This window comes from Podarcis muralis, chromosome 1 (assembly GCF_964188315.1).
Source record: "Podarcis muralis chromosome 1, rPodMur119.hap1.1, whole genome shotgun sequence".
In the NCBI taxonomy this organism is placed as follows: Eukaryota; Metazoa; Chordata; class Lepidosauria; order Squamata; family Lacertidae; genus Podarcis; species Podarcis muralis.
In genome coordinates this window covers 74,463,862-74,608,040 of record NC_135655.1, presented here as the reverse complement: position 1 = coordinate 74,608,040, position 144,179 = coordinate 74,463,862, and the positions used below count along the sequence as shown (strand labels likewise).

Genomic DNA, 144,179 nt, shown 5'->3' with positions numbered 1-144,179 from the left:
GCATTTGTTTTCATTCTTTCCTGGAGATTCTCCTGTGTGCTGTCCTATTAAAAGAAAAAGAAACAACAACCCTCTACCTACAAATACACAAACATTAAAAGAGAAATGATGCAACTAGCACACTATCATTATAAGGATAATACTTTAACGTGGCCTTAATTTTTCTTTACTAACAGCATGCTACAGGATGCTAATCTTCAAACTGACTTTTTGTTTATATTACTGTGTATCTTTCACCTGTTCTCCATTAGGACAGTGGTGGGGAACAACAGCTCTCCGGGTGTCGATGGACTCCAACTCACATCAACCCCAGTTAGCATGGCCAATGGTCAAGGATTATGGGAGCTGTAATTCAGCAACATCTGGAGGACCACAAATTCCCATCACTGCTCTGATTAATGCAAACATATTTAGAGCACCCCTGCTATGAATAAACTTCACAGCGTCCTAAGGAACATAAGATGCCAAAACTCTCTCTTACCGAGTTAATTTTTTGTAATGGGAGATCATCCACTTATTTCTTCTGTTACAACAATGAAATGCAATACCTACTAGGGAGTATTAGAAACTCTGAGATCTATCTATCTATCTATCTATCTATCTATCTATCTATCTATCTATGCATATGCCAGATGGCTCCTTAAACCAGGGTTACAGTCACCAAAACGGAATGTCTAGGTGCCATTTTTGGGGCCAGACAGCTTTTGGTTCCTGGAATTCATTCTGATTGTGCAGATAAAATATAATGTATAAAATTCTACAGGATGTGTTGCTAGTGTGTGAAAACAGTCAAGATCCAAGGATCCCCAGACATGTACTTCCAGAGGGTGGAGACACCAAGCACCATCCTGGTGCCTGGGTATTTTCACTTGGTCACAAGTGGCCAATAGCCAGGTGCAAAATCCACCTGACAAATTTTGAATGCTGCTGCTAGGTGAATCGCAAAATTGTCAAACTTCCCAATTATTTTTTTCTATACCCTTAAGTATCTTTGAAGAAGTCACAAAAAAATATTGAAAGCACTATATCATTTATGGCATATGATGGTCAATACATTTCAATATATGCAGCTTTTCATGGGTGAAAAACATAGGCCTGATAACTTCAGTGGTTTTCTGTAGAGGGAAAGAAGTTCACAAAGGTTAAAAAAAAAAAGCAGTGGGAATACAAAAGAGTAACACCTGCCTAAATGAGAATTGAAAGCAAGCGTATACCCTGCAGCTGTGTAAATCAAAGTGACACCAACAAGGCTTTACAAAAAGAAGGGAAAAGTGGTTTTTTTTTTAACTCAATATGCATCCATAGCAACTATCTAGTTGCACTGTAGCAATAAAACTGTCAGAACATTTGCATAGCTAAGCAGGGTCCAGTACAGTTTCAAATTGGATGGGAGACAGTGTGTTGAGATTCCTGCATTTCAGGAGATTGGACTAGATGACCCTGGGGGGTCCCCCTCCAACTCTACAATTTTATGTTTCTATGTGTAGTAACCAACTTGGATTCGAATCCACTTCAAACAGAGGTTTGGAGAAAGTCTACCTGCAAGAAATAGTGATGAGATTATATCATAAGATTGTATCTGATCTGTTAGCTGCTCTTGAGAAAATCCCCAAATTTTGTAAATTGTCTCAACAAAGCCACAGAGAATTTTAATAAATGTTTAAGATCTAATTCATTTCCTGTCTCAGACTGCTGCTATGTTCAGACAAGGTGCCTATTTTTTTAACATTAATTTGTTTAACTGTTTTGGGTAGCTGCCAACCTTCTTAACTCCTTCACGGTTCTCACTTATACATGATACCAAAACTAGTTCTAGAAGTGTGCAACATAGTAGACCCTTATACCATAAACAAAATATACATTTATAATGGTAAACACACAAATAGTGCACACAAACTAATACACACACTGGTCTTGTCTGCACATTGTAATAAACCATAATCTGAACTAAACTAAGGTTTACCATGAACAAGCAATGTGCTGGTGCACTCTGCTCAATCTCACCTGCTTCCCTCGCTCCACTGCCAAGCTGGGAGAAGCCATGGAGAAACTGGCTTGGTGTTACATATGGTTTGCTTCTATGAAACAAGCGTTGAGTCGTAGGCTACGAAAAACACTTTGGCTTCCACTCACGGTTGGAGAGAGAAAAAACCATGCACACTGAATCACATATAATGCTAAGCCATCCACTCCATGGGTTGTTCTTCCTTTTGCCAAGCTAGGTAACAAAGCAGGCACAAACATAGTTTACTTCAAACTATAGCTTACTGTGAGTGACGTAAACCAGACTGAGACAAAAAACAGTTGACACTTTACTAGAAGTACTTTTCCAATGAAAAAAACCAAGAGTTCTCAAGCCTCCTTGCAGAAGGAGGCTTAGTCAACAAAGAAGACAGCTACCGGTAGTTAACAAATAATTATATTGACCTAAGCAGCTGCAGCACTTTTAATAAACATTAGGGAGTTCTAGACTCCCTAATAATAGTCTGTAGTAGGAACAGAGGTTATGTGAAATCTGATTAAAGGAGTGAAACTCAGAACAGGTTTACACATTACCTCCCATGATGGTCCTTAAAAATGTCTTTTACATGCATGCAATCAATGCAATGGGGGAGCAATGTTTAGAGGTTGTGACAAAAATGTCTAGATAAACATCTTAGAAACATTAGTTACAGAGCTGCCTAGATGAGACCAAGTCCAAAGGTATGCCAGTATAGCTAAGAAGCAGATACAAGGAAGCCATAAAAGCCAAGGAGGTTTCCTCTAAAGTCCTGTCCAAATGAAGTGGAGCACAAACTGACAAAAAGGTGTCCTGACAATAAGCATATTAAAAACATTAAGACCAACATTTATGTAAGTAACAACAGAAGCAGGAAACTAGCCTGGGAGGTGACTGTTAGATAGCCAAGGTGTGAAAGTACTAAAGAAGGGCAGGGCAATATCCTTCTGCTTCTCTGCATCTATCTTCAGCGGAAGATATTAGATATCGTGCTTAAATTACTTTTTTCAGGCAAGACATCTCAAGAATTAGAGGTGACAAGAGATGATATTCTAGGGCTTACTGACAAACTACAAATTAATCTACTGATTAGCATTAAATTCAGGCCAAACGAAATGAAGAGCTTTGTCACACAATGCATAATTAAGGAATTAAAGAATTTGCTGCCACAATATATGCTGAAGGGTACTGGTTAAGATAGCTCTAAAAGGAATTAGCCACTGATAGAGGACTTCTTCATGAAGTTGTCTACCAGTCATGACAGCTAAATTTTACCTCCGTTAGCCCGAATGGGCCATGATCCAATCTATTAATGCAGTTCTAAAATGTTTAGATTTCATCTACCACACGAGGACCTAAACATGTTAAATGCTTCATGTTAGCATCATAATTCTAAGTTTACATGCACATTGGAAATTCCCATTCAAGGTGTCCATAGTTTCATCAATACAACCATATTTATATGTCACCATCACTTCTCGGGGTAACATGAATCCAGATCTGTCTTTCTGTTGGGGAAAAGGAGTGAGAACCAGTGGAGGAAGTTCCTGCCTCAAACTCTCCGGAGCAGCTTTTCACAGGGTTCTGAGAGCTGCAAAAGGAAACAGGACTCAGAGAAAACTGGTGGCTCCCATGAGCAGTGCTTGGGGAAGTATGGCTCCAACTAACTTTAAACGAGGAGTTATTTCCACTGGAGTAAGCAATTTTTGATGCTACACCATTAGTAACTGTGGCACAATGTTTACTTTTTCAAATTACATGTTCTGTCCTGTGGGCAGGAAGAAGAGAGCAAGGAAGACAGGCAAAGACAACATCAGGAACTGCTCCAACCCTACACCTCAACTTTACATTTTATGTCATTTATTTGTTTTGATATTTTAAAAATTACCGTGTTGCATGCCTTGGTAGAAAAGTGGTATAGAAATAAAAGAAGGAAGGAAGGAAGGAAGGAAGGAAGGAAGGAAGGAAGGAAGGAAAGAAAGAAAGAAAGAAAGAAAGAAAGAAAGAAAGAAAGAACGAACAATTCTTGACACTCTACATAGAAGGTGCCAGAAATGTGCAAAATGTATGAAGAATATAAACTTTGATGTATGCAGCACACAAGCATAGACAAAGGATGACTTGGGTTTCTTAAAACAGTATCTCTCAGTTCTTTAACTATTCAGTTCCATATGATAGTGAATTCAACATGGTTATAATACTGACCAGCTTGAAGTTTCTACTGAATAAAGAGGTAGCTGCTCTGAAAACTGTAGACAGAATAATAGAAGGTTATTGTTGGCATTTATATGTTGCCTTTCTGCCATGGCACTCCGGACAGTTTACAATTTTAGTATTTCTAAAAACTAGCATATGGTACAAAAATATAGAACAGGGTTCTGTCACGCCAACTGGTCATCATTACTGGGGTCTACGGCACAAGTTCCCTGCCCCATGTTTTTGTCTTCCTTCAGAATGTACAAGTCTTTAAAAGTTCCAAAGGTGAGAAGATTAACTGGCTAGAAAATACTTGACAGGTGATGTTAAAATGTCTTCTAAAATAAGGTGCTCTTCAATAAATATTTTTAATTGTCACATAACATTATATCAGCTCCCATGATGAAATGGTCACTGTCTTGTCACTTCAGAACTACAAATGTATTAACAGTTTTGTTCCTTCATAAAAAGTTAAGAAATTTATGTAACTAAAAACAACCACGGATACTATTTGTTGACACTTAAAACTAACAGAACAAACTTTCATAGCAATCAATCCTTTTCCAAAAGGCAACAAAGATCAACATATTCATACCAAATTTAAGTGCACAAAATCCTAATGCAACTCTGAACTCCATTCAAAGTGGTGTGTTGTATGTCTACATATAACAGGAAAATTGTAATCTCCCATTCTTAAAAGTTGCAATATATTGCTTAACATATTCCCCTTTGCTGTGCAACACCTGTGCAGACTAACAGGATTTGCACACACCTGTAAGTCATTGACCTTGACATGAATATGGCAGGGTTCAGCAGCAGGATACACAATATTTAACTAATGTAAAATAGGTCATAGAAATTTGGTGATCCAGTTATGGCAGTTTGTTTCACATAGTTCTTCCCTCAAAATTTCAGCAAATCATACAAGAACACGAAAGAGAAGAACAATGTTTCTGGGTAATACAAAGTCATCTTGATTACTGCCCTTAGGCTTGGTGTGAATGTAGTGTTTCCTAATATTTGTTTCCATACTGCTTAATTATTTGCATTTCAAAGTTGTGTACAGCCCCGCCCCCAAACCCACAGAAACTCAGACAATAAAACAATAAAAATATATTGTAGGACCATTACCACAATGAGGGTAAACACCCATCACAGTTAGCTTTAACCAAAGCTTATAAACGAGAATCAAACCCTGGTTAAAGCTAACCATGGTACAAATAGGATGCTATGCCACGCATCATGTTAAACACAGAAGGCACCAGAGTCTGTGCATGCTTCCAATCTCTTAACTATGCCTAAGAGATCAGCAAACATTACATCTGCACCATGCTTCCACTCAGGTAACCAGAGATTTTGAATAATGGCTCAAAAGAGCAAATGAACTTGAAACTGTGAAAGCCTAGAATAAGGACAATTGTCAATGTTGCTCAAAACAGAAGTATAAAAAGCAATTACCGTACTTCTGGGTTTTCAGTGCTCGAAAACCGAAACGTCTGGCTTCCGAGACGCTGGAAAACCAAGGTACCACTGTATATGTCTACTCAAAAGTGAGTCCCAATTACTCACTCGAGAGGTTGTGGACTCTCCTTCCTTGGAGGTTTTTAAGCAGAGGTGGGTGGCCATCTGTCACAGATGCTTTACCGGAGATTCCTGCATTGCAGGGGCTTGGACTAGATGACCTGTGGGATCCCTTCCAACTCTACAATTCTGTGACTCTATGAATTACTCCAACAGGTTTTATTCAGGGGTAATTAGGTAAAGGACTATAGCCTAAAGAAAATTAATGCACAATAGTATTGAAGGGAAAACACAAAGTTAAGAAATCAGTTTATTTCACAGAAATCCCTCTTTTAAAAGGTAGCATAAAGCTTTAGAGGGGTGGCTGTGGCTATGTTAATTTGTTGCTGCAAGCAACAAACCACAGTGGCTTAGCATTATGTTTGAATCAAGGATGGTGGTTTGTTATATTTCAGCAATTCAGGACCTACAGCCTTGTAAAACACAAAGTTTCTTCACAACAAAACATTCCCCTGATCATCAGTTTTGGAGACCCCAATATCATAGTAGTGTTTCCCTTACAGCAGTTTTGTTTTGGGACAAACATACCATGATGTGAAGCCAAGGTTTGTTCTTGGCTTACTAATCATGGTGTGGACCGAAACAAACTATGATCCGCAGTTCAGATAGATAGAACACTAAGTCAGGCATTGTAGTTTTTGCTCGCTCTAGGGGGAGTCATCAAAAGGGTCCAATTTCTATGAATGTAGTAAGCCATTAATAATAATTTATCTTGACATGCAAACTAGGCTTTTGTTTTTTAAGTTTTAGTTGCAAGTCTGTTGTCCATTATCAGAACTTTGCTACAGTAGTAAAATACTATGTGTTTTGTTCTAGAAGTGCACACATTAACTTTTGAAGGCTTCCCGCTTCAAAACCAGACTACACAAGTAGAAAGCCTATAGTAACTGAGATAAAACAAAGCAGGCACCATTACTGTGAACAGTGTTCCAAAAGTTGCAGGTAATAGCAGCAAGCACATATAGCAATTTAAGTTTGATTTGCATAATGCTGTAAGAATCCCAGCCACACAAAAGTAAACAATTCTATTCATCTATATATGATTCAGTTCAGAAAAAGGTCAGCACAAACAATTAGCATTAAATTACCCTAAGTGTTACTTGCAACTACATGGTCCAATTCTAACTTCTATACATTATGATTTATAAACACAAACATCAAAGGAATAACTGACCTAACTCTGAAATACCTCTGAGGTTTTAAATAACTAACCATCATTATGTTACCCATCTCTACTGATGGGCATACAAGCAAGCATAATACAATATATCAGCCAGCTCGCCTAATCTGATAATACACATAAAGTCAATGCTTGCTCCAGATGTCCCAGCAAGTATTCTCGAGGAGCAGCATACGCAGCCGGAAACTCTTATTAGAAGTATTACCCAAAACTGATTTGATTTCAGTCACCATAAGCATAAGACACCTTCCCCACCTACATCTAAAATTGCACAAGGCTTGTGACCCCTCTACTAAAACTCTATGATATCCTATCAAACTATTATCCTTTGGCATAAGATCAAATTGTTACATAAAGATAAATAACTTGAGTGCACATTTATGGAACACATCTTACTCACCAATGAATTTCGCATCACCGTTATTCATAGTTCACCCAAGTCAAGAATAGTTGTGCAGTCAGTATTCAAGCGTTTGCATTTAATCATAGCTAGCATCCCTCAGCTGCCTGACATTTTCAACCCTAAAACCAACAGCAAATAGCTTTCTACCTTCTGTCTCTCTGGGTAATTAGTACTATTAATCCCAAGCTCTCCAAGCCCCCTGGCGTGGCAATGATTTGGTTTTAACCTCCGCCAAGGTCTCCTCTTTTACATTCTAGCAAACAAACTGTTGGAAAAGTTTCAAGGTGTGACCTGAAGTGATATTGCAAAAACAGAAGTCTAAGTTAACAGAAATGTGCTGCAACTTGCTGTTCCTGAATCCAAATTATTACTAAATTGATGGGTTACAGCAATATATGTATGCTGCATTTCTCCTCTCTCTTAACCCAATTAAGCAATATTCATGTCCTGGGCAGCTGACAAGTATAAAAGCATCCGCCCATTTTTTAAAAAAAAAAAAAAATTCCCACTCCTAACATTATTGCACATTACCTCTCTGCCCCTCCGCCTGAACAAGTTATGATTTTTTGGAAACTCCCTTGTCAAGCCCCCACCATTACAAAGCACTTCAATCCCAACCAGGTATTACCAACCATTTTGTATTCCTTGCTTTCCAACAGCACAGGATCCCAAGCCAGCTGTTGTGATGCTCCATATTTTGCAATTAGAAAATGCCATTTACGGACATGTGATCCAGCATCTCTGCCACTCAGCAGAACCTCAATACACTGACCACCACATACCCACATGAGGCCAATGTACTACTTCCATCAAAGTGAGCACTTTGCATTTCACTCACACACCACTCCCTTTTGTGCCCCATGCCAAGTCTCCCACCACTGGAAATTCCTCCTTGACATCCTGGTGCTGTGTCAGGGTTAAGGTTTCTATAGCAACTCCATCTTATTCAAGCCTGATCTGCTGCCCTCCCCCCACCCCCGAAATCCAGGACACCCCCTGCATTATAGTCTCTGGTTCTTACACAACTGCATAGGACAGTAAAATAGTTCCAAAATACTCCAACAGATTGCATCTTTTTTTAAAAAAAATAAAAAAATCTCAGGACTTGCTTACCTGGAGTAACTACCACCCTGATTCTAGAAGGCAAATCAAAGATTGTAACCTCCACTCCATGCATAAGGATGCACTGTCCAAATCTGCATGTGTGCATAACACGTGCGCGCTCGCGCGCGCACACACATTATGCATGTTCGGGCAGGCAGCATGAAATTCATCTTCTCCCATTCTTTACCTTGCCCCGACTGAGAATCAGTAGAAAGGTGGTGGCTGGGATTAAAGTATGCTGGGCGCTAATTTAATCCAAGTTAATCCAATCTTGACTACAACTCAGGAACAACTTACACCTGACCCTGCCAGCGCCGTGCCAAAACCGACCCCCGCGGCCTGGGGGGGGGGGGAGAGGAAAGGAGGTGGGAGCAGCTGCCAGCAAGCCCGGAAACACCTTTCCTTCTGACCTTCTTACCCCACGAGGAAGCTGGAACGAAGCACAAAACCCCAACTCAGCCCAGCCCAGCCCCCCCCCCCCCGCTTCGCCCAGCCAAGGCTACTCACCCCATGAGCCAGTCCATGACGCCGCCTGCTGCCTTGCGCCGCCGCGGTGCTGGGCCGGGCGAGCAAGCAGGCAGCTCCGGCTGCGTCCCCTGAGCTCCTCTCCTCACCGCCCGCTCCGGCCTCTGAGGCGGCTCATGGGTGGCGCCTGTCCCGCACCGGACCTTCTCCCGCCTGGCGCCCCGTTCTCTCCTCCCTCAGGCGGAGGAGGAGGCGGCTGCTACTTCGGCTGCTTCTTCTTCTTCTTCTTTCTTCGTCGCCGCCGCCGCCTCGTCTTCCTCCTGCTGCTGCTCCGGGCGGCTCCGCTGGGTTCCCGCCCCCAAGGCAGCGCCCGCCGGGTCCCCTCAGCCAACCAGCCTCGGCGGGCGAGAGACACACAAGCGCTCTCTCCCTCTCTCTCGCTCTCGCGCTCAGGGTGGCCGGAAGTAAACACACTGCCTTTCCTCCAACATTTTCTCCCCGCCCCTCTCTCCCCCTCCACACGCGCGCCCGGCACAGCAACCCGGAAGCGACCGCCCTCCCGAGGGACGATGGGAAATGGAGTCCCGGCGCAAACTCCGAGGGAACAGAACCTCTGAACGGGAACGGAGAAGAAGAGAGAGTTTCTTCTGGCTGCGGAGAGAGAGAGAGGGAGGCGGGTTAAAAAAGAGCAGGAAGGCTGAAGCTGCGGCGGCGGCCGCTGGGAATCTGCGAGGCTCATGTGATACTGCTCTTTCTTATCGACCCGAGTCTTGATTTTCCCACGTTGCGGCTGTTGTTCCCACGCGCCAGGGATGCCCCATGTGGATGGTGGCGGACTGCAGCTCCCGTCGTTCCTGCCCATTGGCCGTTGGGGCTGGGGCTGATGGGAGTTGGAGTCCGACAATTCTGTAAAGCGTCACAGGTTGGGAAAAGGTCTTCTTCGCACCTACCTGGAAGTATGCCCCATTGAACTCAATGGAGCTTACTTGTGTGAAAGCATGCGTAAATGTTTTGTTTTTCTTCGTAGCTTTTGCCAGGCAAAGCGAGAAAACCCTTATTTTCTTTTTAGATTGCAAGCCTGAGGGCATGGGTAAAGAGTTGACTAAAACTTGTTTAAATAAATAAAAGTTGAAAATAGAAACCATCAATAAATGAGTTCTTTAAAATATATACAGTAATGTATTAGTATTATCTGGCTTTAAAATAGTATGTAGTCCTTCATTCTCATGCAAACCAGAAGAGGCTCATGCTTTTAGCCAAAAAGCCCAGAAAATAAACCTATCTCTAAAAGTTGAAATGACTTTAGATATTCAATTGCATTTATGAAAGAGTTCTGTTTTATTTCACCTTCCAAACTGCAAGTAACTGGGAGCAGGACTTGTTTTGGGGTAAACATACATGGGACAGACTGCAAATATAGCCATCATTCTTAATTAGATTGTTTACTGGGATTAGGATGTTTGTCAATCTATTTTTGGAAATTAAAGCATACTTCCAGTTTCCCTTCCTAGCCATGATCCATGCCTGAAAGATTCTGAACTTTCACTTAGAATGTCATGTATTTCTGAAAACAATGGGTTGTGCGGAAAAAGGGAGGGGAAGTTCTTCCATGAACTGTTGTTGTATAAATCTCTGCAGGAACAGGAGAACTTAATTGGATATAATCCAATAATGCTAAAGTCCAAACTAGACATTACACTAAATGTGCAATTGTATCTCATATGCTCAGTTCCCCCTACAAACAAACAAATATATCCCACCAGCTGTGGAATGGCACAATCAGGATTGGGTCTTGAGTGGGTTAACCTTTTCTCAAAACTTACGTTGGCCTAAGCAAGAAAGGACCAATGGAAACTCCGAAAGTAACAACAACCAGTTTCAGTGGAGTTTTCCTTATTTGCCTTCTGAATGCTGAGCCTTGCTACCACATCAACGCATGCTTTCATTCATGTATCTTCTTCTCAAGCATGGTGCTCTAAAACAGTGTTTCCCAACCGGTGTTCCGCGGCACACTAGTGTGCCGCGAGACGTTGCCTGGTGTGCCGCGAGATGTTGCCTGGAGGGAGGCGGGCGAGTCGGGCGGCGAGAGGCGGGGCGGCGGCGGCGAGGAGAGGCTGCCCAGCGCGGGGCTCTCGCCGTCTGCCTGCCTGGCTGCCTGCGTGGCGCTGACGTCACGGGGCTGTAACGTGCCCCACATAGGCACACGCGGGGCGGCGAGCGAGCTCCCTCCCACATCCCATCGGCGCTCGCTTCGGCCGGCCTACTGGGCTGTCGCAGGCGGAAGGCCTGCGCATGCGCGAGGTTTTCGCGCCTTCGGGATTCCCTTCACGCCTTCCTCCTCCCGGGTCCTTGAGAGCGCGGGAAGCGGCACCGCGAGACCGGCGTTGAGCCTGGTAGGTATTGCGCTTGCCAAGGCAGTCATTTGGGAAATGAAAACTTGCAAAGCAAGCAACCAGTTCAATCTGAAGTACGTGTATGCTTAATATCCTGTATCTGAAACCTGTTCTGCCCCCTCCCCCACACTTGGTGCCATTTTCATCTACACATGCAGCAGAGTAAGTTGACCCAGAATAGTACCAATTCAGATGGCAGATGGGAGAATGACAGTGCTGAATGCTTTCCCATGTAGAACAGTCCCTGCAAATAAAAACCTAGCATATTTGGAAGAGGGATGCTAGCCTAACCATTACCTTCTATGCTGTTACTATTTTTTTATTTTTTTTTACATAAGTAAAAAGTGACCTTTCCCCATCTGGCATGGTGGTGTGCCTCGAGATTTTTTTCATGAAACAAGTGTGCCTTTGCCCAAAAAAGGTTGGGAAACACTGCTCTAAAACTCCCTCAGAGCTTCCCCTACTGGTATCATGGGGTTGTAACACCTGTCCAACACATACACCCCAGTATATCTTTCAAGGAGGACTGGAAACTCTTTCTTGTCTATTTAAAAAAAAATATGTGAAGGCCACAGCAGGGTTTGAAGTTTAAGAGAGAGAAAATAGCAGAATATATTAAGTAACTTTTTAAAGAGGATGAAACTGGATGTGATGGAATTTTAAGATGCAATTGTTTGTAATCGTGATTATAAATATCAAGGATGGATGAGCAGGGAGTCATTAGTATTATAGAATAAGGATTATAACTGTTGAGAGATAAAATGTAACTTTGAACCTTGAAATAAAAGAAAGAGAAATCTGGGGGGAGGAAACAGTATGTCTATAATGTCTTAATGATGTGAATAAATTCTGCTGTTCCGCTCTGCAATTAGAATATCACCTCTCTCTGGAACTATGCAAGCAGTTCTGTACACCTTTAAGGAATAAACTCAGTGGGGCCTACTTCTGAATAAATATGCATCATAGGTAAAGGGGCCCCTGACCATTAGGTCCAGTCGTGACTGACTCTGGGGTTGCGGTGCTCATCTCACTCTATAGGCCGAGGGAGCCGGCGTTTGTCTGCAGACAGCTTCCGGGTCATGTGGCCAGCATGACTAAGCCACTTCTGGTGAACCAGAGCAGCGCACGGAAACGCCGTTTACCTTCCCGCAGGAGCAGTACCTATTTATCTACTTGCACTTTGACATGCTTTCGAACTGCTAGGTTGGCAGGAGCAGGGACCAAGCAACGGGAGCTCACCCCGTCACGGGGAGTCGAACCGCCGACCTTCTGATCGGCAAGTCCTAGTCTCTGTGGTTTAACCCACAGCGCCACCCGCATCCCAAAATATGCATCATATTGTACTGCTAAATGCTTAGCAATCCGCATGAATCTGAAAACCCAGGCATGCTCCTCCTAGTTGGGAGGTGGGGGTGGAGAATGGGAATCTTTTGCAAGGGGGGAGGAGAAGGCAAGGATGCTTAGCTTTTTTCCACCTACTGTTTTGCCTCTGCAACACCACAGCCACCAAACCACTTTTCCCTCATCCAGGGTTTCAGAGGTGTTAGAAAAGTTGCTGGGGTGGATTGCAAAGTGAAAGTCTTTGTATGATAAATGATGGCCCGCATTACAAAGCTGTTCAATGGTCAACACATACTTGGAAACACCAGCTCAACTTCATTTTTGTAGTGGAGAAGTACAGCTACGATTTCCTGACAAATGTTGACCCAACAAAAAAATTCCATTCTGGTCTTTATCATGAAACAATGGTATGAGGATAAACAAAAAGCATAAATACCTGTTTTGACGCCAGGGTAGGATAGATGTTAAGCAAAATACAACTTGCAGATTGAAACAGTCTAAGACAGGGGATCAGCAAACTTTTTCAGCAGGGGGCTGGTCCACTGTCCCTCAGACCTTGGGGGAGGCCGGACCATTTTTTTTGGGGGGGGTGAACAAATTCCTATGCCCCACAAATAACCCAGAGGTGCATTTTAAATAGAAGGGCACATTCTACTCATATAAAAACATGCTGATTCCTGGACCGTTTGCGGGTCAGATTTAGAAGGCAGTTGGGCCAGATCCAGCCCCCGGACCTTAGTTTGCCTACCCATAGTCTTAAGATATCTTCCAGCTTTTGTACAGGCTTCATTAGATTAGCTTCTGCTAGGTGCAAAACAAAGTTGCACCAAGGGTTTCTGGGGCAGCAAAACAAAAATGGCACCCCCCACCCCCGCCACCCTTTTAAAAAAGAATCTCAGATCTTGCTACAGTCCCACTGGGAACACATAGGTCCCTTGAGAAGCAGGTAAAAGAAATAAAAAGAACCACGTGACTCCTGCTATTAGCAAGGCTAGAGGTTAATTTTAGGTGTTCCTGGGGTAAACAATCAATGGATGCCAAACTGCATAGCATTATCTAGTGTTTAGAGGGCGCATAACTACCCAAAAGCTCCATAATCAGTGTCAGAAAATAATGTACCCCTGGTTTCAGGTCCAGAATGGAGTCTCTGAAGCCTGAATTACTCAGATATTGTACTATCTTTAGGGCCACAAATAACTAAAAAGTATAAATTGTCATTTGATCTCATGAATATTGCTGATCCATATCTTGTCCTACTTTAAAATTAGTGCGGCAACTGGACATATAAAAGGCATGGTTCCTGGCTATCTGAATACTAAAGCAAAAGCTACTTGATCTGTTTACATTTGGATTGTTATCTTCCCCAAACCAACCGGCCAAAGACTCCCGTATACATGGGACGGTATTTTGGAATACATGGAAAATTACTAGTTAGCTGGTAAATTAACCATTAGCCTAGACCTCCAAACAACATGCTCCTCTGCAGCATTAGCTAACAAACAAACCAACTCCATGGTCTAGGCAAGGCAAGAAGTGGAAAGGATCAGAAGCAGCAGTTCAGGAGAGTCTTGTTGTTTTTTAATGCTTTGTGTGTCTGCCTTTACTCTTGCTTCTTTCTTAAAAAAATGTATTGGTGTGCATTTTTCTTTTTGTAAGGTAAAGGTAAAGGGACCCCTGACCATTAGGTCCAGTCATGGTCGACTCTGTGGTTGCGACTCTCATCTCGCTTTACTGGCCGAGGGAGCCGGCGTACATCTTCCAGGTCATGTGGCCAGCATGACTAAGCTGCTTCTGGCGAACCAGAGCAGCGCACGGAAACGCCGTTTACCTTCCCACCGGAGCAGTACCTATTTATCTACTTGCCCTTGACGTGCTTTTGAACTGCTAGGTTGGCAGGAGCAGGGACCAAGCAACGGGAGCTCACCCCGTCATGGGGATTCGAACCACCGACCTTCTGATTGTCAAGTCCTAGGCTCTGTGGTTTAACCCACAGCGCCACCCGCGTCTCAATTTCTTTTTGTAAATCCACCCAAAAAATCTAATGAAATGAAATTGGGATTTTTCTCAGGATGGTGGAGGGGGTGTGTGCTGTGTCCCATTGGTGAAGTGGTGGTGGCACTGACCCTTCTTTTGACAAGAAATGCTCTGCAGGGGAGGAGGGACAAAAATGGGGGGGCAAGGTAGGTCAGTTGGGGATGAGTCAGAAATGTCTATTTTCATCTGAGGAATGCTGGAGGTTATGCAATGGTTTGAAAAGGATACACTTACAAAAATGTGAACATTCCCCCTGTCAATAGTAGTTTCTTCTCAAATGTCTGTTATAACATACATTTTAATTTCTGCTTTTGATCTTCCACCTCTAGTTCTGTTTAAATTCTACACATGGAAATTGTTTATTTGTCGCCCATATTTCTGAAATTAATTTTATTTAACATATTCCACAGCTTTCCTTCTTTATTGTTGTTACATGTACTGCTATATCGTCACTCCTGCTTAGCCAGATTTCTTTTCCTTCCAATTTCCTTTTGTACCTAAGAAAACTGCTTCTTAAAATTTGTGGACTGTATGGGATAATGAACACCGTTGACAGATCCATTGACCAATCGTTGCTGTTGGTTCAATATGATTCAGCTTGCTTGCATTGTATAAGGGAGGAATCCTGACCATAGATCTGCTGGGCCAAGCAGCATAGGATCCAGCAGATCTCCAGCTCAGCTGGGTCACACCAGCATAAGACCCGCAATCTGGCTCAGCCAGAGATACACCAATATGAGTCCCCCATATGAACTCAGCTGGAGTTCAGCCAGCTGAGCCAAATCTGGTGGGTTATATGCTTGTGCAAGCCCTGAAATAGGGATGTGGTGAGGCAGGGGTCAGCAAACCTTTTCAGCAGGGGGCCGGTCCACTGTCCCTCAGACCTTGTGGGGGGCTGGACTATATTTTGGGGAAAAACCACAGAAATTTCTGTGACCCACAAATAACCCAGAGATGCATTTTATTTTATTTTATTAAATCATTTTTATTGGATTTTTCCCTCTTATAACAATGTCTGCCATCATTACATTACATTCAAATTTCAATTTTACCCTTTCCCTACTGACTTCCCTCAACTTCCATCCCTGGTTTATTGTCTCTCATATTACAAGCTGCTGTTTGTATATACTTCCATATTGCCATACTGTTATATTTCTTGTTCCGTACTGTACAAATAAAATTGCAAATGTTGTTTAAATCCTGCCAATGACTCTATGGTTGTTATTTTTTTGGGTTTTTTTTTTGCTGTTTCTGCAAGTATGATGTAAAGGGTTTCCATTCTTTTTCAAAGTCATGTTGTCTTTTTCACGTAGTCTATCTGTTAACTTTGCCAACTCTGCATAATTCATCAACTTCTCTTGCCATTGTTCCTTTGATGGTATTTCTCCAGTCTTCCAATTCTGTGCTATCAAGATTCTTGCTGCTGTCATCACATACATAAACAATGTTCATTTTTCTTTCGTTAGTTGTCCCAAAATTCCTATCAGAAAAGCTTCTGGGTTTTTTTTTGTAAAAGTCTTTTTAAACATTTTTTTCAATTCATTATATATCATTTCCCAAAAGATTTGGATATTCCTACATTCCCACCACATATGATAAAAGGTACCATCCCCTTCTTTACACCTCTAACAGTTCTTCTGTTTGGTTTTACACATTCTTGCCAATTTTGTTGGTGTAACATACTACCTGTACATCATCTTCATATAGTTCTCTTTTAGCAATATACAATCCGTAAATTTCAAATCCACTTTCCAAAGTTTTGTCCAATCATCAAATTGTATGTTATGCCCTATATCCCGTGCCCATTTAATCATTACTGATTTGACTTCCTCATCTTTAGTTTCCCATTCCAAAAGTATGCCATATGCCTTCCTTAACAGTTTATGACATCCCTTTGGAATTTGGAAACTGTATAAGCAAATCCTTTTTTATTATCCTCTTTAAAAATTTAATTCAGTTGTCTATGATGCAACCAACTCTGAAGATATTCCTTTATTTCATCATATTCTTTTAGTTTTAATTTTCCTTCCTGTTCAAGTAATAAAAACACGCTGATTCCCGGACCGTCCACTGGCCAGATTGAGAAGGCGATCCGGCCCCAGGGCCTTAGTTTGTCTACCCATGTGAGGGCAGGAACAAAGGTGGAGGTACATTTGCTGGAGGGACGCGGGTGGCCCTGTGGGTTAAACCACAGAGCCTAGGGCTTGCCGATCAGAAGGTCGGCAGTTTGAATCCCCGCGACGGGGTGAGCTCCCGTTGCTCAGTCCCAGCTCCTGCCAACCTAGCAGTTCGAAATCACGTCAAAGTGCAAGTAGATAAGTAGGTACCGCTCCGACGGGAAGGTAAACAGCGTTTCCATGCGCTGCTCTGGTTCACCAGAAGCGGCTTAGTCATGCTGGCCACATGACCTGGAAGCTGTACACCGGCTCCCTTGGCCAGTAAAATGAGATGAGCGCCGCAACCCCAGAGTCGTCCACGACTGGACCTAATGGTCAAGGGTCCCTTTACCTTTAGCTTACCTTTGCTGGATCCTACGCCCATCACATGACCTGGCAAACCAGTGCAAGTTCTACCAGCAAAAAGGGTGGTGTAAGTCAAACTGCGCCACTGAAGTCAACAGGGAGGGCACAATGTGCCTTTCACCAATTGTCCTGGAGTTAACACTGGATCCCTAATACACTTTCAGAGCCATGTGGGTGAGGCTGCTGGGTGAGGTTGGGCCCAACTCCTGTGTTAATTGGCATACTGATCTTTTCTTCACTGCTGCGCGTGTGTTTGTGCATAGGTTCCCTGTGTTGCTGCATTGATGTTAAATGAGAAGCTAGTGGTTTGCCCTGCCCTCTGCTTTTTACTTCTGCTTCCCCCTCCCATCTTGAATTTTTTGTTGTTTCAAGATTACATGGTTTAAAAATGTTTATGCTGGCTGTCTTGGAGATACTGTGCCCTGAAAAAAATGCCATATAAATACCAGGTTGGGAGGTGGGGAATCCCACTGAAAGGGGGGGGGGGATAGCATTTTGTCAGAAACACAACTACCATTCAGACCACTTGATCCCAACAAGCAAAATGGCAGAAGTATTCTTAGCTGTGTGTATCTGTGTGCTTGTGTCGCTTCAGCAGTAGCCCTTTGTCAGTGAGGTGTAGATCAGGTTGCCGGTGAAATAAATACATTAATGCCAATATAAAGAGACCCATTCTCAGCCTGTCTGGACAGCTATATAGTTTTACTTTGCCTTTAAATGGATACTATATGAAATGACGAGATACCTTCATTTTCCAATGCCATGTGTGCCTGACCTGTTTTTTCCATACGTCAGGTCAAATGCATTGTCTATATATAGTGCCAACTGTCCAAGTCTATGAAACGTTGTCAGCTCTGAGTGGTTCCACAATTTACAGGATCCCAAAGCTTCACAGAAATAAGCAATGAGCCTCAAAAAGTAAAGTGCAAAATATAATAATAATAATAATAATAATAATAATAAGAAGAAGAAGAAGAAGAAGAAGAAGAAGAAGAAGAAGAAGAAGAAGAAGAAGTTTATTTGTACCCCACCCATCTGGCTGGGTTTCCCCTGCCACTCTGGACAGCTCCAAACAGAATATTATTAATAATAACAGCGCTTTTTTCTGGGGTGATGCGGAGGTACGCATACCCCTAAACATTTTAAAGAAAAAAAGCACTGAATAATAATAATAATAATAATAATAATGTGGTATGAAGGAGAACCAGGATTTTATTCATAGGAAACATACTTAGTAGAGAGGAAGTACAAAAAATACATTTCCACTATGAGATTCAATACCTAGGCTTTGTTTTGATTTCATACAACTTCTTCTATGTAATTTATTACAGAAGCAGTTATTTCTCCTGTCCATAGTAATACAATGCTCCTTCTGAAACAATCACTGAAAATGTAAAGATGGAGCAAGCATTTTAGCAAAAATACTTTTGACCCTGGAAAGCTGCTCAGAGTTGCTTTTCCTTTAAACAGCCAACTTCACCGAATCCCCATAACCCACCCTGGCAAAGCATAGACATGTTGATCATTTTATATTGCAAATAATATGGTAGAATGCTACTAAATACACTGTAGGCTGGCATACAGATGTTTATAAATTAAACAGTATTTGAGATTTTCATAGCACCAAAAATGAGGTCACCACAGTATTATGAGAACATGTGACAACCGTGATTGTATTAGAGTGAGTGTAAATACACACTTATGAAACACACACACACTTCATAGCATGGTCTTTATTCCTTGTCCTTTTCAGGGACAATTTGCACAAAGGTTTTCCGCATGGAAATTGCAGAGTGATTATGATTTCATGCGTGTACAGTTGGGCTTGGTGGCTAGTCTTGTTAATGCTCTGGATTTTGAATCACCTCCTGAGTGCAACAAACTGCAATGGCAATATATGCTGAATGCCTGTGCTTTCACTGGAACGGCCACACCAACGTGCAGCGGCTTCGCGTGAAACCAAAAGAAAAGATGTAGAGGAAAATATGTATAGCAAACTTCAGTGGCTCCTCCTTGTGTTAGCATTTGGACAGACAGGCCATATCGAACTTAGTGGAGTTTGCTTGAACTCATGCTTATTTTTAAGAACTCAGAACAGATCGATGAACAGCTGACCTTAGCATTTGGAAATCATTTTATATTCTACAGCATTTGGAAATCATTTTTTATTCTACAGCTTTTGTGCTATATTTGCACATGCCACTTCTATGCATCATTTGATTTAGATCCCATCAGTATACAGTACACCAGTGATTGAACCTGTGTGCTGAAGTTAGTTCAAGTGTGCCTGATTAGGACTAGGAAGACTCAGGTTTACCGTATTTTTCGCTCTATAACACGCAGATTTTTTCTCCTAAAAAGGAAGGGGAAATGTCTGTGCGTGTTATGCAGCGAATGTGTGGTCCCTGGAGCCGAAAAATGAGGCAAAAATCAAACCGCGCTTCAGGGAGAAGGGAGCTCCGTGAGAGAGGAAGTGGTGGCTTTCCTGCATTCTGCCTCAGGGTCTTACTGCCCACCCTGCTCTGTTTCGTTACTGTGTTTGCTCAAACGGAACAAAGAGCAGGGAAAGCCCCTCCCCTCCAGGCAAGTAGAGGGGAGAGCAGAGCGTCCCTCGTTCTATCCTCTCCCTGCTCCGGAGGGAACAATGTTTGTGAAGGGAAGAGAGATTACAGGTTCGGCTTAAAATTCTGATTTGACTTCCTGCTTTTTGTTTTTGGAGACACACAGCATTCAAATATGCTTTCTTCCATTTAAAAGGATGAAATCCTTAAACAGTGTTTTGCCTGTAAATTCATGCGATCTGGAAGATTACAGTGTCTGTACCTCTTAAGGGATGGCAAAGCTTAGGTTTCGCTGCTAAATAGTTCTTAATGCAGTTAAAATGCTTTCTTCTGTCATGCTGGTGGGAGGGAGAGAGAGCGCAGGCTGGCTGGCTTGTGTGGGTGGGTGGGGGGAAACTTTTGCCTTCCTTTCCTCACGTTATAGCCCTCTCCTGCATTCTTAGCCTTCTGTGTTTTTCCTTCCCTCCCCACTTAAAATGTGGTTACAAAGCATGGATCCACATGGATCCTCAGGATCTTTGCATTGGGTCACCCCAAATTCACCATCAGAGCACATAGCATGTCCATGGCTACAGCCTGCCCCCCCAAAATCATGCACCCACTGTTGCCTGGGGCTGCAATGGTGCAAAAACGTGGTTACAAAGCATGGATCCACATGGATCCTCAGGATCTTTGCATTGGGTCAGCCAAAATTCACCATCAGAGCACATAGCATGTCCATGGCTACAGCCTGTCGCCCCCCCCAAAAAAAAATCATGCACCCACTGTTGCCTGGGGCTGCAATGGTGCAAAAACGTGGTTACAAAGCATGGATCCATATGGATCCTCAGGATCTTTGCATTGGGTCAGCCAAAATTCACCATCAGAGCACATAGCATGTCCATGGCTACAGCCTGTCCCCCCCCCAAAAAATCATGCACCCACTGTTGCCTGGGGCTGCAATGGTGCAAAAACGTGGTTAAAAAGTATGGGTCCACATGGATCCTCAGGATCTTTGCATTGGGTCAGCCAAAATTCACCATCAGAGCACATAGCATGTCCATGGCTACAGCCTGCCCCCCCAAAAAAATCACGCACCCACTGTTGCCTGGGGCTGCAATGGTGCAAAAACGTGGTTACAAAGCATGGATCCACAGGGATTCTCAGGATTTTTGCATTGGGTCACCCCAAATTCACCATCAGATCACATGTCTGTGGCCACAGCATGAAGCACAAAAATGATACGTCCACTGTTTCATTCAGAATATTTTTTCCCTTGTTTTCCTCCTCTAAAAACGATGTGCGTGTTATGGTCAGGTGCGTGTTATAGAGCGAAAAATACGGTAAATCCTTATTCAGTTTTGGTTCTAGAGTGACTTAGGGCCAATTGCTTTCTCTCTCTGTCTCTTTCTCTCTCTCTCTCTGCCTCACCTACCTCCACAGCAGTATTTTTAGGATTATGGGCTGGGAGGGTATAGAATTGTGTGCCTTTCCCTGAGCACCCTGAAAGCCAGGAGGTAAATACCATATTTTTTGCTCTATGAGACACACTTTTTCCCTCCAAAAATTAAGGGGAAATGTGTGTGCATCTTATGGAGTGAATGCAGGCTCCTTGGCTTCAGCGATAGCAACGCGAAGCCCCCGAAGCACAATGGGAGAGCTCCCGCCTCGCTCCAGAGGCTTCGCGTTGCTTTCGCTGAAGCCTGAAGAGCGAGAGGGGTCGTGCGCACCGACCTCTCGCTCTCCAGGCTTCAGGGATAGCTGCCTGAAACCTTCGGAGTTCCCACTGCGCTCCGGAGGCTTCGGGTTGCTTTCGCTGAAGCTAGGAGAGCCAGAGGGATCGGTGCTCACCGATCCCTCTGGCTCTCCTGGCTTCGCTTCGTTGGAGAGGCACTGCGCAGCTTTCCCTCTGTGCACAGCGCCCCTTCAGCGAAGCAGGAGGAGAAATGGAAGGGGCTCCGTTTCTCCTGCCGCTTCGCTGAAGGGGCACTGTGCACAGAGGGAGAGGTGTTTTTTTTTCTTGTTCTCCCCCTCTAAAACAAGGTGCGTCCTATGGCCGGGTGCATCCTATAGAGCGAAAAATATGGTACATAAAATGTCAATGTATGTTTCTAGGTTATGACGTCCGTTCTTTTTTGTGGTGTTTTTAGGGGAGACCCTTGAACATTTATTTACACCATTCCTAAGAAAGTTCTACATCTCTTACTTGTAAGGGTTATCCCTTTCCTCCTCTTGTACGATAATAAGTATCACACGCCATAAAACGGCGCATAGCAGATGTGCATTGAGCCTTACATTTTGAAATCTTGAGTAATCTTGCTCCTTTTGCCCCCCTTGCAGCTGCAATCACTTCACTTCTGAGAGACCATCTAAATGGTAGGCAGCATGACATAGACAGGCAAGACCCAAAGATCAAAGGAAACGCTACATTCCAACAACAGTATTACCCATCGCTTCACATAAAATCCCTTTACACAAAGAAAACTGTCTCAGCATAAAACCCCAGTGAATAAGATTAGCAGTTTTACCCAGTGTGACTAGCCATGAGATCACAAATAATCATCTCTCTTTCAAGGGTCTGTTTGAAAGAGTAGAAATCATTCATTTGCAAATCACTTTATGCTGTATAGAAAAATGACATTCTGCAGAAATCATATAATTTATTGCAGCGATAATTTCCTTTTCTTCCCCTTTTCCAGTTTTTTTTAAAAAATAATGATAAACCATCTGCTGATAATAATTATCCTTTATGCAGACACTTGATCCATCATTATCTGCAAACACTAGAGAACAGATGTCCCTTATCTGAATTATGCTTTCTTGTTACCCTTTGTTAAGAGTACTTTTGGCAGTGAGTGAAGGATGAATTTTCTCCAGTTCCACTGTACATAGCATTGTACTAAGAGGAGGGTATTTAGTTATATGACACACATTTTAATCCATGGCTGACTCCCAAAACAATGTGTGCGTCATGTCAGATTAAATATTTTCTTCATCGGGCCGATGACGATATATGACAAAAAGCAAAAGGAGATTATCACCACAACACTTTCATTATAAAATACATCCCCCCCCCCCGCAGGCTTTTAAGAATATTGTTTTATGGATTTTTATTTTTGACCGCCACTGGTTTCCTGTACTGATCGCATCCCCTTAATTGTTGTTTTGAATTACAGTTTGTTTTCTATTTTCAATATTTTAATTTTTGCACTTTGATAGCTGTAACAAGTCAGGATAGAAATATTTAAAAATTGGCTTGCAAATACTAAATAAATAAATAAATAAATAAAGGAACATTGACATCTGTTTAATTAAGGCTGCAATACTATATACACTTACTAGGGAGTAACCGTCTCATTACACTGCACAGATGGCTCCTGAAATGCAACATATATTTATCTAAAACCATTTCAAATTCAACTTTTTGCACAGGAGAAAAAGTAATGAAGTACAGTACTTAAAAAAAAATATCAGAAAAATCTGGGACTTCCCTGAAAGTAGCACTTTAAAAAACCCCCACACAATCAGAAATGGCTTTCTTATTATTCTAGTTATATGCACATTCCTCACAGCATTCCTGTAAATAGAATCATAGAATTGTAGAGCTGGAAGGGACCCTGAGGATCATCTAGTCCAACCCCCTGCAATGCAGGAATATGCAGCTGCCCCATATGGGGATTGAACCTGCAACCTTGTCTAACCCACTGAGTTATCCAGAACAGAACTATACATTTTTAAAGCAACATTATAAAAGGCCTGATATCTAAAGGCCTTTCACCCATGAAGTGAAAGCTTGTTTCTGTATTTTTAGACATTTACCAAATACAGAAACAGACCAGAGAATGGTCTACAACGAGGGGCCACTAGTACTATTATTACTATCATTGTTGTTAATTGTATATTTTTATACAAACTGCCCTGGAAATTCTTATTGAAGGATGTTAAGAGAGTCACTTGAATGATGCAGACAGAGTCCAGAGGGGAAAGACACTGCTAATCCTATACTGTATAAACTGAACAAAAACAGTACATAATATAAGGAGAAGTGAACAGAGAGGTTTGTCTTTCTTAGTATCTCAAGCATAGTACATAGCAGGAAGATATATAACTATACATGCAGGAGGAAACTCCCTCAGAACTACACAGCCAATCAGAACTAGAGTTACCTCAGGAAGGATAATGCCAATCTGAGTGGTTGCAAGATATACCTCTACCAAACTTTTGGTCCACTATCGGTGAACAGAACTGTAACCCTTAGACTACTATCCAAATGATCCCTGCTGCTGCACATCCAACAAAGGCTCTTATAAATCCATGTGTGTTCGAAGAGCAGACTAGTGCCCTAGAAAATTCTGACGTAGCTACTTCTTTGTAATACATTTGTCGACAAGCCCTCTAAGGTAGTCTTATTCCAAACATGCTGCAGATGGCAGGGGGAATGGGAAGCTGAGCCTAATAGTAGTTTGACTAAAGTCACCTAGTGAAGTGAGATTCCCTCCTGACTTTGACATTTGTTGTAACCTATACCTTTCTCAAGCTGTTTCACAGCGAGTAACATGAGCAGATAGTGCTGAAGATTAATTCTGTTTCTCTTTTCCTCTAGTTTCCTTGTAAGCTTGTGCAAACAAGACAGTGCTCTCTTCTGATATGGAAATGTATTGTTACATTCTTCCTTTTTATGTATATAAAAAGCATATTCTATTTTAATACCAGTTCAGATCTTCCCTGCTCATAGAATTTGAGGCAAAAACAGCATCACTCGTGTGTAAGAGAGGTGTCGGCAGACTTGGGGTAACCCCAAGGTTTGCTGATGCCCAAAAGTGTATAGAAAAGGCTCTCAGAGAATGAAACCCACACAGAACCGCTCCACAATAACTCAGAGGCACAGAATATTGAACAGCTGAAAGGAAAACTCACAGCCAGGTCAGTGGGGGAAAGGGAGAAGGACATAGATATTTTTAAAGGGTAAAAAAGAGCCATCTCATTGCCTGGGCAAGTTTCTAGTTCACTTTGAGAAGCAATTTTAAAATGTCTCCAGGGAAGTAAGTGACAGCTGCTCATAAACATCAATGGAGAAACCAGTAATTTTAGTGCAGTTGGTATTATCAGGCAGAAGTGCTTCCACTCTCCCAAACACCCAAGTGGAAATAGGGAAAAACAGAGTCAATGAAAACTGATGATGCTCAATGAGCATAGGATGCTGACTGCCTGTTGGGGAGAATGGAACAGAGTGACTGGAATCCTGAAAACAGGCACTCTGCACTGGAATTTCCTCATCCTGACTGCTAGGGTTTCCTTATCACCCTGCTTCACAGCTACTGTGCAATGTTCAAGTAAGTATGGTACCATAACTTCTTTTTATTAAGCTACATAGGATTTCAGATTTTGCTGGCCAGGGTAAGTAAGGAATGAGAGTCTTCAAGCACACTGGGTAGAGGGCCTTTTTTTAAAGTACGGGAACTGTACTCCTGAGTATACACTGGACTAAGCCACTGTAAGTAAAACCACCTAGGTGGTTTTAGATAGGACTCTATTTAAGCCAATGCTCACTTGCACTTAGCCCCACCAAACCTGTTACAGTGGCTGAATCCTGCTACATGTGAACCAATAATAAGTACAAGTGCATTTCTTCCTCCTCAAGCAACAACATGCTGCTGCAAATCTGGAATTTGGGAGAAACAATACTGGTATCTTCTGGCAATACATGGTATGTTCCAGGCCCTGGTGCCTAACATCTAATTTTAGAAGTCAATCATTGGTCGACAAAGAAATAAAACAAGGTTTAATAAGGAAACCAGCCCGTTTGAAGGTTGGAAAGGGAAATTCTCTCTGCATACAGGGATTCCTATTAATTCTCCCTTTCCCCGTGGTGCAGTTAGGTAATCTTGGACTCTGGACTCATTGGTCATACAGGCTTTCCCTTCAGGTGGTAATGTGTGTGTACTTCAAAATGTGGCAAGCCAACAGCCCTGCTCCCTTTGTGGGGCCCTCCTACTCATTCTCCTGAGTGAGGCCCTGGCCCTCTGCCCTGACAGCATCACTGTCTTTCCCCCTTCTGGTTTTATAATAAGAGGAAGATGATTTAAAACAACAACCACCCTGTTTGCATCACCCATGCAATAACTCTTTCCAGCACAGCAAATCATTCCTTCATCATTGCAGGGACCATAGGCACTGAATAGTTTAGCTGAAGGAAAACTTATTTTAATTCCGGGTCGTTTGGTTGCTTGAGGGAGCTGGGAAGTTTGACTAAGTGTATGCTGCCTCCTCCTCGCATTTTGCTCTCTGCCCTCCCATCATAAATCAACCGGCCACTACACGGCTCCATCCATAACAGTGGCCTCTTTATATGTCTCATGCAAAATTTAAGGTCATCTGATTGGCAGTCAAGCTGCTCTGTGATTCTGCTTGCAAGAAAGCCTGCTGTACAACAGCACCCTGTTAAGCTTCAGGCTTGGAACTGGGACAGCAAATGGACAGGCTCTTTCCAACAGGGCTGCCAAATACTGTGTGGTGAATGTGACTGTTTTAGAGATGGGTAAGGTTGGCAACATTTGTAATAAAACAAGAGTGCCAGGGTTTATTTAAAGAAACAAACATCTGCCTCATGATCTGGGGTGGGGGGAAAGCAGCCTGGAAATGTGTGGCAGTCCTATAATGAAGGTGCTCTATAGGTATAAAAACTAGTTAACAGCAGATTTTCAGTCCCCAAGTCATCACTACAGTTTCTGGGTGAAACTACTCGTCAGGAGAGGGCATGGGCTGATTCCAGGCTTCTTCTTTTGGCAGCAGGGTGGAGATCTCTGATACATGATACCCTGAATTCATTTAAGAAGCCAGTAACAACCATAGTCAAACATTAAAACAAAACTATAAAACGCATAAAGCACTGCTGTAGACACAACCCAGAAAACATATTATGGCCAAGATTACCTAAATCTGTAAATAGTCTCCATAACAACATGTGCATTTGGATGTGAAAGCTGCCTTATCCTGTAGATAATCATTAACAAAACGCTAAGCATTACATAACACTGTTGTAAGTATCTACTTTGGACATGGAGGATGAACTTTTCTCTAGACTTTTGGTTAGCTTACTTAATAGCAAAAATAGTCACGTAAGGCACATGGAGGGCTAGAAGACTTTTGCTTAAGCGAATGCTGTCGGTCTGTGATGGTTGGTGAGCACTAGGTGATGGGCACACCCTGCCTGTTTAGGTGGGGGTTGGGCAGATTGAATGCAGTTGCAGTGGAGAAAAGGCACTAGATTCTCTGAAGTTGGCTGGCAAGAAGGGGCCTTGGCATGTGTGCAGAGGCCTTTGAGGGCATGGTCTTTCTGTGGATCATCCAGAGGACTCTGTTGACTGAGTGGCCAACAAGAGTTCAAAATAAATAAATTGTTGCCTTGCCACATTTCTTTTCTTAATACCATTGGTCCATCTGCCTCAGTACTATATATATGGACTGGCAGTGCCTCCTCATTATTTCAGATGAGGCATTTTCCAGCCCTACCTGGAGATGCTAGAATTCCCCCCCATGTTGTTGTTGTTGTTGTTGTTGTTGTTGTTGTTGTTGTTGTTGTTGTTATTTTATTACTATTATGGACTGCAGTAAAGTTAGCAACTTCTGCTGATGGGAACAATTTGTCTGCTACAGTGAAGCACCTGCTTTGCATCTGAAAGGTAACAGGTTTCATCCCAGGCAGGACTGATGTGTGGAAGGACATGTCTGAAACTCTGGAGAGCCAGTGCTGGTTAGTGTAGATAAGAATGAGGAAGATGAGCTTGTATTTTTTTTTTTTATAAAATATTTATTGAAAATTTTAAACATTATAATCACCCAGCACATATAAACCCATCACCAAGATACAGTAAACAAAAAAAAACAAACATAAAAAAGAAAAAGTTAACACATAATACAAAAAACATAACCATATTTTCTTCACTTTTTGCACTTCCTCACATCTCTTGTTCCTGCATTCCTAGTTTGTAAAATTTTAAACAGCAAATTATCACCTTGTTTCAGTTCTTATTTTATATTCTTCCAATATTCTGTCTCTAATTTTGAATACTTTTATCAAAAACTTAAATACTTAATTTAGACGTAACATTACTCCAAAATTTATCTTCTTCTCTAGTCTCACCTATTCTCATGTTCCTTTCAGCTAGTTTGCTGGTGCCATGTTATTTTCAACTTGAAAGGAAGGAAGGAAGATGAGCTTGTAGTCTAACTTGATATAAGGTAGTTTCCTATGTTCCTATGCACACTGATGGAGGATTTAACTTAGCAATTTGCTGAACAATGAGTAAAAAGCACATGTAGTCCTGAGTGTTGAGGAAACCTAGGGCCCTTGCTAGCCTGGGCTTAATCAGCTTCTGACAGTGCTCCCATCCTCCACGGTTTAATGGAAAAAGCCTGGTGGAACCAGAACCTATTTGTCTGCACCAGTGGTCTCTCACAAACAGAGACTCTTCTGTAAATACATCTCATATGAACAATTAGCTCAGACAATAAAGCAGAACATATCCCTGAAGATTACCTCAGGGAAATGTAATTTAAATAGAAGGGAAGCAGGCCAGGCCTTGACTGGAAGAGCTACAGCAGCTCTCCTCTCCACTTTCCCACTTGGGCACACAAGGAATCCCCCAGCATCTCAGAAAGGGTGCAGCTGCCTTAGGATTTGTCTATACATCGCTTGCAACTACCTGCAGAGGTTAAGTGAGAAAAAGACACAGATTAATCTTGAGCTCTCTGTGGTTCTGCGATCCTACGACTTCAAAGCAACTTACATTCATACATCTAAGTATGATTATAAAGTTATAAGAGAAAAAAGTACTTATTTTAGGGCTCAGGAATGTAAATCTGATGCCACTAAAATGCACTTTCCACTACGCTTGGAATACTGTTAAATAGATGTTGTTACCACATCCTGAACTTACATTGGTTTCTTCATTCTTTCTGTGGTCACTTCCTGAGCACTTGTTTAGGCTGGTCTTTGATTGGGTATGATCTTCTGAATAACAGAAGTTTGGGCCAGCCTGGGATAATGGATGAAAAAGTGGCCTTGGATTAGGAAAGCAGCTGAAATTCTCCCTTACTGTCTTCAAAAAGTCATCACCAGCCTGGTTCACTAAAAATTGGTGATTAGTACTACATATTCCAACAGCTAGGGGGACTGGGTTTCTTCTCATCCCATTGGCCAAAGCAGTAGTCAATTATTGTATCTTCCAAGATAAGAGAATAAAATGCAATTTCACCACCTAATGGTCATATATATAAAAAGGAACAAAGCCTATTTACCCCACCATCACCCCCAGCTGATAATGGGAGGGACTGAAGTGGGGGGATATGAACTTACAGGATGAATATAAAGAGATTTTTTTTAAAAAAAAAATCAGTACTCTGGAAACTTCACATGTCCCCACTTTCAAACCACCCTCTTCCTGCCCAGTCGAGAAAACAAGGTCCTGAGTGTGGCCTGCCATGTGCGTTGGGCCAGGGACATGTTGGGACAGCCCCATGGTTGTCATGGAAGCCATGAAGTCCTGAGCTGCCCCAGAACCAGCTGCCTCAGCATGGATGTTGGGGTTGCCCAGAACCAGCAGTCTGGGAGTCCTCAACACTGCCTCCGAGACTAGCTCTGTCAGCTCAGGCAGGGAGACTGCTGGACAGCGAGGCAGGCGGTAAACCAGTAGAATCTCTAATCTGTCCTGATCGCCCAACACTAGGAACACACGCTCTAAATTTCCTTCCCCTCCCACACACTGGACAGAGACCATGAAGATAGAGAATCTCTATAGACCACAGCAACTCCCTCTCCCCAACCCTCGAGTCTGGCCTGATGCTGCACCCAAGTGGGCCAGGTGGGCATAGCTGGGTGAGACCAACCCCACCCTGTTCACCCACCCAAGTTTCAGTGATACATGCCAGATCAGCCTCCTCATCCATAATCAGATCATGGATGAGGGAGATTTTTTCCCAGGCCAACCTGGCATTCGACAGCAGCAGTGGCAGACCTGAGGGCTGGCTGATTGCAGTTGACTGCTTGCTTTCCCATTTTGTACAGCAGGGAGCAGAGCTTTAGTTGAGTGCTGACTTCTGGCTTTTTTCATGCACCGCCCTCTTTTTAGGATTTCCCAGTGGAGAATCACTGTGCAGTTCGACTCCATCTGATAATTAATGAGACTGGGCATCGAGCGGGGATTTAGCCCTTTCATCCCATGTGGCAGTCCTGAGGGAAACCTGTCTTCTGAAACTAGTATTTGCTTTGGAGGTGGGGGAGAACTTCCACTTGCATTCGAAGAACATAAGAAGAGCTCTGCTGGATCAGGCCAGGGACCATTAAGTTCAGCCTCCTGCTTTCTCAATGACCATCTAGATGCCCAAGGTAAGCTCACAAGCAGAACCTGTGTGCAACAGCTCTCTCCCCGCTTATGATTCTGAGCACTTGGTCCTCAGAGGCATCCTGCCTCCCAAAGTGAAGGCATAGCATAATAATCATGGTTAACAGACATTCCAATCCCATTAATTACCAGTCCCTCCCCCAGCCAATGCAATTAGATCAGACATGCCTAACATTACATTACTCGCCCCATCCCAACACTTTACTTTCACTGTGTGGTTATTTTCTAAACCCATGCAAACCTCCACAGGCTAACAAGTAATAAATTCTGTACCAAGGGTGCCCCTTGATTTTATTCTCTAAATACAGAAGCCCCTTCAGTTTGGAGGATTTGATATTTGTAGATTTCTTTACAAATACGTTGCAAAGAGGCTTTTAAAGGTAGCCGGTGTGGTGCTCTTCAGATTTGTAGACTACAACTCCCATCATCCTTGTCCATTGATCATGCAGGCTGTGGTTGATGGGCATTGTATTCCAAAATATATGGAGAGCATGCTGCTGGCTACTTCCGACTTAACTGGTAGCAGGAGAGCTAAATATCATGGCTGAGATCCAAATAGCTGCTGCGGCTCATGCAAGGGCCTTGCTGTGCCCCTGGGACTCGGGCTCAGACTCGGAACCAGAGAAGTCTCAGTCCGCACCGGATCCTTTGCCTCAGGCGGCATCTGAACCAGGTCTGGGGCCTGATTCTGAAGAGCCCCAGTCTGCACAGGTTCCCCTTCAACAAGCACCAACTGGGCCGAGTCAGGGGCCTGAGCCTGCCCTGGCTCCAGATGTGGGGATTACCTCGTTGCCTTCAGCTGGGCGATCACTTACAGCTGCTCCACTACCAGTTGGGTCAGGAGAGGCTGAGGCGGCCTCTGGGTCTAGTAACCCACCGAGCTGCAGAGACTAAGGTCTGAGAGAAGGAGAGGTGTGCTCGCCTTTGGGCAAGACAGGGAGGTGAGTCAGGACTGGCTATTACCCTGAAAAAGATAAAAGGCTGTTGGACCCCGTCCCAGGTTGCGGGAGCAACATTGCTGTTTTCTAGAACCTACCTGAGACCCTGTGCCTGACCCTTGGTTTCCTGCCTTGGCACTGTCGGACTGACTCCTCATGGAATCCTTGGATTTGGGACCGGATCTGGACCGCATTGCTCAGGTTAACACCCGGGCCCAGCACAGCCCCACAGAAATAGCAGCTCATGATAACACATGCAAGCTTTTTAAACTTCCCTCAGTGCTCCTTTCTCTTTGATGAACAACAAATCTACTCCCCCCTTGGTGTCAACCTCTGCACTTTATGCACTGAGTAGCACATGAATTCACCACAGGAAGATAACAATGTAGCACCTTTGTTATAACACTATAATAGAATTATAAGATATACACTGGGAGTGTTGTGATATGTGTGCCATATACTTTGTGAGGGACTGTTGCACTGAAGTCACTGAAACAGTAACTAAGGGGGAACCGGATTAAGAATGATTTTTTATAAAAAGTATTGTGACACACTTTAGAAACAATCCCTTGCATATATTTGCAAGGCAAGTGGCCATTCCACAGTCCCCTAGTAGTTGAGATTAAGAACTGGGATTTCAAACCAGGAGTTATCAGTGTGGAATCTGAATTACCTCAGGCCTGATTTTAAAAACAACAATGCTTCACCACCTGTGGCTCCTTCCCCCGTCCCACCCCAGTAGCACCATGACCTCTTTGCAGCCAAGTACCCCAGACCAATCTGTGCTCAATGGCTGAAATGTAACTGAAAACAAGCATTTTCTAATTAGCCATCGGAAGGGCCATGTGCTCATGTTGTCAGGCTCCAAACTAAGCCCCACTTATTTTGCGGAAACGTACTTCTGATCTCAGGGTCATTTCCCCAATAGACCTTGGAGAATAAAAGTCAGAAACATTTAATCTTCAGCAAAATGCTTGACACGCTCACTTGATAGCCGCACTTTCAGCTACTGCTTCTTTAAATCCCACTCCCACAGCCTCCCTCACAGAATAACACCACAGAGAATATATGTAGGAGAAGGAAAAGTAGAGATTTCCTGAAACAGAAGCCCTCCGGGGGAAGTTTAAGTGGAGGGTGATCGATAGCTAAGCTTCCGAGAGCCTCCCAGACACTCCAGATCAGCTATAATGGAGGGATGACCTCATTGCTAATAACTCCGATAGATGCCAGACCCAAGGGCACCTACTGGCTCAAGCAGAGGTGAAACGTGGGTATCATTTCTGTGCATCCCTGTTAGTCAGCAACTATGGTGGTTCACTTCTCTCGGAGGCAGGCAGACAGAATGCTGCGCTCAGAGGCCATGTGATATGTCTTGAGAGAGCGCAAGGGCAATGATGACAGTCACCTTACAGAAGCAGACAAGATGGTTGACAGACTGCTAGGCTTCTAAAAAGGCTTTGCTTAGGTGCTCCAATCTGCAAGGCCTGAACTAGTTTCCTGGAGGGCTGTTTCAGAAACTCCAGCCAAGAGGACATGGCGAGGAAGAGAAGCACCCACCCAGCATGCAGAGTCGCTAGTGCTCCAATGGAGGGGGAAGATGATAGGAGAGGTGGGGGGCCGGTCCACTGTCCCTCAGACCTTGTGGGGGGCCAGACTATATTTTGAAAAATAATAATAAATGAATGAATTCCTATGCCCCACAAATACTGTAACCCACAGATGCATTTTACTCATGTAAAAACACCAGGCAGGCCCCACAAATAACTCAGAGATACATTTTAAATAAAAGGACACATTCTACTCATGTAAAAACACGCTGATTCCCAGACTGTCCGCAGGCCGCAGGATTTAGAAGGCGATTGGGCCGGATCTGGCCCCTGGGCTTTAGTTTGCCTAGCCATGCCCAATCATGTCTCCCAAGTTGAAACTGAACTTCCTTGAATTGCCACTAGATGATGCCAACATGCCTCTTTATCAGAGCTGGATTTTCTGAGAGCACAATCCAATTGAATATCTAAAGGGAAATCCTTGGGTGCTTCCAAACAGGTGGCTATTTGGGGACCAGTGCTTCACAGGTGTCCAAGTTCCCCACCCCCCTTGCAGCAGCCACATGGCATTGTGAGCATCAAAATGCTAGATTATGTTCCTTTCCCACCCCCTTTAATTCAGGGGAAATCCGGTAAGTGAAACTAACCTGTTGCAAACTACCCATTTGCGACTTCCAGAGCACCTGACAATAAGCTTATTGGGCATTTGGGAAACACTAAAGAAAATGCCATGCTTTGGCAGGTGTCAATCCCCGATGTCTTTATGAAATAAGATGATCTGGCCACCTGCCAAAGCTGGCCTACAAGAACACAGCTATACCTGAGTGCAGTTTCAGTTCAAAACTATGCGCACAAAAATCTGCAATTTACAGAAAAAATAGCACAAAATGTGTATTTTTCTTTAAAAATATGGATAGGAGATGAGTGTGTACGATGAGTGTGTACAAAATGCATACTTTAAGGAAAAGGAACTTTGGATGTGAAAAAAATGGGAACTTATGATAGAAAGCATGTGAAATAGGCTGACCTGTCTACCATACTGCCTGTAAATAGGGGGCCAAAGTGCTGCGTGGCATTTGCTGAGTGTTGAATGCACTCATCATAGAGCTTGATTTTTTACAGCATACTTCATCTCCTACTGCAGTACACTGGAGTGTCCTGGCACACTGTTCCGATACCATTGGCAGAATTTGTGAACTTCTACAGTATCAACTAGGGCTGCAACACAGTTTTGGCCAATTAATTGATGAAGTACAGTACAGCCTCGTTTTCTAAAATTGCCATAACCACAAAGAACCACAAAGCCCTTCTTTTCAGGGATGCAATTTAGACATTTTTTAAGTGTTTGTGTATGTGCAAACTGTTTTGGCTAATCAGGTGTTACGCAATAACATCTGGGTCAGATCAGTGATTCTGCTTGCTTGTTATTCTGTCTATGGTTTTAACTTTCAAAAGGAACACAAGCCAAAGCTGTGATGATTTTAGTGGACCTTTTTTGTACTTCTTGAGCCATTGCAAAGGTGTTGAAACAAGCATTTGTATATATCTATTCCTTAAAGGCATATCCTGCCTTTCTTTCCCACTGGGAATTCCAGACTGCATTTAAAAAGCAAAACAAAAAAATTAGAATAAAACTATTTGCATAAGATGTTCTAAAAAGGGTAACTCCATAGTCATAAAATGGCATTTAATGTTGAGATTTATACTGAGATCCAAGAGGCTGATTGGGTCACCCCCCAAAAAAGAAACCTTGGGATTATGGTGAATAACTGCCTCCTGAAAAGACAAAATAAGCAACTGAGAATAACACATAAAAGATTATCCTAATGCTGTTCTATTAATCTAGGCTGCAGCCATAATTGGAATACTGTGTGCAGTTCTTATAGCCACACCTTGAAAAGTGGAGTAAATTCCTTTAAATTCAAAATGCCTTCCTTCCAGGTAAGTGTGTAGAGGGGCTGCTGCCAGAAAGCTGAAAAGAGGAACTGAAAAGGACTGGTAGCAACAACTTTCCTTAATCTTGCGGTCATGGGTTTGAGCCCCACATTGGGCAAAAGATTCCTGTATTTCAGGGGGTTGGACTAGATGACCCTCGTGAACTCTTCCAACCCTGCAGTTCTATGATTCTATGACTGATGTTTTTACATCTAGAAAAAGATGACAGAGGGGACAAAATGAGCATTTATAAAATGTTGAGCAAAGCAGAAGGTGAGGCAGAGATTCTCTTACCCCTCATCCCCTTATAATACTAGAATTTGGAGTCACCTCACGAAGCTGATTGGAAATAGGTTATGAGCAGACAAAACAAAGTTTCTTCAAAATGCAATGCATAGGTGTCATAAGATATGGTGTTGGCCGTTATCTTAGGTGATTTGGAGGAGAGACACAAAGTCAAATCTTATGCTATGCTGATTTCAAGAATTGACATTGGTTCAGAATGCTGAGGAAGAAGGCCCAAAATGACTGTCCAAAGCTGTGATTCCATTTTTATTATTTTGGACTGGAACTCAGAAGAAGCATTAGAAACAAACCTCAGGGAATATAATATACGGAATCAGTAGTGACAGCCAAGTCTCTCCACAAGTGTGTGTGTGTGTGTGTGTGTGTGTGTGTGTGTGTAAAAACAGGACCCCAGTGCAAAAGTTCAGCCAGATTTGCCAATGCAAATCAGCTTGTCAGCATAGAGATAATGGTCACTTTATGCCTGTGGAGAAGCTTTGTGATTATGCTTGCCATAGTGAGATAGTGAGTCACTATGTTTCTGTAGCAGCTATACCATTGTTGAATTTTATTTTATTTTTGTTACTTCCTTATGCACATTATGTGAGTCTGTTCCCTTGTCATGGATTCCTCAAAAGACAATCAAGGGAATGGCTATAACATCCATCTGCATTCACCACTCATACTGCAGTCAAGATGGGAGGCTTAAGTAGACACATACATGTGTGTTTGTGCGTATTTTCTTAGTGAAGTAATCCTCCAAGCTGGAGTGACACGATGAAGTAATGCCAGACCATTACACACCCTGAGTAAAGGATTCCAGTCTGTGCAGATAACTCCTGGTGCCTGGCACTGTGTCGCCATCTCAGTCTGCCAGAGATGTCTTGTTCAAGCCTTTCTCATAGCCTATAAACATTTCTCCTTTTAGCTATTATGGCCCTTTAAGTGGTTTTGCTTACAACTGTTGCCAGGGCTCTGCGTGACACAAACCAGTATCTCCAACCCAGAGCAATGTAATGGCACCAAATAAACACACTGATTTCACCTTTTGTAAGAGGGAGACCGAGAGTGCATGAGCATACTCAGAACCTTTTCCCCCTCCTCCGATGCAAAGTATTTTCCCTGCTGTCTGGACCAACAAGGATGCTGTCAATCACATCATCAACAGGCTGATAACTGCACCTTTGGGAGACTGACAGCAGAGTTAACATCGATTGATTTTCCGGGGCCACTATGTGTCCACACATGTACATTTGTTTACTATAAAGAAGAATGTCACACTCTTCTGGTTGTTCTCACTGCAGAAGCCTTTCAGCTTGCTAGATGAATGACTCCCAGCTTCTCCTCCTTTGTGCTGGTCCAGGGATTCCCCCCAAACTCCCCCAGCCAATTTTGGAAGTGGGGGCACACAGGGGGAGGAGGGGGCAAACACCCCCCCCCAAGAAGTCACACACACACAAGAAGTCCTTTTGCAAGGCTGATCCTGTCCTAGATATTATGCAAGTTAATAGTGCATATAATTTTTTTCTAAAAATGTGTTCCTTTTGCCGAACTACAGTTGGCTTACTTAAAGTGCAGCTAGGGATTTATGGGACTTTGCTGATACATGTGCCAAAGTAGGTGTTAGGAACTTGTGACCCACCAGATGTTGCTAGACTACAGTTCCCATCATCCCTGAGCACTGGCCATGCTAGCTGGACTGATGAGACTTGTAGTGGAATAACACTTGGAGGTCTCTCGCTTCTAGTATAGGGGATTGGACTTAACCGTCCAGGGGTCCTTTACCTTTTACCTTTTTAGTATAGGGGAAGGGTGCTGGAGGACCTCTTAAGGCACTGGGAGAGTTATGCCAAAGTCTTTGCCTTGCTCTCATCTGGTGTCTGTGTTAGCTGTTTGGAGGCTTTTACCACTCCTGCATGCATCTCAGGAGAAACAAACCAAAACAGCCGTGGACCAGCAATTTCCAGGCCTGTGTCAATAAGGAGAATTGACTTAGCACAGATCTAACTGAAAATCTGTTTACCATCCACAGGGAAATTGTGGTAATGTTTGTTATGAGGTACTACTAACTTCTGTGATTACAAATTTTAAAAGTGTTTGTGTGTTGGTGAAAGTACAACTGGAATTAGATTACTGCAGATCACTGACCTAGCCATTTGCTAGTGTTACAGGTTTATGAATTATTTAAATAAATAATGGTTTAAAATTATAAAACAAAACCTGCAGATCTTAAAATGATAACACGCAGGTGCCTTTCCTTCTAGAAACCAAGTTAGGGAATGGACCATAGCTCAATGGTAGATGCAGAAGTGCTGGGAATATTCTGTGCCTGAAACCTTGGAGATCTATGGCCAACCAGTATGGACAATACTGAGTTGGACAGACCAAGGGTCTGACGCAGTGTGAGGCAGCTTTCCATCTTCCTACGTCCAAGTGCAGCTTGTGAATGCGCATCCTGAAAGCCATTAGGAATTGAATAGGCTATGGAAAACCTCCACAATATGTGACCAAATCATGATCAAATCAAGCCTACAAGACTGGACTCATTGCCCCACACTCCTGCTGGCATTCTCCTTGCATAATTGTTTTTGAAGTTTTAGTTACTTTATCAAGAGTTTGGGTTTTCTTTAGGTCAAGGAAAGGAAGGACAGAGTGTGGTGCCCTGGCCTCCTCCTCCTCCTGCCAAACTCACTCATCTGCTTAACTTGCCTTGATGCTTTGCCAGCGGAGGCTCCCGGTAGTTCAGTGCGTGGGCTCCCCTCATTATCTGGCTCTAAATTTCTATGCCTGGCTAGTTCATCCCAGCTACTGTAGTAGCCAATGAGGTCAGGAGGTGTGGTTTGAAATCTGTTAGCCCCCTGGGAATAGGGAGTGAACAATGGGTGTTGATTAGGAGTGAATATGGCTTCTATAAGTGCACTTTTAATCTTTATAAATTACAAAAGGGAGTGGGGGGCAGGATTCAAGTGCGATAACTGTAATAACATTATAATTTATCAAAACCAATGCTCAGGACTTCAAAAAGACTTTGACAGCCTCTGAAAAAAAAATCTCTGCTACCTCTTATTACACAAAGAAGTTTTGCTCACAAGGTAGTCCCTAGAGCCAATCAGTATCTGCCAGCCAACCCTATCTGCAGCATGATCTGTGATCAGGAATAAAGAGGTCTGGGTGGCAGGGCTGTAAATAATGTAATACTGGTGATTAGAACTGGAGATTGTGTGTGTGTGTGTGTGTGTGTGTGTGTGTGGGACCAAAGTTCCTTCGGCTTCATTTGCATTGGCTGTACAGTTCTGTTTACATGGCACAGACCCACAACGCTGATGTCATCTGTCTTTGCTGGAAGGAGGCTGGCAATGACTTCAGTGCAGTGCAGGCAGGAGCCAAAGTGTTTGCGCCTCGTTCAGCCACACATCATGGAGGAGCCTTGGAAGATAAAGGAGTCTGCCGGCAGGCCCATTTGCGTTTTTCTACCTGCAATAATAATAACCAAATAAATAAATAAATAAATAAATAAATAAATAAATAAATAAAAATAAAATAACTAGAGCCGGGGCTTTGGTGTTTTCTTAGGGGGTGTATGTGTGTAAAAACCCTGCATACTTTTGAAATCACAGATTTCATCTGCTGCAAAACAAAGCAGAGTGGTGTTATCAGCTGAGAGTTCTGACCTTTGGATGTCAAAATTGATACAGTAGTTATGCACACCATTTTCTAGAAGACTTAATCCTTCATTAACACATGTGACTGACATGTTCTGAAAATCTGGAACCCAAGTAATTATGTAGGAACTGCTGAGTTATAAAGTCAGACAAACAATTTAATCTCTCCCCCCTGCCTCTGCCTCTGCCCCTGCCCCATACACAAACATTCAGTTCTGAGAGGATTGGAATTTTTTGTGTGGAGTCGGTGCATGCGTCCATTTAAAATGTGTATATACCTTTAATCCTTATGCCCAATAAATAACTTTGCACATAATTTTGTCCCAGCAGCGTTCAACATGGTACACAGAAAAATGATTGCATGCAGATACTTGGAACCTATACAGTATTGGACTGAAGCTGCTAACAGAAAGCATTATGAAAATAAAGAAAACGAAAAAGAAAAGATCAGCATGCATCTTGGAAAGAGAGCCTTGGCTCCATCCTAGGGCGGCCTAGACTGATGAGTAATGGGCACTTTTGAGTAATGCCATGACCAGCCAGCTCTGAGTCACTGAGGAAGCAGACCCATGCTGGAGCCTCAACATGGCTATTCTCAATCGCAGTCTGTTCCCAACAGATGCCTCACAGGGAATAAACAGGTTGAATGATCAGAGGTGTGGGAAGCTGGTCTCCAGCTTTGAAACAACTCCATGATTTCTTTTGTTTTATGACCATCTAACCTCTTCTTCCTTTCCTGGTCTTCCGTCTGCCACTTCGATCTCCCCATAGGAAGTCTGCTTGTTTCCATGAGATACATTGATTGCTTCATTAGGATGCTTACGGAAAGAACAGGCTGCCCTGTTTGCAGTTCTTCCATTTGCAGTCCAGAAGTTCAAGGCCTTGTCAACCAGCTCATGCAAGGGATTCTGGGCACTTCAGATGGGATGACAGAAGCCAGTTTGTAAATAGCATGTGCTCCATCTGGGGCAAATCCAGAGTGCATCCTGTCCCTCTCTGTTCCACCAGAGGTCTGAATGATCCTATTGACACCACAGAATTGCACCCCCCACCCAACTCTGTGATCCCTGAAGCCTTTGCCCTCATCACTTTATAGTGAGACTTACAAGCTAAGTCAAAATACTCTGTAAAATGGCAATGCCCAAGAACTGGCAAGTGTGGGTTTTCTAAGTTTCAGGTGCATGGAGCACACAGCAGGTGATAGCTGGAGTTTGGGTGTTCTGCTAGTGTTCTGACATTGAAAGAGGTTTTCATGCTGGTTTTCTTCCAAATTGCACCCTTGAAGCTGCACAGGAGAATTCAAGTTGCACATCTGTCTGCCCGTGACTCATAAAAGAAATGACTCTGATATTGAGACCCTTTATGCTGAAGAAAAGAAGGGTAAATGTGAGGCCTTCTGAATGTGAAGCAATACATGCGCCACTACTGAGACATAAGGTATCTCCTGGAAGCACGAGTGTCTCAATAGGTAACCTGTATTATGAATGGAGGATGGGGGAATAGCAGTTACATAATTATGTTCAAAACACCAAGTGCCACAAAGCTAGGAAAATTGCACCAGAGAACTTACTTCCATTTGTGCACATAGATTGCATAAATCTGTGTTCTACCCATGCCAGAATCCCTGCTTTGCATCAGTGTTCTTCACTTTGAATGCTTAATTCTGGAAGAAGTGTTGGCGTTTTGGCACAGAATGTGACAATTCTGTAAGGAGCAATGTGTCAGGAGAAGCACATTTTAAGTGAAGGGAAGTGGGTTCACATTGGTACCCAACCTCAAAAAGGAGATAAGAACCAAGACTTTGGGGTGGCCTTTATGGCAAAGAAGATGGCTTATGGGATGTTCTTCCTACAGCGCCTGCTTCCCTGGTGCCAACGTTGGTCTTTTCAGTGCCAAGCAAAGACTTTTCTGTTCTCCCAGGACTTTGAACATTCTTTTAGCATCCTCTCATTCCTAATTAGCATTCCTGGATATTTTCTCTGCTTGTCTTGCGGCTGTGTTGCTCTTAGCTGCTACGTTCTTAGCTCGTGTAAGATGGTCCCAACTCTCGCATACATGTAGGTGGATTTGAGTGTAGTTGTTGGATTTTTGATCCATACTGTTTTGGATTTTATTGTTATTTTATTGCTTTATGAATCAATGGAGGGGCTTTGCCTTTAGTATTCAGCTGCCATGAGTTCAAGATCTGAGAGAAAAACAAGACATTCCCTCTCATACTGAGCCGTGTGTTACAGGTCAGAAGCATCCACCAGCCTCCCATACAGTACTCAATGGAGGCTGACCCATGAGAGCTGCCCCACCAACCTCAGCCAGCCCCCATCTGCCCTGCCTTCTTTCATGCTACAGGGGAAGCACTAGCTGTCAATTTCCTGCTCCTTAGTCCCATGCAGAACTGAGCAGGGAAGAGGATGGGGTCAAAACCGGCATTCGTTGGCTCTGCCTGTCACTGGCTCTAGCTCCACTTCCTGCCCACCTTCCTGCTTACCTTCTGTGCCACCAGCTCCAATGGGCACCAGCCACTGCTGCCCATACATCTCCCAATATGCTTTGTTGTGCTATCAGACCGGAGTGGAGAGCAGGCAGAATTTTCCTTAAAAGGCCACTCATTCATGACCAGAGCAAAACAGGTACACAATCTTACCTTGGTTCTCTCTCCCCTCATTGTGTGTGTGTGTGTGTGTGTGTGTGTGTGTGTGTGTGTGTGTGGTTTTACATGCCAGGAGCAAACACAAAGCAATTGATAGAAAATGTTCCAAGTTAATGGGCTCTATTTGCATAATTAGGGAGCAATTTCCATAATATGCAACTGAAGCTGCCAGGATTTGGGAGAATTAAGACTAGGTTGCCTCTATCAGAGTTAGTAAGAAGTTGACAGGCATTGCTGTAACCCACCCCGGGGTCTTAGGACAAAGGGCAGGATCTCGGGGGGGGGGGGGTTAACCAATAACTAAACAAATAAATTCTCAATGCCCTATAGAAGACTGCTGGAGGACTGCAGATGCCACAAGCAAGCACCTATGTCACAGATTGCCCTGAACAAGATGGAAAAGCCCCCCTCTCGTTGTGGGGCAAGGGCTCATGAAGATTGCACCTTGAGGGATCAGTTTATGTGCAGAGGTTCAGCAATGCAACCTCCTTTTGCTGATGCACTGCGGCGCCTTGGCCTGCTGCCCTCCATGGGTGGTCACAGCACGATGGGGATAAAGCAGTGATAGATTGGATATTGGCAGCCTCTCATGGAGGCACCAAGCTAAATAAATAGACTGCAGCCTGTTTCAGTAGCTTCTATATTTAGCATGAGAACATTTATTTATAGGTTTGGCAGCCGCTCCGAGTCAATAAAAGCCTGAGTACTGGAAAAAGGATGTTCCAGTATTTCTCATGCAATAAATGCTGCTACCACTGCCACCTGAAGGAGGCTTTCCCCACATTCATTTATGAAGTCGTATCCTACCTTGTCCTGATGGCTCACGATAGGCTGCTTTTCCCAGTATATTGAAAATATGTATAAAGGGGTTACTAAAAATTGTTACTTTTCTATGCAACGGGAAAACAATAGCTATCATGGGGTTTGCTTTGCAAGCTGATTATGTTATAGAAAGGTCAGACGATCTATATTAGAGCTTCAGAGTATTCCTTGATTAAATTATGAGACTAGAGACTGATGTTGTGGTTCTGGTGGATCCTGCTTCTTGGTGCAGTGCGGAAAACTGAATTCAATGATGACACTGATCTGATCAAGTGTAACAAAAGCAGGGAAGGAGCTGGCCAAGAACCTTTGTCCCGGATGTGCTAGCTTTCTGTTTGCATGGGGGAGAATACAGAGCCAGTGTGGTGTAGTGGTTAAGAGCAGTAGTCTTGTAATCTGGTGAACCAGGTTCGCGTCCCTGCTCCTCCACATGCAGCTGCTGGGTGACCTGGGGCTAGTCACACTTCTTTGAAGTCTCTCAGCCTCACTCACCTCACAGAGTGTTTGTTGCTGGGGAGGAAGGGAAAGGAGAATGTTAGCCGCTTTGAGACTCCTGAAGGGGAGTGATAAAGTGGGATATCAAATCCAAACTCCTCCTCCTCCTCCTCCTCCTCTTCTTCTTCTTCAATCATATCCCCTGTGGATACCATGTTGGTGTGGTTTTACCATGTTGATTGCTTGCTGTTCTGTGTGCCCAGACTGAGCACCACTCTGCTTTGTCCCCATGAAGTATTGCCCAGCAGATTCATGGAAGGATAAACTTAATTATAAATTATAGAATCAAACATGAGACTTAAATTTCTATACATATATATAGTATACAAGTTGGGTTTGGGAAGTGACCAAACAGGATTTTTGAGCAGAGAGGAAAACATATGAAGACTGCGATCCTATGCACTTTTGCTTGGGAGTAAGCCCCAATGAATTCAGTGGTATATCTGCCTGAGGAAGCATGCTCAGGCTGAATGCATTTCAGAGGCTCTTGCTATGGACTGAATTCCAAAAGGGAGGTCCACAAATCTTTGCAGCTCAAAGGTTTGTGACAATAAAATAGGTGACCTAGATTGGTCACCTCTTGCCACTTCATTATGCTGCAGAACCTTTGGTAGCTGCTAGACAGAAGCTGTACATTATCATTGATCTCCATTAAGCCTTTGGATTCTGCACTGCTATATATTTGTCACAAAGTCTGCATAAATAGGCAGGGGAGAGCATTGCAAGGCCTCCTTTGCCAAGTACTGTAGCTGGTTAACAAACTAGCAGTACTAGCAATGCTTGGAAATAATTTAACTTGGGGGTGGGAGGGAAGACTTGGGCAGCAACCCAGATCTCTGCCTGAGCCAGCCTCCCCTTCAAAGCTGCATAAGGGCACCAGCTCAATTCTTGCCAGAGGTGTAGCTGGGATCAGCACGTTGGCAGGCACCCACCCCTTATGCAGAATCTAAGGCCATTAATCAAAGGCCTTTGATGCATTGCAGCCAGCCATTCCAAGATTACCAACCTTTTGAAGATCTCATACACAGGAGGCTGCCTTTCTCACTGCTCTGCGAAAATTCACTTGCAGCATTCTTTAAGCACAGCTGTCTAGGGATTTCTGAAGACGATCAACGATCCATTTTCCAGTGGGATCGATTTTTGTTACACACAGTAGCAATGTGAATGTGTTCACAGGTCAGTCTTTGGGATTTGTTTTTTTTTAAAGGGAATAAATATAAAGTAGCCGCTGATTTGTTGCAGGGAGTTTGAGTGTCCTTGCTAGAACTAGCAGTTCTGTTTCTGATTTTGTTAAATTTCCCAAGCATTCTCAAACTGCAGGATTTTGTCCCTGGGTGGGGTGCAGTGTGGAATGTGGAACATGGCTCATGGCTCTGCAAGTGTCAGGGACACCTATTGAACAGTGCCCACAACAGCATGACTAATGACTACACTTTGTCTATGCCTGTGCCATTTCACAAAGTGTTTTGGTTTTATTTATTTACACAGACTTTGAAGAAATGTCTACCTTCCTGCTCTACCATTGCAGCTGGGGAACACTTACTGAGTCTTGCAATCCCCTTGCCACAAAAATGCAAGACACCAGAAATGGTGTACACCCTGCCCAGAGCAATGTGCTGTTCTTTCACGAACTTTCTGCCAATTTCCCTTCTTAGCTCTGTGAAATTTGTGTGCTCCTGGTGTCCATTGATGAAGTGCAAAGCTCCTCAGGCCCTTTTGCAAAGAGAACAAGTTCAGTTCCTCCTCTCAATCTGTGCTATTCCTTGGCCCCTGCTGTTATACCAGAGATGGGTATCATGATAGTAGCGTTGGACTGAAGCTAGCACAAGTGCAATCATTTCTCCAATGTGATGAAAAAGCCTGGGCCATGTGACAGACACAAACTGGCTATGGAATAAGAGTCCCCTTCTTGACCACCCAGGTTGAACCTAGAGGAAGGGCAGCTGCCAAGACATCTGCAGTTGGTTTGACTGCAGAGGTTTAACAGAAGGTGTGTAGACTAATGGAGTCCATTTCTTAACTTTTTTAGTCTACAGGAACTCTTCTCCTTTGTCTCTCCTGAGAGTAGCCCACAATGCAATAGGGAAGTAGGTTTATTAATGGCATCTTATCATGGTGACTGGGGGATAACTCAGTGCCACTGTGGATTGCAATAGGATATTTTTGAGACTGTTTGGGGGTATTATCCAATATATACCTTCTGCATTTTGTGCCAGTGCAGATTTTGAGGGAGTTAAAGCACAGTCTGAATCTTCAGTGCTTAGACCTTGTGGTAATTACAGTAAAACAAAGTTAGGCTTATGGTAGCAAAAAAAAAGTGCTCTGTGGAAAGTTGTTCCTGAGTGATTTTTGCTGTGTCCATTAGTCTCTGGAACCAATTTTATGTTTTTTGTATGCTTATATAGATAAAATCAATTTAATTTTATCAATACACATGACAGACTGATGGAAGCCAATAACACCTGACAGCTACAGGACAGCCACCTCTGTTTAGAGCCACTAAAACAAACTTATTTTAGGTGGATATGGAAACCTTTTCAAATATTGGGACCAAACATATGGCGAATGTCAGGTCTCAAAACTATTTTTTCAGTGTAATTTTGTGTCAGCTCCTTTAAATTTATTTGAATTAAGGGAACTTCTGTCTGGGTGTTTTTATGTGGATCTCTCACACACTTAAAAGTGGGTAATGCCTTCTGGTTAACTCCATCATCCTGTCCTGATACAACCATAATTGTTTTATTGATTTTTTGTATCTACTGCTGCTTTTGGCTGCCTTGGGCATGATTCACGGAAAGGTGGGGCATAAATATTTATAGCTAATAAATAAATAATTGGTCCATGCCTCCTTATTCACCAGTTATCTCTAGTTAGCATTTAAGCCATCGTGCATTTGTATTCTTTCGTTTTCAATCTTACCTGTTTTTGTTTGTGGACATGGGTTTCTTTTTAAATATAGCACTTTAAATATTTATCTGGATAGTTCTAAGAACCTATTGCCTCTTCTAAGCTTCAATGCATCCCTAACTCGTACCTGCCTATAGCTCAGTCTACCATACCAATATAGAATTCATCATGCTTTCTTCCTACATGTTTGTAAGCATCCCCAGCTGCGCAGGTACAAAACCTTCAGCCTGCGGGGCAACTTACATCCCACCATTATGCAGCAGGTTGTTGCCACTGAAATGGTGGCAAACTGTGTCGTGAAATTCAGAGAAGTCTGGGAGGTGCCGATCTGGTTTTGTGTAGAGGGGTGGGGTGGGGAAATGGCTTTTTCTACTGTTAAGACGAGTCTCTTTTGAGGTAAACTTTGTGTGAACTTGGATGGGAAGTGGAGTTTGGGGGAACATTCTAGGTGTGGTGCGATGTTAAGTGGGTTGATGTTCTGTAATTGGTTCTGATATATGGGGTGAAGTTTTATGATTAGTCAGTATTTGAGCTAGTTAGAAGGTTCTGGGATGGGCATGCTCAGTCTGGACAAACTGTGGTAGCCTCAACGTAACTTATCCTACCCTACCCTATAAAGACCATTGCTTAATCTTTGCTAGGGGCTTCCAGCCTGACCATTATGTGTGTCCTGGCCTTCATTTGTGTGTCTGCTGGGAGCCTTTCAGATCAGAAATAAAGTTTATTGAGGTGATTTCCTGAGTCTTCTTGTATGTTACCTCTTAAATGGGTCCCCTGGGAATTATAGGTAATTTCTAAAACAGTGTCATATAGGAATCTTCAGAGATTTCATTTCTCTGGCATCCCTATTCCAGCCTTCGCCAACCGGGTGGGGCTGATGGGAGATGCAGAATAACAGAATTGTAGACTTGGAAGGGACCGCGAGGATCATCTAGTCCAACCCCCTGCAATGCAGCAGACCTCAAGACTGAGTGTCTCATACTTTACCAACGGAGCTATCCAAAATATCTGGAAGACATCAGGTTGGAGAAGGCTGTCCCTATTCACATCCCAGCACTGGTTCTATGGCAGAATGTGGCCTTTCTTGGTTGGAACAGTAAAATACTGTTGTTTTAGCTGACCTGACCATTGCTCCCATCAGCTTTATTGTGATCCCCTATGAATGCTCTCATTACTCCCTCCCCCCTTTTCTCCCTCCCTTGTCACTCCACACACACATATCATTAAAGAACAAAACTGACACTGGCTGTTAAAACATCTATTAGGAATTTATTACAACACATTGTTCCCAAATACAAAAGAAAGGAAAAGAAAGAGAGGGTAAAAAAGCACTGCTGTTTACAGCCTCCAGTAATAAATAAATAAAGTCAAAGCCAGGGCAGAGTGCACCACTTAGTCCTGCCAGGCAACATCCAATGTCAGCATTCCTTTAGCAGGCAGAAGGGGATGCATTTTGGTTATCATGACTCATGAGAGAGGGAACGAACTCACAGACTAGATGCAAGAAGTCTATTCCCCACCCCATCCCACCCAACCAACCTGTAGCCCACCCTGGACAGTACTCGGAATTCGATCCTAGAAAGCACAGGGACTTCAAAACTCATTCCCCAAGCCTTCCAAGGGCAACCTTTGATACTGAACTGCTCAGTTTGAGACCTATTCACTTCTTGTGTATGAGGATTTCCCCACAGACTAAGACCTTCCCGTTCTGCACCTGGATTAGGGGGTTCCAACAACTCACCCCTAATCAATCTTGGTCTGTGAACGTTTGCAAGACAGGAGACCTGGGATAAAAACATGGCTCTGAAGACAAGAGACCAAAAAGGGATTCTACGTATGCCTCCTGAGAATATAGGTAACTCAGTTTCTCTACTCCTTCCAAAAGAATTCTGAGCAACAATAAATAAATGTAAGATACTGCAATGGAAAGACCTCATTCTGCACCTCTCTTCCTCCACCTTTTGTGTCTTTTGCATTGCAAATATAGTCTGTTTGATGGCTATTCTTAATAATCTCACCTTAAACTGATTCCTACCAAGGTTGGCTAGGAAAGTACTGTGGCACAAGAGGTGTCTTTACAGGAGACAAATAAGTCTTTTTGTTCACTGGAGTTTTCAGTAATACTGACATTTCTTTCCAATGCCGGGAAGGAAAATGTGTTTAGCAATATAGGAATGTTGAGACATGAGTCACCAGATGATACCTAAACACACAGGGGTTGTGCCTGATAGTTTCTGTCATCCTAAATTCCTTGAGAAATTTGTGACGGAACATGGACAGCTCTTTCTCATACAGGAACAGGCCTCAGCACATTTATCAAGCAGTGTTTTGGAGACTTGTTCATTACCTGGAACTTTGTATAAATTATATTGTGGTTTTAGTTTTACTAGGACAATAATTCCAGTAATAATTTAATCTTAATTCACCTTTGAACTTTCTCATTAGTGATGTGAATCTCTGATCACTATTAAAGTGGAAGAGGGAGAATTTTGCGTTAGCGTAAAAAAGCAACTGAAGCAAGAACTCCTTTAAGATTCTTGTGTGGAAATATCCTTACTTCTAAGTAAATCATAAGCATTTAAATCTCTTCCGGTCTGTTTGGACTAACGTAATCCCAGTTCTTGAGGTGGCTGAAAATTCTAGAGCACAGTGCCGTCAAACTCAGAGTTCTTATGATAGGATTTGGAAACTAAACACTTCATCATCGGGCACAGATACAGGTTTTTTATATATATATATATCTCTAGGGAGAAATCTGGATTACTGAAATGTGGTCATTGCACTATAATTCTTAGGGCTACTTGTGTGGGGGGGGGGTTAGGGTTTGGGAAGACATTGCACTGAAACGTTTTTTGCAGTGCAGACAAGCTCTAGGACAGTGACGGCCAAACTTGGCCCGCCAGCTGTTTTGGGACTACAATTCCCATCATCCCTAACCACTGGTCCTGTTAGCTAGGGATGATGGGAGTTGTAGTCCCAAAGCAGCTGGAGGGCCACATTTGGCCATCGCGGCTCTAGGATGAAGAAAATGTGGAATATGTTGATTCTGTATCTTCTAAAGTACTACTTAATAATTTGAAATCATTTTGGAACTCTTCTGTTGCTCCCTAGAAATTTCCGTGGAATAGAGATAGCTACTCCACACCTTTCCAAACTCCACAAGATCTGATCTGTTCCTCCTTACAACATCTAACGACCTGATGTGCCATAGTACTGACCAGCCACTACATACAAGGAGTCAGGGAAGGCAAAAGGGCAGTTGGAGATGGAAAAGTTCTGCATATACTCACAACAGAGAAACAAAGATCAACGTACATAGAAGTAAAATTACATAATAATAATAATAATAATAATAATAATAATAATAATAAATACTTAAATCTATAATTCATACATTGCAATTACAACATTGATAGCTTATTATCATTAGCATTAGGATCAGGAGGAAGGCAGAAAATACCTCCTTTTAAAGGGATGGCATCCAGGAGAGGAGACAGAAGAAGAGCATATGGCTACAGGAAGAAACACAGGGAAAAGGAAAAATAAATAAAACCAGAGAGCGCAGATGAGAAAAGAGGGGGAGGGTCAAAGAAACATAGCACAGACTTACAAAGCGGGAGGGAAACTCAACCTATTTTTGTTGCTGTTGCAAAGAGAAGGTGCTGCAAGCCAGAAATTCACCATAGACCTGGGTGGTGCCAGCCTTAGTGTTTTGCACCTCAAGTGAGGTCAAAACAGCACATCTCCACCACTTTTTGTTTTTGTAAGCTTGAGGGTTAAGAGGCAGGAAAACGATACTTCTCCAGAATCTGCCATGAAAGCAAACTGCCTCATGGTAAAGTTGGTCCTGGACTTCAAGATTTGCATTACGAACTCAATGAGCCTGTATTGTCCCACAAACACTAGAGCTTGGATTTATGAGGATTTTTTTATAGGTTCCTGGGATATTTCATTGGAATCGTACGCAAGGCCAGGTTGTTGTGTCTGAGGGTGGTTGTTTTGTAGTGGGGTTTTTGTGTGTTTTTTGGCCTTACCTTTTCGATAAACCTTAAAGACCTTATTTGCATCCCGGAAGACACTTGTCTCACAGCAAATCAAATGTTTTCATATAATTCTGATTGTCCGTGAGCAGAACCTATTTGCAGTCCCTAGATTCCTACTTCTGAGTTCCCACATGGGGGCTTTGGTTCTCCCGCATGCTGCTACTGAGTTGGCAATAATTCTGTGGCAGATAACTGTGTAGTTGAAGCATGAACATCAGATTAGAATTGGAGTCGGAGGTCCCCTGGAGCAATTTCCTAGTTGACAAGAACTGGCGAGTTCAACTAGGGTTGCCATACGTCCAGAATTTTCCAGACATAGCTGGGATTTGGCCGGCCGTATGGCAGCCCATGTTGGACATGTAGATTTTGGTGAATTTCCTTAAAAAAAGCTTGAAATTTAGCAAAAGAAGATCAACAACTTTTGTAGCTGGATTTTCATTTTTTGAAATATGGCAACCCTTAGTTAAACAGCTAATATTTTTCAGGAAAAGCTGTTCTAGGTCACCTGTGGGCTTAACCTGATCCCAATAAAGACAAGGCAAAGATGCCTTTTGAGTTCAACTAAGACAAGCATAATGGCATTTTTCTGATGTTTTCAATAGAAGGCAATGGTAGATTATTTCCTGCAGGATACATTCCACATAGGGCTATAGAAAATAGCCCAAATATGGCTTCTAACAAGGTTAGAAAGGAAATAGAAAATGCAAATTTGATTTTCATAAGAAGGGTGAAGACTGTGTCTTTCACCATTTTAAATTGCCCTTCTTTTCTTGATATTCTCTTCATTTGAGAAAATCCCCAGATTTTCACCTCAATCTCCACCAATTGTCCTAAAAATTCCTCCCCCCACTCAGATTGGCCCACTTTTTTTTCCTGCTGAAGGGAATTGTTGGCAATTTTGCAGCTTGCTGGGAATGCTAGCCTGAATACCCACATATTCTTCCCCACCTTTTTATTCTGGAGGAGTGATTGCTCTGAAATGACAGCAGGTGGCAGCTCTTCAGAGCAAGCAACCATTCATTTTTGTCCTTCCCCACTGATGCTATTAGTTGCTAAAATATACTGTAAGGATTGACTTTGCAGCACTGGCTGAAATCAGATTGTGAATTGAGAAAGTTTCCGTCTGACAGAATGGACTGCAGCACTTTTGTATAAATTTCAAGTGTTCGGTAGCTGTCACGAATTTGTCCTTGTGGTATTTTCTGCACCAAACACTGCTACACTTGTAACACAGAACAGATCTCAAGGGCCCTTGGTATTCACAGAATGCAAGTAGCACATTGTGTCACAGCAAAGATGGCAGCCGACATTGAAAAGAGATAGGATTTTCCAGGTCATCCCTGTAAATATTCCCAAGGGACATGCTGAACACTGCAGTGCCAATGATCTGTGAACTTTCCAAGTGACTGTTTTTAATTCCTTGTGGACTTTTTGCAAAAACAACAACAACAACCAACCTAGGACAGCAATTTAGTTGTGAAAAGCAGAGATGCTGGGGAGTGACTGCTGAAGACTGGATTGCTTAACAGCCTTATAGATTTCATCCTTCATGTCTACTGCATACCATTTATGAAAGCAGGCTCCATTATGAACTGTTCTGCCCTGCAGCAATATCTGCTCTGATCACCTGCATGTCTGAATGCTATTCTCCTGTTGGTCCCACAGGAAAAGAGGCACAGGATTAAGTGTTTCTCAAACTTGGGTCCCCATCATCCCTAGCTAGCAGTACCAGCGGTCAGGGATGATGGGAGTTGAAGTCCAACAACAGCTGGGGACCAAAGTTTGAGAAACACTGGTTTAAAACATGGAGTTTCATGCTGCTAAAGGGTTAATCCACCCTTTGGATGCAATCTACTGGAGGAAATGAGGATTCTGAACTTAAAGCATCTGAAAGCATCAATATACATTAAGCACCCAGATACATTAAATTATGGTTGAAGATGTGAAGAGGGATCAAAAAGAAATTCTCAAGCTAGGTAACCCATGTTTATCCTATTCCACTTCCCCCAGCCCCCACTACTCTGTCATGCTACTTTCAAAATACTATGCAGGTCAGTCGGATCACTTCTGAGCTTGCAGCATCTAATATGAAAATATTTTGGTAAAATAAGTATCATGAGGTCTCTACCTTATGTCTTGGTAGAGTACAGACAGCAATTGTTACAGTCAGGAAACAGACAATCTGATGCAAAAACATCATATTGCTGCTCCCTGTGGTTTGTGTTGGTAAGCTCTGAACCTGAGATTTTTATTTATTTTTTGTCTTGTGTAGGATTTTTTATTTTTGTAAAAAAATCACATTTCAACAAGAAAGAAAATGGGAAAAGAAATGAAGTTGCTTTTATCTCAAATAATTTTTTTTCTCATTTAAAAGCTACACAAACAACCCTGAGGTATTGGCTCAAAAAACCAGCATGTGATAAGAAAGGAGCAAAATCAGTTACACAAAGAGAAAAATGTGCTTTCGGCTTTAAGAGAGATGGCTCTAGGCCTGTGTTCCAAAAGAAGGAAGCAGCATTGCAGTGCCTCTGCCAGGAGCTGTTGAGGGAATGTGTTGCTACTCCTCAAAAGGGAAGAAGACCAGTGTGGCCAAAGAGTGAAAATGTTCTTCCCTCCCACTTTTGTGTTTTTGACTGGGAACCTTTGCCCTATTAGCTGAATTATCAACACTCTACTGATTTGCTAACTCATTCTCCTGCTCAAGCCCCCAGGGTCAGACTTCCAAACTTTGGGGGATGAGGCCAAATATTCAGAATGTGAGAGGGATCGACCCTTGGTCAGCTGCAAATGTCCACACTAACCAGAAACACTGGTGCAGCAGAAGCCCGTTGTTCCAGCACCTTTTTGGCCCAAGATGGTCACAGTGCCCTCCTCTGACTCCATGGACTCTAGAAGTCCTCATGCAACTAGAGTCTCCCTAACTCCATTGGATCCATTGCCTGTCAAAGCAGGAAGGGCCCCTTTAAATGAGAATCCTCTCACCCAAAGAAGAGTTGGTTACACAGAGCTGCAGCTCCTACATAAGGTTCAGCATGAGGCTGAATAGTGCCGAGACAACATCTGAGCTCTGCTCTGAGTCTCCAGCCTGCTGTCCAGGGAGCTCTCGCCTTGCCAGAACCTAGACCTTGCCTTGCCAGCTTAGTACCTGCTGGAACCTGGACCTTTGCCTTGTGGGTTGGAGCGACCATACTGCTGAGGCCATCACTTGGAGCAGAACAAGAGACCAATGCGAACAACGCGGCCTCCCAAAAATACTTTGTGCAGCAGCGTTGTGCAAGAATGGTAATATTTCACAGCTACATACCACACAGATCAGTCCAATCACATGGACAGATGGCAACCATGAACGTGATTCGCTGGGGTTCGACTCTCCATGCGATTGGGCCCATTTGCACAGTTGGTGATTTACAAATGTTACCACCTCTGTAGAGAGCCTTCACTGCACTGCAATCTTCCTAGCAACTACACAAAAAAAGACCACCATGTTTCAACCTGCTCTTAGGTTCAGCCTTCCCCTGACCCCAGGTGTTGTTGGATTACATCTCTCATCATCCCAACAAGACCTGGGAACCCTAGGGTGGGCAAGGCTGCCTTAGTTCAACTAGGGGGAACAGACTCCAGCTCATCCTCATCCAGGGCCAGCCCCAATATGAAACGGAACGAAGCAGCCACTTCAGGCAGGAGATTTCTGCCATTAAAGAGTGACATAAGTGGTGTACTTTATTCTTATACTTTTTACCACTGGGATGAGGTGGGAAGATATGGATTATCCATTTCAAGGGTCAAAATACCCTGGGTTAACCCTGTCCTCTTCTCTGTCTTTTGGTGTATATCTTTAGAAAGGTGTCGGGAGAATCTTTCTTCCCTATCTCCGAAAAAAGGAAAAGAAATCCTGTGCAGGAGGATTTCTTCCAGCCAACCATTCCCCCATGAAGTATGCCGGTGGGGATCTCAGGACTAGGTTTCTTTTGTGGGTAATATCACAGCCAATGAACATGATTTCTCAATGATAAGACAAATGGGTTCTATAGCCAAGCTAATCTCCTTGTGAACACATCAGTTGGAAGATGACTGCTGAAGGTGGGAGAGCTGGGAATGGATCAGTGGGTCCATTGCACTACAGCTGAAATACTTTCTATCTTTCCTAGAACTTCCTTTCTCAAAAGGCTGTTCAGTTTGGTCTTTTACTGGTTTATATATTTGTCTTTGGACTGTTTTGTCATTGGATGATTTGCATTTGTTATGAAGTCTCTGTATGGCAGCAGCTCCCTGATAGAAAGTGAACATGTACTTCAGAGTAGGCACAAATTTATGATGGAGAACTGAAGCTGGGAAGAAATTCCTGCTTGCAGCAGCAGTAAGTGGACATTTCCTTACTGTGGAATGGATCCCTAAGAACCTTCAATGATTCCCCCCCCTCTAGTACCACAATAACAGAATGCATTCAGCTGGCTAAAGCCATCCTTTGCCAAGGTTTTAGGCATCAAGCATCTCCCTAACCCCTTCCACAAAACCTGATGGAGACTGGGTTGAACACTGTTTGAAAAGAGCAGCATCTGAATGGCCATTCGCCATAATCCACCCCCCTTTGGAAGGGCAGGGAATGGCCTATTGTCACCATCATTCATCTGGGCGATATCCTGGACTGCTGGAAAGGGACTCATCCTCTGGGAATTTAACCCCCAGCTCCAATTCATTTCCTCTAGAGAGAAAATTAAAAAGAAAACCCAATACTCATCAAGCTCTCTTGATGACCCTTCCTGACTTTAGAACAGGACTCTCCTTCTCTTATAAAGGAACCCCGTGATACTCCACCCAGACCCAGGAAGAGAAAGGTTTTATGGCTTTGATTGCAGATGCGACAGGTGTAGGAAGTAAAGAAGCATTAAGAAGGATTCCTGGCTCAGTTTGTGTTGAACATTTTCTCACTTTTCTTTTTAAATAAAAGTGCACGCACATGCATTCTCTCTCTCTCTCTCTCTCTCACTCTCTCTCTCTCTCTCTCTCTCTCTCTCACACACACACACACACACAGATTTCTCATCCCACTTTTTGGGGTGTCTGCGTCACTGACGTGAGTTACAGAAGGAGCCGCAGGCCTAGGATATTGCTTTGAAACTCGTGTTTCAGATTTAAATACCATACACAGTAAAAATAGAGCTGATAAGTACCGCCCCTACATTGTCTGAAAATCATTGCCAGAATGAACAGCTTCAAATAAATTAAAAAGAAAAGTTGAAATATTATTTGTCTCAATAAAAACTGTAGTAAAACCATTTAAACTTTTTTCTTTGTGTTTCTCTCTCTCTCTCTTATATTATATATAATATATATTTATATATGTATAGGGCTGCCGCAGTGCAGCATTTAAGAATTCTAGCCAGAGAAACACAAGAGGAGCATGCTCAGTATGGGAAGGGGGACACACACCTAGGGAAGCTATTGAAATTTAGCCCCTCCAGGTTTCTGCAGCCCAATCTGGGAAGGAGCCACCCACAGATAATGTCCAACCCTGATGGAACGGGAGGGAAGCTCTCCCCCTGTAATGGGAGCGGGTGGGTAATATCAACAGTTGCTATTGTACTCTCACAAGAAAAGAACCTGCTTCCCTTTAGACTTCCCCCACTGCAAACCTGCAGATCAAACAACAATAATCTTCTTTCAAGGAAAAAAAAAAGCTTTTATATCAGTGGAAGTCTTTACAATGTTAATATCTCCCCTGTTTCTCTTTCACCCCACCTTTGAAGTTACACCTCAGCTCTCCCCTTCCCCCGCCATGTTTGGAGGGGGGGCGGGCAGGCAGAGAGAGCACTACATGCGAAAGGAAGGAATCCAGGCTATAAAGAGTTAATACACCCTCCACCAGCCAAAAAAGGGAATGCGGTGTGGTTTTGCCTTGGTGGTGGAGGTAGGAACATAAAGGGGAGGGCACCAAGCATGCACCGTTATGTTTCTTGACTTTGGATTCGTTTAGCTTTGCCTTGCTTCAGCATGTGTGCCCTTTGGAAACGCACACAGGCATATAAATAATACCCTCCCCTCCCCCTTCCCTCTCCCTAGTTAAATATCTCGCCAGCCGTCCCCCTCCCCACCCACCCACTGATGCACACGCAACTTGCTCTCAGATCTCACAAGGTGAGTGTCAGGACACCTCAATGATTTCCATGCTGCCCGAAAAGCTAGACTGTTTGCTGATTTTGCCCAGGTCTTCCCGAGACCTGCTCTCCGACAGGGTCTCCTCGAACTCCATCTGGCAGCTCCTGCGCTTGAACTGCTTCTCGGCTGCGGTGTCCTCGTGCCAGCTGTGCCGCACGTCCCGCGCCTCGCCCCGCTGCTTGTCCCTCAGCCTGATCTCACAGCTCGCCTGGATTGTGCTGCAGCTGAACGAGGAGTAGGTGGCGGTGCCGGCAAACAGAGCCCCGCTCCCGCTGCCTTTGCCGCCCGCCGCCGAGTCTGTGCTGAAGTACCAGGGGTTCTCGGAGGAAGGGGTGCTGGGGGACTCCAAGTGCACCCCCCAAGTGCCGGTGGGGGCCGGGGTGGCGGTCGGCTGCTGCCCCACACCGGGGAGGCCCGCCCGAAGCGTCTGCTTGAGGCTGTCCTCCACGCTGGCGCTCTTGTGCATGGCGCACACCCCACTGAAGTTAAGGCTCAGCCCGTGGGCAGGGGAGCCGGCTTGGTGCCTGTGCTTCCGTCTCTGCCGTACTTTGGCCTCGAGGAGGAAGTCAGGCCCGCTGGGCCAGTCCGGGCTGTCTGGGACAGGGGAGAACTGGCATGTGCCGTTGGGACCTGATGGGCTGTCCAGCTTGCACAGCTTGGGTGTTTCTCCTGCCTCTGTTGGACCTGGGGGGTCCTGCTGCCTCCGGCTAGGGGTGTAGGCTGACTTGATGTCCAGGGAGAAGGAACGCTTCAGCCGGTTGGTGTCTTGGATGCGCTCCGAAGACAAGTGGAGGCCACGGAGCCCTTGCTGCAGTGCTGTAGGCGAGACAACCTTGGAGACTCCCGCTGGCTTCTCGGAGTCAAGCGAGGAGGTCTCCGAGGTTGTGCTTCTGAAAAGCTCCTCAGCCTTTTCTGAGGTAGACAGAATCTGGTGCCTGCAGCCTTCAGGGGCTTCTGGCTGGTCTTGCTGGGATTCCCCTTCGCCCTTCTCCCCTTGGGCCTTCAGAGCCTTGAGCCGCTTCAGGCTTCTCTCATACTCTAGGAGCTGACCCAGGAAGTTGAAGTTGGGCGAGATGGAGGGACGCCGGTCTTTTACAAACCTGTTGGGGCAAACAAGACAGCTGCAGTTGTTACTGGGCCCTTTCTTACTTCTAAGGATTTGGGTGTGGGGCGCTGCAAGAATTGTATGATTCAATGCAGCACTGGAAATTGGCTGGATCTGTTTCCCCCACACACCCTGGGACATCAAGGAGTAGGAGTGTAATGTGACCGTTTAAAGATCACTCCTTGTTTATGTAATGGTCATTTCGGACAACCTTCACGTTGCCATAGGATCTGTCTGTGGATGTTGGCTCCTTGTACCCATACTGCCACTGCCACATGTCACACCAAGGTGCTTCTTTCCTTTCTTTTTCTTCTTTTTTTGCATGTTGCCAATAACAGCTAAACACTTATGTCTGCTGTGAGCCTGCTGGCACATGCATGGGGACCAGATGGCAACAGGCTGGGAGCCAACCTGCAGATGAGACTCAAGTGGCAACTACAAGCCTGACAGTCATGCAAACCAGCCTGGTAAGCTTACACTAAAGAAACTGGCAAACGAGTAACTGAAAACACAGCACAGGTAGATTATGGGAGGTATCTAATTAAGGTATTATCAGACTAGACCTACTGAAGTTAATGGACCTGAGATAGTCATGCCCATTGATTTCCATGGGTTTACTCCTGGTAGGACTATGATTGGAATCAATCCTATAATGTATATGGCACTATGTTCTTTCATGCTTATTAGCCAGTACTCTTGAGCGAGACTCACTGTAAGTATGCTTCATGATAAACAGCACCACTTAAAAAACAAAAAAGCCACACCCCAAAGTCAAATGCAAAGAAAAACATTAGTGCCTCTCTTTCAGAAGGCAACCTACCTGTAGGCATCATCTGAAGACATTCCCATGGTCTTCATGATGTATGCAATGGCAATGGTGGCCGATCGGGAGATCCCTGCCAAGCAGTGAACGATCACCTGGCAGCTGGACACCTTGGCCTTGTCTGCAGCAGGAGAAAACAGCCTTCAGGTCAATATTCTGGGACTCTACTATCTACGTTGTTCTGAACAACAAAGAGACTTGCAGTGCCTTGAAGGCTCACAAATTTATGTCAGCATAAGCTTTTGTGGACCAGAAGCCCCTTCACGAAAGCTTGAACGTAATAAATCTGTCAGTCTTTTAAGGTGCCACGAGTGTCTTGGTTGTTTTTCCTGTTGCATGCTAACACAGCTACCTCTCTGGAAATGGCTCTGAAGGAAAACGCTTTTTACCAAAATTTGAAGAGTAAATAAAGAGGAAAAACACAAATCTAAATGGTTTAAGTAAGTCAAATATGTGCAACCAAGAAGTGGAAGCTAGAAAACCATGACTAGTTTATTTGGCTTCTTGGCTTGTCAATAATGTTGCTGTTTTATCTGATGAGAAATAGTGGAGGGACTTCCTGGCCTGCAATGGGTTGCTAATAAAGCACCAGATTATTATTCTTTTTTTAAAAAAACAAACAAAACAAAACACCATTCACTAGTATATGCAATGCTTTAAAGAGACTTTTTTTTTTGTATTTCCCCCACCCTCTCTATTTGCTAGGAAGAAAATTACTATTTGAACTCCCAGTCTCATTTAATCAATCATCTCTGGAACCAGAAAGAGCATAGTTGTTGTTGATAAAGAAAAGCACCTTCATAGAGCAAGAGACATTTCTGTAGCAGCAACTGTTCTCCCAAGTGGTGTTAGCTATTCCTCAGGTGATGCTATGGGTTCATAACTGTCTTGGTAGCTTTGTTGTCTGGGGACAGGATGGTTGTTTTGTACAAAGGGAGAAAGTGTGCCTCCCAAGGGCAGACTGAGTGTTTTGAACACATCAGAGTTAAACAAAAAACAAAAACCAGAAGTCTGTGCATGTGCATGGGGGAAAATGAACCACCCAGGCACTATTGCCCAGATGCCTTTTGCAGCAACCAAGGTTACAGCCCAGAAGAAGTAATGAACTCCCCCAAATATGGTTGATCCGCAGTCTTACCAATGAATTCAATGGACTTGTCCAGCCAGGGTAGAAGCTTCTCACAGTAATTGTCATTGACTGGAATGCGCATGAAGTGACTGTCACATATGAAATCTGGCTTGGGACAAGAGTTGCTGGCGTTGAGGACATAGCTTATCCCATTCTGGGTCATCAGGTCCTGAGAGAGAGAGAGAAAGAGAAAAGCAATGGATGTTTGGCAGTCCAGTGCAGGATGTTTTCACCAACTCTTCCAGAGCCCCTGAGGATGTCATTGCCTCCTCTTCTTTCTCCTCCATTGGCTACTAGGCTGCCCAGCCTGCAATGTATGGCTGTGCTATCACAGAGGGGGGCTGTTTGGGCCGCCAGCTGGGCACTGTTGCCTGAGGCCAATGAAGATTCAGTAAAAACCACTGGCTGCTGCCACAATGAAAAAAAGCAGGACTTCTGTAGGGAAGCCAAGACTCACTTCTAAAAGCAGAGTTTTACAGAAAATACCCAGAGCAAAGTTCTTTGGGGTTCCAGCTCATATTCCATTCCTCCTGTTTTCAGCCACTATGCCCCCCCCAGAGTTCTGTGGCTCCATTTTCCAAGTAGTCTCTGTGTAATAACTCTCACCTCGGTCCCTAGGAGCCAGCCGAGCTCCCAGGCTCACATTCCTAGCATTTTTCTCCCCCATTTCCTTCTACTCCCTGTGTAAAATGTTCCCCCTTCCCCTCTCAGTGTTTCTAGTTCAGGCGCTTCTACCTAACCCTCCCCCCAAGGCAGGAATGCCCAACTGGCTCCCCCCTGCCCAGGATTTGTGCCCACTGGTATGTTCACAACAATTGCGTCTTCTTTCTTCTTCTAACTTGTATTATTTTTTCTTTCAATGAAACTCTCTTCCCCGATGTGATATCATAGCCCAAGCATTCTGGTGTCCTTTGAAAGGATGCTGCCTGTTCCCTCCCCTCTCCAATTCCCAAAGCAGATCTTTGTCCATTTTGGGGCCTGCTCAAAGGGTTCTTTGCTTGCAGATGTGGGCTGCCGTTCCCTACACTCTTCCTTGCCCTCACCTCACCATCAGTCACTGTTGAATGCCAAGCTTAATACCTCATCCTCTGGCTCTGAGGCTGGACATGGAAGAGTTGAGGTCAGTGTTATTCTTTAGCTTGGCTGGCACTGGGCTCTGGCAAGAAACAGCTGGCTCCCCTGTCATAAAGATCTCTCAGGGTCAACGTTGCAGTTTTGATGCTCCTGCTGCTAATGTCCTTAGCTTTTCAAAAGGGAGCTCATGTCTATAGCTCTGTTTTGCTGCACAATTCAAAAATGGCCCACCGCTGTCCTGATCAGACAATATAGAGCAGGGGTCAGCAAACTTTTTCAGCGGGGGGCCGGTTCACTGTCCCCCAGACATTGTGGGGGGCTGGACTATATTTTGAAAAAAAAATAATGGACGAATTCCTATGCCCCACAAATAACCCAGAGATGCAATTTAAATAAAAGCACACATTCTACTCATGTAAAAACACCAGGCAGGCCCCACAAATAACCTAGAGATGCATTTTAAGTAAAAGGACACATTCTACTCATGTAAAAACATGCTGATTCCCAGACCATCTGCGGGCCGGATTGAGAAGGCGATTGGGCTGGATCCAGCCCCCAGACATTAGTTTGCCTACCCATGATATACAGTTTCCCACACAGGTGACCCACCTGCTCTCCCAAGTCTTAGGGGGAAGGGTTTCTTTAAGGCAAGCTACCTCTCCCTCCCCTCCCCACTACTACTTCTTCTTCTTTACATGATGTACCTTATTTAAGACATCTTTCTGGGAGCCTAGGTAGAGATGAGGCAAGATGCGAGTTGGGCCAACATTGGCCACTGGCATGCACGGCTGGGAGATGCTCATTGGCAGGATAGCAGTAGGTTTCCCTTCGCAGAGTCCTGGGAAGCAAGATGAGAAGGTGGCAAAGCCCCCTGGAGAAAGAGAGTGGAGGGAATAAGGTTATTGATCAACTATCCCCATTTCCCCACAAACTGATTTTTTATGAAAATTCTGCAGATAGGGAACTGAATCAGAGAACTGGAAGCAAAGTCCCAAAGTCAAATAATGACCCTGTGGTAAAGAGGACAATTAAACCCCATTCTTCCGCAATGAAGAGAAATCTTATATTCTGTTCTTGCATAATATAAATGCATAATGTTACATATTAAGACCCTAAGCTCCCACAAGAGCATTAGATACTAGATGCATATAAAAGCAAGCTCCTTCGCCGTTTGCCTTGGTTACACACGATGGGCTTCTGGTGCCATGTCCCCTTCTGTCCTCTAGAGGACGGGAAAGGCAACAATTCTATTCATTAGCAAAAATAAAAACAAAGCAACACTCTTGGGGATAACACTGGACCTCTGCTGACACAGATTGTCTGGGTGTGTAAAATTCATCTTTTTATGATTAGTCCCTAGAATCTATAAACTTCCCTGCTCACTTACCTATTACAAAGACAGGCGTTTCACTGGTATCTAATGAAAGGTTAGAGAACCTGTGACCCCTCCCGGTGGTGTTGCACTATAACTCCCATCATTCCTGACCACTGGTCACACTGGCTGGGGCTGATGGTACTGGAGTCCATCATCAGCATTCCCACCCCTGCTTTTAAAGGCTTTTAAACCCACCTCCCTTGTCACACTTGGCTCACTCCTTTGTTGCAGTCCTGCCGTCTGCCCCCATCCCTTGGTGCATGAAGCATTGTGTGTGGTCTCCCTGCAAAGGGCTAGGGCTCTCCACCTATTACTAGGTTAGCTAATCAACTGACTGAAATAAATATTAACATACTCAAAGAAGTGTGCTGTTTTGTGGATATTGAAATGAAGGCGAACAATTCTGTGGACTAACCAACAACATCGCATCGTTTTCCCTTCGGGAAATAAACGCACTGCTAAAATCCTGAGACATGCAATGCTTTCAACAGTGCTGTCATCAGCACTGAGCACCAAATCGAGTGTGCTGCACGTTCCAATAAAAACCCCACATTTTAAATCTGAGTTTAATGAATCAGCTCATTTATCATATCCATTAATCGCTTCATTCTTTCAGCCTTTACTATAATAGTAAACAGAGGGTGGATTTACCATTCACCATTTCTCTTCCAATCACTGTGCATCTCTTTCAGTACTGGGTTTTTTTTGGGGGGGGGGGGCACCAGCCGATTCACATGTGCTGTCTACTGTCAATCCCCAATAACTCACCAACAGGATAAACTATTTTTCACATTACCCTTTAACGTTTTAGGAGGCTGTCGCCTCCCAGCTGCATGAGCAAGCAGCATAGGCTGCTTCCAGCCTGCAGATTTTTAAATGATTACAAAGCAACCAAGTATCTTAGTGACGGGAGAGCAGCAGATAAACACACCATGCTAAATAAAATAAATTGAATCTGCAGGGGGTGGGGGTGGAGTAAGAGAGAGAGAGAGAGAGAGAGAGAGAGAGAGAGAGAGAGAGAGAGAGAATGTGTATGCATGTAATTCTAGGAAGGCAGGAAATAAATTACCTGCACTGGAATTTGGCCAGGATGCTATGGGCTAATTTTACTCCTCTTTTATAAATAGCCCCCCTGGGATCTTTAGCAGCCACATGTGAGCAACGCTTGTCATCTGAGAACAGGCAGTTGCCAGTGGTGTTGTTATAGGTTTAGAAGTGACTGAGGGGAAAGCGTTGCCCAGAGCAGTGTTTCTTCAAATTGCCTACCTTTTGGTACATTTTCTGTGTTGACCTCTCTGCCAAGGAAGCCTTGCTATGGCTGCCGGTATAACCCAGTGTGCTGTAGACAAATTTAGGGCATTTTCTAGAGCACACCCTCAGTTCCTTCAGGGCAGTGGCTGGAGGTGTTGGGTCTCCCCGAGTGAAATCAGAATGTGACCTAGGATACTAAGTTGGGTTGCACCAACAGCACTGCCACCATACAAGTATATGTTAAAAAATAATAATTAAGAAGCGGGACATGCCCCCAAGGTACATTTCATTTAAAGATAGGACCTGGATCTATTAAGATTGAAGACTACTGACCTCAAACACACCCAAGACTTTGCTGAAGCCGCATATTCAGAGGGAAGAATTGTGACATTGGGTAAAAGCAGCCTTTCAGGAAAGCCCTGAGTGATCTTCTCATTGAGGATCCTCACCCTACTGTTCCCTCTGGAACAATCTGAAAATCAGTGGCTTAGGAAATCACTCCTAGGATCCTTCGACTGCGCCGGTCTGTTACTGGTAGATCCCTGTCCACCGCCCCCCTCCCCGGTCCATCATCCGTAATCTCCAGCTGAATCACAGCATACATAGCTGCAGGCCTTTGTACTTGAAACAGACCTACGTCAAAGTCATGCTGCATTTCAGTAGTCTGCCTCTCTCTTTGTGGCTCCCACGCATGCACACAGAGCTCTTTTCTATTTCATGCCCCAGTGGATGACCGATAAAGCGGCCCCGTGTACAATACTAATTAGGAAAGCGAGCCCATATACTGGGTGGGCGGCTGAGATAGATGGCAGGATCTCATTTCTGAACAGATCACAGTGATTTATTTTTTTCCAGACGCTGCAGAACATGGCATAGCAAGCAGCACCTGAATCAAACAGATCTTGTTCTAACTTAGAGCTTCAGGCTTGTTCTTGTTCTGATCAGCTTCCCAAAACTGAGCAGCAAGGACATATCGGCGATAATGGCTTCTTCTGAAACACTGATGTTTAGTAGCGAGATTCTGTGAAGTTTACTTTCCAAACTGCACATCTTATATTGGATTGACACAACTAAATTGGAAAAAGCTACAAAGGTTCAGTAGGAGGAAATATTTGCTTAAGCACCAATTTATAATACAGTTTGACAAAAAATTGTTTTACAAAGGACTTGTGTTTTCCACCCCTGTGCCAGGCACAATTGAAAAGCCACCTTTTACGTAAAATACTGTTCCTGGCTACTCTTATCAGAAGGTAAAGCCTGACCATACAGTTCACGCAAGCATCTTCCTTGAGACAGCCTTCTGATCTAATGCTTCACAGGGTATATTTTTTGCTTTCCCTGCAGAATCTGGCAACTGACTAAACAAACAAACAAACAAAAAACCCAATCCCTAAACACTAATAATATTTGTGAACAACACTATTTCTGCTGCCAGATAAATACTAGATTTTTTTTTTTTAAAAAAAAATCACCAAGTCTTGTCCGTTCGGGATGTGAGGAGTTAAATGCACTTTGCAACACCACTTCCTCTGTGGCTCTTTGTGGCATGACATCACCCCTCAAGTGGGATATTAAATCAGAATGAACGAAACAAGATTAGCACAGGTGCACATGAGCTCTGGTTACTCCTAGCTGCCTCCCTCACCCCCCCCCCCCCGCACCACAATTGCATCAATTTCACCATGAAGCATAAATTACGGGGTTGGGAAGTGTGTATGTAAGCATATGTAATTCTCTATTTTTTCTTGGTCTCAGGGTGTTGGCGGATAATCCAGGAGTCAAGACCTGGGCATCTGGAAAGACTAGACAAAAGAAGTCATCCTCTACACAACTTGTTGTATTGCTGCAAATGGATGAAGCAGTGTTATGCTGAGTTGAGTCAACTGGTCCATCTAGAGGACAGAACTGTGTATTCTGAGTGGTAGAGGCCCTCTAAGGCTAAGGTTCAAACTAGCTCTGGCAGCTCTGTGCATTTAGATATAGATCTCTCCACTCAACCCCCTCAAGACAGAACTGCAGAAAGAGGGAGTGAATGGTCTGTTTCTAACATCAAAATGGGTACAGAATCCTCCCCTTGCTTGTAGCTTATGTCCCTGTAGTCCTTACTCTTCAAGCACTTTTCTCAGCTGAGCACACTCCTGCTATTGGAGTTTAGCTGAGAAGGAGAGAACCATCACAGAAACTGTGGACAGGTAAGCTGTGAACACCAGGTTGCCATGTATTTGTCCCTAAAAAACAACCCCTTCCTTCTTCCATGTGGTTGGGGGTAGAGCCACATTTAAGCATACAGGTCTGCTGCCATCAGATCTATTCTGCTCATGATCTTTTAACTGAAGATGTCAGAAACTGAGCCTGGCACCCTTACGCATGCTATTGAGCTATAATTTCCTCCTTCCCTAATGTGTTTTTCTGAATACTCAGAAGAAAAGCTAAGAATAGCCAGCACTCAGTGTGTCAGGCAGGGAGAGTGGGGGGTTGTTGTTTTTTGCTTGCTTTTTTGTCTCCCAATAGATTCTTCTTGCCCAGTTGTAATCTGTATTGCAGAGTGATGCGGTTGCCAGTTGTCACTATGCTGTAGGGTGTCATAGGAAGGAGGTCATGTAATGCAGGGTTGTGCCCTACTCCTTCCTAATTTAAGTAATACCCTCTTGCCATGTTGGAGCATTAGCTCTCTCTTAGGGCTCAGTCCACTGGGCACTGCTAAGCTCTTGCACAGCTCCCATTCATTTCAGCAAAAACGTTCCCCTTGAGGTTTTAGAATCTTTGCAGATGGAGAAACACGCCATTCATTTACTTGCCTATTATGCCCATTTTCAACTGGGAGGAATTGGGGCACTGAGAAATCTGCTCAGACCCAGGCTGCTCTTATCTGTAACAGCCTTACTAGAAAATACAGGCGGAGGGAATTTAACTGTCAGCAGATTCACTGCGAGTTTTGTTCAGGAAAATGCAAGCAAGCATGCAGGGTCTATTAAGAATGCCAGTGGGGATTCATTGAGGGAAGGAGGGCCCAGCATCTGATATTACTCTTGGCACACGCCCTCCTATCCCAACAAGCTTTTGTTTCAGAGATACAGCCTCATTATGAGCATGATCTTGCAAAGGCTGTATAAGCTAATTTATTGGATAGAATAAAGAAACATTAAGTCTGCCTGGGTCCCACTGCAACAGGGGTGGGGGTTAAATATCCAATTAAATAGTTAATTTCCTTAATCTAAATGGGGATTTGAGCAATCCTTCAAAGGAATGAGGGGGGAGGACAGACCTCTCAGCCACAATAGTGGCCTTAAAACCTCTTTTAACCTTAAGAAGTCAACATAGCTTAATGCAAAAAATGCAAAGGCCACAAGCAGGGTTCCAGACATGACTGGTGATTGGGTTGGCTTTGCTATTAACACTTGCTAGTTGCCCTTCTAGCATCAGATCAAGCAAGGGGGGGGGGGTAAGGGAATAACAAAAGTCCTGGCCTTGTACAGTTGTGGTTCTTTTATTTGTCAAGCTATATGGCCTAGGAGTGGTATTATATTGGCATGAGTGGAATTAAGAGAGGGAGTGCATCTGTATGTGGGACAGCGTGGGCGGAAAGAGTTCTCAGATTACTTATAAGTGCTCTCTCCAATAGGAGATCTGGTTGAGGCTTCAAGAGAGGATACCTTGCCCTGTCGAAAATCCTGAGGCTGGCCAGAGCTGTAGATTTCCTGGAGGGTTTAGACAAGATTACCAAGCACAGAATGATATAACTATAGAGATGGAAGGGACCACAAGGGCTATCTAGTCCAAACTCTGGTAATGCAAGCAGTGGCTTGGAGCTTTCGGGGGGAAATCAAAGTTGTTGAGCTTTTTTTAGGGCAACCACTGATGCACTGATGTCAGGGTGTCAGGGACTGCAGAGCACCCAAAACTCCAGGAACCACCATGCCGCCCACAAACTCCCCTGCCACACAGAATCCCAATCCCTGACATGCAGCAGCCTTCGTCCTGCCCTACAGACCACCGTACCATCCTAAGTCCCCCACAAACCAGGTGCAGCCCGCACACCCCACCCTGATTTGTTACACTACTAAATGCAGGAATTACAACTAAAGAATCCCTGGCATATATCTATCCAACTTTTGTTTAAAGAAGAAGAGTCCACCACCTTCTGAGTTGGTTCAATCCACTTTTGAACAGCTCTTCCTGTCAGAAAGCATGTCCTAATGTTTAGTTGGAATCTCCTTTCTAGTCATTCAACTCTGTTGGTGTGAGTCCTCCCCTCTGGAGCAGCAGAAAGCAAGTTTGCTCCTTCTTCAGATATTTGAAGATGGCCCTCATATCACCTCTCAGCCTCCTCTTCTTCAGGCTAAACATACCCAAATCCCTCAACCATTCCTCATAAGGCTTGGTTTCCAGACCCCTTATCATCTTGTTCACCCTCCTCTGCACACCTTCCAGCTTTTCAATATCCTGCTTAAACTGTGGTGACCAGAACTGAGACCTGCAAGTATAGGGCGGTATACAAATTTAATGCATAATTAAAAAATAACAATAACTGGTTATGTATCAACCTTGAATGTGTTTAAAAGGTAAAGGTACCCCTGCCCGTACGGGCCAGTCTTGACAGACTCTAGGGTTGTGCACCCATCTCACTCAAGAGGCCGGGGGCCAGCGCTGTCCGGAGACACTTCTGGGTCACGTGGCCAGCGTGACATCGCTGCTCTGGCGAGCTAGAGCCACACACGGAACGCCGTTTACCTTCCCTCTAGTAAGCGGTCCCTATTTATCTACTTGCACCCGGGGTGCTTTCGAACTGCTAGGTTGGCAGGCGCTGGGACCGAACAACGGGAGCGCACCCCGCCGCGGGGATTCGAACCGCCGACCTTTCGATCGGCAAGCCTAGGCGCTGAGGCTTTTACCCACAGCGCCACCCGCGTCCCTTGAATGTGTTTACATGTCCCCAAAACACATCAGTGGATGAAATGAGATGAAAAGCAATCCATGGCCACTGGAAAGCTCAAAAAGGATTTTCTTCACTGGCTCCTCTTTCATCTAGGAGTTATATAATCAAGAACACGGTTGCTCTCTGTGATGAATGGGGTTCACAGTTCTGCAGATACTGCACAAACAGCTTTCTGAATGGCCCAGGTGGGTGCCTGAAATGTCTCGTTTGCAAGCACTAGAGTGCTCGTCATCCCTTCAGTTTACCTCTGATAGCAACTTGTGAGTGAACAAGCCTTCAGCCTGCAGTGTCTGTGAGAAGGAAAGTGTTGCTTCATCAAACACAAATGCTGTCTACCTGCATAGTAAAGTGTCCTATAACCTGAGAGTAGATATGGGATCCAATATGGAGAGAACACTTGGCACCTGCCTCTCTCACTTTTTTAAAACATATGATATAAAGGTTACAAGTGATTAGGACGTCACAGGGGCACCACCTGGGTGTCAGCAGAAAAGGGTTAGGACTACTCCACATGCAGTCCCCGTTTTAGCAATCAAACTACTCATGAATCAACCTTTCTATTTAAGCATCTTTAAGCATCTTGAAGACATTAAATAATCCCACCTCACACCATCCAAGAGAAATAAGGGCATGCTTTTAAATAACACAGTAGACAGCTTTCTTAATCCTTGTCTTGTTTAGGCCATTAGAGAGGCTTGATTCACCCAGTCATTCTTTGTGCAACCAACATCATTTCTCCCAGTCTGTACTCCACCTCATGCTCATTGCAAATGATTTGTTGGAAATTTGCTGGACCACAGGTACAGTTGGAAATTTTGCACTTTGTCTCTCAAGCTACATAAAGAAGGTTTATTATGGCAATTTGCATAGGGTCAAGTGCAGTGTTGGACACTCCCATTGTTCTAGGTGCATTTTGCAACAGGGAATTTCATTAGCGCGAGTGGTTTCTGAGCTCTGGCAGCAGTACTGCGCCTAAGTTTTCAGATAAAAACTGCAGTGTAGAAGGAAAGGAGGACCTTTTTCTGCCTCGCCACTTCCAGCTACTCTCTGAAGACTGGAGAAGAGACCCTCTTAAGAATATTAGGGGGTGGGCACGGGAAGAACACCTGCAGTCCTGAGCATATCACTGTTCATAGCATTAGAGTGAGGTGGAAATGTTACTTTTATCTTGCATGTTACACAGAGCAGGTTTTTCCAAGGCCACACAGGAAATCTGTGGCACAGCAGCTAATGGCTGCACTCCCAAAGAACACACGGAAAAGGTTTTCTCTAGACACAACACCCAACTAACTCATTCGTGGTTTATCACTTTCTCAGCCTAGTGAGCCCAGCTGGTAGCAGCTGCCTGGGAAAACTCTGAAGAAAGTCCCCAGAGTTCAGGCAGATGCCGTCTTTTCCATCCATGAGACTGAAGTCAACAAAGCTAGACATGCAAGCCCCAGGTTAGTGCCTGATCACTAAGAAAGCCTTCTCTTCTGTAATAACCATAGTATGAAAACCAGAAATGTGAAAGAAATATCATCACCATCATCAAAGTATCAAAAAGTCTATTTGCTGGAAAAGAACTAGTTTCCACCATAATGTGGTGCCTGGTGGCTATTTATGTTTTAAGCACTTAGCATCTTTTTGATCATGCGGAAGCCAATCTATTATTCCTCTACACCAAAGATTGTCCACTTTTGTAAATATTGGCACATACTGGCTTCCCTACAGTTCCATGGAAATTCCCTAGTTCCCCAAGATTGCTCTTGATTTAGTTATTACTTTGCAGTGCTGTCTTTGCAATTCTGTCTTCCTCTTCCTAACTACATTTTAATTACCTCTGTGATTTCTACTTCTAAATTCAACTACTCCCCTGCTTAGTTTTGCATTGATTTGGATTCTTTTTCTTCTTCTTCCTAATCTATTCTTCTGCCCTTGATTTCTTTCCCCACCTATTCTTCTGTGTTCCCTTGCAGAACAGTCAGTTCATTTACAACTCATTATTTTCCTTCACTTTTCTTCTAACCTGTCCACTGATCTCCTTTGGCAACAGGTCTTGATTTCTCTTGGTTTCCAGTGGTCACGTTTGAATATTTGGTCACAAAATATTTATTTCTCTTTCTGCTTCTCCCCCCACACCCCAATTTTTTGCTCATTGTCTAATCCTTGCCACTTTTTGTCAAATATTATTTCTCTTTATTCATCTCCTAACTCTGCCGTGCCAACTTGCCTCCCTCCTAATGATGTTGTCTCCTATTTTGGTGGAATCTATCTGCCATGCAACAGCTGCTAACTGCTCCTACTTTGACAAATGTGTTACTTTAATTTTCTCTTGTTCCTTCAACTTATCTCACTCATGCTCCTCTTGTTATATTTTCTTTCCTTGCTCTTCCTTCCCTTTTTTGAGACTGAACATCTTTCTTAGTTTTCTAAATATTTGCTTCCTTAATCTTAAACATTTCTTTCCCCTGCCCTCTGTTCTTTACTCTTTTACAATTGGATTCCATGCTTAAATGTCCTCCCCCCCCCCCATAGGTGGATTGATTTAAATTAAGGCTGTTAAAAACATGAATTACATCACCAATAAAAAGACAGTCTTAAATCAGTGATTTCAATAAGGATACTCACTTTGAATTAATGTATTTCTTGAACAAGCAAACATTATTATTTGGCTGCTATAACAATTAAAATATATTGGGCTCGTTTGCATAAAGCATATCTGGATCCCTGGTTTATGAAACCAGGAACAAGCATTGAGCCTACACGTTAGAAATATCCCTTAAAAATACAGGAATAATGGCCAGCAATCACAGCATCCAAGATAACTCCACTGATTATTCACAATTCATCTTTTTTTTCCTAGCTGTTTTTACACAGGAACAAAGCAGCAGGTTAGTTTAACATCATTATGCGCTGATGTGCAACCAGCCCTTGCAATCTGCATTGTGGCATTGATCGATTGTACGTCACTCCTGCACCAATTTAAAACCAAGCCACAGGATCTGGACAAAAGGCTTGGTCAGCCATTGATGCAATCATTGCGCCAGCATCTGTATGGAACTCTTGAATGAGGCCTGCACTTCACAGTCCATTATCTAGAGAACAATATACCTCCAAACCCCTCATGTTTTTTGTCATGTCAGTGTGGTGGCAGTGGAGGGAGCAGATGCAGCCTTAGCTTTCTTTGTGGTGCACATGCATTTTGACACTATTCTTTAGGTGAAAAAGCCACTGCAACCAGCCAGCTGCCTATCAACGAGTGGAGAAAGATCTCCCCAGCAAACAGGTTCTGAGACAAGTTTGGCTTTGGCTTTAGCAACTAGCTCAGAAATGATGTATCTTGCGGCTTCTCTTGGACAGCAAAGACTAGGCAACTGTAAAAGGATGTCAAATGATTCAGGGCCTTGTATTTGTTTAACTGCAGCTAGTGGTCTATCACCTAATAATAATAATAATAATAATAATAATAATTTATTATTTATACCCCGCCCATCTGGCTGGGCTTCCCCAGCCACTCTGGGCGGCTTCCAAAAGAATATTAAAATACATCAAACATTAAAAGCTTCCCAAAACAGGGCTGCCTTCAGATGTCTTCTAAAAGCCTGGTAGTTGTTGTTCTCTTTGACATCTGGTGGGAGGGTGTTCCACAGGGAAGGCGCCACTACCGAGAAGGCCCTCTGCCTGGTTCCCTGTAACTTGGCTTCTCGCAGTGAGGGAACTGCCAGAAGGCCCTCGGTGCTGGACCTCAGTGTCCAGGTAGAATGATGGGGGTGGAGACGCTCCTTCAGATATACTGGACCAAGGCCGTTTAGGGCTTTAAAGGTAAGCACCAACACTTTGAATTGTGCTCGGAAACGTACTGGGAGCCAATGTAGGTCTTTCAAGACTGGTGTTATGTGGTCTCTGCGGCCGCTCCCAGTCACCAGTCTAGCTGCCGCGTTCTGGATTAGTTGTAGTTTCCGGGTCACCTTCAAAGGTAGCCCCACGTAGAGCGCATTGCAGTAATCCAAGCGGGAGATAACCAGAGCATGCACCACTCTGGCGAGGCAGTCCGCAGGCAGATAGGGTCTCAGCCTGCGTACCAGATGGAGCTGGTAAACAGCTGCCCTGGACACAGATTTGACCTGTGCCTCCATGGACAGCTGTGAGTCCAAAATGACTCCCAGGCTGCGCACCTGGTCCTTCAGGGGCACAGTTACCCCATTCAGGACCAGGGAATCCTCCACACTTGCCCGCCTCCTGTCCCCCCAAAACAGTACTTCTGTCTTGTCAGGATTCAACCTCAATCTGTTAGCCGCCATCCAACCTCCAACCGCCTCCAGGCACTCACACAGGACCTTCACTGCCTTCACTGGTTCTGATTTGGCCAAAACATCTGGAGGGCCGAGTTTGCCTATGCCTGTTTTAGAATATCCGTCCCTTAATTGCTCATCTACAATGAAGAAAATGAAGTCTATCGGTTTTAAAATGAATTTTCTAACTATTCCAACACGTTAAGCCCTTGAATATAACTTTAGAAAAAAATATAAAATACTGAAGAGCACTAAAGGCAGCTCAGACTGGCGAATCATAGAATTGTAGGGTTGGAAGGGATCCTGACATTCACTGAGTCCAACTCCCTACAATGCAGGAATCTCAACTAAAGCATCCATGACAAATGACCATCCAACCACTGCTTGAAACTATTAAATGGAGAGTCCGCCACCACCTGAGGAAGTCCATTCCACTGTCAAACAGCTCTTACTGTTGGAAAGTTCTTCCTGAGGTTTAGTTGGAATCTCCTTTCTTTTAACTTGAAGCCATTGGTTCGGGTTCTACACTCCAGAGCAGGAGAAAACAAGCTTGTTCCATATATTATGTGACAGCCCTTTAGATAGTTGAAGATGGCCATTATATCTCCTCTTAGTCTCCTCTTTTCCAGGCTAAACATACCCAATTCCTGCAACCATTCCTCACAAGGCTTGGTTTCCACACCCTTTATCATCTTGGTTACCCTCCTCTACACTTGTTCCTCAATATCCTTCTTAAATTGTGGTGCCCAGAACAGTACTGCAGGTGTGGTCTGCCAAAGGCAGAATAGAGTGGTACTATAACTTCCCTTGATTGGAACACTATACAGTGGTGCCTCTACTTGCGTTCACCTCCGGTTATGTATCCTTCAGTATACGTATGCGGCAAACACAGAAGTATTTTGCCGGGTTTTGCCCCGCACGCATGCACAGAAGTGCTCTATGTGCTGCACACATGCACAGAAGTGCTAAACCGCGTCATGCGCATGCACAGAAGCATCACCTCCAGTTGCAAATTCCTCGGGATGTGACCGGAGCTCCGGAACGGATCCCGTTCGCAACTGGAGGTCCCACTGTACTTCTGTTGACACAGCATAGAACAGCATTAGCCTTTTTGTTGCTGCATCACACTGTTGACTCATGTTCAAATTGTGATCTACTAAGACCCCTAGATTCTTTTTACGTGTACTACTGGCAATCTAGGTGCCCAGCATCTTATATTTGTGCAGCTGGTTCTTCCTGCCTAAGTCTAGAACCTGATATTTCTCCCTATTGGAATTCATTTAGTTAGTTTTGGCCCAGTTTCCCAATCTATTAAGGTCATTTTGAATCCTGATTCTGTCTTCCGAGGCATTGGCTACCCCTCCCAGCTTGGCGTTGTCTGCAAATTTCATGAGCATCCCCTCAGTTCATTCATAAAGATGCTGAACAACAATGGGCCTAGGACAGAACCCTGCAGCACCCCACTTGTCCCTTTTTCCCAAGATGATGAGGAACCATTAGTGAGCACTCTTGGGGTTCAGTTAGCTACAAATCCACCTAACAGTGACCTTGTCCAGCACATATATTACCAGCTTCTCCCCAATAATATCATGGGGGACTTTGTCTAAAGGCTTACTGAATTCAATACATACGGTTCAATGTCTGGTACTTTTGCTTAAGGATGGCTTCCATTACAAGCCTCGCCAATGATGAAATCACAGCACTTGAAAATCTTACTCAGTCCTGCCATAGAAAATTCCTTGGCTTTCACAACCATTACTTCCTTTTTGCAGCTAGATGGTCTGCTCTGCTGTCTTGCCTTTACGTGCAAGACAACAGCCCTGATTTTGGTTCTTTTGTTCCCACACAAAGCAGAGTTCTCCAGCATGAGCTCTATGTTTTGGTCACATACGAAACCCTGCTTAGCTGTCACACTGGAGCATTGCTACTCTCTCAACATAGCTAGATAAGTAGGAGGAGAGCGGTGACACCGCTTCCAGGGCTACTTCACACCTTCACTCCCATGCACAGGTATGCGGTTTTTGAGTATGGAGAAACAGCAGAACAAGCAAGTGACAGAGGTAGATCACACTATATTTCTATGGGAATTTGGCCTCTGTTCTTATTAGGGTAAGTAAGGGAGAGCTGTCATAACTGAAGAGTGTGGGTGGGATATATCAAGACCTGAAACAGCAAAATAGTCTCTGAAATTCACGAGGAAAGGACACTTGGCTGCATTCCCCACCCCCACCCCTTCTAGGATTAGCAAAAGTCAGTTCTGACTTCCTTCCTCAAGTAACAAATGGTGTTCTACTCCTTATATCGGCTCAATTATCTCACCCATGGCTGGACATTGGCCAATTCCACATAAAGCCCCTTTTCGTATGTATCAAAGCGGATGGAATGTTCAGCACATTTTTTCAATGCAGCCTCACTGGCCCCTTTTGCACGGGCAACATTTGCTGTTTCACCAGAGCCAAACACCGGCTTCTAAAATGGCAGTTAAAGCAGCTTTCTGAAAAGGGGGGGGGGGGGGGAAGAATTGACACTCTCTCTTAGGTCTCTGGAGACTGCCTCCCCTGATCCCTCATTTTAAATGGCTTTAGGATCTTACCTCATCAAGTTCCTATTTAAATTCTATTACTGCAGTGAAAGGGCTCGGTTGGTCTTTGCAGCTGTTCCCCTCACAGCCCCCTGCTATATTGACTCTCACCATCTTCCTGTGCTGCATCAAGTAATCTCTGTTTTCATGCCTTTGTCATCATGGCTGGTGGCACTTTTGCTGGTGGCATCATCTTCTTCATCATCAGATATCTTTAACTCTGGGGTGATTGATTTCTGTTCCCCCCAATTCAGACAATTTTGACACCACCATTGTGTGAGGAAGCTCAATAATTTGTCAGATGAAAGACTATCACATCTAAATTCTTCCTAGCTGAAGGAACAGGAACCTTAGTTCACCACCATACAAAGACCCAAACCTCTATGCACGCTTCTACCCATTCTATGCTCCCCCAGCCACAAAAAAACAAAAACGTTTTAGGCATGTTATTTGCAGCATATAGCCAGTTCTGATTGTCTATACTAGTACCAGAGGCTAGAAGTAAGTATGGTTCTTGCTTTTACTGAGCTAACTAACATGTGTTGGGCAGGCAGTTTTGGGTTGCGTGTACAACAGAAAGAAGAATCCATAAGGGAGAATGGGGGGAAATTCCACATTCCCTGTCCTCAAGTCAGTCATGCTTCATTTTTTGAATCTTTGCCAACCGTTATATTTCTCCAAGGTGCAAGACCTTACGTAAATAGGAAAGCAACCATTAACACCAATATTTTTCTATTAAAAAAAGCATTGGGCAATAACACCCTTGAAAGAATCAGCCCTCCTGAGTTGCCGGTCTAGATTTTCCTCTGGTAAATGTGCCTCACCAGGACCAGCTCTACTGGTTCTAAGTAAAGAAAAACGTGTCATTTCCATAAATGACTTATTACTAATGACACAATCGCTGGGCTATGCATCTCATGACACAAAAGGGCTTCCAAGCGCTGCAGGAGAATTCTGATTTTGTAAAGAGTGCAAGGGCTGTGGGAAAGTTTCATGGTTCCATCGTTTGGTAAAAGTAGGTCATTCTACTTTTTTTAAAGCTGCTTTTCATTTCTCTTCTCACCTCTCGGGCTAGCCCTGCAAGTAATAAACCACTATGGATGCCTTTTCAATAAAGGAGTCATTCTCAGTACAGAAATGCAGTCAGGCATATTGAGCAGCAAAGCAAATGCACAAGATCTAAAGCTAGGGACAGCATAGTGCCCCCACCTTCCTCAATGCCTCTTCTCTTCTTTTGCCTTTCTGGAAGGTAATTCCCCCTTCCCTTCCATCTGCACATCCACTTGATAGAAAGTGACCTCTAAAGAAGGTAGCAGTGAATGCAAGATGCTTCCTCATGCATGGAGATGTCCCCAGGAAATTTCCACAGCTCCCTACCCTTCTGCCCTGGAGCATGTGGTGAGTTACATAAGAAAGGAAGAATCTGCCTCACTCCTCTGAGTTTCCCATTATAGTCCAGTTTTAAGGATCCCAGTTCATTGTGAAATTAAGTCCCCCCCCCATCCGTTTTTTAAAAAGCCAGACCCTGTTAAAGGGGAAGCAACTCTTTTTTCTAGATGAGTGCTGCAGCACTGCACATGCAGGAACACAGAGGGACTCAAGGCAAGCATCACCCAATGCCCATCTTCTTGCAGCAGACAGAGAGAGAGAGAGAGAGAGAGAGAGAGAGAGAGAGAGAGAGAGAGAAGACCTACACTGAAAGAGCAGCACATTTTCTGATTATTCTGGGCAAGGGGGAGTGTTACTCTGTCACACTCCAACAGCCCAATTCTGAACATGTTGACTCAGAAGTAAGTCTCACGAATGAGATTTTCATTCGCGTGCTCAGGATTGCTGCCTGTTGTGTCCTGCATCTGCGAAGGCTGGAGAAATGATGGGCATTCTTCCCCTCCTTTTAAACTTGTCCCAGTCCTGTGATGGCATGATGCCAGCTGCCAACCCCCTCCCCACTTGGCACACTCGGGAGGCAGGAGACATGGTTCAGGCAACAGATTCTATTCCTCTATTCCTCTATCCCTCCCCCTCCCCCGCACCCCCAAGCACACTCCAATCCCATCCCCATTCACTTCTCATGCACACACACACCCATCTAAAAGGGATGGGAAATCCAGGGAACCAACCTCGCATCTCCCTGCTCTCCTTCATCCGTCTCACCCTGATTTTCAGCTTCATCTGCTCTTTGTGCATGTCTGGCCAGAACTGGTCCTCAGAGGGAGCAATCATAACATCCAAAGGCATCCAGGCAGCTGCGCTGCGTCTCTCTCCAAGAGCTACCTCCTGCCCTCGCAAAACAACAATTGCCAGAGGTGGGTGGGTGGAAACCTCCTATTTTCCAAAAAAAGTAGGGGAGCCCGAAACACCCCTAGATCCAGCTTCTTGGAGAAATAAAAAAGGGGAGGGAGGGAGCAGGATAGGAATATTCCTGCTCCTTCTCAGCAGAACGATACTCCCCCTCTCTCCACTCCTTGTGTATGTGCAGCGCCAGCTCCAATGAGGCTGAATGAGATCAGCACATGAGCAACAGCCGTGCTGATCCACTAAGGAGCAGTCATAGCTAACGGGTCAGGCATGCAACCGCATTCCTTACTCAGCACACAGACATGCAGTTTAACTCAAGGGCTACGCTACTGGCATATGGTTCGCTCAGCTGCTTAAAGGGACAACATCCCTTTCCCTGCTTCCTCCAACCACCCTAGTGAACGGCAGGCGGCAGGGGTAAAAGAAACAGCTCTGGTGCCTTTTGTTTTTGCAAGTCAATATATCTGAAGCTTTAGAAGGCTGTGCAGCCCTGCTCATCCATTTGATACAAGCTTGGTCCCAAAGCACCAACAGAAAGCAGGAGGAAGTGTGGCATAGTGGGCAGAGTACTAGCCTGAACAGCTAACGTCTGAGCCGGCAGTTTCCTACACAATCCATTGCATCTCCCTTGTGATCAGGGGTGGCAGTGCAGTACATTACATCCTCTTCCTGCAACTCTTTGAACTTCACCTCTCCACCACCTCCACACCCAGGAGAAAACTATGCCTCTCATTAAAGACTGTTCTGGACAGGAGTCCCAAGCTGTCCTTATTTCTGGCCATTGCCCAGCTCCTGCTCCATCATGAAAGCATTGTTTTTAACAGCAAATCTGCACCACGACATTTTCCCATTTGTTAAGCTGGAACCAGGGCTCAACTAGACTTTGCCTCCCAACACCTTTTCATCCCAACACCAACCACACATCGCATGTAACAGAATACACACAAGTACAGTGGTACCTCAGGTTACAGACGCTTCAGGTTACAGACTCCACTAACCCAGAAATAGTACCTCGGGTTAAAAACTTTGCTTCAGGATGAGAACAGAAATCACACGGCAGCAGCGGAAGGCCCCATTAGCTAAAGTGGTACCTCAAGTTAAGAACAGTTTCAGGCTAAGAATGGACCTCCGGAACGAATTAAGCCAGGGAAGAATTTAAATGAAATTAATTGTGCCAGCAAAGTTATCCATTTTTATGAGGGCGAGGAAGGTTTTGTAAGGCCAGCGGTTAATTCAGAAAAAAATCCTCTTGCTATCAAACCCCAATGTGTCACCTTCTCACATTTTGCCTCTTAAAATATGGCACTGCTGCCATCCCCAGTTGCCCTGGTGGTGTGAGCACCCCACTTCACGTTCTACTCTCCAACGTGTAAGCTCTTTGCCACTTGCCACTGCTGGCCCGCCAGCCCCCATTTGCATGCACAACATCCCAGTTTCAATCCTTGCCATCTGCATGTAGCACTGGGAATGTCATTTGAAACCCCAGAGAGCACTGCCAGTCAGTGTAGACAATACTGAGCTAGATGGACCAATGGGCCTGACTCAGTGTTCCTAGTTTCCTAACCCGTTGGCCTGAACATATCATTCACCCAAATCTCCTGCTCCACAGACTGCCACCCTTTCTGCACCCAGCTTCCATGGCCTTTGCACTCTGCTCTGCTCTCCTTTACATTTCATGCTTTTTGACACCAGTGCAACAATCATAAAGGGAGAAGTGGAAGAAGCTCCTAGTTCCTGAACTTGTGTGGACTGTGGTAAGGGTACTCCACCCTGCTGACAGAGGAGAGCTTGATAAGGCAGTGGGGCCTAATGTTTGTTCTGCTGTGACAAGGACACTGGACAAGCATATACTCAGTATTCTTTAATTGCCTTTATGCCCTGATGCTTTCTAAGTCTGTTCATGGACGGAATGGTTCCTAGTTCTATGGAAAACCATCCAGGATTAGATGGGCTGGATGGGATGCTTTGTCTCTTTAAAGCCAATGATTTACAAGGGCAAGGAATCCAAGGCTGAACTGTTTCATGGGTGTTCAGTGTTTTTCCTTAACAGTGACATCACTCCAGATGAAGTCACCAGCATTAAATAAACCCTCCCTCCCACCCACCGCTCCATGATTGGAACCAGTGTTCTAATGAGACTTGTTATTGTAACAAATATGGGGTTGATTATTATCATATGTGGGTTGGAGTTTAGAGAAGTACAATGAAGCTACACTGGAGAAGAGGGGCAGTGTTTAAACAGAGGCAGTACGCTGAATGCTGCTCCTGTTAGCCCTCAGAACATATCGCTTGAGCCCCGGTCAATGTATCATGCCAGTGTACTGCAGCAAAACTGGGGAAGAAGAACATTAGAGGACAATCACATTTGCTTTCCTAGCATTTAGAACTGTTTCCTGAAACTGCGTAACATTTTCACTGGGTAAAGTAGGTTTAGCCAAGCAAACCTGTTATTTACTCTATTTCTGAACACTGCTTCCTGAAACTATTTTTAGGAGGGGGAGTAAGTACCCTATGCGGCCATGTCCCCTCTGCATTACGGCTGGAGTTTCTTAATGAAAAATCAGGTCATATTTTATAACTTACGATAGTCTATCATTTTCAGGTCAATATGTATGTATTCTCTGCTCAGTTGAACAGCTTAAAATTGACCTTCCTCCCATTTTTAATTGGACCTTCCTCCAATTAAAAAAAACCTCCACCTCCCAACAATCAAGCAAAGGGTTGATAATGTGTTTAAAGGCCTGGTTTAGAACTGAGGTACCATAAATATACCATTTATCAACGGAGAAGTCACTACACTGAGATGTACGAGCTCAGTTTCTTATCTTTTAATGTTATTTAATTCACTCCTTGGCTTGTCGCAGCTGAGCAAGCCCCTTGGACAGTAGACGCTGCTTCTTGTCAGGACTTCCTATGCTCTCCCTTTAGCACTTGGGTGAATCCTGCGGGTACTTTAAGAAAAATAAGCATCTTTTGTTGCACATTTGCAGTGCAAGTGCTCCTAGCATGCAGACAACCAGGGCCCATGCAAACATTACAGCAGCTGCTTCCTGCAACGTCGACACTGACTGGCACAACACAATTTGTGAAAGCAATCAAGAAGTGTCTGCAATACTGAAAGCACTTTGTACTTCAGCATTTGGTTTATCAAAAGCTCCAGCTGGTGAGAAGGAACATCTACAACAGGGGTGAGGAACTTCTGGCACTCCAGATGTTGTTGGACTACAACTTCCACCACCTCAGACTGTTGGCCATGCTGGTTCAGAGTGATGAGAGTTGCAGTTCACAGGATTCCTGCGATCTACAACAATGGAAACGTCCCACCTTTCCATTGCATGACTTCTTTAGGTAGCTCTGTCAGAAAAATAATAATAAAAACAGTTTTCTTAAAAGGAAATAAATATTAACTGGGAACAGGCTCTTATGTTATACACACACCTCCTTTCTATTTGCAAGCACTGAATTATGACGTGACACAGTACTTTTGGCATTTTTGTATGTAGAAATTTGCAGAATGCCTCTCCTGTCCCCGCCCACCCCCAGCAGCCCCACACAATGAGTTTCTTGCTCTTGGTCCAATTGTTACAAAAGCTGCCTTGGCAGTGTGGGGGGAGGGAAGACAGTGGGTGGGAGTGCATTCCAAAGAATAATTATAGAATCAGGAAAACAAGTCTTCTGATGATGACATTGCTAAACAGAATGTTATAGAACACAGGCTTGGAATACAATTCACTCAGCCATGTGACCTGGCTCAGTCTCTCTCTCTGAATGAAGCACTCAGAAACATCTAAGATTCTGGCTGGTGATTACACTTCCATTGGGGCCACTTTGTACAGGAGTGAAGGACAGGCTAGCCCATGGGTAGGCAACCTAAGGCCCGGGGGCCGGATCCGGCCCAATCGCCTTCTAAATCTGGCCTGCGGACGGTCCGGGAATCAGCGTGTTTTTACATGAGTAGAATGTGTCCTTTTATTTAAAATGCATCTCTGGGTTATTTGTGGGGCCTGCCTGGTGTTTTTACATGAGTAGAATGTGTGCTTTTATTTAAAATGCATCTCTGGGCTATTTGTGGGGCATAGAAGTTCATTCATATTTTTTTTCAAAATATAGTCTGCCCCCCCCCACAAGGTCTGAGGGACAGTGGACTGGCCCCCTGCTGAAAAGGTTTGCTGGCCCCTGGGCTAGCCCCTGACAGCAAACATAGCCACCATTCTCCTATCTTCTGTATGATGTTTCTAGAAGAAAAGAGAAAAGAAAAAACCAGGGAAGACATCCCTCTTCCTGCTGCATCTCACCTTAATCCATTCCCTTTCCTTGAAGGGATTGATCAGGGTGTGCTCACACAGGCCCCCCTCTCTGAGTTGTTTCAGGAAGCATAAGAGGAAAGAGGGTGGGGGGAAGAGAGCAGAACTGGCAGATTGGGAGCTAACACAGTCTTTGTCAGAGCTTCAAGATTCTGCATGCAGGACCTGTAGTTTACAAGCTGTGTTTCAGGGGGCTAGACAGGACAGGCAAAGACAGGGGCTTTTCGTGTGTCGTTTTGATACCTGACTGGTTAAGGCTTCCACTGTGAAGCCACTGGCTTTTACTGACATGTATGCATTTATATCCTCAAAGCATAACAAAATATTATGGCATTTCTAATCCAAATGAATAAAGGAATTATGAATGTAAACCTATAAGAAGTTCAAATCAATTTCCACGTAAAATTGGAGGTCACAATGACAACTCCCAACCACCGACTGACTGGAGAGAGCGTCCAAAAGAAAAGAAAAGAAAAGAAAAGAGAAAAGTATTTACAGCTCTCCAAAAAAGGAGGACAGCCAAGTGGGACTGGTGGTTTTTTTCCTTCTTCTTCCTTTTTTGGCATAAGGGTTTTCTACCGTTGTGGGTCCAGCCTTGAAAAGGCCACGCTACCAAGCCTTGAGCTTGCAGCATATTCCTGAGCTTACTTTAAAGGGGGGGGGGGCAGCAGGAGAAAACACTAAAATCATAATTCTCTGTACAGAGCTGAAAATTAGTTCTTCTTCCAAGTTGCTGGGCAGACAGCGGCATTAGTACTACACATTTCACCTTTAGTTTTATTTAAAAGTAATTATATGCCACCATTTATATACTGCAATATCAGGGTGCTGTGCGGCAATGAAACATTTCACTTACACATGCTTGTTCAAGACAAAGATAATCTATTGTTTGACTGTGAACAGATATGGGTATGCTCTGGAAGACTTTCTGTCTCTGCTTCAATGGACCAAAGGCCATACCTCCATGCCACTGTGACTAATGCTGGTAGGTCCACATTAATCCCCATCACAGATGCCACATAACTGGCTGAATGGCGCCCACCCACGAGCAGAAATATACACCACAACTGAACAGCATAGGAGCACGATATGCTGTGTACATAAGGGGAAATTGTGCTGCTATGTCATTGCTCTAAAAACAACCACCATTTTCTGAACTTGGTCGGGGGGAACCAAGCTGAACAGGACTAAGAGGGAGGGTTTTGTACATGAGATCATGTAGATGCCCCATAAAAAGTGGGTAAACAAAGTATGGCAACACCACAGTACATGCCCAATGTGGAAGCAATCACCTGAACTTTCAGTATTAAACTAAAAGCCATCACCACCAACTATGATTCTTTGTGGATACTCAGTGATATTGAACAAGATCACTTAGAAGAATCTCTATTGGAATTTCACTGGAAAATAGAATTGTGCAAGTATCAGTACTGCTTGCGTTGGGATTGGTGTGTGTGTGTGTGTGTGTGTGTGTGTGTAACAGTCGCTAGGCAACTACAAATGATCAGTGTGTTGCTAACCCACTTTCCAGAAGTAAAGGCTGCATCTGTTACAGGTTATTTGACTCCATCTAATAAACCAGTTTGTACTAGGGGACCATTGAGGTTCCTGTTGAGATGAAGAGGCTAGTGAGCGCCTTTGGTTTGCTTCTGGAAAACTGCTTCATTAGCACTTCATTAACACCTGCTGTTAACATGCTTTTAAGGAGGCTGCCGCCTAAGCAGACAGCAGCTGCAACCTCAGCTTCTGGGACAACCCAAGAACATGTTCCCATTCTCTTCCCCACCATTTATGCACAAACTACTGTTTCTATCTCAGTACAGTAAGTAGTCATGTCAATGATGAACCACTCCTGTCCTGAGAGTTAACGTAAGTGTGAAACATGGATGCACAAAGGATAATTCCTTTAGAAAACTTAACTGATATCTTAATGGTCATATCCGACAAACCCCTGAACTTTTATCTATTATCATGCATTCGATAAAGTGGTATCTTGTTCATGAAAGCTTATGTCATAGGGAACGTACACCATTTCACTATGCAAAACGTGCTTCACTGTTTTTGCTGGAAACTGATTTATTAGACAAATCCAAACCAAGCCTAGAAGTTTTCTTCTGTAAAATTTCCAATAATGCCTTGTGGCTCCCAAGTACAGTATTTACATGTTTTCAAAATATCTTTGTCCACGTTCCTGTAGTTTCCTTACAGGCTGGTCCTGTGGAAAATGTAGCGAACTGGAAATGCCAAATCCCTTAACAAACCGTATCTAAAGGCATGATATAATCTGCCACCAAACATTAGCTAGAATGGAATTCAGTGCAGAGAACATGGATTGGCAGCATATTAAAACAAGATGGAATTAAATTAGGATGCCAAGTTTCAAAGCTCTCCCTTTCTGCTCAGTCAAGCCACCATATTTGGACTCACAACACAATGCTCTCCAGCATTAATGGGGTACTGAGTGCCACCTCCTCAATCACTTGCCTTGAAAGTATCTTATCCATTAAGACTGATACACAACATGTATCACTGCCCTAAAGCATGATGGCTGCAAGGAAGATCAAAAGCTGGACATACAAGTTAGCTAATTAAGCAGTGCATGAAAAAGCAACACCAACATCTCACGTCAACACAATGACTCTGCCAGTTGAAAGAGCAGTTTATCAAGTTTGTGTTGGCAGCTTTACTAAGATTTAATTAAAAAGTTGCAGTTAAAAAAACCCCCAAACCCTGTCTATACCTCTTTCACTGTCACATTCTACTTATTGCTGGCCCAAGGTAAGATAAAAGCTTAGTTATCATGTATACAGTTATCATGTATACAGCAGCAATGGACCGCTTCACAGTGCTAAACTTTTTTTTTAATAAAAAAAAACTTTCCAAGTATCTGAAAAGTGAATGGTTTTGAAAAAGCTTTTTTTGTTTGTTTGTTTCTTTTTAAAGAACATCTCAAACAGTATAGTTTGATGCAGTGGAAAGTTGTTTTGTTATCTTTATGTGCTGCCATGTGATCAACAATTAGTACATCTTTTGAAAGCTGTACAGTGGTACCTCGGGTTAAGAACTTAATTCGTTCCGGAGGTCCATTCTTAACCTGAAACTGTTCTTAACCTGAGGTACCACTTTAGCTAATGGGGCCTCCCGCTGCCACCGCACAATTTCTGTTCTCATCCTGAAGTAAAGTTCTTAACCTGCGGTACTATTTCTGGGTTAGCGGAGCCTGTAATCTGAAGCATCTGTAACCCGAGGTACCACTGTATCAGAATTACAGGCCTTTCCCACTGATAACTTTCTGCTCTAAGCATCTCATCCTTCTCTTCTGTTTTACTTTTTAGTGCTTAGCCAATTTCTAACCCATTACTAAACTTTTAGATCTTACCTCTATGATACTTAACTTTTTTAATAGACTCCAGAGAAGGACATCTATAGGCCCATTTAGGAAGTTCAAATAAACTATATACGTCTATGCTACTGGTTTGACCATTTCCTTTGCACATACTTGTAAATGTTGGGGCCCTGTTTTGCTTCATTTACCAGGCACCATTAAACAACCCCACATAAACAAATGGGGGGGAAATTAAATGGGCCGACACAAATATTGGCTCCTGACTTGTCAGGTGAATATAGAAGTATTTCTTCACAGCTGCTAATGTGCTTTCAACCCTTCCTGATATATATATCCCACAGGAGGTAAAGAAAATAAACGGATCTACTGAGTTTAGGGAAATAGGAGTGGAGGAGAAATGGTCATGTATGATATGCCTCTGAAAGACACAGGCTCTCCATAGCACTGCAGGTTTGCAAGTGGTCTGGGAGTATGGCCAGACCTGTCAAAGGCAATGTGTTTGCTGAAGAGCTGGGGGATGGAGAGATCACTCATCAATTATTACCATGCCACATTCTTTCCAAATCATGAGTGTTAAATGGGTGCTCTAAATTTAGAAAAAAAGAGGGATGGAAAAATCTAAACATTCTTCACAGAACTGCTACAAGCTCTAGAGTGGGGAAGAAGATGGCTGATGAGCTCACATGTACACCAGGGCCAGATGAAAAGCTACTGGCTTGAGAAAAGGTACAAAAGGCTTTAGCACAGCTTGGTGACCAAGAGTGTGGGTGTGGGAGGGACTCAGTCAGAGCTTCAGAAGTAGCTCATTCAGTTGCAGAATACTGAATTCTTTATAACCTATGTCTTGAACTGTTGTGAACTATTCATCCTGCGCTCAAATGCAGGCTGAATTTAGCCCTCTATTTTATTTTGCTTCAAAGTCTAATTCCACACAACTCTTGGTATTAACTGTTTTATTTTTCTAGGCTGTGCACACATCCACTTCTCTTGTGAATGGCCTTAGGCTTCTCACATGAATTGCCCTAGGTTACTCCTCATGTGCCTGCAGTGAACCCTCCCATGAGAAAGATGTGGCTATTCCACACTCCCAGGCTGCTTCTATGAAAGCATAAAGGATGCTGCACTTGAAAAGCCAACCGTCAGAACCACCCCATCAGTCCTGTGATACAGAACCAGGCAGGATTTGTGCATTTTAGTCCTAAGTAGGCTACCACCAAATTATGCTCCCTAATTTTCAAGCAAGAGCTACTTCAGAGCTATGGGAAACTGAGAGCAGAGTCTTACTTTCAGCAAGTCCTTTGGTCTCCACCAAGCCAGGGCCCAATCTGTAACTTCCCCTCTGCTAGAATCAGACAGATTCAGCACCCACAACCTTGTCTTGTATATTCAGGGCAAAGCTCAGGATCTGGTTTGCTTGCTTCAGGATAACACAGAAAGAGGCCTCTAGTTGGAAATTAGGGTTTGTTTGTTTTTAAATAACAGGCCTTCTGGGCCACCACCTGAGGTGAATACATCTGACTTAGAACTGACCAACTGTGAGGAAGTATAAGTAAGTCTTACAGAGATGCATCATGTATTGTTAGTTTCATTTATCACTAGAGTCAGGTACTAACAGAGCCACAGGTACTGTGCGCAACTGCTCACACACTATTTGGAGCATCTTTCAAGCTAGCGTGACATGATAATGCTAATGGTTCTACTATTAGTAAGTGCACTGGTCATGGGCATAGCCAAGGGGGGGGGATAGGGGGGCAGCTGCCCCCTAAATCAATTCAAATCAATACAAATATGAGGTTCTGCTCCCCCACAAAAATCCTGGCTACGCCCATGGTGCTGGCCCTCATCATGGTACACCCCAGCTCATAGCACCCATTTTTTGTTAGAGGAGGAAACAAGGGAAAACACTGCTGCCAACTGTCTCAAAAGAGCTACTTGACTCAGACTTTAAATAACCAATTCCATAAACTGTTTCAAGCACCAGTGACGTAAGTTGTGATTTGTGCCATTGATGCTGAAGCACGATCCTATTCTTGACTAGCTCTGCCCCACCCTCCCCAGGAAATCTGTCTCTCCCATTCCTATTAGCAATCAAACAATGCAGGCCTGCTCCTCTCTCCAGAGCGGAGTAGGTGGCCCCTGCCGAGCGGCACAGAAGCACCAAAGGCAGCTGCGGTGTCAGCACTTGGGTCCGGCACATGCCAACTCTTCACCACCCCTGTAAGCAAACATAAAAGGGGAAAGAGGCTGGTGAGGGCTCCCTTGCCTCCTCTAGCCCAACACCATCCTTGCTGACAGCAGGAACTTAAGAGGACTTTCAGGCAACATGCTTGATAAGCCAATTATAATAAAAGCGCAGAGGTGTTGAGGGAGGGGCTGCAGATGTTGCTCTGGAATCAGCAGAGGTTAAAGAACAGTCAGGCTCCTGCAGGAATAGCAGCGCTGGGAGGGAGAGGGGGTACGTAATGCAGAAAAAATGTTGGCTCCATTCACTTTTTCACCGCTTCTTGTGACGTCAGGAAATCCATCTAAATCAACAGGCTTGCTCCTCCTGCAAAGGGTGGGCAGCAGGCAGGGCTGTTTACACGTACTTGCAAAGCAGTACTGGCAACCTACCTACTGCCTGAGAAACGATGAAGAAGAACTCTCCTCCTCCTTCCCATCTCCCATCCTCCCAGTTATACCTGCTTGCTGAGAGCTGGGGCTGCAGGAGGAATCCCTTCTACCCCATGTCAATCCTCTGGCACTATGAGCTGCTATATTCCCTGCAGGTAACATGGGCACCAAGTCGCTACATGCAGAGGTATGAGGTATGATAAAAGCATTATGAAAGACAGCAAAGCAGAGCCATACAGCAGGTGTGTGTGCCCAAGGCATCCCAGCAAGCAAGCAAGCAACACCATCAAGGGTAAGACAGCCTGGAGTCCTAGCCCTGCTGACTGTGGAGCTGTAGCAGTGATTGAACTCTTGCTACAAGTGGGGAATTCTCACTGCAGCAAGCTCACCCGGTTGCATAAGCCAATAGATTTTAATGGCTGTCAGCGGCAGGGAAATTCCAAATGGGGTTTCTGAGGCCAGTGGGAGTGCTTTGTATCCTTACCACAAGATATCAAGGGTAAAAGAGGATACTGCTGCTTACCAGCAGCCTTTCTGCTGGTTTTCTATATAGGTATGAAGACTAGTCTATCTGAAACAGATCTTCATCTATGGGCTTAACCATCTGGGCTTTGGATATTGCTTCTTGCCTATGAAAACATAGTCACATTAGTTTAAGGCAAAAACCAATACAAAGTTAAAGCCTTTGCCGACGATTTAGTTTTGATGGCGGAGGAACCGTTGGAGACCGCAACAGAGATATTGGAAGAAATTGAAAAATTTGGAGAGATGGCTGGGTTTATCATAAACAGGAAAAAAACCAAAATTATAGCTAAGAATATGGAAAAAACAAGGATGGAAGTATTGCAACAAAAAACGGGCATAGAAATTGCAAAAAAAGTGAAATACTTGGGAATATGGCTAACCCCAAAGAACATTGATCTGTTCCAAAACGATTATGCTTCGGTGTGGAAGGGAATTAAGAAAGATCTGGAAACATGGAATAGGCTAAAACTGTCCCTTTGGGGAAGAATCTCAATGATCAAGATGTCAGTGCTACCGAAGATGCTGTTTCTCTTCCAGATGATACCAATATTAAAAGGAGTGGCGATTTTTAAAGATTGGCAAAGAATGATTTCTAGATATATCTGGCAGGGCAAAAAGCCGAGAATTAAGTATAAATTACTAACAGACGTAAAAGAAAGGGGAGGCTTTGCCCTGCCAGATCTAAAGTTATATTACGAAGCATCATGTCTTTGCTGGCTTAAAGAATGGATAAAACTAAAAAACACAAAGCTCCTAGATTTGGAAGGATTCGATACTAGGTTTGGATGGCACGCGCATCTTTGGAAAGAGAAGAAGAAAGGTTTTAAATCATTTGAAAACCATATCTTTCGCAAATCGTTACTGGAAGTGTGGGACAGATACAAAAACATATTGGAAACAGGGGTGCCACATTGGTTATCACCACTAGAAGTCATAGGCGTTAAGAAAATTAATATGAGAAGTGATTGGATTACCTATGCAGATTTGGTGGTGAAGGAAGGGGGAAAGTGGAGGTTAAAACCATATGAACAAGTAAAGGAATATGTCTATGATTGGTTGCACTACCGTCAAATAAATGAAATGTTTAAAAAGTATGAGAAAGAGAAAGGCTATAAAGAAAAAGATTCAAAATTCCAAACAGAAATTGTGAACAATGACTGCAAAATAATTTCGAAAATGTACAAAATTTTATTGGAATGGCATACAATGGACGAGGAAGTAAAAGTAGTTATGATTCAATGGGCTAAAGACTTAGGTTACAATATAAATTTGGATGATTGGCAAAAAATATGGAATGAAAATTTGAAGTTTACGGCATGTGTTACATTGAAAGAAAATACAATGAAGATGGTATACAGGTGGTATATGACACCAGCAAAATTAGCAAAAATGTACAAAATCTCAAATAAGTGTTGGAGATGCAGGGAGAAAGAAGGAACATTTATGCATATGTGGTGGGATTGCAGGAAAGTAAGGGGGTTCTGGGAGATGATACATAATGAGCTAAAGAAAATGCTAAAATACAGCTTTGTTAAGAAACCAGAAACCTTCCTGCTGGGGATAACAAGAATGGATATAAGTAGGAGAGACTGTAAACTATTCCAGTACGCAATCACCGCAGCAAGGACATTGTTAGCTCAAAGGTGGAAACAAGAAGAGGTTCCGAGTTTAGAAGAATGGAGGACAAAATTAACAGATTACGCAGAACTGGACAAACTAACCGGAAAAATTAGATATCAAAAAGACCATAGATTTTTTGAGGACTGGGGGAAATTTACGGAGTATTTGGAAAACACATGTGAGGAGGGTACAACGCTAGTGTGTTTTAAAGAAGCTTTGTGAAAATATAAGGAAATATGACCAGTAGGTAAATAAGAATAGAAATATATAATACAATGGATATATGGAAACAAAGGAATGTGAAGATAAGATTTGAACTACGAATGATTGTCAGAGAAGTTGTGGGAGGTCCAAATAAGACAAACTCTGTGATATGTAAATGGATATGTTTGGTGTTTTTAATGGTAAACCTTAATAAAAACTTATTAAAAAAAAAAAGAAAACATAGTCACATTTGCATATATTCATCTGATTAATGAGATTTTTAAATAAAAAAAGTTACCTAGAAGATTTTAAAAACACAATTTTGGCTCAGATGTTTTCTTTCATTTTTTGTGCCCTAGCACAAAGATTCTTAAAGGCCTCCTCCTCCTTCTCCTCTTTCTACTGAGATATGACTTCCCAATAAAAGTACCAAACACAGGTACAGCCCATCCAGTATGAAGGAAGCACCCATCAATGCATGCTATGGCCCTCTTTAGACCAACATGGCTACTACCTGAATTTAAAATATAGGTGAGCAATGGTCAGGCACAAACTGGGTCTCTCCTGACATGTATGGAAACAGCACGCCTGAAAAATGCATGGATGCCGCCTTCATATCCGATTGCCCCCACATGCATTCATCATGGGGGCACCCATACCAGAATACAACAAAATCAGTTATGAGATGATGGTGATGATGATGATCTTACTGATGTAGTCATGATTACACTATATTGACATTATTGGTACTACCTGGCAGACAAGTTGTCTAAACGGTTTCCTATAGGTCCCACTGAATTTGGTGGGCCAATGAATTGTGGGTGCTTTCAGAACAATCCTATGCATGATTACTTGGGTGTAAGTGCAGGTACTGGATGTTACTTCCCTCACTGTGAAGTTTTCTACAATCCTCCCACATTTCTCATACCAGAGAAGTAAGCCCCCTTCCTGTGTCCCTGCTCATGTAATTAAATTACTTGAGAGGGAGAACAAGGCCACACCAGCAGACCACACATCCTTGCATTGGGACAACACCCATTCACCAGGAAAATGTCTGCAACCAGCAAGCCTGCCAAATGCATGTGGGCTCTCCCTGTCATCTGGAACCTTGATTACATAAGGGGAAAACACCTGGAGGAGGTGATGGATTACCCCAGGGGTAAGCAAACTTTTTCGGCAGGGGGCAGGTCCACTTTCCCTCAGACCTTGTGGGGGGGCCTGACTATCTATCTATCTATCTATCTATTGGGGGGGGAGAATGAATTCCAAATAACAGAGAGATGCATTTTAAATAAAAGCACACATTCTACTCATGTAAAAACACGCTGATTCCCGGACCGTCCGCAGGCCAGATTTAGAAGGCGATTGGGCCGGATCCAGCCCCTGGGCCTTAGTTTGCCTACCCATGGATTACCCCTATGTATGCCAATTGTAGCATTTAATGGCTGTTCAATTGAAATTTTAATAACTGTAACTGAATCCATTACAGTTTCAACAGATTCCATGAAATATTCCCCTTATATCCACTTCTCAACGTAAGACATGCTCACTCTCTTGAAACATAAAATGTTAGAAAACAGGACCACAGAAAAACAATACATTTGCACAGGAAAACTTCTGTAAAGAAACAAATGTGAAGAATATGAACCTTTCCTGGTAGTCATGGATGTATGTTACAATGTTATATCTTAAAATAGATGTTTGCATGTTTGGGCAGGTATACCTTTGGAAATTGACACCAAAGTAAGCTTCAGACCACCCAGGCATTGAACCATTTAGTCTAAATTAATAGCCTGTACATTAGACCAAAGAGGAAATTTTGTGTGTGTGCGTGTTAGAAATCTGCTCTGCCTTCCTCTTTTAAGTTTTCAGCAGCCTTTTTCTTATTTTGAGTCATGCTTTCCACATAAAACCCAGCAGCCGTGACCCAGTGTTCTACATTTCAGTTCCTCTCCTCCACCCAGCACATTAGTGGTCTGTGTTTGACATTAGTGAATTGGCGGGCTCCAGGGCATGCAGTTCATGACGCCACAGCAAAAACACACATAAGAATCTTTGCCAAAACCTCAGGAAGGAAATTACCAGCAACTTCTGGGAACGGGCTCACTCCCCTCCCTGAATGTAATGGGGTGGGTGTGCATGCACACGCCTGAGAAACCAAATATATGTGCAAGTTGGGATATGTGAATGTAAAACAGAAACGTATATGGAGTCTGATAAGCCACTTTTTCTTCAATGGCAAAAGTTCTGCAAAATACACAAAGGATTGTATTGGAGAACGCTGAGACACTTATACTGATTTTTTAGTTTAAAAATGAGGTTTTTTAACATGCTTATCTTAAGGAGCTCAAGGCAGCTCATTTTATCCTCATAATTCTGCCGTGTGCTTGATTAGGCATTGAACCTGTTAATCCCAAATCCAAGCCCAACATCCAATCCCTTACACTGGGGTCAGGTGGATGGAAGTAGATCAGGATCTCCTGGCATATTTTCAGTTAGATTGTCAAAGGTTTCTGACTCTCAAATGTTTAACAGTGTTAACAGCAAAACTGCATATCTTCTGCTGTTAAACTGGGTTGTTAGAAACCTGTCTCAGTAATAACTCAGATGTAGGTAAGCTAATTTTATATGCAAGTAACTGGCTTTGTCCCCAAGCCATCATTTTGCATCTGTCTCTGTTCCCTTAAGCCACTATTTTGCAGCTTGCTCTGGTTGGAGGACCTCAGGGGTTGAGTAAAAATTAAATGATCCTGCAGGCCTCCTGCCTGTCCACACCTACAGGGGGAATGTGATAGTGAGTTGGTTTGCACATTAAACTAAGCCAAACCATGGGTTACCATGAACCCGCAAGCTGCCATAGAGATCCTGGCCACTGCGCTCCTCCCTCAGTTTGTCTCATCCAGACAAACAACAAGTTGTAAACCCAAGAACAAACCTGGGTTACTGCTTGTGGCTTGGTCAACAAACTAAGTCAAACAGTACAAGGAGGCTGGGGGAAGAGTGCTCTGGCTACAGCCTTCTGTCCAGGAACCCATATGCTTGTGATAAGCCACGGTTTGGCCAGTCAGTGTACACAAAACTGAACTGGACAGACACTACATAAGGCAGCTCCCTGTATTCCTAAACATACTGGGAGTGAGAATGAGCAGAGAGGGAAGGCAAACATGGTCAGGGACTGCAGGGACACGAGAGAGGATGAAGTTCACATACTGATTGGAAATAAACAGCTACAACTTGAGCAGCAAGACTCCAGGGTAAAAAGGCTGCTCTTTATTTGTAGTTGTGCCTAGGAGATACAGTAGTACCTCAGGTTACATACGCTTCAAGTTACATACGCTTCAGGTTACACACTCCACTAAGCCAGAAATAGTGCTTCAGGTTAAGAACTTTGCTTCAGGATAAGAACAGAAATCGGGCTTCGGCGGCACGGCGGCAGCAGCAGGAGGCCTCATTAGCTAAAGTGGTGCTTCAGATTAAGAACAGTTTCAGGTTAAGAACAGACCTCAAGAACGAATTAAGTACTTAACCTGAGGTACCACTGTACTGAAATGTATGACCAGTGAGCTGTTTTACAGACTCTACTCCCAGGAAAGCAGAAGGGATTTCTGGGAGTTCAGGGTAAATTACAAATACTCTGGATGTGCTTGGCACAGCCCCACACCTTAAACAAGCTCACGGAAGACCCAGAATTATGTAATTTGTGCAGGGGCTGCTTGTCCTTGATTTATACCACAGTGACCTTGCAACCGTGGCACACAGTCTGCCGCCCGCAAGTCCCGCCTTGCCTACATCCGTTCTCTTTCCATGGGGAATTGCTGTCATGTGAAAATTGTTCAGAGCACAGCAAATACACTTGGCTGAATCACCACCTTCCTCCTCTCCCCACTGCTTGTGTTCTGTAACAATCAAATCTAAGGCAGTGCAGGGCATGGGCAGCAGACTCTAAAGCCATCATTGCAGATACTATCTTCCTAAGCTAGCAATTATTTTACGGCTATATACTGTAGCGAGAGTAAGCATCTTTAGCCAATATAACATCAGAGCTCTGCTACGCCAAATGCTGTTTGTTGCTGAGCAACAGTCTCTGCCCAGAAGGACTCCGGCACCAACAGATAAGACACTGACATTTGCATTCTCCATTTTATAGGTGTTGGACAAAAGATTATTCAACTTGTCGATAGCATACAGCAAGCTCATGGTAAGAACTATTCTCCAGAGATCAAATATACTCTTGGGAGCAGACTAAAATCCTGCAGTGAAGACACCCTGACTGTATTTCTGAGATTTTTATTCACATTGCTTCCAAGAGATTCTCCTTGCATCACATGCTTGTTCCTGTGATCCCATGTCTAAAGAAATTCTACCCCCTCTCCACACCCGTGACATTATCATCATCATCATCATCATCATCATCATCATCATCATCACCACCATCATCAAATGTGTACGCCACTTAAAGCAGTTCTGCATTCAAGGCATCCAGATAAATGCAACATTTCACAAAACAACCATCATGGCACAAACCTGGTACTACAAGTGACATTTCTGGATGGACAAGTTTGTAAACAAACTATATAAACAAAGCAATATAAACAGCAGCTCTGTTCAATCTATGGTGGCAGTACACATTATAATGCAAGGGCTAAAACAGAAACATTTCACGTGCTATATTGTAACTAATTTGCTTGACTTTAATGCCAGACATAAATGTGGAAAAGTTAGCTGAACGGAGAAAGGACTTTAGTACTGGGGTGTCTATTGCGGCACCCTGTGTATCAAGGCATGTGGCACTCTCAGACAGCCCCTTTGGCATCTGCCAGGGTTCCCTGTTCCTCCTAAATTTAATGATTTTAAAACTGAGATCGGGGGGCCTCTTTGGATAGTTGCTGTGGGTGCTTTCTGTTTTGGAGGGTGTTGATTGCTTGATTTCCTTATCTGTGTTTTATTTCTTTGGGGGGAGAACAGATGTTTTGCCTGTTATTTTCAAAGGGATATGAGCACCACAAGTTTTTCTTCTACAATTTGCACAGGGGGGATGAAAATTTTATTCTTGATATTGGAAGCTGCCCATGCAAATTGCAGGCATGAGAGTCCCTGATCCAGTTTAGGACCATTGCATGATGATGCATGTGTTAAAGCTCCCTAATTCCTATGCTAGGATCTGAACCCATATTGTGGTGGGGGGAGGGGGCAGGACGGCAGTCTTTGGAAAAAATGGTTGCACTCAAAAGCAAGCTATGGAGTAAATGCCATGTGTCGCTTGGCCCAGAGTGCTAGGTAACAATATAAGCAGCAGATCTGGCTCCCAGAATTATGGAATGAATAAGTGGGTTTAATCTTCATCTGCCTTTTCCTTTCTTTGTCCACTTGGGAGATTTCATTCATTCACACGCCTTTCCTTTGGAGCTCGCTAGCACTGTAACTGTACACACTCTGCAGAAAGCTATAATTAGAATATCATGCTTACTTAGCCACTTTACCATATGGGCTGTGGTTTGGGATAAGAGTCCCTCAGGGACCCTGATTCATTGCAACGAACCCCCCGCCGCCACCCTCCTTTTCCTCTTTCCGAATGAATCCATTGATTATTTTTTTTAAGTGTTCTGGAAAAGAGCCCTGCTCATTCATTCACTCTGTAAATACTAACAAGGTTAGCGGGGAAGATTTGTTGACTCCCTGAAATCCTACCTACTTTTCTACTTTGATTGTCCAGTTCTACAAACCCTGTTGGTTACTAGTTTCATGGAAATGATGCCAAACAAGAGCCAAGATGCAAGGTCTATGCCAGCAGTTATGGCACAGGTAAGAGGGAAAGGCACAGAAAGAAGAAAGCTTTGCAGTGGCATGACAATGCGCTCATGTTCAGTAAGCCTGGGCTCGCTGCCACAGACTGGCTCAGGCTGATTCCTGCAGATGTGCAACACTCCCCTCTACTGGGCAAAATGGGATTTGTAGAGCATCGATGCAGCAATCCTTCTGCCCACCCCCAGCACAGCATACAGAACTTTTCCATGCTAAGTGGAACAGGCCAGTGGAATAGGTGTCTATAGTTACTCCTGCTTCCTTCAGAACATATTATCCAACCAGTCCATGGCCAAAATCAGGCAGCCTTCTCTTCCAATGGTGTTCCCCAATATTCAAAGGTGCACTGCATCTGAACATGCGAGGTTCTATCTAGCCACCATGACTACTAGCCATTGATGGGCCTATGCTCTTATGCCTTTGACTTATACCCCTGTAAAGCTATTTACATCGCGACCATTGCAACATTTTGTAGCAGACAATTCTTCAGGCACATTAGGGTGTAAAAGCTCACAGAAGCAGAATATTTCTATTTATTGCTTGAATTAAAATTAAGAACTTATATTTTCACATTCCATAAAAATGCCAAACACCACGCTTTTCCCTGCTACCTACATTATACATAATGGATTTCACGTTCCTAACTTAAGCTTGGTTGGATAAAAATGCTGTATATTTCCATTATTTCCCCCTCCCTCAATTTCCATTCCCCTCACCTCCAAAAACATTTTTCTCTCTAGGCTTTTATATTCCTGGATACGTTACATCTCTAAGTAGAGGAACAGATTACAAAACTCCAAAGGGTCATAACAATTAGCAACTGAATAAAAATCACAAGATAATCTTAATATATGGAACAAACCGTATCCTTAGAGTCCCTAACTGAGTCCACAACACATATCCATATTTAACATCAATTCCTGTCCAATGAAAAGAGGGCAAATGAGAAGTCCATGAATCTTGCTCTCACACAATAGCTTAACAGAGTTAAGCAAGGCAACTAGAACTTGGGAATAAAGGTATATGGCTAAGAAGCCCTAGAAGGTACAATCATATGAGTGCTTGAGTTTTGTAGGAACACGGTCTATTTTCTCGATCTGATACTTTAAGCTCAGTGGCATCATCAGGCAGCCGCATCAGGCATCAGGCAGAATGGTCACTTTAAAGTCCCTTCCATGGGTCTGAAAGTTCTTGAATCCTAGCTGAATCCTAGCTCAAGGCAGTCAAGGTATCTAGTAGCATAGGAGTGGGAAGAATGTGGTCCTGTAGATGTTGTTGGACTGACTCCCATTATATTATTATTATTATTATTATTATTATTATTATTATTATTATTATTATTATTATACCACCCTATACCCTGGGGTCTCAGGGCAATTCACAGAATAAAATCAAGATATAAAACCACAAAATACCTAATAAAAATAAAAACAACAACCCAATAGTGCCCCCCCAAAAAAAACACATTTCAAAAGGGCATAGGATATAAATACAATCAACCAAAGGCCTGGTTAAAAAAGAATGTTTTTGCCTGGCACCTAAAGGTGTATAATGAAGGCGCCAGGCGAACTTTCCTGGAAAGAGCATTCCACAGATGGGGAGCCACTGCAGAGAAGGCCCGTTCTCGTGTTGCCACCCTCTGGACCTCTCAAGGAGGAGGCACATGAAGGAGGGCCTCAGAAGATGATCTCAGGGTCCAGGTAGGTTCATGTGGAAAGAGGCGGTCCTTGAGGTATTGTGGTCCTGAGCCATTTAAGGCCTCAGCCAGCATGGCCAATGGTGGGATTTATAGTCCAGCAACATTTAGGGTCACAAGCTCCCTTCCCAAAATTATATCAGCATGCACATTCCACTTCAGATAATGTTACTGTTCCCGAAGAGGAGGGTTTACAAAACAAAAACAAAACAAAACTGTGACATGGCTGCAGTAAAGCACTTTCAGGAATACAGGTTGCTATTTAGACCACAAGGTACTCGAGACCTAGAAAGGTATTGCAATAAAGGCTTACCATTGATTCCTCTCTCACACTCTAGCATCCATCTTGATGCCATGACACATCATCCAACCCCTTGGTAAAGTTCCCTTCTTAGTAGCTGTGCAATTAAATTCAGGAGTGACACAAGAGATGGAGGGGGCAGCTATTCCACCCTCGGTCCACCAATGCAGCTCTATTAGTTACAGCAAACATCACATCTGGGGCTTGTGTCCAACATAAATCACATGGAAAGAACACTAAATGGCAAGACAGAGTAGTCTGTGGCTTTCTACCGCCGTTTTTTGTCCTCTGAAGTGCTTCTTTCCCATACACTTAACAGGCAAAATCTTGGCCTTTCACTATGGCTGCCACCAATTCCTACCTGTGAGGATGGAGACATTGTGGAAGCAGCTGTCCAGCTTGCCTAGGAGGATGGAGAGAAAACTGTCAGACGCCAGTCCATTGGCATCCCGTGTGCTCTGGTCATAGACCACCACATCTTGGTGGTCTTCTGCTTCTACCTGCAAGAGAAGTGCCACAAGAAGACAAACGTTATTCCATAACCCATAAATGTTAAATTGCTACAGCTTTCAAAACAAAGAAAAACTGAGTGGATCTCTTTACTGTCCCCACCCAGGGGGACAATGGTTTGCCCCACTCCTTCGTATGATCTCTCTTCATTTATAAATGCTTTGAAGGAAAGCAGGAGAGAGCAGGACTCATGTGAGAAAGCTGTTGTTAGTGGTTGCAGAAAGAGTTAACAGAGTTTATTATTCTGGCATATGTAAAATACAGAAACTCTGTTATCCACCTATGCTAGCAAAGGGTGGTCAAGCCATGCCAGAACGTAGCAGGTAACACAGCTCCGAAAATGCACAAATTATATTCAGGAACTGTACAGTACAGTGCAGTGCTCAGTTATCTGAAGTTTGTGGAGGCCAGGAGAGGGAGAAGAGGTCCTCTCAGCACCTTCGCAGAACAAATAACACAAATGATAATGGATGTTTATAGCAGAAGTACTAACTCAGCCAATTTGTCATCAACCACCCCTGTCTCTGTGCTATTAGCATCCCATGCATTGAGCGATTATTTACAAAGCAACACTAAAATGTGTGCGCTGCTTTGCAAAATGAAAGTCAGATCCCTGCTCAGAAGCTTATAAACCAAAATTTGACAACAGAGGAGACAAAAAAGGAGGGTAAGAAAATGGAGGCAGCTCACAGCAGAAGAATATGCATTCATTTCGGTTACTAGTTTCCAAACGAGACAAGGACTAATGGCTAATGGGTACTTTGAAGGTTGGAGGAAGCTGGGCTAAGCCAGCAGCCTCACAGAAGAAGAGGAGAAGTGGTGTCATATACGTGCTCTGGAGGAAATTTCAGGGAAGGAAGAAAAAGCAGAGGTTGTTTTGTTTTGTTTTTTAAAGGAATAGGAGCCATTTGATAGACGAGGACAGGGAAATAATTATGGGTAGGGATACATCCGCTATGAAGAACACAACCACTACCACAAGACTGAGGACTACTACAGATGTTAGCAATAAGCAGGAGCAGACGAAGTACAAATGACCCCCGCTTTCTTTCACACTTCCTAGGAAGGTGTGAAGTGGGAATCTGCACACTGCATCTGTGGGGAGATACAGTAATTACAGATCTGTGTGGAGCTCACACTTCTCTCTCTGCAAAGCAGACGTGCAAAGTCCCATTGCATATGTTTCAGACAAAGCATGAAAAGAGGCTTCCTCTCGACAGTGGGGTTTTTTTTTTGGGGGGGGGGAGAGGTCAAAGCCACTATGCTAACTCCACCCACCCAAACACAGAAATTAAAGCTGGACAACCAGGGTGGAAATGCGTACTCTTTCTCTTCACCCCACATTTTCATACTTCCATCCTGTACCACCCATTTCCTAACCATCCACCCCAATAGCAGTGGTATTGTTTCTGATGAATTGGGTGGGAGTTGTCAGGAAGCAGGGGGAATCAAGTGTTTGTGGGTGCCCTTAAAAGGGGGCTAGGGTTAGACCTCAGCCTTCATCAGCTAAGCTAAGCCCCCTTTCAGAACAAGGGCAGAAAGCACACACCTCCTAAGGCAGCCTTTGCCAACCTGGTTCCATCCAGGTGTTTTGACTGCAACTCCCAATGGCCGTGCTGGCTGGGAGTCACAGTACAAAACATCTGGAGGGCACTAGGTTAGCAAAGGCTGCAGGAAACACATCTACTCCCATTCCCAGAATCAGAATAAGCTGTTCTTTGCCATCTGGCCTGCAATCAGTTGTATTCTCTCAGATTCTAACAGGATTTCTCCATGGCACAAAATGCCATGTGGGGGTGGGGGTGCGTGCAGATTAGAGCAGAGAAGAAGGTCGGAGGACGATTTCTCTAGCACAATTTTCTCTAAGATAAAGTAAAAAAAAAAAAAGGGTGAAGGGCCGCTGGACAATTAAGTCCATTCAAAGGCGTCTATGGGGTGCGGCACTCATCTTGTTTCAGGCCGAGGGAGCTGCGGTGGGAAGGTAAACGATTTTCTCTACACCAGCACAAGTAAGCAGACCCAAGTCCGGAACTTTGCGCATGTGCAGAAAAGAAGGCATGAGGTTCACCGGGTTTGCGAGAATGTATCATTTGATCCCTGAGTAGGGACAAAAGGGGTTTCCCTCCGATGACAAGCCTCCGTGGCATACCTAGGGCCATGGCAGGAGCAGAGGCGGAGAGTGCGAGGCACAGTCAGGGGCTGCCGTGCCTAATGAAAGGTTAATGCATTAAAGGCCGATAAAATCCTCACAGTGCCACGGCTCAGTGCATCCACTGAATAGGCTGATGGGTGGCATACGCCGGCCTTCTGAGCTGGCGGCCTTCCTCCCTCTGGCGCAAAGCACATCTATCATTCTGCTGTCAGAGAACAGCAGCTGTGGTGAAGCAAAGCCAGAGAGACAGACAGACAGACGGACGGATAGAAAGAGAGAGGGCGCTAGCCAAATGGGGGAAAGGACTAAACAGCTCTTTCCATTACATTCCAGATAGTCTCTGAGTATGTGTTTGGTCAGCTTTGAAAGACACTTAAAATCAAGTTCGCTTTCATATGCAGCCACCCCGCTGTTCAGTGTATCAGACCGAGGAAGAGCTGTGGATAGCATACATGCCCTGGTAACAAAACCAAAAGCACATACCTTCTCCTAAAGAATGCTGGGAATTGTAGTTTGCTGAGAACTCTGAGAATTCTTTGCTTCAGATTCCTAACTCAGGCCCTGAGGAGAGGGAGTTACTAAATCTCTGGCACAAGCCTATGCACTCAAATAGACATGAAGCCAATCGGTGATTGCATCAGTAAATTTCTTTTTATAAAACCGTAGAACTTGTGTGCAAAGCAGGGGGGGGGGGTCCCTAACCCTTTCTCTCCCCCATCCCCACAGCTTCTATCCTAACCCTTTCCAGAGCTGCTATTAGCAAAAAAAGGTGGGGAAACATACAGTCCCAATATGGGGAAGTGTCATGGCTCAGTGATAGAGCATCTAGTTTATTTGCAGAAGTTTCTTGGCTCTATTTCTGGCATCTCTGGGTCAGGATGGGAGAGACTTCTGACTGCAGCTTTTAGGGCTTGCTGTAATGCTAATAACTCCAAATTTCCTTTCACTTCCTTTTTACCTTCAAATTCCTTTGCACTGGCCTAGTTAATTAGATGCATGAAAATAAGAAAACCTATCTGTGGATAGAAGCTAATGCTGCTTCTGTGCACAACTGGTTTTCAAGTGTCTGGCATGTCAGTGCCCATGCAGACTACCACTAGCCCAGATGGCAGAAAGAGTCCAGCCATGCAGTGCACGTCAGGTGTGCAATTGCCATGGGAACCGTACCACCCGTCCCTATACGAGACCACTTTTGTGAGAGTACTACAAGGATGCCCACTAAATGGATGGACATGGCTATATTAGATCCATTAATATCACTAGGTCTGGTTTAACACAGTTAGATGCAGCCTATGGAGCCCTTATGGCTGACCCTTTTTATGCCACACCAATCTCTCACATTTCTCCCTTTATACTAACAAATCTGGGGTGGGGAACAAGAGACTGCATCCTCAAAAAGCTAGGGAAGGTCACATCAGATTTTTGTTTAATTGCAGTCTCCTTCCTTGGAGGTTTTGAAGCAGAGGTTGGGTGGCCATCTGTCATGTACAATCTAGTTGAGATTCCTGCATAGCAGGGGGTTGAACTAGATGGCCCTTGGGGAACCTTCCAAGTCTACGATTCTATGTTAGCCAGCTGAGAAGCTCATGCAAGCCTAAACAAGATGAACAAAAAGCTACATCCCACGCACCTTCCTCTGGACATAGAAGAGTGTGCAAAACCAACTTGCAAATCCACAGAGAAAACAGATTCTATTCCAAGTTGTTTTGAGTTCACTGGACCTGTTTAACCATGTGTAGTTGCCTGGCAACTTTCAACACATCCCTTGCTGATTGACTCGTGTCTGGCTGCCAGCAGGAAACTTGAGGGATGCTATTGATGCTAATTTAGCCCTCAATTATGACTGTCAAAACAAACCACTATAAGAGAGTAGCATAAATAAATGCCAAGCATGTCATGCCTCACTAAATATTTCCAGTGGAAATGGATATTTGGTTTTGTCTGTAGTATCTGAAACTCAAGAGGGGTGGGAGTTAAGCAGCAGAAGGACTGTGGGACATTACGGCTGGAAAAGGAGAGGGAGAGAATTCCAATTTTTATGCTCTAATGGAGAGGTTCTCAGAAGAAGGGAGCCTGGTTCTTTGGCTGATCCTGCCTTCACCTGCACCTTCACACATATATACTCACGCCACATCTTTTATACTCACTGCCTGCCATTTTCCCTAGTACATATTCCGAAACCCTGTGATCAGAATCCAAAAGATACTGAGTGGCCCATTCCTATTTTAATTTCCCCTGCAACACGCACATTAACACCAATTCCAAAGCTTCAGCATGAATAACCTGCTAAGAAAATGCATGTGACATGCAGTGTTGCAACGATCATTTTGCACCTGAGAGGAATACTGAGAAATTGAGTTATTGATCTAGCTGAGAAGCACCAAAGGATACACTTCATTGGCCTTTCTGACTTAAAATACAAACAAACAAAGAACAACAACAGTGTATTTCCTGGCTTGTATTGGAAAATTGCAGGATGTGAATACAAGTGCCCTGCGATTTTTAAAAATAACAGCAGACATTTATTCTTGTGACATAACCTAAGCACATCTAGCATGGCAAGCAAAGTAATCCCTCCAGCCCTGGCCACAGGGGCAAAGGTGACAGGAGAGTCACTCATGCGCAGTGTGCACTGCTGCCACAGGTGGGAGGATTCGCTACCAGGACAGGGCTGTTAGCAGCGAAGGAAACAACAGCTTTGGAAGCAGAATTATCCCACAGTAGGATTTAGTGTTCCTTCCACATGGGGAGCTTTGTTTTGGGCATTACTGACGGGTTGCTGAGCAACGGCAGATGGATGCGACACGGTTTATATCTTATTAAAGTTATAAGGTTTCAGGCAATAGAAATCCCAGACAAGCACTGGCAGCACAGAAGCAAGCCACATCGAGTAAACATGGTATTGCCTGGACTGAGTTCAGAACTGGGGAATAGCGGGAAGGGGTGTGGATGTTTCAAATACATTTTGGCTAAACGGGATTGCGTTTCCTTCAACTATAAAAGTGTTGAGTGACGGCTGACATGGATCTATGTTTAAAAGCCTCAACTGTTAGTGCCTGCTTGCACAGGGTTCCCAAACCATTTCTTCATTTCTTTGCCCCCAGAATGCTTCCCTGACCAGACCTATGCAGTTTCCACTTGTCATAACCAAAGCCTTCTACCTTGTCTCCAGCTCAGGCTTCATCACCTACTACCTCGTCCCGACTTGTGAGAATGACAGAAGAGGCATGAGAAAGGGATGAGCTTCTAAACAAACTTATACCTGGGTTATACAATGCTGCATCATCGGCTGAATGAGCCCGTAGCATCAAAGCAAAGCCTGCAATCAAATAATCAAGCTTAACTGCAGCGATGTGCAACATTTCTTAACTCAAGAGCCCCCTTGATTCTTCCTCATTCAAAAGGTTGCGATCCTAAGCACATTTGCATGAAAATATAAATGCCATGGAAATCACCTTCCACATCAAGTGTGTTTCAAGCTGCAGAGTAACAAATCAATCCCTAAGTATAAACTGGTTTGCTACAATAAAAGGATCCTACCCCCCCTTTAGTGTTGCTAATGAAGGAAACGGATCTCAGCCCACACATGTGATCATGCAAATTTGCCAACCCAGTAGCAAGGGACACAGACTAAGAGTGACATTCAAAACTAGAGAAGTCTCCTGTATTGTTACTGTGTGTATGGAGGGGTAGTTGGGCAAAATGGCCTTAGCAAGCCATCTGCTTGAATGGGACCGCCTCTACGAATGATCACCAAAGAAGAAGTGAATGCCCCAATCACTTGCCCTCCTTCTGTGGGCTCAACCTGCATATTGGTCCGGAGGGTGAGGTAGGCAGAGGATGCTGCTCCTAATCCTGTCCCAACCTGCTCAGTCAGAGAGGGAAGGTGAAAAGTTAGCCATAGCAAGGAGGGGCAATACCAGGGCCAGAAGCTAGTGCCAGGCACACTGCAGAGGCCTTGGAATGAGCAACGGATTGCATAGTCTTCATGCCAGCCTTGGCTATAGGGAAGGGCATATTTTCCCAATGCATTTTCCCCATCACATTACTGGAATGCCAATTGCCGGGAGGTGGGACAACACACAGCACATTATCTTCCTTCTCTTAAACCATAAAGAAACAGGAGACCTTGTAGAGCCTGGAGCTGACAAGTCCAAGGCTGCAATCCTAAATCTCAAGTAAGTCACAATGAACTCACAGGAACCTGATCCTGGGAAAGCATGTCCACGTCTGGCCTGCACGCATGTGTAAAAACATAACCTTCCTGTCTCACATACCAACCCAAATTATATAGGCCATACTGATCTCCTCTTACTCTTTCCATTCCCTACAGTTGCAAATTGGGAGGAGGGCCTGTCTTTATGGTCAGTACCTGACTGTTTTGGAAGCGATAATAAAATACTACTAGTACTAGATAAACATAATTTACCCAAAAGGGAGGAATTTGGGAGGACCTCTGGCTGCCTCCCAGCACACACACACACAATTTCAAATTCTGTCAGCAGGAAACCAAAAAGGAGGGCAGGAGCTTGTCAGGAAGAATAATGGGGTAGGACAATTGTGCCTATGATGTCACCCTTCCTGCCATCTGCTACTCAGCAGCAGCTCCACTCACCCCCTGCCCCCCTCCCCCATTAGAAACAAAAAGACCCCACATAATAACATGAGGGTAATTCACAACACTGCTGCCCTCCACGTGTCCATTCTCATCTCAGGAGAATTTGAAGAAGCATCACCGGTTACAAAAGAAGGCCAAAACTCACAATTTAAATGTAACTGGTTTGGGGGTTTTTACTGTCCCAAAAATAGTGACCCTGGGTTGCAGGCGAGTGATCGAGGCATGTAGTAGGGATCTGCCCTGCTCTCAGATTCTTCTGACTCAATGCTTCACTCAATACCACCTGAACTAAGCTTAAGGAGGCTCCCATCGACCCACCAGAAGCCACACAAGGGACTGACTCAGTGGCTGCAAGTTAAAGGGAGAGGTTGCAACTTCATGAATGGACTGGCAGTCCTCCAAAGTTTTTCCTCTCTGACCACAAGGACAGCAAACACATGTTCAATTAATATTGGGGGGTTTTTAAAAAAAAAAAGCTAAAGAAGAACTTGTTGTATTTCATGCAGTTGTTACATGAGCAATTGAGAAGATAAGGGTGCAATAATCAACATCCTGAAAGGGATTTGCTTCTCTCTCTCTCTCTCTCTCTCTCTCTCTCTCTCTCTCTCTCTGTGCTACCTCTGAACTTACCTCTAACAACAACTAAAGCCCCTTAGTCCCAGAACCCCAAAGGCTTACAGCTATAATTTACGAATGTCCTTTATTACAAGCATCTTGACAACATATAAGCTCTGTTTGGGCACTTACCCCTTGCATGATTACAGCTGCATAAGGAGATCAAGGCCATGCTTCTGACTCTGCGCCCTATCCCGGCTGAATGCCCCGACTGCTGTCCATGCGCTGAGGGTAAGGTCTCAGGAAAGGGGCCTACTCTGTGCATGGGGGCTCCCTGGTGGACTTAGAACCCTGATAGCACAGGGTTCTAGATCATGGGGGTGGGGTGCCTATGTGTGTAGAGCAGGCTCCCCTTTTCTGATCTTTGGCCACTGTATGTGAACAGCAAGGTGAAGGTGAGGGTATGGCCAGGTTCAGGAGGCCAGCATAGGAGATGCAAGAGCCAGAGAGTAGCTGCATAGCATTTCTAGCTATGCAAAGCTATGCAAAGCTTCGCCATCCTGCACAGCTCCTAGTCCATGCTCATGACCAGAAGCAGCAGAACATGGAAAACAAGCAGTGCATGCAAATTTGCTAGATATGCATAATTTATTGCTGCTGCAGAATTCAATTTTTTCTTTACAACTGAACTTGGGTCACTTTGGCACAGAATCCTGTTCTGTGCATGTGAAGTTTATTTATTTATGTCACTTAAATTTATATCCCATCTTTACTTCAAGGGGCTCAAGGTGGCATACATGGTATTCTCCCCTAGTTTCTCCTCACAACAACCCTGTGAGGTAGGCTAGGCTGAAAGACAGTGACTGACCCAAGGTCACCCAGTGAGCTTCATGGCCAGGTGACAACTTGAACCCTGGTCTCCCAAGTCCTATTTTAACCACTACACAACACTGGCTGTAAGTTGACAGTAAACTGGCCATAAAAAGGTAAAGGTAAAGGGACCCCTGACCGTTAAGTCCAGTCACAGATGACTCCGGAGTTGCGGCGCTTATCTCACTCTATAGGACGAGGGAGCCGGCGTTTGTCTGCAGACAGCTTCTGGGTCATGTGGCCAGCATGACTAAGCCGCTTCTGGCGAACCAGAGCAGTGCACGGAAACACCAGTTACCTTCCTGCTGGAGCGGTACCTATTTATCTACTTGCACTTTGACGTGCTTTCGAACTGCTAGGTTGGCAGGAGCAGGGACCGAGCAATGGGAGCTCACCCCATTGCGGGGATTCAAAACTGGTCATACTACTGTGAATAATGTGGTGTGGTTATATACCGAGTCCTACATAATATGTTTTATTAATTGTATAATTCTATGCAGACATACAAGTCAGTAGACCCCATTGAATACAATGATGCTTATTTCAGAGCAAATATGCAAACAATATGTTGTTAGAGGGCCAGGATTGCTTTCCTTTAGACAGAGTTGCTATGTCCTTGACAGAAGGATACAGTGCCTAAATCAGATGTAATGTATAATGTGGACTAGAGAGACCTGGGTTCAAATCCCTACTCAAGCTCTTGAAGAATGAAGTTCACTTGGTAAGTCTTGCCACTCTCAGCCTAACCCACCTCAGAGATTCATTGCAAGAACAACATACATGGATAGCTCAATGTATTCACCATTCGCAGGAATGTGACAAAATAAACAAATCCTATAGCAGAAATCTCCACCTGGAATTGCCTCATTTCCCAAGAGAGACAATTAACTAGCACCCAAAATCTCACAAGGCATTCTTCCTTTGCTGTCACCTCTTCTCCAAATCTAGTGAAAACAAAAAACCAACCATGCAAAATTGCTCACCCCACTTTCAACAGATCACCAAACATCTAGAGCTAGGAACTTGCTGCTGTTACATGATTTACATCTTTAATGTACCTTCTTGTTAATGCCCTTTTGTTGAAAACAATGGAATTTAGGTACAGGTTTCAGGTATCTTGACTTACTCCCATTGAAAGCAATGGTGCGTATTCCATTGAATTTTTTTTTCATATGATGTATAATTACTTTGTAGAAGTCACTCTCACATGATATGATGACTGCCAGACAGCTTTAAAGAGGATTCAGAAAGGATAGGGCTAAGAGTCTCTGAAGCAGAGTAAATTATGCAAGAATAAGCAAAATAAGCAATTTTTTCAGATTGGTATAGTTTGTCCAGGCTGCAGAATTTATCTACGAATCAAGCACTGTAAATCCATATCTACACACAATGATCAACAATACAACAGATGCAGTACTATTATTTACACTGAGAAATCTAGCATGATGAATACAAAAGACCTGTGCAAGTTTTTGATTACATCATTTGAATCAATAAATGTTTTGTTCCTGTGAAAGTCACCATGAAAATTTCCCCAAGTTCCTTTACTGTTGTTGCATTTTAACTCCAGTTCTTTCCCCTATAGATATTCATATTTGCTATTTTAGTAGTTATATGAAATCAAAACCTGTAAACTGCAGCAGTTTAAAACCATAAAGCAAAAACAGAAATATTTTTAAATTAAAAAAATAATGCCTTTCAACAAGTTATTTTTTCTTAAACCATCTAGTTAAAATTTTTAACTGGCAAAAATAATTTCTGGGGAGAAGATTTAGGGCCAAACTCTATAAATGAGATAGCCATCACACAGTTAGCAATTGTGTGAATGGATTTTTTAAAATAAATGGCAGCTTTGGGAGGCCCAATCTGAATCAGGGCACTGGCATGAGGTATAGGAGAGGTGTTGTTTTGCACAGTGGTCCTGATTTAAATCAGGCCCCCTACTCCAACTCTTCACCTTTGGAGAGCAGGGAGAGAAGAAGCTTGCATTCATTCCACAATCACTAACTAATTGTCAGGGTGCTTGGGCCACCCTCCACTAAAAAATAAAAGCAAGATCAAACTTCTACACGTATGTAACCCAAAATCTGGCTCCCAAAGAGACCAGTTCTTCAACATGCATGAAGGATCTAAATGAAGAAATGTGTGTAACTTTGGCTTATCATACCATTTTTTCTGCCTTTCTACAATGATCACTAAAAATCCAATTCAAAATATACCTTTGACCAGGTCACATGCACACTGAAAGCCTATCGTGTGTAATCAAAAGAGCTCAAAACCTGTTGTAGGTTTGGCTGGGGTTTGGGTTTTTTTAAGTGCAGAGCTATGGTTCTCAGGAGGGACGCGGGTGGCGCTGTGGGTAAAACCTCAGTGCCTAGGACTTGCCGATCGCATGGTCGGCGGTTCGAATCCCCGCGGTGGGGTGCGCTCCCATCGTTCGGTCCCAGCGCCTGCCAACCTAGCAGTTCGAAAGCACCTTGGGGTGCAAGTAGATAAATAGGGACCGCTTACCAGCGGGAAGGTAAACGGCGTTTCGTGTGCTGTGCTGGCTCGCCAGATGCAGCTTGTCACGCTGGCCACATGACCCGGAAGTGTCTGCGGACAGCGCTGGCCCCCGGCCTATAGAGTGAGATGAGCGCACAACCCTAGAGTCTGGCAAGACTGGCCCGTACGGGCAGGGGTATCTTTACCTTTATGGTTCTCAGGACACTGCCCATGCTTATGTGGTACCTGCACGGAATACAGAATCATGGAATACAGGTATGTCTGCAGATGCCTTCTGAGCTGTCTCATTTGAGAGCAGCTCCTTAACTCGTTTCTTGCTCTCCTTGCAACAGTTACCAGATGGCAAGTCAATTTCCCTGTACAGTATTTGGGAATAGCTAGCAAGTTATTCTAGGTCAAGAAGCTCTCTCAGAATTGCGTTTAGCTTTTAAGCACGGCAGCAGTGACAGACACACCCCCCCCCCCGCCCCTACAGCACCCTAAGCAGTTAAGAACAAAAAGAGATAATGCTGTATATTATTCAGTGTTCTTCGTAGTGCTTTAAAAAGCCATTCAGGAACCTTTCTCTGTAACCTTCCCTTGAAGCGTCAATAAAGCAGACTGGAGGCAAGAAGTATTCCCCCCCCCCCCCACACACACACACTCCACGCTCCCCACATCCAAGCAGGGGTGATGTCACTGCTAGCCAATTGCAATGAGCCGTGTGCACACATGCAAGGGGAGGAGGGAGATTATGAGGACTCCACAGATGGCTCCAGCTGGGCCTAGCATTTGATTAATCGCTTGAATTACCATTCTTTGCTACAAAATAATAAAATGGGGGAAGGGAAAGCAAGAACAAACACTAAAAAGCAATCCAGCTGCTGAGGGCTACCCACAAATAGAGAGCCGGAGGGGAGGGTCTATTGTGAAAGGATGGCTGCTGAACTGAATAGACTGTACCTGGGCTCTTCGGAAGAAGGGCAGCAGGCTGTGTGGGAGACAACAAGGTCTATACGTCATGAGATAAAAGCTTGCCTCCTTGCTTTTCTGTTTTGTAAGGCTGGTAGCAAGGATTTAAAACCCAGCATGTCAAAAAGAGCGAGGCATACCTGACAAGGGTTGCCAGACTCTCTTTGTTGTTGCTGTTAGCTGTGCTCTTTGGCCTGACGTGCAGCTTAACCTGCTTAATTTCTACATGCCATTGGCAAATAAGCATGACCGATATAAAAGATGATGGCAACCAGAAGCCTGCAATACAATACACACTTACCTGTGAGAAAAGCCTACTGAATGCAGAGGGATTTGCTGTCACATAAGTGTGTATACAGTGGTACCTCGGGTTACATACGCTTCAGGTTACAGACTCCGCTAACCCAGAAATAGTACCTTGGGTTAAGAACTTTGTTTCAGGATGAGAACAGAAATCGTGCTCCGGCGGCGCAGCAGCAGCAGGAGGCCCCATTAGCTAAAGTGGTGCTTCAGGTTAAGAACAGTTTCAGGTTAAGAACAGACCTCCGAAACGAATTAAGTACTTAACCTGAGGTACCACTGTACTTCCTTGGGAGTAAGCACCATTGAGATTAAATTCCCTGGGTGGAGCAAAACCACATATTTTTATAAAATTTCCTTCCTTTACCCTTTCACCTGTCTCCTCCTCGGCTGTATGAATAAGCATCCCAGCTTGCCTTTGCTATAGGGCAGCATGGCAAAGCCTTGCACTTACACCTATTTTTAGATCTCATAGTGCAGCTGCACAGTCTGCTTCAGTCTATTCTGCTCTTCTACTGGACCACGCGGCTGGTTGGCTACGATGAACATGGGGATATTCAGTGGGAAACGTATGCCTCATTTCACAGGGTATATCTGCACACCTGATTGTGGAATCAGGTGTTCCTTATGGGGAACATAGGCAGTTCCCTTCTGGGTGTGCTCTATTACATCCGAAGGAAACCTTAGTGTTGGGCACTTATGCCCTTCACACCCAAGGTGAAGGAGGCTGCATGCCAGCCCCAAGGAGCATAGCACAACAAAACTTGTTAGTAAAAAGGCAAAGTAGATGTGAGCAGAGGTTGACTCTGGGAAAGGAGGTTGATGGAACTGATCGACAATTTAGATAATGAGGCTGAATTGCTTGCCCTCAAGGTTCTAGAAAGAAGAGGCACCAGTAGTTAACCTCTCCTGCTTCAGAACATTGGCAAACAGAAGACACACCGTGCCAAATGGGCATTCAGAGTTATACCACCTCTGTGTCATTCACTGCCCTTTGTAAGGAAAAAGGATCAAGAATGATGGCTCGTCAGGAGCACAACGCTGCTCCTTCCTCTCTTCTGCACACAATTTGCTCTGCATGCAATTATTTTCATTGACATAAATCCTACTTCAAAGGATTATCCCTGCTAACCCACGGCTCTTGAGGATAGATTATGCATCAGGCAACTGAGTTCAGAGAGACACAGAACTAGGTTCGATGAATGAATAGAGGGAACACTGCCTGTATTACAGACACTGTGAGGTTTCTTCCACACACAAATATTTGTAATGCTGTGAGTTTGGTGTGTTTTTTTAGTGATCCTCTGGAAACAAAATTTTAAAAGAGTTTCCTCATAGCACTTAAATAGCACTATATTATCAGGCAATGTGCGATTTCACGGCCAAGAGCCTTTCACAATGTTTACTTAATAGTAAGCCCTATTCAGCAAAGGTCTCTTTTCAATGTTAATTAAAAACTTCCTGTTTGCAGGTTCAGCCTGTTTTATTGCTGACCATTGAGTATCCTGGGGATTAATGATGAACAGCCCTCTAATCACCCCTTGAACAGCCTCTCTTCATTGTTCCTTATTGTAATTTTCTATTATGATGAGGGGTTAATTATATTTTCTCTTATTCCCCGCTCTGGTTTCATTTTTATACAGCAAAGCAAAAAAAGTAGGTACTTTCAGAGAAAAGAGCTTGTGTAGAACCAATCTCAAAACACTTTTGCATTGCCAATGAATATATGTAGCAATCAGAACTGCAAAGCATTCTCAGTGTTTGTGCAGCCTTATATGTTAGTTAATACTATGCTTGTGTTAACTCTATTTGGTCCCCACTATGTCCAAAATAGTTTTGGTTTAAAGGCAGAACTACACATTTTGTGTAATCCCAGTATTCTCTTTGAGTATGAATTTTGTGTGTGTGTGGTTGTTTTTTTACCACAATGGAATTGGGAATTATGCAGCCATGATGGAAGCAGAAGACTGGAAATGGAGGAGAGCAGTTTCTTAACCCTTTCTGACTCATACTCATATTTCTCCAATAAGGATAAAAGCATCTGGTGTGGGGCAACTTTCAGTAGAAAAACAGCACATGGGGAGAGGATTAAAAAGCTCCTCTTTGCTGGTTCTGCACTGGCCTTCCTTTTGAACTGCAACCTGGGCTGGTGCATATTTGTAAATGAAAAGGTCTCTAATAGGACCACTATGTAGCCTAAGTCCCAACTTAATACAACAGCATTAGCAGATCATTTATTGCATTGCTTCATATGTCAACTGCCCTTTGAGGCTACACAGGAGCACTGAGTCACAGCAGGATTGAAGGGTGACCAAAGGCACCAAGCTTAAGTACCTTGATATTGGAGGCTGGCTGGATGAGCTCTGTGATGGATACTTTGTCTTGCTGAAGCCTTCTCTTGACCAGCTTGGAGCAGCAGATGTTGACGGAGCTGAGGACATGCCACGAGTTGTACTCCACAAAGGAGCGGCTGTCAATGACCAGCATGCTTTCGGACCCATTCCTCAAGAGGCTGGCAAGCTTCTTGGGATCCATCACTTTGCGTGGAAGTCTGTCCCCAGCCATGGTAGACTTGTCCCTTCCGCAGCAAGTGGGAGAAGGGAAGGAATGCCCAGGGCAGGGGAAGCCAGCTCAGATCTCCCAGAAGCGAAGGGGGCAGGGGGAAGGGGGGAGGCAGCTTGAAAACAGCCAAATTTTGCCACGTTGCTAAGGCCCTGTATAGCAAGTCATTGTGCCAAACCTGTTGAGAAGTACAGAGACAGACAGACAGACAGAGAAAAGAGAAAGGTGGAAAATGTAGTCAGATGCTGTAAGTATCATATACCAAACTGGTACTATTTTGCTCTTCTCTAGCTTAGACATATTTAGGTGGGACGCGGCTGGCACTGTGGTCTAAACCACAGAGCCTAGGGCTTGCCGGTCGCAAGGTCGGCAGTCTGAATCCCCGCAATGGGGTGAGCTCCTGTTGCTCTGTCCCAGCTCCTGCCAACCTAGCAGTTCGAAAGCACGTCAAGTGCAAGTAGATAAATAAGTACCGCTCCAGCGGGAAGGTAAACAGTGTTTCCGTGCGCTGCTCTGGTTCGTCAGAAGTGGCTTAGTCATTCTGGCCACATGACCCGGAAGCTGTCTGCATACAAATGCTGGCTCCCTCGGCCTATAGAGCAAGATTAGAGCGCAACTCCAGAGTCGTCTCAACTGGACCTTACGGTCAGGGGTACCCTTACCTTTACCTAGCTCAGGTTTGACAAAAGCTACATAGAGTTCTATAACAGAGGTGGCTCCTCCAGATGTTGCTGAACTACAGCTTCCATCATTCCTGACCATTGGCCATGTTGACTGGCGATGATGGAAACTGCGAGTCAAAAAACATCTGAAGAGCCATATGTTCCCCGTCCCTTTTAAAGCAGGCACCACAGTGCATTGAATGGTTTAATGGATCAGCCATCCAGAGAAAGAGAGAAAGAAAACCCTGAAATTATAGATGGCAGCCTGGAAATGATACAGCCTGGGGCTTTTGACCTTGATGCTGAGCATCAGTGTATCATCTGTACATCACTCACAACTAAAGAAAAAGAAAAAAGACCTCAACTTTTCTGGATGCTTCACTGATCTTCAATCCCACTCTGTTCTGTGTAGAAGAAGGGTTCTCAAAGTATGTTCCAGGGAGCCTGGGATTCCTCTATACCAAAGGGAACCTGTGGCCTTCCAGATGCTATTGTACTCCAATTCCCATGACTCCCAGGTAGCGCAGTCAATTATCAGGGATGTTGGGAGCTGTAGTTCAGCACCATCTGGAGGACCACAGATTATCTCCCCTTCTCTAAACCCATCATGAGCCATTCAAAAAGAAGGTTTGTAATGGTGAAGCTACCAATGAAAGCACGCTCACCATTATGGATCAAACCCTGTAATACGTAGCTGCAAGTCAATATGCTCTAGATCACTCTATTATTTCACATGCAAAAGGTACAAGACCCAGCAGGCATGGCCACCATATGCTCTGGACTAGAGAGCAATGTGCTATTGTTTCTCAGCAGACAACTCACTGTTGGGAAGGGGTCCCTGCTAGTAGAAACTCTGAAAGTCATTGACATAGGTCATGAAAACCACAGGGTGGGGGACGTACTGTTTAAGTTTACACTGGAAGAAATACTACCCCTATTTTGTACCCCCATTTTGTACCCCTATTTTGCAAATAAAGGTTATACTGGGGTGGGGGAGAATAAAACAGAGGCGATATACAGAAATTTCTCACTTCATAGTGAGATTTCTCTGTAAAGAAATCAATATCTGTATTCACCCTTATAACTTAAACCTAGCAAGTTGCAACTAACCACTTAATTTGCGTGGCTTAATTTGCCAATTATTTAGAAAACCATCACAAAAAGTAAACCATTTCCAGCTCATCATTTAAACAACAAATTAAAAGAGAAGAAAACACATTTTCTGCTTTCTTTACATTTCTGATCAATTCACACGCTCCCTAAGATTTATTTTTTTAAAAAACAAATACAAAAACTGCAGGCCCAGTTTGTAATCCAATCAGCATAGATCCCATTTGAACCTTCCTCCTTCCATATTTACCTCAGACTTAAGGCTTAAGAGTAAGTCCCACTGAATTTAATAGAGCTTATTCCTGTGCAGACATGCATAGGATTTTGTTCTGATTTACTCACAGTCTACTCTGCCTGAAGATGCTGAATTGAAAACTCTGTCTGCGTACATTGATTCGAGGGGACGACGGCCCAGTAATCCTTAAATCATGTAGCTCATAGTATTGTCTTCATTTTTTCCTTGTAGAAGAAACATTGAAAACTATACTAGAAGCCAAGGCAAGAAAACAAACTCTTTCTGCTTAAATCTCTTCCCATGCCTCAATTCTCAGTATTCATTATTTATCTGTAGGTTTGGCCAAAGATACCAATTACAGCAGTTGCTTTGGCAGTTGGCTGGCATACAACCCCTCTGCACCATCAGGTTCAGTTCAATATGTATGTATATATATTCTCATTCTCATTCTCTCTCTCTCTCTCTCTCTCTCTCTCTCTCTCTCTCATGTTCCACAATTAGATTTTCTTTTGCACTTCAGGGCAGGCTTTTAAAACTGAAACAGCCCTAATTAAGAAGGGTCTGAGGGGGAAGACAGAGGCTCCTGCTACCCTTATGACACACTTCATTATGCACTTTCCGCTTTGCTGAGGGTCCCCTGCTGTACCTGAGCTACAGAACTGAAGGTAATCAGAAGGGATGCAAATTAATTGGCTTTCTCCCCCTACATTCCTCTCCTGATTTTAACCCATCTCTCTCCACTGGTGGGGGAAAGCTAGCCGCACATTTCTCTCCATTTCTCCAAATTCCAACCAGGAGATTAATTGAAGCAGATAGACAAAGAGGCTCTCATTAAAGAGACAGAGATAATACCGACAAAGGGACGAGAGAAAGAGAGAGATCAGAACGAAACGGAGGAGTGGTCGAATAGAGAAGGCTGGCCAAAGATTGAGGACAAGGTAACAAATGGAGTCCTTCCGCTCTCAAGGCTATGAAGAAGGACAAATGCCCAGGACTTTCAAAACACAATTCAAAAGAGGACCTAGAGATTTAAAAACAAAACTTTATCACAGCTGCTCAAAGAAACACGGTTTTCAGGTGCCTTGCATATGCTTAACTGTAGTGAAGAAATAAATCCATGTGAGGGTTGAATAGCAACTGAGCCAGTCTGTGCTCTGACCTTGCCTTCATTGATGAAAAAGGTTTGTGGTGGCCTGTGACATAGCTCTGGCCCCCAAAGGCCCTTTCCGTAAGGTCTGCCAGCCGCTTCCGGTTGGCCCTGCGCTACCCCCACCCTGTTTCTCTCTCCTCTGCCCTTCCTGTCCTCTAGCAGCACAAGTACAAACTGAACTAAAGAACAGACAGGGAAAGGGAGTCAACTGCGGGTAGGCAGGCAGGCCCCTCCTGGGCGAGGGCAGAAAAGCCCAGCCAGTCTGGAGCAACTTTCCACAGGGCACTCTAGTCACTGCACTCTGTGGTCAAGCCTCCAGCCCCATGGCCGTGCCCGATTCCTGCCACGCTCTCTTCTCCCTTGTTTCCCCAGCCGTGATCAAGCTGCAGCTGCAAGGAGAAAAGGAGAGAGAGATGCAAGCAGGCAAGCATGGAACATGGAGGAGGTTTCTCTTAGGATGGCCAGCATGGGGGCAGGAGGGGGGGTGGATCTCAGAGCTTTCACGCTAGGAGAAGTGCCTGCTTGCCTCCAGCAATCCCCTGCCCTTCCTCTCTCCTGCCCCACTGGATCACAGCAAGGAGAGAAGGGCAGGCAGGCAGGCGTTTTTTGTCAGACGTGCTGTGATTTCTGGATAATTCTCTCTCCCTAGTTAGAGGAAGGATGCATGTAAACAGGGAGGGTGTGTGGAGGAATGTAAATGGGGGGGGGAATGTGAAGGGATGGACAGATTGAGTGAAAGGGGAGGTGCGGATGAACGAAGGGGAAAGACAAGGATGGAGAGAGGTGACAGAGAGATGGGAGCTCCTGCCCATTTTTGGTTCTTGCCCCCATCTACTTTCTGTTTGAGCCTCCTGTATGTGCCCTCCCCCAACCTCACTATTTTCTCCCAGGGGAATGTGGTCATTCACCTGCAAAAGACTATACAAAGCCAGCCCCAAGAAAGAAAGAAAAAGCACACGTCAAAAAAAGCACAAAAGCAGTGAAAGCAAAATGGAAGTGGAAATCATGAGTTACAAGACACAGGAAATGCACACATCCCCAAATAAGGGGGAAAGTGTTAACTTGAGAGGGGTTGGGTTGCACCCCCAGAGGAACTCCTCATCCCAGGAGCAATTGCCAGCAAAAACCATCCTAGTGAAGAAGTGAGTCAAAAGCAGGCCCACATTAAGCAGGATGCAGCCCACTAGCCATGTGTTAAGGCCTGCCACAGGTTCAATACACTTCTTGGAAAAGAAAGGAAAGGAAAGGAAAGGAAAGGAAAGGAAAGGAAAGGAAAGGAAAGGAAAGGAAAGGAAAGGAAAGGAAAGGAAAGGGAGAGAGATTTGTCAACTACCTGCAGGACACAGGATACGACTGGTTGGCTGAATTTGACTTGTGGGGGTCAGCTGCTGGGAAGAGTGGCAGCAACATGACTTCAACCAAGTTATTAAAAACCCCTCTTAATTATTAATTTTAAAATAACAAAATTTCCAGGGAAGAATCTGAAAATGTTTAGCCTATTTCTTTATCAGGCTGCCAAAGCAAAGGAAAACAATATCTTCTTGGGAACCAGCAGGGAGGGGGGAAATATTTGACTTGACTCTGGCACAGCTGAATTTAAAAATATAATTTAGTCTGATCCCACCCCCAACTTAATAAGCTAGCAAAATTTACAATTTTTCAAGCTCTGTGTTATTCATTATCTCTCTCTCACAGCTTTTTAAAAAGAATATTACCAGGAAGCACTACCTGGCCTTGGAAAAAGGATGTCTTCTGAGGTCCAGTTCAGATAGGAGGAGCCACTCATGGCATTGGTTCAGGTGTGTGCAGAGTCTGCTAATGGGCTCACATGGAGGCACTATTTATATTAAATGATACAACCACAATACTCTTTTTTATTGTATTTATTCTCACAAAAAGTGGCTAAAAGTGACTTACAAAATAGTATAAACATTAAAACTAAATACTTAAAACCCCCAAAGAGAAGAGAAAACTAAAATCATATCCATTCATATAAGGGGCAGGTCTAAAACATCCTATCCCACTGGAGGCCACAAATACCTAAAGCTCTTCAAGTTAAGGACCAAAGGCCTTACATCACAAAAACTGTTAAACCAAATGCATAAGCTACGAAGAAGAAAACCATCTTCTTGGCTATGTCCTGCCTCCTGCCAGAGGCAATGTGTCTCTGAACACCAGTTGGTGGGAATCACAAGTGGGGAATGTGCTGTTTTACTCAGGTCATGCTTGCTGCTTTCCCATGGGCATCGGTTTGGCCACTGTGAGAACAGGATAGTGGACAAGATGGACCTTTGGCTTGACCCAGTAGGGTTTTTATGTTCTTAAGATACTAGTTAACACAAATAGACCTTCCTCATTAACCCAGCAACAGTCTTACAAACTTCAGAGGGGATTCATGTGAGCAAGCTGCAAATCTAGGCATTTTATGAAGATGAGGTAAAATGAAGGAATTAGGTATACCTTATTACCTCAATACAATGACCACCAGGCTACTAATTCTTAAAGGTGGGGGAAGGTTAATATGATGCCCCTCTTTTATCAGTTTATCAAAGCCACTGTAATCTTCTTGAGTGCTCCCGAAGACCATTATCATAATCCTTTAATCCCACATCTCTCTTGAATGACTTTAGTGAGGAGATGGGCACAGGGTTAACCTGAATGAAAATATTAAAGGAGGAGGTGCAGTGCCAAGCTGCAGCTTTGGGACAAGACGGGCAGCTTAACATTGGTATTAGGGTAACTACAGGCTGCCTGAGGACAACATGCAGTTCCTGTAGTGAAGGGAGGAGAAGATACAGTGGAGTCATGCCAAGAGAGCACTAAGCTCCTTGAATGAAACTTCAGGAATCCTTAGAGCAGGGGTGCCCAAACTTTTTTCAAAGAGGGTCAGATTTGAACATGTGTGAGGGCTGACCAAAGTCACTGAGCTTTTTTTAAGATTGAAATTTACCCAAAAATTGTTGAGGGTTTTTTTAAGGATTGAAGTTACTGGGCTTTTTTTTAGGATTTTATCCCAGGACATATACTGCCGGATTGAATCGACCGACGGGCCCCATTAGGACTTTGGACATGCCTGCCTAATCTAAAGCAGGCATGGCAAACTTCCGGCCTATGTGCCAAAACTTCCAGGCTATGTGTCCTTATTTTTCCCTAAGCCAGGCTCACCTGTCCACACCCAACACCGTACAAGACATCAGATGCGGTGCTAGTAAAACCATGGCTGAGAAAGAACAAATCAGAAAGCTTAAAGTGTACTTCGAATGATTCCTTGACAAGCAGGGCTTGCATTCAGCACCTTTTAAATTGGGCACTAGATGCAAGCCATGCCCAAATGCAGCCAACGCCTTCCAAAGCAGAGTTTGCAATCAGCACCAAGGGGCTGAGGGACCTGAGCGACTAGCCTGCCAGCTGACCAGATCCTGTTCCCTAACCCTGATCTAGACCCATTCCAATCTGGTTTCAGGCCTAGCCATGGGACCCAATTGGTCTTGGTTGCCCCGATGGATGACCATTATCAAGAAAAAGACAAGGGGAGTGTGAACTTGCCCCTTCTTCTCAGTCACTCGGGTGGCTTTTGATACTATTGACCATGGTACCCTCCTGGATTAGCTCTGTGGGATGGGTATCAGGGGCACCGTGTAACAGTGGTTCCAATTCTATCCGCTGGGCCAAGCACAGTCAGTAGCATTGGGACAGTGCTTTCTGGTCCCCAAGCAATTAAGCTATGGAGCACTACTTTATGCCCAGTGCCATTAGGAGATTTAACACAAGCTACCGAAAGTATGCTGGTGACACTCTGCTCTATTTTTCTGTCTGAAGCAAGATGCCATGCAGGTCCTGGATGCATACCTGGATAGTGGAATGAATGAGGGGAAACGAGCTAGAATCTTGGCAAGACAGGCTCTGTGTGCGAGTGGTTTCTGTGTCTGAGAAGCTGGCCAACTGTCAGCCTTGAATGAAGTTACAGCCTCTCTGAAAGAGAAGACACACAATCTGGAGGTGCTCTTGCAACCAGCTACATTACTGGAGGCCCAGATAGCCTCTGCAGCCCCTTCGCCAGTTTTGGCAAATATAAGAGCTATGACCATTGCTGGATCAGGATTAGCTTTTCGTTCAAGTGTTGCTAGCTACACAAATAAATTACTGCATGTACAGTACTGGACATGAGGCTCTTTTTGTAGCTGAAACTGGTTAGCACAGAATGCTGCAGCACAATTGCAGGCACATTGCAATGTAGAATATGTGCTCCTCCATGGTGGAGTATGTGGAGGGGGGGGCATCGTGTGCCATTCAGGATCTACATCAGGGGTCAGCAAACTTTTTCAGCAGGGGGCCAGTCCGCTGTCCCTCAGACCTTGTGGGAGGCCGGACAATATTTTGAAGGAAAAAAATGAACAAATTCCTATGCCCCACAAATAACCCAGAGATGCATTTTAAATAAAAGGACACATTCTACTCATGTAAAAACATGCTGATTCCTGGACCATCCACGGGCCGGACTGAGAAGGCGATTGGGCTGGATCCGGCCCCCGGGCCTTGGTTTGCCTACCCATGATCTACATCTATTTGCATGTAAAGCCTGTTCACACAGCCACCAAACACATAGTGAGATGGTCTGAGTGAATCCCCAGCTATTTTCTCCATACCCCATTTGCTTCTAGTCTGGCAAGTAAGAGGCCAGATATAGCCCTGGGGCTTCCAGCTGCTGTTTAGTGAATCTTCTGTAGCCACCGCTTGGAGACAGGGCTGCCATTATGTAGGGAGCTACATGTAGCACTTGCTTCCTGGTACAGCAATTAAAGGGTAAAGGGTAACAGTGTGTGCAAGCCTTCAGAATAAAATATGTGCAGGGCAAGGGGTTGACAGAAAGTAATTCTTGGTTCAGTCTTCAGGCATGGCAGTTTATTATCTGCCGGAAGGATTACTAAGGCAAGTAACTGTCAGCTTAGAACCTCAAATGCTGGCAGGATGGCTTAAGCTGGGCAGCTACCTACAGTCTTATTAAGATGTAAATTCTGGCACTGTAGCTAAAATCTCTCCCTACCTCCCTCCCTTCCACCCACCCCTTCTTCTTTCAAGTGCTTAGCAAGCCTCACTCTAGCACCCACCCCGTGCCACACAAGGAATCCCTACATCACATGACTATTACCAAATCATTATTCATCTTTTTGCCGTAGTGGCAAGCAAGGATACGAGTCCTATTAACAAGTTAGCGCCTTGTGTTTCCACAGCAACCGCACAGATGCCAGGCAACAGCTATACCTTAGAGCCCCGGCAGACACTGACCAGGTTTCTTACTATTTCAGGCATAGCCTGGTTCTCTCTGCTGCCCAGGCAATTTCCTACAGTCAGAACATCAGTTTGGAACGGGGGACAGCATCTCCACAGACTGCCCTGTTAAGGTGTTGCCCACTGTGGGTGGGTGGAGATACCTTGTCTGCTTTGGGGCCCAAAAGCATCTTTGAAAGTCTTTTTCAAGAGATGGCCCTTATCCACTCAAATCGGGTGGGATTCCACTCCCAGCCACCACCACCCTTTTTCTGTACTAATCTCTGCACTCCCTCTGGCTAACTTTTGAAGAGCAAACCAATGTTGAAAACAGGTGCAATTAGAAAAATAGGGCAACATATGCGTAATTAGCATTTTCGTAACATCGCTCATTAAAAGACATTCGGCACAGAAGTTACTTTCATGAGTGCAGATTTTCACTGCTCATGCCAATCAAGTCTTATTTATATTACTTATTTATTCAAAAAAGAAAAAAGAAAGGATAGCCCACCTATCTAAAAAAAGACCTCAAGGCAACTTACAAGAATGAAATGGTCACAAATATTTTGGAAATTAATGCCACACACTTCACATGAATTGCCTTGGCTTCCAGTATTTACAACAGCTTTCTTAGTCTGTCCTGTGGAAACATGGAGAGTTTACAAGAAGCATGTGAAGCAGACACTGGGCATGCTATATAACCTGAGTTCTGGACCTCTATTTGACACAAAAATAATTAAAGACTGTTTAATCACTGAACAAAGTTGATTCATTGTTGACATTTCAGTCTTCTTATAGTGGAGTTTAAGTTGCATTTCCTAATATGCTCATGGAACTGCAAATAACACACATTGTGGACCTGGAAGGCAGTTTCTCAATTCTATACCAATAAATTAACAAAAAAAAAGAATGGGTCAAACCATTCCTAGACCATCTGTCCTGGGCATCTTCCCAGAAAAGATTATACGTTTCCTTCATAAGATCTTGTAGCCCTCATTCTTGCTGCCCATATGGAAATTGATTGGCATTTGTAAGACTCTTTAGCACTGTGACAAGTACAAGTGAAAAGCCACAATCTGTTAATAAGAACATGAATCAAAATACTTTTCTGTATATACAAACTAGCACGCTTGGGAGTACACTAGACTCAAACCTTTCCCCCTGAACATCCAGTTTTCTGTGTTTGGGAAAGATTTCTGGAGCATATTCAATTAGGCCAGCCTTACCTGAACTCTGAAGAGGCAGAGAGAAGAAACAAGTCTAATATTTGTGGGAGCTTGTCCATAGTCTCCCAACTCAAAATGGTCCACTGGACTCCTGCATTCTCAGCAGAGCCATGACTTTTCAACAAATAAGCACATGTATAAACCTACCCAATGATATGGTTCAAATCATAGGAGTGACTCACATAAGAAGACAACAATGTACCCTTCCCATGAACTCCAATGACTGACTGTAAAAGCGGAATTCCAGAAAGACTTCTGCATTCCTAAGCTCCCACACAACCATTTATATTGAGAAATCTGAAAAGGGGTTTTCAGCAATACCAAGAAGCCCCAAATATACAGTTATTGAACCTACAATTCTGCACACTTATCTAGGAGTAAGAGTTCAATGGAACAATTAGCGAATATCAACAACTCCACCATCTGAGTCCCGTTTTCCACAGCCTTCTAACATGCTTCCTAACAGTTCCTGACAGGCTTACATGCTTGAGTATACTTCAATAACCCATCCCATGATGGGTTGGGGGGTGCAATTATTCTGAAGTGAAACAGAAGGGAGGAAAAAGAAGACTAATCAAGGACATCCCTTCCTTGCATGTAATATACTCCCATCTCTGATGTCCAGTGACCTTGCAATGATGGCCTCAAGATAAATTAATTTGAAAACCGGGGTGGGGTGGGGTGGGGAACTTGTCATGGAAGATGGGATTTAGAGTCTAGCAACATCTGGAAGGCCACAGAATCCCACCCCTCATGTAAACACTCACACAGGCATTGAGTTTCTACTCTATGAAGTCACCTCTGGAGTAATGGAAGAGCACTCAGAGTGATTTAACTTCCTACTGAACACAAGTTAGCAGGAGCTACTGTCCAAGTTATAATCACTCCTATGCTTAAAAATGTCACTGTGGAAACTTTTTACATATTATCGTTTCCAACAATGCTGCAAATCTCTGGGAATGATTTAAGAGAAGTCCTCCAGTATAATAAAAAGTAATGCAAAACACTGGCCTAGGTGTGACCGTTCCTTAGCTGTTCAATCCAGTTCAAGACCTGTCCAACTTCCTGCATGCACCAGTACTTGTACGCACAATAGTTTCTCATAGAGATTCATAGACTGGCACTATCGGGGAGCTTGGAGAGGTCCTACTTACATACTCTACCTTTATGCCAAGAGGAAGAACATCTGGCATGCAGATGATGGGCCAACACTATGGGATATGCGATTCCTGAATTTTAGGTTGAAAATTGCGATTTACAAACAGGATTGCTGTGCTTGCTGATGCAGTGTTTTGGGGGGAGGGTAAGAGATCAACCAAATGCATGTTCTTCTTCCTCCCTCATCCAGCCCAGCTAACCAGAGTAGCACTGCTGGAACTTAATGGTTTTCTTCTTGCATCACAAAATCTCTCATTCCTCACTGCACCAATTTACAGAATAGGGAAAAAGCATTCCAGCACAGATAATCTCCAGTGGGATCACTGATGTAACAGCTGGCAAAATGGGTCAGCTCATTAGCCACTTTGGCTGGAAAAGGGAGGCAGAATATTCCAGTATTTGTTCTCAAAAATGGATTCCAAAGTTGTATACTTTTTAGGGCATTCTTGTTATCAAAAGCCTGTCCTTTGTCTGATGGCATGCCCTATCCAAGGAGGCCACTTCACAATTACGTTTTAAGGTGCACAATAAAGTTTTTAGCATTATGCACCTGCAAGTGTAAAGTGTTTATGCAAGAAACATTTGCAGAAACATCCAACATGAAGGTATATTCCAAGGTGAGACTGGCTCCAGCTCCTGCTTAAGTGCACAGTCCTGAATAATGTGGATTGTAAATAACCTGGTCTACTACCAGTTAGGAATGTAAACATTTGATCAGCCATTGCACCTTCGCCTTTAAGGTTGGTCTATATCATCCTTCTCCACCTGGTGCCCTCCATTATCTCCAGGCAGCACAGCTGGACTAGGGAAGGCTGATACAGATCATTAGCAGATGGCAATATGCTCCGTGCCATGCCCATGCAATGAAAAGCTACCAATTTCTTTAGACCAGCCTGCTGTTAACGACACAGGAGCAGGTCAAGCCAGGATGCTGGCAACCCGATCACATGTTTCAGCAGTTCTTTAGAAGGGGAAATGAAAAGCAGTTAGGGCAGCTGGTCTTTTAGGTGCAACAAAGCCCACTGGTCATGGGAAAGAACCAAGTGGATAATTTTCTTCCTTTTGAATCCCTTTCCAATTTGGCACCATATCTCCATCTTTGGGGCCAGTTACTAGTTGATCAAACCATATGCTGGTGTCAAAGCTAGGAACAAGTAGGGAGGCGGGGGCGGGAGGAAGGCTTAAAAAAGAATGGCCTCGTGAAAATGATAACTCAGATTTTAGCAAACAAAAGGGGAAGACATTCAAAGAACTCAAATGACCACAATTCTCACATGATAACAGAAGCCATCACTTGATTGCTTATAGGCCAAGTAATTCAAAATGTCAAGGCACCAGCCTCAAATTCTGGGGCCACTGGCACTGGATATCCAGAGGCAAAGCGAATGATTCAAATGCTGAAGCAAGCAGTTTTTTATTCTAAAAAACAGCCCTTCTTGAGTTTAGCTCTTGGATGGAAACCTGTGGCCCTCCATATGCTGTTGGAATATAACTTCCATCATCCTTGACCACTGACCATGCTGACTGGGGCTGATGGGAGCTGGAGTCCAGCAACATCTGGAAGCTCACAGGTTTCCCAGTCCTGGTTTAGCTCTTTGTCACAGAAATATATATTCTAATGTTCCTTTTATTTACTTGCTCCAAAATGCATTGTAGAAGGCAAGCTTTTCCTTATCAGTGCCTCCCTTTAGGAGCAATAAAAAAGGAAGGCATACTGTATATATTTAAAAAGGTATATATATTTCCCTGGACAAAGAATGTGCCATGCTTAACAAAACTGCTTCTTGCATCCATCGAGTCATTTCTTTGTCACCAGATTTTTAAGCACTATCTTGTGCACAGCCATGCAAATTTCCTTGACAAAAGAAACAGAAATTTGAGGAACATCACCGCCCAACTCTCTCTCTCTCTCTCTCACACACACACACAGAGCACATTTGGGATTTTCAAGACCTGACTGGTTTCCTGCCTGTGTTGCCAGTTCTTGTTGTACTAGGTTAAAAGGTGCCCATGTTCAAATGCACAATTCATTTGGAAGCACTTTGGGCTACCTTTCAACACAGCATAGGAAGACTGGGAGGAGGAGGAGGGAGCAGCACACACAGTGCTGAGCTCATAGCAGGGACAGCAAGATAAAAATGTAATCAATAAATATACACCATCAACACAGTCCAAGTCTCTTAGCATAGTATTTGTCAATGGAAAGGAAAGGAGGCCCGCAGCAAGCTTGTCATGCATTAACCATTACATGAATTCATCCTGTAAGCGTTGCTCTGAAGCGGACAGGCATGCTCATATAAAGGGTTTTATTCATCCCTGTTTCAGTAATGAATTAAAACTACAGATACAATGCCTACTTATTTTCCATGACATAGTTTAAACATGGTTGAATCAGGGGCAATCCAGTGATGCGCAGCCTTAATCCTTTCCCCCACGCCATTTTGCTGCTGATCTCAGTTTAGCTTTAGAATTTCACTAGAACTGGTATATGACTGATAAAAAAAGAAGAAATAGCTAAATAAATGTGTAAACACCCACTCCAGAGTAGTTTTCTCCCCTGTTTATTCTGCACATATTGCTATACACATCAACTTAAACTGGCCAGGATGTGTGAAACTCCTGAATTTGGACCTTACTGATGTTAATGGAAGTTTTAACATTAATGGTAAATAAAATTATTTATGCACTTCCTGCCTATGTACAAAGGGAGCCTTCATGTTTCAGACCATCAGCTGAGAACCTAAAGAAATCCATCTTGTATTGCCTTTTTTCATTTTTCGGTGCTGGGCAGGAGTTCCTCATATTGGCACAGTCTATGAACCATACCTACTGAACAGCATAATGTAACAAATTAGTGCACCTTGGAGCTAACCCAATTCAAAGCCAGGCTGACAGTGAGACAGATGAAGATCCAAGTCCTGTATCTTCACAGAAGCCAATGCTCCGAAAGGAAAATTACTATAATGCAGATCAATAGTTTAAAGCTCATAGCAGCAGTCTCTGTCTCTGACACACACAGAGCAACTGTGGTCCAAGTGATGGGAGAGACATTAAACAAAACTTCCGGATCTACACCAGCCCAGCATATGGTAGAGTGACTTTTCATTTGCTAACTATTTCTGGAAGAGTAGCACTTTGCAAAAGATGGGCTCTGAGTCCTGAAAGTTTTGCAAACTGTAACAGTCCAACTGAAAGGTCAGCCTTTCCCCTGCAAAGTTCATCTACTAAAATATTTTATCTTTCTTGCTTCTGTGTCTTTCACATAATCTGGAACCAGTAAGGAAATGTATAAACACACCTCACTTGTGGCTTAAAGAACAACAAGAAATATCTGAAGAAAAATGGGGTGACCAGGACCCCAGGTACTGGAAAAGGTATCTGGAATAGACAACTCCACCAAAAAAGATAATGAGCACGAGGCATCAAAATGACATCAAGAAAATAATTTCCAATGTCAATTATCTTGCTTCCACAATTTCTACTATTCCCATGCAGCGCACCCCTACCGCCAATTCTAATCTCACATCTATCCATTAGGCCACACTGGCTCTCTGTAGTTTTAATTAATTGAAACAGTTAAGAAGCTCTTCAATAGCGTTTTACAACATTGTTGCCATGTTGGCATAAAAAGTAGGAAAGATGATTTATTGGCAGTCATGACTTAGATAGCAGTGTAAGAAATATTTGCACTGTTGATTAACTCTTTAGGTTTCTTTACCATTTATACTATTTTAATGCCTCAGAAACATGTGTGTGTTTAATTTTGCAGAGTTTAATTCACTGTATTTTCTCCTCCGCTTCCCATTTCAGCTTGATTGCAAGTGATGTAAGACTCTAGTACTTTATTCCATCAACAGTCCATTAAGTCTACCATAAGAAACCACTTTGTGTCTACAGGAAAGTTGCCAAAAGCCGCCTACTTTTCAGAAGCACTTGCATTTTTTCAAGTGCACTTGCTTTCAGTTTTCACTAATATGCCAGAGAATAAACTTACAGCAGTTAAACCAGCATAAATGCTACAAAAAAACCCAACTCAATTAGCTCACTACAAAATAAACTATGTTGGCCCACCCAGCTTCTCCACATTTAAAGAAAAAAACCATGCCAGTATAAATTTGACTGCACAATGTGGTCTAAGTCTCTATTAAATCAGCAGCAAAGATTGAACTGTCAGCCATGAGTAGAAATCAAGCCCATATTAATATATCCCATAATTGATTTCATATACAATAACTCTGACTAATTCTACTGATAGTCTACACTGAAACGTATAAATCAATGAATTGCAAACAGGAAAAAACCCACTATTTTTAAATAAATGAATAAACAAATGTAGTAACTGCTTGCCCTTCTATATAATGCACTGTTAAACCCAAATTTATGATGAAGTAGGCATTATGGTCCCACTGCTAGAGTGCAGTCATATTCATAAGGACAAGCCTTAGAAAACCCCAATAATAGGTTCACTTCTGTTTCACTATGTTATCTTGCCCTGACTAACTTACTCCAAACGAATATTTGATGAAATAATTTTGCAAAATGGGGTGGGGAAAATGCAGAGCTTGAAGGACTAGTTTTAGCTTATTATTCATTTGGATAGAAAGCATTGAAATGGCTCTGTCCTGTTGCTAAAGTGGAAGGCTGCTGCAGTTTGCAAGGATTTTATATGACCCCTGTACAAAAGTAAAATAAATAAAAATTGCAGCTTTCTTGCAGATAATTCAGTGACAGGGCCATACTTTATAAATACTCAGGGCTGTGTTTCTCTTGTTTACATGCTGCATACTTTCTCCATCTTTTCAAACAAGGATGTGAAATCTCATGCTGAAATAACAGCCTTTAAGTCGCCAGACTCTCTTGTCTTCTTTGCTACAACACACAAACACAGATGTGGAATCCACTAAGCCTGCGCAAATTTCACCGTGTGAAATTAAAAGCCCAGGATGAAGGGATATACAAAGTTTCAATAAGCCATATTCCGTTCATTCCACCCTGCTCTGTCAGTGCATACCATTACCTATTTAGAGCACTTTCTAAACCATCACCCCACTTTCCCCCTTTAGCTATTCCTATGGAATAATGAATAAAGAGTGAATCTGTAGTTGCCTTTTTCCACGTTTCACTGAAGAGCATCTTACTACCATGTTTAACTTCATATACCATACAATATTACATGAATGTGCATGTGTGCACACACACACATACTCCTAGCCCATGGTTCTGACTGAATTCTGCCCATGGTTTGTCAGCTGCACCGGCTGCTAGTCTATTTCCAGGCCCAATTTAATGTGCTGGTCTTAAACCTTTATGACTTGTGACCACATTACCTGAAGACCACCTTCTCCTGTATCTGTGGTACAAACATATCCACACACTTAACAACTTCACTGTGCCATACTGGAGAATATTCGGGGTTAAACAGTTGGAGAATTCTTGCCTGGATAGCTTGATCTTTAGAGTTGGCGTTTTCATCCTGCACAGCCAATTGTGTGGGTTTTAAAAATCCTGCTCATTACAGAAACACACTAGCTGGACCTGTGAACAAACAAAGAAGTGTTTTCCCCAAGCCCCTGTGGAGAAATAGCCCATCTACAAACAACCCCTTTCCAGCATGAGGAAATGAAATGTTGTAAGGTTCATTCATTTTCTGTCCATATTTGATACTTCCAGTACCAAGCTATACTTCTCACCGTCATTTCTGTCAAGCCACAAGAGACGCATGTGCTCAGGACGGGGAAGGCGCTGTGACCCTTCTGTTTTCTGCAAAGCATACAGCTCAGTACTGGAGTTAAACATATGCTATTTAAGGTGCTTCTGGACAGTGCTTTTCACTGCCGTGCCAGGCCAGCAACCAGGAGGCTTGTTTTACAATCCTCTTCCTAACTCCCACCAGTCACTGCTCTCACCTGTACTGCCTGCTGCTCGACATTTTAATGAGTGGCGCTCAGCACAGCTCATAAGAACTGAATCAGTGCACAGATGCAGATGGCCGTACTCTGAATCTGACTGGCCGTTCAATCCAATTGAGAGTGGGAGAGTGTTTCCTCGTACACAATCTTATTTGGCCAATGACCCTGGGCTTTGGGGATGCTTTTCATTTTTCTTTGTGGGATTCCCCTTTGAAGCGCAGGCTCTCTTCATGTGACACACCGCAGTCTACACCGGCCTGCTAGTCAAGCTGCTAAATTGCTGCCCAGAGATCATGCTGTTTCTGAACAACCACACAGCCATGAAGGAAGGGGCGGTTTTGAATTTTCTGAATCCACAGCTTCTTGACCAACCATTTCCACCAGGGATTTTTTTTTTAACCCCTCAGCAGTTGGAAAGAGAAGATGGACAAAGGGGCCAAAGAAGAAAGAGAGGATCAGGATGGTGTGGATGAATCCCTTTGCAGCTCTAGAATGGTTAAACATATCCAAGTTGAAATCTGGTAGCCATGTCTGGGGAGACTGGAGGATGCATGGTCCATCTTCCCTATGATGAGGTATCTGGGCCCTTTCTGTGACAAGAAAAGAACTGGAGAGGGAATCAAACTGTGTGTGTGTGTGTGTTTGTGTGCGAGAGAGAGAGAGAGACTGAGAAAGAGAGAGATCATCCCATGCAAGGTTTGAGGTGAACAGAAGACATCTAGCACCCAGTGCAGTGAAGCTAGCAACCCTTCTCTCTTTATTGCTCACACAGTTTCATTCAGACTTGAGCTCAGCTATTGTTCACATGCAAAACAAATCAGCTGACCTATCAAAATGTGTAATGCTGTCTGCTCAGCACACTTCCCTGGCTTGGATGCAATGACCATTCACACATAGCCTCCTTAGACTTCGTTACAGACAAAGGGCATTTTCATCCATGACACTGAAAGTATTTCCTTTTTCTTTTTTGCATTCCCTGCATGCAAAATACGATTACAAAGCCCACACAAAGTAGAATGCACATTCGGTTTAAAAACAGCTTCGTTTCCCTTACTTTCCCATTGTTCACACCTGTATACAAGTGGCACGAAAGACTAGACTGACTGCTTTGTGTCATCAGTGAAAATAGCCATACTTTTATAAAATAGTACCCAGAGGGTAAGCCTGATGCAATGGCTAGAATGTCTGGATAAAGCAAATCAATGTCTGCTCAGCTTTACGTATTCTCAGCCTAATTTATCTCACAGGGTTGCTGTGATGCCAAGCTTCTAGGTAGTCATGCAAGCCTTAAATATAAGTTGCACTGGCCTTACCAAAAAAAGGTACGAAAAGGTAAGTTCTGGCTTGCATTGGCTAATTTACATGGGGACTTCTGTCCCTCCACCCTGCAGTTTTTGCATTTTGACTAGCGTAATTCAACTGGGTTGTGCCAGAATTAAGCCAAACTGCAGCAAGATCTTGGGAGTCATTTGTTGCAAGGCTTCAAAACAAGGGAGTACAAGCGTTTCTATAGATGGCCGTACTATTAAGCTGATGCTTGCAGGAGCTAGGCTGAAACAACTCTTTACATTCATTATGAGAGATGTATAGAGAAGTCTTATATTTTTAATCATACTGAGATGCAGGTTGTTAATAGTGTGTGTGTGTGTGTGTGTGTGATGCCTAAAGCAATGAAGCTTGGATTAGACCCTTTGCAACTGACAGCATAGTGATTTCACACCCACCCACCCAAAAAATCCATGCATTATGACAAGTCGGCAATCCATCTCCTACAGAAAGGCCCCAGAAGAACGTCTGCATGCAGTATTTCTTGGCTACAGCTGTATCAACTCTTAATTCTGTATCGTGCAAAAAATAAAATAAAAAAGTGCTAATTTTCCCCATCTCCACCACCAAGGGGGGGAAAGGCCCTTCCTGCTCTGTTCCTGAAGACATGAAATGTGGGCAAACCTTCCTGACCATTCTATTGGATGAGGTGGTTGTTGTTTTCAAACCGTCAAATGCTGAATCACAGCACACACACACACACACACACACACACACACACACACACACGCACTGCTGCTCCTAGTCAAGGCGCTAGCCAAGGTGAAACGCAACAGACTCTTGTTTCCTCGGGTGCTTCCGAAGCGCCAAGGAACCGGGCGGCAAACCAAACTCTTTCGGTATTAGGAAACCACAGGGCTGTTAACACCAACCTCACAAATCACAGGGGGGAAGCTTTATGTACCGTCTCTCTCTCTCTCTGTCTCTCTCTCTCCCCCCCCCCCCCGCGATCCTAAGAAGAATGAGGACACTCCACGCTCCGCATCCAAAGCAAGCCTTGAACATTTCTCCTCGTCTGATTCTTCCTGGAAAAGTCTCGAGGCATAACAACCACCTCTTAGCAGAAACGCACACAAACACGTCCGCCCCCCCCACCCCCGCCCCGGTCACAACTGCGCACACCCATATATAAGCACAGAGACTTTCCCTTCACTTCGCAGGAGCCTGCTGTTTTATTTCAGCCTAGTATAATCCGATTCTTAAAACCCTCCTGTTACTTAAACACACGTCATAAATATGCGATTCGCAGCTCTCCCTTCCCTGCAGCACGGCTGACTCTACTGCGCATTTTTCTGTATGCAGCATTGGAGAGGTGTTCCTTCTTGCTAGAATTACACCTTTATTTATTTTTTGCATAAACCTTCGGCACCTACTCTACCTTCCAAAATTAGCACCACCCCACTCCCCCATCCCCAAAGCATTCCCCTCCCAGATAAGATTACGATGCATGCACTAAATTTATGCACAGTCACAGATCTAGTAGAAGCCGGCATTACACATAGGATTCCATGGGAACGCATGGTGAATGCAGCAACATGCAGCATTCGCGTCTTGATGCGGAAGGTCCAATAAGCGTATTAAAAGCCTGTGCAGGTTGTAGTACCCACTCCGCTGCCCACCCGCCCCCCATACAAACCCGCATGGGATCTCCCGTACTGCAGCATTCTGCAGGGTCATTAAGCGATATGTGGAAGTCCCCGCCGCCACCCCCGACTCTCGCGCGGATCCTTAATAACATTTAAAAACACTTACCTTCCTGGCACTTCCTCTGCAGCCCAGGATCAAAACCCTTTAAACCCTCCAGCTGATTGCAGATTTCTGCACATTCGTCAGGATGATTTAACCACAATTACGAGAAGGTCGGGTGGGAAACGCTCTGGAAACGCTGGGGCAAGTGCTGATGATGCAAGATCTAACCCTCTGCAAATACACGCGCGCAGCCACACTGAAATGCGCTCATAATGCCAGCCCTGTAGCTAAGGGGCAGGCATGTATCTGCAGAAGGGGCGAGGGTAGTGTGAGGGGGGGAGGTAGCACAGATAAGCATTAACAGGGCTGAAGGGATCCAGGAAGACAGAAGGTTGCACTTTAGAACTAAAAATGAACTGAGGATGAGGTCATGCCTTGAAAAAAAGCACCTGACGTCACCCTCAGCCAATCAGAGAGGGAGGCTCAGGGGCAGGATGACGTCAGCCTCTGATCCTGGGGCTTTGGGTGCAGATTAAAGGGAGACAGGCAGGCAGAATTGCAGCTTAAAAGGGGCAATGGCCTAGATTTTCCTTCTTTGCCTCGTTCCCTTCCAGTTTTGCAAGCTCTTAAAAGGGAAATGCCCCAGCCTCGGTGGAGAAAGCTGGTGCAGAGATGCAGCACTGTAAAACAAGCCGCTCATTCTAAATCAATGTGGCATTTATTGTTGCAGGAGGGAAAGGGAGGGCTGGCTCATTTCAGCAGCGCACAGATAATCCCTGCTGCTCAGAAGGAGGAACTGGGAAAGATTTTTCCCTTGTGCCAAAGGCAAGACAAAGTTTAATTGGTTGGCTGCTGAATGAAGCAGGCTTAAGATTTTCACATCAGATGGAGTGATTTACCAAATGACCTCCAATACAAATGCATTCTTGTATCGAAACTTTAGCGGTGCTTTTTCTATATAGCAAAGAAGCACAAATGCTGTTCCTGATGACCCAGAGAAGGATAGATTTAGAAGATGAAGCAGTTCCAAAATCCATATTAGGGCAACACCCTTATTAGGCCAACCAAAATATCGCAAAATAGTATCTAAGCTACTGTCACATTTTGGTTGGCATAATAACAGAAGTATTGCCCGAGTGTGGATTTTGGAATTTTTCATGCTGGCCAACACGTATGAAAATGCCTTTACATTTTGTGTGACAAAGTAAGCAGTGTTAATAGTAATAACACACGTATTCTCATAGAATCATAGAGTTGTAAAGTTGGAAGGGACCCCAAGGATCATCTAGTCCAACCCCCTGCAATGCAGGAATCTCAGCTAAAGCATCCATGGCATATGGTCATCCAACCACTGCTTAAAAACCTCCAAGGATGGAGAGTCATAACCTTCCAATGTGGTGTATATTTATTTTAGCATAAGCTGTAATCAAATTCAACATATGGGCAAAACATATCCAGGACTGACATCTGAATAGCGAGCTTTCATAAACGCTGTCACCCTTTTAAGGCCTTTTTAGTCACCACCAGTCTTGTACTCCCTCCCCCAATTTTAACCAAAACCCAACCCCCCATTTGTCACAATTTTGCTCCTCCTGATTTTCCTTGATGAGGTGTGACATACTTTAGGGAGAGTCCCTTCTGTCACAGATACTCCAGTTAGTAACATTTTACCTGAGATTTCAACACATAATCCTTTAAATCTATTAATCCAAAACCATAAGGAATGTAAGATAAGGAAAAGGGAATGTGGGGGAGTGTCTTCCTTAATTCCTCCCTTGTTCAGACTAAAGTTTTAATGCATGCCTGACTTTTCTCTCTATAAATTGGTAGGCTTTTGAACTGTGATATTCTTCCAAACCAAGAGCTTAAAGAGAGAGAGAGAGAGAGAGAGAGTGTTTTGACATTTCCCTAATTTCCCTTGTGGCTCTTCTAAAGAGGTCCAGCTGAATTTTTCCAGTTCCCTCTCCGCTGCCAGTGCAGGGTTTTATTGTCAACTGAATGGCTTGGGCATACCCAGTAGCCTACATGTGCAACATTTAATTAATTTGTCAACGTTTCCAACAAATCCCAGTAGGGATTTTTTTTTCCAAGCAGGGGGGAAATTTAATAGCTAGATCATCTAAATTTTATTAAGCTTGGGTACTTTACATGGGAAAATTAAAAACAACCCAACCCAAATTCTTCACAAATGTTTTGGGAAGAGCCTTTGCTATGAGGGTGTGCCTCTTAAAGGTGCAATGGCACAACACCTTTGATTAATCGAGGATTTTCTGCAAGATGAGGGATGTTATAGACTCCCAACACTGAAATATGGCTCCCAGAGTTACACATCTCAGTAATATCCTTTTATTGTAAGAACATGAGGAACAACCCAACCTCACTTCCAGATGTCCCTTTGCTTCCAGGTTCCTTGGTTTTTCTTCATTTCTCCCAGTGAATGCAGGTGGCCTGGTCCTGTTGAAGCAGAGGCCTAGTACAGACCGTGGCTCACAGCTTCAACAGAAGCTGGGTTTTCTAATTCTTAGGCCCAAAGTGCCCTTTTCCCACCCCTTCCAATTCCCTTAAGGTTTTCCCCCTTTAACAATATATAGCCCCTAGAGTCCAGTGTGGCATCAACCATCTCTGTCCATCTGGCCAAAGACAAAAGTCTTTTCTGAGCTCATCAGTTTTTCCTGCATAATTGCGTTTTCAAAGATGAAAGGCTGTTCTCCCCTTGAAAGCTGAGGATGCTGTGGGTTGATCTCAGGAAGCGGGATAACGGGCAGGGACTCCATTTAGGGAAGTCAGGGAACATCATCCACCCACCTCTGTTTCAGAATAAGGTCAAAAACAATGATTTCTCAGGAACACCTATCTTTCTGGATTACTCACTACATACAGGTTGACTACTGTGATAAACCATTAAGTGGGCCTATTTTCTTGACTCACACGTCAAAGGAATGAATCTTTTGACTCATGTTGAAGACACTGTTAAAGTTACTATGAGGTATAAAAATGTTGCTACAATTTAAAATACAGTCTTCTTGCCTTAATTTAATCTTGAAATATATTTAAACTAGACAGAGACCCTTAATCCTTTCCCACTAACATCTATTTGCCTTCACCACAGCTGAAATCTGAAATGGTGGCCCTGAATATGGAATATCCTTGTGTGGTAGGTTCCAAAAGAGTAAGGATCAGGGACATTTGCTTTATTAACATGAAAAACAAATCAGGCACACCCTATATTTAATAAATATTTCTGTGTCTGTGCCATATCTTTTCAAACGAAATTATTTTTCAAGCTTGTGCAATATAAACACATAAACTGCTATGCAGGATCAGGTAAAATGCCTGGCCTTCAAGCACCTAGCTAGATATCAGACTCAGAAAAGCCCGGAAGAAATTAATACCACAAGTTCAGAAAAACAAGCCACTGGACTAACTTGGAGTGAGTAAGACACACAATGCACGCAAGAGGCTGTCAATATGAGTTTGGACAGAGATGTAAGGGGAAAGCCTTTTATCTTTACCACTCACTTCTCCTTAATCGGGCATCAAAATCAGAAAAACACAGTTTGGGAGTGGCAAGAAAACAATGATTCACTCAAGTTTAGCAAATCCAAGGTGTTGAGAGACTGAGCTGGATAATGGGTTGTTCTCCTCTACTGTTGTCAATATATGAAGGACTGTCTCCTCCTTTTGTTCAGACCCTCTAATATTGGCAGAAGGGTCCTCTTGGTAGTTCCACTGCCCTCAGAAGTGGGAGGAACGGCAGCCCAGGAAACAGCTTCCCTTGTGGCCAGGTTATTCTTTACCTCAATTCAAGCTGAGAGGAAATGCATCATTTCATAAGAAACACATTTCATAAGTACTGCGTTTTCTAAGAAACAACAGATAGATATGGATTGTGGCTAACATTTTGTGAACACTGCTTATGGAACCAGTAGTGGGAGTACCCTGGATGCAGAGTAAACAGGAGTGTGTGCACAACCTATGGGATGTGGGAGAGAGACTAGTTCCCCATTATTTGTCTGATTCCTGTCTGTTACTGTGGGTAAAAGGGTAGGGAACTTCTTTGCAGAGCTTACAGAAGGGGTTTCAGTTCCAGAAGCTCCCATTTGCCTTGACATGACTGGTTCCCCTGCGACAGGCCTTTCAAAAGATGAGTGGGAACACCTTCTCTTTCAGATTCTGCCTGGTGGGGCTCAAACACTCCTCTCCTGCTTCCCAGTTCCTCTTTCCTACAGAGTGACGCTGAGTGAGTCACTGGAAGGGGTGGCTGTGTTTGCTGTCATCAGGGTGTGCCTGTGGTTCCCCCTGTTGAGTGTCTTGACCCTCCCTTGGCTTTATTTCTCTTTCTCTGGGTGGGTCTTTAACCTTTGCCCCAGAACTCTTGTCCTGGAAGCTGTGTGGGTGCTAGGCTCTGTGTCCTTCCTCCCCATTGTGTGTTTATCGTGCTCTAAAACACAACACATGAGCAGTGTAAGTAGACTTGAGATCCTTGCCTGAAGGATGCCTGGGGACTTGGAAGGACCAAGGTTGTGCCATTGGAGATGATCAGGAAGGAGAGTTCTTGTGGTGTTACTTTGCATGTGGTGGGCATGGGTTTGATATCGGGGTTTGTGATGGGGAGACTCCTCAATGTCATGAGTTCACTAGCTCCCTCCATGTGTGGGAAGTATGGGAGTGTTGTTGCTAGCACAATCCCTGACTAGTGAGACCTGGTAGTATTTCAAGGGACATAGAGGACTCGGATACATTAGTAAAAAACCTGTGTTTTGAATGAGTTATAAACATGCAACACCAGATGGTGCTGGAGAGCAAAGAAATTTCTTTGTGATTTTCCATAGAGTTTCCCCCCCAGGTATAGATCCACCCAGAGAGTGTGTATAACTCTGGCTGTGAATTTATCCTTTCACCTTCCAAACTGAGCATGCATATGACATGCCCTATCACAGAAGAACTGCTTTCTCCCATCTGGGATAACTGGTACATAGGATGGTTCCACCAGGGCTGTTAGACCCATGGCCTTATGGAAAGGCAGAATTCCTCTAATTAGCCACAACTAGGCAAACAATTGTTGATGCTGCCACATTTATGCCCAGATCTGCCATGAGTGCTCTGTGCAATCTGGCTGGTCACTACTGTGGAAATCCATTTAATATAAAGATCTTGGGAAATGGACCTTGCTCGGATCCAGAAATGCAAGTCGTGTACTGTACAGTGGTACCTTCAGTTACAAACGCTTTGGGTTACGTGTTTTCGGGTTGTGGACTGCGGGAAACCCGCAGGGTTACTTCCGGGTTTCATCACTCGTGCATTGAAGAAGTGTCAAATCACGTCACGCGCGTGCGCAGACGTGGCGCTGCAGGTTACGAACGCTGCGGGTTGCAGACGTGCCTCCATCACGGATTACGTCCGCAACCCAAGGTTCCACTATGTATTTAAGCAGATTGTGGATTGTTCTGAAATAAGACAATATGCTGGCTTTCATCAGACCACCCTTTAACAAATTCTTATGCTCAGTGTGTGTGTGCATATTCAGCAAGGAGAATACATATGGAATCCACAAGACAACTTAACCGTTTAAGCTGTGCTGAAGCAAAACAGCAATGGTCTTGCTTTTATTAGGAATCAGCCTTTCCCCTGGGGAAAAATGGTGGGTGTAGCCAAGATTCATAAACAACAACAACAACAGGGAAAGATATGTCAATGGAGACAGGGAGTGGAAAACCCATGCAGGTTTAAACTGACCTTGAACTGCTTTGAGCTTCCCTCAGCCTATTTGTGGATCAGCTGTGTGGTGCTAGATTAGATAGCAGTTTTTGTCAGAACCCCAGTCTTGAGGAGCAGTCTTCACTCCAGCTGCCGACTCAGAAGTGCAGGCCTGACTGGACCTTTCAGGCCAGTAGTGCAGGAGCCAGAGGTGCTAGAAGGCTACCCAGGAAGCAACATAATGCCCAGATGAGAGCCACACACCATACCCTTCAAGCCTTGCCCCACACCTGGAACTGTCTCTCTCTATGTCAGGCACCTGCAGCTCCATGCTGACCCATTTGTAGAGATGACTCAACTGGAGTCAGAAAGGGGAAGGAGTAGTAGACTGTAAGCTGGCCAGGGCCAGCCCAATACAGTTTGGCACCTTGAGGCAAACCACAATACGGCACCTCCCTCCCAGCCAGGGAAGAAGGGCTGTGAAGACCTACACCCAGGAGCAAAGGGGGAATAAATATCTACATCAGGAACAAAGGGTGGGGAATAAAATCAACCTTCCCCAATGGCTGAAGTGGGAATCAAAGGACATTACAGGGGGGAAAGGGGCCTGTTCTGAATCATGCTGGGCAGCTGCAGAGCCCAGGAGACCCCAAAGAGCAGCTCTAGGGGGAAGAGGAGACCAGCAGTGCCTCCTATTCCCTGAGAAGCCATTGTAGAGGCAACTGCCGAGGAGGCAGAAGAATCGTCCCTCCAAGAAGCATGCAACAGCTGTTGCTGACACTGCGCAGCAGCAGGGGGTGGTGGTGCATTCCTTGGAGGCTGGATTCTGTGGATCCTGCTGCCCAAGGTGGTCGTCTTGCCTTGCCTCATGAGTGGGCAAGTCCCTTGAAGATCTTCCATTCCTTAAGGAGCCTGGGACGGGGTGACCTGAAAGCATGAAGCCAACTTGGATGGTTTAAATTGCTCTCTTGAAGCTTTCCTTGATATTGCAACTCCTATGAAACTACCGGTACTTGCTCTATACAAGATCCTTATCAAGATCAGGAGAGTCTTGGACTAGGCATCCATCTTCCTATTTGGGGGAGAACACCCTGAATTTATCTCACTGCAACATTAGAGAATTCTACATTTGTTAAGTACAACTATGGGCCTGACTGTTGGGCTGAGAAAATGTCTAAAATCAATTGAAGGACAAATTAAATGTGCTGCGGGAGGCCTCGGAGCAGGGTTACTTGCATTTGCAATGCTAATCAGCAGCCCCTCGCAGGTGCTTTGAATACTAGGTCTTAACCCTGTTCTCCATCAGTTCACCAGTCTACATTGTAGGGTTGCAGTTTGCTCTGCAAGGGTTAAACAAAAAGGCAGATGTATGATGCATGTGCCTGTGTTTTCCTGTGGTGGAGCTAATAGCAGCACTGGTGGGTGAGTGGTTTTAGATCACAGAAAAAGGGTTCCGACCTCCTTTCTCCTGCAGCCCTTCCCTACTTTCTCCACGCAGTGATAGTCACAAGCAAATGGTTGTATTACATAGCTTCCATCATTCACCCTGGAGTGCCACCCACAAATGTATCCATGACAACGCAAATTTAACAGATGGTGCATTTACAAATACACTTAAGATTATGGACTGGATCCGAACTATCCTTTTTGTGAATGGAACGGAGCTCACATTCATGAAATTGGACTTTCCCAACCCCTTTCCATTTGCAACTCTGCCTGCCTGAAAGGGGTTGGAATAGATTGTGTAGGAGCTGCTGATGGAGGAGGGTTGTTCCTTATGTGAATAGCATTGAAATATAGGTTCCAATCCTAAGACAACTCAGCATTTGGTTCCTTATTCACTTTTCCGGCAGAAGCCTGAAGCACATATGGTCCTTCATAACTTTTAGGGTTCTTTACCATTCCTTCTGGGAATTGGCGGTGGAGGGGGAATTGGTGAACCCAGTAACCGATAGGGCTTTCATTGCCACTGGAGGTAGTAACAGATTTATTTGTTTAGGTGTCAGTTGCCAGCTTTTCCAGCAGAAAGACATAATCTCACATTGTGATCTCCTGGAGAAAGAGATAGAGAAAGAACCAGTGGTGAGGTTGGTGGCCTTTGCATAAGAACAGTGGAGTCATTCAAAGACACTTTCTCCCAGCAAAAGAGAATCTGCCAGGCTTAGTTTGTTCACCTAGTGTCTCTTTCAGCAGTCTTTTTTTCACAAGCAGTCAGAGGGGTGAACCCCCAAAACCCATTTAGTTCAACTTCAATTTCATGACAATACTAATCACATTGCCAACAGTACATTGAAGTTCTTTTTTAAAAAGGTTTTATTGATTTCCAATATATAGCAGCAATAAAATAAAATAAAATGAGAAAAAATGCAAAACCAAAAACCAAATTCACGCCCCCCCCCCCCCAGTCCAGGACTGATCAGTCTATTTAAGTTTGCCAAAGTTCAGTCTGTGATTTCGGTGGTTGCCATTCTTCAGGGTTATCAGTAAAGTATTTCATAAAAGGATGTTATATTTCAACAAAATCATCTACATCATTTGTGTAATTGAAGATCTTGATGTGTGTGTGTGTTGTCAAACCTGCAGGCACTGAGGCATGTACAACAAGAGGTCATTCAGTGCAAAGGTCTTAGAAGGAACTGAAGAGCTTGAGTCTTTTGGAAAGTGGCAAAACATCTTTATATTAGCATTACCAAAAAAAAAAAAAAAAAAGGGAAGAAAAGAAAAAGAAAAAGCCACAGGATTCTAGTGACTGCCAGTTACGCAAGCTCTTCACTCACCTAACAAGTTCTCTGTCCGCGGCATCCACAAATGACAGGGAAGAAGACAAATCTCCTGTGAAGAGTACATGAAGAGTCAGCCTAGTCCCAGGGCCATGAAAAATGATGTAAGAGAAGATGAGACATTCAGAGGGCTTGTGTTCCAAAGGCCTGTTTGGGGAGCAAAAAATGTAAACAAATCCACTTCAGGTTCTTCTTCCCTGACTACATAAAGATTGCACAGTCTGAGGGGGCCCTCTGCCTGCCACATCAATAACGCTCTCCAATAAATGCTTTGTTACCTCAGGCAGGATCTATGGAAGCCCCACACTGTGCAAGGCAATAGCACAAATAGCACAGCCGGTTAGCACAAATGGATATGGCTACAAGCACAGCCCTGAAGGAGGTGGCAGACCTTAAAGTCAGGTCCGCAAACAAGTGGGAGCTTTTTGTTGTTCAGTGAGGGCAAAAACATTTATACACAAATTGACTTTGATATAGGTCACCATTGTGTTCTTATGGACTTCCTGTTTATTTCATTTAGCACAAGGGGTGTCATTTGTATTTTTTATTTTTTTTTACCTCAGGCACTAGAAATGAACAGCCTTGCCTGCAAGTGGCAAAGGTGTCATCACTCTTTCGGCTCGAAAGGCAACTGTCTGAATGCTGCTGCTGCTTCTTTGGCAATCACTCATAGCCGAGTAAGATTGTCTTCCATAAACACGGTTTTAACAATGAGTCCGTAAGTGATTGTGGAAGCCAATTCTGGATCCACACATCCTTCCACAGTGGGGACATTGGTTCCCGGGTTGGAGTTGATCACGGTGTGGATTTGCCAAGCGTGCCTTCCTCTTAGCATGTTTCTCCCTTGCGTCCTGAGTTTGAGTGTCTTCAAAGCCCATGACACCTTTGGTAAAGGCTGTTCTCCAACTGGAGTGCTCAAAGGCCAGTCTTTCCCAGTTGTCAGTGTTTATGCTACATTTTTAAAGATTTGCCTTGAGACAGTCTTTAAACCTCTTTTGTTGACCATCAGCGTTATGCTTTCCATTTTTAAGTTCGGAATAGAGTAGTTGCTTTGGAAGACGATCATCGGCACAACATGACCAGTCCAACGAAGTTGATGTTGAAGAATCATTGCTTCAACACTGATGATCTTTGCTTCTTCCAGTACACTGATATTAGTTCGCCTGTCTTCCCAAGTGATGTGTAAAATTTGTTGGAGACACCGTTGATGGAATCTTTCAAGGAGTTGGAGATGGCGTTTATAAGTGGTCCATGTTTCACAAGCATATAGTAAGGTTGGTAGTACAATAGCTTTGTAGGCAAGCATTTTGGTTTCCCTGTGAAATGCACAGGTATTCTGGAAATAGGGTTATTTCCTTTGCTTGTCCCTCCATGCCATCTTATATCCAAGAGTGGCTGTGGCTTTCAGAGTCCCTCACAGAGCAGCCATGGGCAAAGTCACTTAAGAATGAATAGGCCAGGGTGGGGGAGATGAGGAATGGAGTTGGCACCTCCTAGGCCTAGCTCAGCAGTAAAGCAGCCACAATTTGCATGCCAAGGGTCTTGGATTCCTCAGGATGGAAGAATCAGATAGCAGGTGATGAGGGTCTGCCAGGCAGGCAACACTGCCAGGCAGGCAACACTGGATTAGATGGGTCAACAGGGAGGTAGCTGCCTTATGCTAGGTCAGACTGTGTTCACTGATACTTGCTACAGGGGAGAGACTGCTGGAACAGTCAAAGGGTAAAGCTTTTCACCTGCCAGGGACCCTTGGAAGAAATTGCTTCTAAGGGTCCCTGGCATGAAAAAATGTTATGAAATTATACGTGTTTGTATGTTTTTTTTAAGTGTTTGTTTGTCTTTAAAAATTGTTGTAAAACCAATAAAAATTTTATGGAAAAAAAAAGAAGAAGAAATTGCTTTTTCCCTTTGCTCTCACTGACACCCTATTGCCTTTTTTTTTTGGCAGGAATATGAATGCATTTGGTTTTTAATACTTTCTGAAATGTTAACATTTTGTTGCCTTGGATTTTGATAAGCTGCACTGTTCATGTTTAAATTTTGTATTTGTATAACTTCAAGAAGAAGAAGAAGAAGAAGAAGAAGAAGAAGAAGAAGAAGAAGAAGAAGAAGAAGAAGAGTCCATCTTCTAGGAGGTATCTTGGAAGGTAAGGTGGGGACCAAAAGCAGTTACCGTAGTTTCTGATGTGGTTTCACTATGTCTTCTCAGGCAGAATGTACAGGAAGTTCTTCCCAAGCCATAATGAATAACAAAGCACTCGTGCTGAAGGTGGTTGAGCAAGGTGACATTTGGAAGATATCCTCCCCCCACACACACACTGTGTTGGACTGCTTCAAACTTGTGAGTGCTGGGATGGCATTATTGCAGACGATGTAACTGCTCAAATTTCATGATGCTGGCAGTGAAGACTCGGGTTTGCGAATATGCAGGGGTTGAGGCGACACTTGCAAAAACAGGCAAGAGGTAGAGGAACTTAACTTCTCCTAGATCTGCTGTTATGAAAATGCATTTCCCATGACTGTACACACACACACACACACACACACACACACACACACGGGTTACTTCATACTTTGAGTCAGGAGTGTGTGTGGCTAATGAGAAACAGCCTGTGAGAATCTACGGGGAAGAGCTGGCGCCTGGGAGAAGACTGTGTGATGAAAGCAATGGCGCCACCTTCCTATCACTTTAAGAAATGTCTTCTCATTTTAAGAAATTCCCTATCCATATACATACAGTGTCTAGCAAGAACGGGAGGGAGAGACTGGCTTGGGTTTGCAGTTTCCTAAAGCTATTTCCCTGAGCTACCAAAGTGTTAAGTATTGTTATTCTGCTACATGCTGGAACTGGTGAACCCAAAGATCCTCTCTTACCGATTGCATCCCTCTCCCATAACCCACTTCTGGAAAACAGCATAAAAATAAGTTGGCTTGAATATGTATTTGTCTCTGTTCACCCTGAATATGGCTTATTCCTTGTTGGGGCCTCCGAAGGAGTCCAGTGCATCTCTGCTGCAAAGGATGCAGAGTTTTATGTAAATGTTAAACTGACTTAGAAATTGTGTAAAAGTTAGCTAGAAAACAAATTGCCATTTCTTTTCTTTTCTGCAGTCTCTGATTCCTCTTCCTCTTTTATCTTGAATCATTTAATAAGCAACTGGAATTATAGGCCAGGAATTGAATAAGTACAGTATTGTGCTACCTCACAGGTTTGGCCTTACTCAGGTGCCAAGCTATTGTGGGTTATATGCTACTCATTTGTATGGAGGGATAAACAGGAGTAGCAGGGTGGGGTCTGGGCTGGTGGCAACCAGTGGACCTGATAAGCATTACTTCCCTAGTCTCAGGAAACCCCATAGCTCTGAAACCCCACCGCCTTCAAAGTCAGGGGAACCTAGGAGGTGTTGGCAGTCAATCACACACAAGGAGCTTCCCAACCTGTCCTACCTCACAAGGTAGGCGGGGACATGTGCCTTTTCATACAGGGTCAGCACCCACCCACTTGACAATACTCCTTTGCAAGTGTCCCCCATGCCCAGTTCAAGGAAAATGCTGGGTTGGCAACTCTGTGTTTCCCCAGTGGTGTCCAAACTTTTTTCCAAGAGGGCCAGATTTGATGAAGTGAAGGGCTGTGAGGGCCGACCAAAGTTGTTAACCTTTTTTTAGGATTGAAGATTGAAGTTGTTGAGCTTTTTTGAGGATTTTACCCCAGGAAATAAACTGCCACAGGGACCGGATTAGGCCCCCGAAATGGACTTTGGACACGCCTGCCTTATAATGTACAGCTCTGCCCACAGCACGTGTAAAGATGGTGGATTTTCTTCTAGTGTTGAGACACAGGTAAAGCCCTGCACTCTCCTCAGGTCTCAGAGAGAGGCAGAATTGGTATCTCTGCTTAATATATGCTCCCTTGTCCCACTATACACAACCACTACCCTCTCTGTGCTGTTGCCTACACACAATCCTGTGCCTCAGTTTGCCTGTTTCTCTCTCTCCCATTCTATGCCACTCCAGCACTCTTTTCCTGGTACTGCCCTGGCTGTGGGTATTTCTAGGCACAGGTCTTAAAGTGAGCACTTTTTATTTTTGGC

At 43.9% G+C, this 144,179-nt stretch overlaps 2 protein-coding genes across 4 annotated transcripts in view; both read right to left on the bottom strand.

Moving 5' to 3' along the window:
• The window catches only part of MOB2 (MOB kinase activator 2), a 97,836-nt gene extending 88,444 nt beyond the window's left edge, over positions 1-9,392 (bottom strand). Inside the window, exon 1 of one of the 2 annotated variants that reach the window (XM_028734482.2) lies at positions 8,971-9,392. In XM_028734482.2, coding sequence (XP_028590315.1) covers positions 8,971-8,987 — 17 coding nt within the window. In that variant the 5' untranslated portion in view covers positions 8,988-9,392. Of the gene's footprint in view, positions 1-7,991; positions 8,069-8,970 lie in introns of those variants that run through there. The other variant, XM_077931490.1, reaches the window with a different exon arrangement.
• Positions 9,393-46,648: 37,256 nt separating this feature from the next.
• DUSP8 (dual specificity phosphatase 8) lies at positions 46,649-132,001 on the bottom strand. 2 transcript variants are annotated; one of them, XM_028734445.2, is made up of 7 exons: positions 131,675-132,001; positions 111,651-112,056; positions 97,217-97,355; positions 60,434-60,600; positions 58,665-58,824; positions 57,524-57,647; positions 46,649-56,698 (listed from the first exon to the last, which is right to left on the bottom strand). In XM_028734445.2, exons 2-7 carry the CDS (start codon positions 111,879-111,881, stop codon positions 55,585-55,587), a joined length of 1,935 nt encoding a protein of 644 aa, XP_028590278.2. In that variant the 5' UTR covers positions 111,882-112,056; positions 131,675-132,001; the 3' UTR covers positions 46,649-55,584. The 2 variants fall into 2 exon arrangements, with proteins under 2 accessions (XP_028590278.2, XP_028590284.2); XM_028734451.2 differs by lacking the exons at positions 97,217-97,355; positions 111,651-112,056; positions 131,675-132,001 and adding an exon at positions 76,267-76,690.
• Between the last annotated feature and the right edge of the window lie 12,178 nt (positions 132,002-144,179).

Coding starts and splice junctions, on each gene's coding strand:
- DUSP8 (XM_028734445.2), bottom strand. CDS start 111,881: ATGGCTGGGGACAGACTTCCACGCAAAGTGATGGATCCCAAGAAGCTT. Junction 97,356..111,650: donor AGCCAGCCTCCAATATCAAG/GTACTTAAGCTT, acceptor CTTCTCTTGCAG/GTAGAAGCAGAAGACCACCA. Junction 58,825..60,433: donor AGAAAGATGTCTTAAATAAG/GTACATCATGTA, acceptor TCTCTCTCTCAG/GACCTGATGACCCAGAATGG.